The 144179-nt window shown below is 39.3% G+C and overlaps 1 protein-coding gene across 1 annotated transcript; it reads right to left on the minus strand.

The window, feature by feature from the left end:
* Positions 1-1340: 1340 nt before the first annotated feature.
* Positions 1341-93924, minus strand: LOC150089202 (xibalbin-1-like). Its single transcript, XM_090390370.1, has 4 exons — positions 93829-93924; positions 33102-33191; positions 21169-21226; positions 1341-2157 (listed from the first exon to the last, which is right to left on the minus strand). The coding sequence occupies exons 2-4, from the start codon at positions 33175-33177 to the stop codon at positions 2019-2021; spliced, it is 273 nt and encodes a 90-aa protein (XP_090246496.1). The 5' UTR covers positions 33178-33191; positions 93829-93924; the 3' UTR covers positions 1341-2018.
* Between the last annotated feature and the right edge of the window lie 50255 nt (positions 93925-144179).

A 144179-nucleotide genomic window follows, 5' to 3' on the forward strand; every position in this document is an offset into this window, starting at 1 on the left:
TCACATTTCAAATTAGCACATGGATTGGAGGAGTAGGCGGGACATCGGACAGGTAGAAAAGAGAAACAACTTGGTAGAACGGGTTGGTACGAAGGAATACGTACATTTCTTGAATAACTACATTTCTATAATACTTGTCTTTCCTGACAACCAGTGCCCATCTTGTGAAAGAATTCAGCAGTATTCTCGGGGACATTTTTTAGGCCCTTTGAAGTCATTTTAGTCAGGTTGCTTGGGATTCGATAGGCGAGTTATTACATCGGGGTGTTCTATGAGGACCTGAAAGAGGGCTTGACAGCATTCCTTTCATGCTAGGGACTTCAGTCCTGTGCGAGAGTAGCTTAACGAGAGTGACAATGTTTGTTTTGATCAGATGAAACTGCCAACGAATCCATCCTGAGGAAATGTGCTTTCCTAGAATGTGAGAGCAGCCTAACTAGAGCGATAAGGCTGGTTTTGATCAGATGAAACTGCTCAAGAGTCCATCCCACGAAAATGCAAAGAACACTCCTGTAGATGGTAAAAGGCTTTCCCAAATGTCTTTGATCCACCTCAGAATCCAGAACTCGACGTAAGGCAGTTCTAAGCTATTACTGTGCAGTAGGTGGTCCAAAGGACCGAAGTATGGCGGGGGCCACTGGGGACACGCACCTTGATGGTTTTGTGATTTCTCTTTTCACAATAAATAAAAACTAAGTACGATCTGCAGAAGCGTGTGTTTAAGGGGCTGGTTTCAGTTTGCAGGAATCAAAACAAGAGTACCTTAGTAGAAAACTCCATTACAGCTGCAATTGAAAATACCTTCAATAGATTCTTTCCATTGGTCTATAGGATTTGAATCCGAATTTTTCCAATGAGTGAGAAGCAAAGAAGCAATTATACTGCCAAGCACAAATGGATGCTACTTCGTTGTTTGATTTTCTAAGAACTGTTGGAGATTATTGAAACTGATCTTTTCGTTTCCGGAAGTTAATCTGATTTGCGGGTTGTGCGCGACTTTGTTTACAGATTTAAAGAGAAACTGTTTTAGTTCTTGATGACGAATATTTTTTATTTGTATTCGTGTTTTTACATTTGTTCTCTTTACTTTTGAGTATCATTGTATATGAAATCTAAAAATTTCACTGTTGAGATGTCTATTGTTTTCTTAAGCACATTAGGTTGGAAATCCAATTACATGTATTCTTGATTCCCTCATCATTGTTTCTTGAAACTGCATTCATGGATGTGTTTTTCATACATACGGACATAAATGAGAACGAACAGCACTTGGAAGCACATTAACATTTATTATTTTCTCTGAGCGGAGAAAAAATATTGTTTATTTATTACACTTTATAACGATATTACATCAATTCTGCTGACACTACTGATAAACAGTCTTTCCCAAATTCACTGGATGAAACAGGGTTGCTATATACCATTTCATTTTAACATGTATTACAGCGGTTCAAATGTACACTTCCGGCACAATAACTATGGAAACAAATAAATTAAAAACACTGAAACGTTCAGTAACATTTCTGTTAAACATGAACTGTAAGATAACCGATGATAAATTCTGTTATAAATGAAACATATATGCGAATAAAGTAGAAAGGAATTGGTGCCTTCTTACAAATAGCTAAAAGAGGAGAAGAAGAAAGAAGTATCTCAGCATAGCTACATTCATTTAAACTAGCCGTTGCACTGTTCCGTGGTAATGTGATCGCCTTCACATTTTGTTACTTTGATATTTTATCTGCGTTTGAATAGTGGGATACCTATGGATACCTATTATAGAAATTATTGGCAATGAAATGGTTGCCATCAAAATATATCTTTGATCTTGTTTTGCCGCTAGAAGAATAGCAGTATCCAAAATAAAGCTTGTACGCTATGGATTTGCGCTAAATATCACTTGGTTTTACCATAAGCCACAGTTTCCTGAAGCTGTATGTACGGCACAGAGATAAGCATTTTAAAACATTTGTACTTTGCTGACATCACGAAATATTTCCAGAGGTTCAGTGCAATTTTCATTTTCCCCATCGCTGAAAGAGCCCCGCTCGCTGGCATCGACAGTTTGTACCCCATAGGTTGCAACGGCAAGAGGAATTGAAGCAACAGTCATTAGGTCGATGATCACAGCTTCCCCCTCTTCTTATGCAGCTTCTTCTGTGAATCGGAAAAAAAGAAAAAAGAACATTAAATTAAATCCAATTAAAATAACAAGAATAAATTATTATTATGTTTCTTAAAATACATGTATTTCCTTTTCTTAAGTATCTTTTGGATCATAAACAAAATTGGTTATTTGTATGGTAAAGAACAAGACCATTAGTGTTTTATTTGACAAAATATTTTTTCATAAGCAAGGCCTATCGAGAGGAAGGCGGTGGCATGGTCTACGACAACTACATTTGGCCTGGGCTTCAAATAGTTTTTGTCACTACGAGTAGTTAGTGTATTTGCAAAGAAAACGCTAGAAAAGCTTTTGTTAAATAAAAAAATGCATTCAAAATTTGTTTCATTTTGCTTCGTTTTCATCTATTTTTATTTTTTTATTATGATTAACGACCTCAAAACTTGAAAATAGCCCGCCTTCTCCAGACATCTGCGTGCCTGGTTAATGTAAATTGAAATGAATAAATAATAATTATTAGATTTAGGTGAGACGCTGTTAGATGTCACGGCTGCCTCCACCAGTGCTAGACATTTAGTAATGTTGTCTTTTAATTTCTTATGCTCTTAAAACATCAATTATATTTAATCCTGATAATCGTCAGTACAAGCTTCGCTCGTTGTGGGTATAAGATGTAATTTTCTGTTTGACACTCATCGATATGTTAAACTTAGCTCTCGATTAGCGTACCAGCTGTTATGACTTCTTAAGACTAAATCTCAAGCAGCATACTGTTTAAAAGTGGTTACGTCATTCAAGTAATAAGTTTACTTTTATTGACTAGTTGGATCATGATCAAGTATTAAATATGGTTTCACTTATTTGTACTATAATGTAAAAATAATTACGATGAGAATGCTGCTCTGTGTTTTAAAGAGCAATCATTTTTCTATAAAACAAACTACTGTTTGGTATTTACCATTTTCTTTCATTTGAAGGCTACATATAAGTACACAAAAAGGCCTAAAGGGAGAGCAGCAGGATCAAGAAAATCTTAACACCGACATCATTTTTTGTTTCGTGAAAATAAATATGATTTCTGTCTTGCTTATGTGAAATGTATAGTTCAAATTCAGTGGAAGCTTCTCCTAAGCTCATTCGAATGCGAACCAAACACGAACACAATGACATTATTACAGATAATAAATGCTTGGAGCTATTATTATCGCCGATTATCTCTGAGATCAGTTAACCACCTCAAAGTGCAGCTCTCACCTAGTCTATATCGCTTTCATGAGTCAAATTTCAAGTGATTTTTCACTTATTCTTGTTCTGTCAGAACGTCTGTAGCTTTAAATACAAACTAGATATCTTATTTAACTTACCTTTTACAATTGACCATCAAATTTTCCTCTCAGAAAGGGGTCATGTGAATCCATTAAATGTTAAGAGAATAAATAAGAGGAATTCTCACTATTCATTAAAAAGGAATCTTTTATATTAAAACGATGGGAACTTGAAAACACGGTGACTATCGTGGTTAAATTTCCGTTCAGTTCAATAAACATTATACGTAGGTTTACTGGCTGGTTTACTTTGTCTTTCCTTTCTTACTTGACCGCTGTTTTTACTGGTTTGTCATTGTGGCGGATAGCGATGGCAGTTGGAAATATCCGTCTCAACCCACCCTCCAGCACTTCCCTTTACTTCCAAAGTCCAAAAAGAATTCAAAATTTTAAATTGCAGTTTTGTTGTGCATACCCTCAACATTAGTTACCTTTCTGGACAGATTGTTTTTTAACGGGTCATTTTAAAATCTTTTAACCTCTCTAGAGATAAATGTTTCAACTCTGACCATAATCCCTTCAAGCTATCTGTCGAACTTCAAGTAACTTCTGTCGAACTTCAAGTAACTTCTGTCAAACTTCAAAAATAGTTTGGATTCCAAATCAGCCCCCAGTGAAACGTCCTGTGTGTTTTCTTTCCAAGATACATTAATCAGGAATTATCTCGTGATATTTTTATTCCTTTATTTATACTGATTCACTCTCTCTCCTCATTATCGATAAGCGCACTGTTCTGGCTAATTGACCACGTTTCATTGCCGTCCAAAATATACTTTCTTACTAGCGTATCAAAACCATGGCAGAAATCTAACATAACAGCATTATTTAAATGAAAACAGGATACTGATTATAATACTAAAGAAAAGATATAGATATCTCTCTCTATCTAACCCGAATCTTCGCACCTTTTTCAATTCGTACTATTAGTTCACACTCTCCCTATATATATATATTTATATATCTTGTTCAAATTTTCAATCGTTAATAAAATACTTTTTATTCATCCACTAAAGTTCAAATACATTTTTTTAAAACTTATAGTGGATGACACTTGATGTTAATACAGTTTCTTCAAATATTAATTCATTAATTAAATTTAATTAATTAATTTTAGTTTTATATGGGAGAAAAAAAAATTCTCTTATATAAGATATTTAGCAGGATATAAATTTAGGAATAAAATTGAAATCAACAGGCAGTAGCTCAATCGGTAAAATGCAAGGATTTCAGTATTTTTCACGTGAAGGTGAAGAATGCGAGTTCAATTCTTACGAAAATCAATAAATTTTTGAAGTCGAAAGTTCGTTGTTGACCTAAGTAGGAACTGACTTTAAATTTTTTTTTTATATTACTTGTATTGATTGAGGAAAACTTGATCGGTAATTGAAGTACATGCGTTGTTAAAGTCGGTTGAGTAATCAGTTCTGGGAGAATTTCTGTACTGGTACCGATATTCTTTATTGACATGATACTGCCCTCCCATTTTACCCATCCGTTCGTTCCAAATACCTGTCCAGTTCAGCCTTAAATTTATTTAGGCTATCAACTTCCACAACAAAGGATGGAAGTCTGTTCCACCAACCCGCTGGCTAAAGGCAAACTTCCGCACATCTGTCTTTCCTCAATTTGAATTTATGCCCTCTCAGAAAATTATTCTGAGCAAGAGAAGAATTCCATCAGCATTGAGCATTCTCAAACCATTCAAGGCTTTATACACCTCAATCAGATCACCTCGCAGGTGCCTCATCTCCAGACACTGTAATTTGCAAAATTTAAGGCTTTCTTCGTAAGAGCAACCCTTTGTTCCATTTGTAATTTGCAAAATTTAAGCCTTTTTTCGTAAGAGCAACCCTTTGTTCCATTCACTAATCTTGTTGTCCTTCTCTGTACTCGTTCCAACAGCTCTACATTCTTCTTAAAATGAGGCCTCCAGACCTGTATACAGTACTCAAGGTGTGGCCTGACCATTGCCTTATACAAGGAGATAATCACCTCCTTATCCCTGCTAGAAAAATTCCTGTATATCATTGACAAGACACCATGAGCTACTCTTGCAGACCGTCTGCACTGCTCAGAAAACTTCATATCTGCCTGCAAAATTACCTCCAGGTCCTTTTCGTTCACTACCACTGTCAGAGTAGTACCACAGAGTTGATACTCACTCTGGGATTGCTGCTTCCCATATGTAGTACTTTACATTTGTAAATGTTAAACTTCATTTGCTACCTCTCAGCCCATCTGCTCAACATTTCTAGATCCTGTTGCAGCAGCGTACTGTCAGTAGTGCCCTTAACAACCATGCCAACCTTCGTATCGTCTGCAAACTTGGACATTAAGTTTGATATACCATCATCATCAATATCATTTATAAATACAGAAAACAACAATGGTCCCAATACTGAACCCTGAGTGACTGCACTAATAACATTAGTCCACGAAGAGCAGTGTCCATTGATTACCAATCTCTGTCTTCTCCCACTCAACCATCCCTTTATCCATAGCAGCAATTTGCCTCCAATGCCACACTACTGCAATTTGTGCAGCAGTCTTCCATGTGCAACAGTATCAAAAGCCTTTCTAAGATCCAAATATATGATATCAAAGTTATTCCCTGCATCCAGTTCCTTTGTGACCACATCATAGTATCCAGTCAAATTGGTCAGGCAAGACTTTCCCTTAACAAAACCATGCTGTGTCCAAGCTATAACTGAAGTCTTGTCTAGATGATCCTGCAGTGCTTCTTTAACCAGTGCCTCCATTAATTTTTCTCGAACAGAAGTTAAACTAACAGGTCTATAATTGCTTGTGTCGCCCTTTGATCCTCCTTTCTGAATTGGGGTCACATTTGCACATCTCCTGAGTCCAAAGAAGCTCTCATAATTATGGCTAAGGGTTTGCTTACTTCCTTTGCTGCCTCCTTTAATATACCAGGATAGATCCCGTCCACCCCGAGTGCCTTTTTTATGTTTATCTTCAACAATTTCTCCTCCACTTTCCTCTCAGTTATTACAAAATCATTTAGCTCACTGCTAGAGTTTAACTGCTCATGGGTGAATGTAGATGCAAAATACTCATTTAGTTTGCTAGCCACCTGAGCAGGAGCATCAGCATTACAACCATCAATATCCAGTGGACCAATCTGATTCATCTCGTTCCTTCTAGAGTTTATATAGGTAAAGAACTCTTTGTTGTTTTTATTTGCATCCTTTGCTAAGGATTTCTCATAATCGGCCTTTGCCTGCCTAATCTCTTTGTGACTTCGTTACAGACCAGCTTATATCCATTACAGGCTTCAATGTCACCCATTAATTTATATGTATCCTATGCATTTTTCTTCTCTGCCATATGTCTCATTAGTTCATCTGACATCCATTTAGACCTAAACCTTGAACAATATTTCTTAGTTGGTATGTAAAGCCTAGTAGCTTCCAAGATAAGTTCTTTGAATGCTTGCCATTTTGAATTTGCTGTTGATAACATCATCAGTTGGTCCCACCGTATTGAATTTAAATACTGTCTCAGACCACCTTAGTCGCCTTTACGAAAGCAAAAACCCTTCCCTTTACTTTACCCCTGATGGTAGTTACCTCTTTGAGTAAATCCCACTTCAGCACACTGTGATCACTTTCACCCAGTGGTTACTTTAGCTGCAAATTCTTAATGCATGAAGAATCACTACCGATAATCAGATCAAGAGTATTACTTCCTCTAGTTGCTTCCCGAACATGCTGATGTAGAAAACAATAGTGTGGGAGTGAGCAACCCACAAAATCCAGTCAATATCTGGGAAACTAAAATCCCCCATTATAAGACTCTCTGATTTACTGGCCCACTCTATTTCCCTGTACAGTTCCTTATTATACTCATCAGAGTCATTAGGCCTATAACACACTCCTAGTCTCAATTTTGATCTCCCAATGCTTATATCACACCAAACTGACTCGACACTGCACTGTTCAGCGATGTCGACTGACTTCACTTCCTTGTATTTTATGTTTCTTAACTAATAGCAAAACCCCTCCTCCCTTCCTATCCTGTCTATTCTTCCGGTACACAGTGTACTCCCCAAATTCCAGTTCGGCATTCCTTATATCTGTGTGACACCACGTCTCTGATATCCCAACAATATCTGCCTTTGATGTTTCGAGCAATACCTCAAATTCATCAATTTTATTTACCAAACTCAAATAGCATTGGTGTATACGCAAGTATACATGCACCTGTTCCTATTCTTAGCTAACTTAATACAACCCATATGTTTACTTGTACTGCAATGAATCCCAGCAGTCTCTGAAATACCCTGCATCTTGTTTTTCTGGCTGCTGCTCATTCCAATAGAAGCAGTGCTGGAATCAATTTGACCTCTGCCAGTGGCTACCCGTTAATCTATTAGTCGATGTATCTCCCCCAAGCTAGCAGTTTTCCAACCCACCTAACACTGCCTCGATAGCATCAGCAAATATTCTTGCACCCTTTCTATTTAAGGGTATCCCATCCCTGTAGAAGCAGTCTCTCCTGTTAACAAACACAGACCGCGCTGAGCAAAATTCTACTCCGTGAGCCTTGCACAATCTCTCCAGGGCCGAATTGTGATTGACAAGGCCGTCATCATGTACTTCCTCCTGTCGTGTCTGGGCAGAATTGCAGACACTTTCAAATTCAACCCTAATTCACGGCTTTTTTTCAACAGTGACCTGTTCTTGTTAAGTAATTCTGCCGGTCTCCTACTCATAATATCAATTGTGCCAACGTGTACAACAATATCAAATGTTGAAGTGTTTTACCAAACACTTCAACATTTTGGAGTTCTGTCGTGAAGATGCTGTACCTACCCACAAAAACTTAATAAATGCACGCAGCTCCTCGCGGGACTAAGTTACAGTCTGGTAGCTATTTTAAACTATCACATAGTGAAGTTATATAAAAATGACAAACATAAATATAGCTATAATAGTAAAATCACTTCCATATTGTCGTAGATTTCCTTTCTTTTATTTCTGAATCTTCCTTTGACAGATACTTTTTTAGCTTTAGGCAAATCGATTGGACTTCGTTAAATCAATTTCTGTACAATCTTGACTGGATTTAAATCCATAATTTTGAATAGATCGATCATTACGTTGATTATCTGTACTTAATCCTCCATTCTGTAATTTCTGAGTTCGTTCTCATCAAATTTTCTTCCGCTAATCGTAGTAACTTCCCTCACTGGATATCGAACAAATTTGTGTATTTAATTCGTCGCAAAAATTATCTCCACAAAAGTATTTAAAACTCAAAACTAACTTTAGTTACTTTTCCTTTTTCTTCCCTTAGACGCCATGTTAAGAGAATTACTAAATCTCAATATTCTCATTATCTTCACTCAGTTGAAGCCGAACTTACTCGGAATTCGAGACCACAAACGGCTATCGAGATCTTATAGAATTCCTATGCCAATTAATGATTCAAATATTTCTAACAATTGTCCTCTTGGTATTGCTAATATTTTTGCTACGCACTTTTCGAAACTTTGTTCTTCCGAACAGCGATGTTCTATTCCCTGTTATCCCTTTGAATATAATAGTAATGACAGTTTTGATACATTAGTTCTCACTACTGACGACGTCCAGTCAGCCATTTCTCCGCTTAAAGATTTCACTTCTCCTGGTCCCGATACCCTCCATGCTCTTTTCTTCAAGAAAAGTAGTTCGTCTTTAGTCCAGTTCTTACAAATCTCTTCAATTACTGTCTTCTTCATGACTATTACCCTTAATCGTTCAAAGAGGCTTATATCATCCCGATTTATAAAAAACATGTGATAAAATGTAAGCCTAATAACTACCGACTTGATAACTATTACTAATACTGGATACAATTGCGAAAATTTTTGAACTCCTACTTTATAAATATATATCTTAATTCCTATCTTCATCCTTTTATCCATAATCATCAGTATGATTTTCTTCCCAGGAAATCAGCTTTTTAAAATGTTGCCCTGTTTTCTCATTTCCTACAAACTAATTTGGACAAAGGAAATCAAATTGATTCGATTTTCCTTGATATTTCACATGCATTTGACCGCATCTATCTTTTGCTGTTCAAGCTGCCATCTTATGGTCTACGATCCCCTTTACTAGATTTGCTTGATTTATTGCTTAGAAATTGTAAACTATCCGTAATAATTGATGGTACTTCAACTCCGTTTACTGTTTCGCAAAGTGTTGTTCCTCAAGACTCACCATTGAGTCTGCTCTTCTTTATTGTTTATACTAATGATCTGTCAACCTTATTTCAGTCCGTTAATGTTGAGTGGAAACTCTATGCAGATGATATTAAACTTTACAAAGTTATTTGTTCTTCAACTGACAGCGATGAACTCCAGTCCTGTCTCGATTCCCTCTCACTTTGGCATAATAAAAATAACTTGTTTCTAAACCCGTTAAAATGTAAATTATATCGCTTTCGCTCGAATCGTGTAGTTAGACCCTCCGTCCTTACTGATTATTATATTGGAAACTCTTTTATTGCAAGTACTGATACGTTCAAGGATTTAGGTGTCCTATTTCGATCTGACCATCCCTCTTCCCACGTTGATTACGTAATATATCACACTTCTAAACTTCTTTGATTAATCAAGGGTGCTTCCTTTGTTTTCAAGAGTGACAAAGTTATAATTCTTCTCTACAAGCAGCTTATACTTCCCATTTTTGATTATTGTGATATTACCTGGTCCCCACAACAGGAATATCTTTCTCACAGACTTGAGAAAATTCAAATTAAATTCATTAAATTCTTGTGCTATCGAAATCACATTGCCTTTCATCATGGAAATTATAGAGCTCTTTGTGGTCGCTTCAGAATCATATTTCTTCACTCTAGACGACAACTCCATGGGTCTCTTTTTGTCCACAATATCATAAACTCTGTTATCGATTCTCCATCTCTTCTTGAACAAATACCTTTCGCTATACCCCGTTTGAATTCTCGTTATAAAATTGATTTCTCACTGCCTGTTCCGCGTACTCATCACTTACTTGGTAGTCCTCTGTTTTGTTTCCTTCAGGTAATGAATAACTACAATATTGATAGAATATTGAAGTAAATAAATAAATACTTAATTTATTACTTCAAAGATAGAATCAAGCCTTTTACGGCTAGGATATCTGCAACGGCTGCCACAGAGAAGTGGTCAGCGCAAGGGTACAGAATTACACGCCCTCGAGTGACTGTGGTTCACTCGAGCGCATGTGCTGTTTGCATATATCTGGCGAACTGTCCTGACCTTACATGTTGTCATCCCGGAGTATATAAAGAATTAATTATATTTTAAAAAATGATTACGTTAGATGGTGTTAAGCGTCTGCGCAATTAAGGGTACGAGGAGTCGGTACATAGTATCTTTTTTCCGTAGTCTTTGATATCTTGCTGAAGCCTTCAGCCAATTTTATTTGTGTTCATACGGTAGCAGAAACATTTTAATTGGGAAAAAAAAAAAAAAAAAAAAAACAGCTCATTGATGGTATTTTTGTCTCCATTCGCAGGATTAGTCTTTTATGGCCACGTCTTTCTAATCCAATGATCGGCTTTTGCGCTGCCGTTCCATTTGCACACAAAGAAAGCATTTTGTGTAATCTGATTTGTCCAGCAAGTATGGTTATTAATACTACCTTAAAATCACCACAAACTGTCCACTCACAATCACAACAATTCACTCTTTATAAGGAGAATTTCAGACTGTCGTAAGTTTTCTTTAATTGCGTTATTAGGCTAGTAATAGAGGATGCCATGTTCTTGTTTTGTATTGCTGAATTTCTTTAAGTTCGTCTTCTGTTTGCCATTGACGAATCTCTCTCTGTCTATTTCCATTGAGCATACGTAGCACCCAGTACATTGGTAATTAATTACCTGTACTGGGTGCTACGTACTACACAAAAGACGCCTCCTTGGAATTAGGAGGGAATGAATTGTTTGTTCCTGTACCTGTGCCAAGAATATGAAAATGTGCCGGACAAGACGAAGTAACTCCGCCATGGCGTAAAAACAGCCCATAAAGGTTCCTTCCGTCTTAGAAGATTCGAACTCACGTCTTTTCCAGACAGTGTGGGAGGGTGGTGATTATAACCCCTATGCGTCCCGCAAGGGCAGGTACCGAGGGTATCTTTCCGTTTTATTTTAAGAGAACATGTACTTCTGTGTTCCATATGCCCAAGCCATCTGCATATAATCACTTTCTTACCTTTCTTTCGTGACATTTTAAGAAATAGTTAAAAGTAATTAAAAAAATTGCTATTTATAATAAAACTTAGCAAACAGTAAAACCGTAGTATATCTTAATTAAAAAAAATGTATCAAGCCACCTACAGCCAAACTATGACCACATGATAGAGTTTCTGACTCCGTCACTAGAAGGCGGATTTGTACTACAGCTAGGCTTCGCATAACGCGAGTTTGATTAACGCGATTTTCAGTTAACGCTAATTGAAAAAATTATACCACTTTACACTTTACACGATGCAAATTTCCAGTTAACCCGATCTTTTTTTTTTTTTTTTTTTTATGCGATAGTTGAAAAAGATTCGAATCGCGCGTTAAGCTTACCGCGAGTCGGACGGGCAATAAACCAACGTTTGCCTGTTGCCCGCCTCGGTATGTTCCATCAACCATCGGAAGAAGACGTGTTACTTTTTGTCTCCTGCTAATAAAGTCAATAAAGTCACTTGCATAAAAATTCAAATTTTTAAATGAGCCAGATGAAAATGTTACCGCGAAGGAGATAACGGTAAAAGAACTAGATGAAATCTTTCGTATCGCAGAGAACCTCAAACAAAAGGTGGTGAGGTTCTCTGCGATATTTATTTCGCCAGCGCCCAGAGAAGATTGTTGTCGGCTATCGAAAATTGATTGATGAAAAGAGAAAGTCAACACTGTTCAAATATTTCTGCAACAGTCATTTCTTCATTGTGTATTTTATGTCAGAGGTTCCCAAACTTTCTCGGTTGACGGCACCCTTAGTATCTCAGTAATTTTTTCAAGGCGCACCCAGACCAAAAGAAATACCCAACAGTTTTGTCTAGTAGTTAGGTTCAAACGACTTAATAAAGAAATGTTGAAACTGTGAACTACCTCGAGCTAGTAGTTCGCGCGGTGTCCGACAGATGTCGAGTATCGCTGTGTTTCCCTCGAAAATTTAAAATATTCCGCGGCGCACAGTTTGGAAACCGTGTTTTATGCAATAAACATTTAATTCCATAATTATTTTCATTATCTTTTACATTGTATACTGTTAAAAAGCTATTTAAAAGGTGTTTTTAAAATTCTTTATGGTCATTCCAGAAGGTCAAGGACCAATTATAATTTTTCCTATTGATTATGATATTCGATTAAGGCGTTTCCGTTTTGTGCGATGCCCTCGCGGGACGAATTAATCGCGTTAATCGAGGCTAGCCTGTATATAGACCTTTAATATTTTTGCGATTGCGTGTCTGTTATCAAGAACATGCATCTTTTAAAGACCTTGGAAACATAACCATTAAAATAAATTTTGTCAGTAAACAAAACTGCCAAGTTATATTCTCCTGAAGAGGATAGGTGGTTTTCAACCGGGGTGCCGTAACAACATTCCAGGGGTGCCACGTAATTTGGGTTTAAGTTACTTAAACTTATTATTATTTTTTAATTTATATGTTTATTTAATTATAAAAAGGTGTACAGTTTCTTTTTAATTTTGTGGTGATCTATAATTGATATTTACTTAGTACCTCTATATAAAGAATAAAATTATAAACTATATATATATATATATAATTTGTATTACGAAATGTAATTTTTATAATTATATTATTGTAATAACTATCATATAACATATATTTTTTAATTACACACACACACACACACACACACACACACACACACACACACACACACACACACACACACACACACACACACACACACACACACACACACACAGAATCGGATCTAACGGGCAGAAAATAGAGTAGGGGTGCCGCAAAATAAAATAAATTACTTAGGGTGCCATTATTAAAAAAAGGTTGAAAACCACTGCTATAGCAGCTTAAATCCACATAATTCATAGTTCTGGCAGTACAGCATATTGCGGAGAGCAGACTCAGCCTCCCGACACACATAACTTACTTTCAGTAAGTTTGCGCAGTTCATGCTTTCCACAATGCCGCAACCTCAACTTAAAGTTGAATGATTTTACTTGGAATAAAAATTTAAACGTCCTTTTTCTGGATCTTTCCAATGTAATTACCATATTTTATAATAGTTCTTGTTTAGTGGTCTTACTCCCAATACCTCTATGGAAACGTTTCGCTTAGTCGAATGGCAAACTTCAGGCAAACTCTCAGCAAATCTGCTGGGAGTTTGCCAGCAGTTACTTGCAGGTCATTAGTTGATGCGGTTCAACGTGCGATGGTTATACTTAGACGAGCAAATTGTTGGGCAGAACATATGAGCATTTCTGATAGTTGCTGCATTCGCTACCTTCAACAAATAAAAATTTTCACTCTAAGGGTTCCCCCGAGCCGAAGGTCAGGGAGAACACCGAGTGTTCCCCCTGACCCTCGCCCAAAACCGATTTACACAGCCAGAGAATAAAAAATGCCCATAAAATTTCCTTTCATCTTTGAGAGAATTCGAATCCACGTCTTTTCCACACGGAATGGGTGAAAGGTGAACGTAGGAGGCAGATAGGGAGGTCTTCGATCTTGAAGTAATTTTTAAGTTATATTGCTAATCTGGAGTCTGTCCACCTTGTAAAGTCTTGTGTCAGGTTGGTTTTAAAAAGAGGGTGACTTCGTGAGTAATTTTTAAGTTATATCGCTTTTATTTGTCTGAGAGATAAGCTTGCTTGGTCAGAAGGATGATAATAACCTCTTTGATTCTTAGTTCCAGTTTAATTTTGAGATTGTTATGGAGTTTTATTCTGCACATGAAGAATGGAAAGTCGAGTTTTCGGTTGAGCCATCTAAAGGTCCATTAATCTGTAGAGTTCGGTTACGCCACTGGGTCTTTACGAGACCCAGTGGCATAGCAGACTCTCGTCCGAGTGCAAAATGTAATTATTCTATGGGTATAAGAATATGGCGTCCTTTGACTTAAAGAGGTCCTGGTGTGTTGCAGCACTTCGGTACATGTACGCTACGCCTCCGATATCCGACCAAATTTCAGTCATACGTTGGAATATGGTAGATACAGTGTTGGATATGGTGATTTCACTGCTATTTATGAATGCTATGTTTAACGACCCAACACAGTTTTCGGATTTTGTGTGTTCCATGAGTGCAATGTTAGCTTAAGCTTAGGTTTTTATCAAGGATGCTGCGTAGCCTAAATCTTTATATGTTTGACGTTTGGTACCGGCCTCTCACGAATCAAAAAATATAACTACTTTGGCTTCTTTTGAAAGATGTTAGATTCACTTATCAACGTTGACATAGTGGTAGTAGTGGTAGTAGTAGTAGTAGTAGTAGTAGTGGCATGTGATGCAAGAAAGCAAATGTATGAGCTTATGCAGCATCAGCCAACAAAAAAAAAAAAAAAAAAAAAAAATCACACCATTCCCTCCAAATGCCTGTCCAGTTCCTCCTTAAATTTATTCAACCTATCAACTTCCACAACGACAGATGAAAGTTTGTTCCAGCAATGAACCACCCGCTGGATAAAGGCAAATTTCCGCACATCTATTCTACATCTGTCTTTTCTTAATTTGAATTTATGCCCCCTTAGGTTCGTAATCTGAACAAGTGGAAGGATCCCATCAGAATTCAGCGTGCTCAACCCATTCAAGGCTTTATATACCTCAATCAGATCACCGCGCAGGTGCCTAGTCTCCAGCCACTGCAATTTGCAGGACTTAAGCCTCTCTTGGTAAGAGGATCCCTTCATTCCCCTCACCAATCTTGTTGCCCTTCTCTGTACACGCTCAAGTAAATCTACATCCTTCCTAAAATGAGGCCTCCAGACCTGTACGCAGTACTCAAGGCGTGGCCTGACCATTGCCTTATACAGAGGGATAATCACCTCCTTTTCCCTGCTAGCAAAATTCCTATATAACATTGACAAAACCCCATGACCTGCCCTGGCAGCCTGTCTACATTGCTCAGAGAACTTCATATCTGACTGCACAATTACTCCCAGGTCTTTTTCATTTTCTACCACCTTAAGTGTAGTACCACAAAGTTGGTACGTTTCTCTGGGGTTACTTCTACCCATATGCAGTACTTTGCATTTGTCAAGGTTAAACTTCAGTTGCCACTTCTTAGCCCATCTGCCCAAATTATCTAGATCCTGTTGCAGTAGCACACTGCCATTACTGTCATTAACAACCCTGCCAACCTTTGTGTCATCTGCAAACTTCGACATTAAGCCCGATATACCTTCATCAATATCATTGATAAATACACAAAACAACAGTGGACCTAACACCGAGCCCTGTGGGACTCCACTAATAACATTAGTCCAAGAAGAGCAGCATCCATTGATTACCACCCTCTGTCTTCTCCCACTTAACCATCCTTTTATCCATTGTAGCAACTTACCCTTAATACCATTCTGCTCCAATTTGTACAATAGTCTTCCATGCGCAACAGTGTCAAAAGCTTTCCTGAAATCCAAATATATGATATCAAAATTATTTTTTGCATCCAGTTCCATTAACATTACATTAACATTAACATAAACATTACAAACGTTTCATCTTTGAAAAACTCCGTTCTGCGATGGCTACTGATACGGGAAACGCTACAAGAATTCTCAGCGCCATGAAAAGATTGCCATTGATGCCGTTAAATTGTTTTGAGCGCATGAACTGCAAGATTATTGGTGGGGAATAACTGTCTTCGAAATAGTTTCGTAAATATAGTAATTATTCGTATAGATTCAATACCGAAGGTATTTTTTTGATCACTTTTTATAAGTAGAATTTCTAAATCCATAAAATTGTTAAGCAGCTCGTCGATCCTCATTTCTGTGGCATAATCCAAATTGTATATAAATTGGGGATAATCGTTATGCTATACGTTCAACTGAAACCTGTCTTTCAGTGACTAGACTGCGTTATCTAGAACGTTGAAAAAGTGGATCCTAAAATATCCTTCTCATTTCTTCTCTTTCCTTTCATTCTGACTTCATCTCTGTGTTCATCATCAAACATTCTTGTTCTATACGAATTCTTGTTTCCCAAATTCAGATTCATTTCAGTTGCCAACTTGTTTTGTTCAGCTAGAAGACATTAAATGTATCATGCGAAATTTCTGCAGTTTTTAAGGTGTTCAATTGATTTTGAAAGCAAGGAGACAGCTTATGATATATTCATGTTGACATTTTTTACTAGCTTTTTAAATGGTCAAAACATCGCCATCTAATTTTCTATATAGAATTCCTCTTTTTTTAAAAACACAGTTCACTTGTTTCTTATTGACAAATAAAAAAAAAAAACAGTAAGGTTACCCGAGAACAACCTCATCCACTCGTGTATTTTGTCCATAAGTTGCATGTGTTCTAGTCGGTTTGACTGTTTTGCTGAACGAAAAACGTTGCTGCCCTCGCCTGAGACTGACTAACTCAGTCACTGAGTGCAAAAAGCCCATAAAAGTTCTTCTCGTCATTAACGGGATTCGACCTGGACCTTTTCCACCCGGTGTTGCGGAAGATAGTGATTATAACCACTGTGCTACTCGAGAGGACTCTTTAATGAATTCAGATTTATTTCATTCACTAAACAACTATTATATTTAGGTCACCCGAATAATTAAATTCATTTTCTGTGCTGTGTGTTTTATGTCTGTTAATTGCGTGTGTTCTGTGGTCGATTTGCCTGTTTTACTGGACCCCAGTTTCTGGAGAGAAAAACCTTGCTATCTACGCCTGAGACCGACAAACTCAGCCACGGAGCGGAAAAAAAAAAAAGCCCACTAAAGTTCCTCGCGTCATCGACGGGATTCGAACCCAGGCCTTTTCCACCCGGCATGAGGAGGACGGTGACGATACCACTGTGCTACCCGCGCAGACCCCCTTAATGAACAAAGTAAAGTGTAAAGTGTGTTTAGGGTCTAACGGCACCAGGGGTTTCCCCCATCTCCGTGTAGTCTACATTGTCGTGTGTTACAGAACACTGTAAAGGCCAGAGATTTAAAAGTGTATGGATATTGTTGGATGTAGTGTCGTGTACCGTTGTTCATCTGGCCATTTAGCCGCTGGACTCCTACTGAGGCCCAACGTTGCCCACACTTAGCCCCGTGGAGGCAAGCCAGGTACACCAGTATTTTTAAATAAGTACTCTGGCAGGTCCTGCCACCTAATTTCCTGGGATTTCAGTGGCTAGGACCCGAAAAAAAAAAAAAAAAAAAAAAATGGGGGGTGCGCTAGAGTTTGGGTCAGGCCAAAGGAGTTTTAAGTTATACAGTGTTGGAATTAAGAATTTTGGGTGTAGGGCTATGATAATTTTGACATGGGATGAACGCTAGTTGGAAAGCTAGAGGGGGAGGGGAGACTAAAGGCTGGGGGGTGAGAGACAGAAGTATAGGATCGATAGAGTAGATGACCCCAAAATCAGTGAGGCAGGCCCATGCCACACCAGAAGGAAAGAGGGGGCGGCGGGGAGGAGACAAGGGAACCTTCACCTTCTCCCCGCCAGGACAGGGGAGAAACAGGGCCGTGCAAGGGAGCACGGGTTCAGGATCGCCACCTGGCATTGGCAGCAATGCTGCATGAAGTCATAGTACGCAGAGTCCAGTCCGAGAAGGTCAAATTCAAGTAGTGCAATACCTGGGACAGACAGGTCCCATCCAGGTGGTGAAGTCATTTCAGTATTGAGTTAACTTGGTGGGAGGCGAAGCCGGAGCGGCAGTCATGGTAGATGGTAGTGATGTTGAGACTGCATTGTAAAGGCACAATTATTGTGCAGGTTGAAAGTCTTCACGGGGATTTCAGTATGCTGAAGCCAGTAGAGGTCTTGACACATGGCTGATTAGGCCGTTTCATTGTCTGGTTGGGTCTGATTCTGTGGTTGTGGTAGGGTTTTCCGCCTCGTGAAGAGGCTCTGAGCAAAGTTCGAAAAGGCTGTGTAGGTATGGTGGTCTTCCAGGAGATGTTGCTCCTGATCTCTCGGGATGAAATGAATTTGTGTGATGAGAGAAGATCTGAGGTCATCATATAGTAGGCAGTCATGCATCAAGTGGTCCCAGGTTTCCTGGGCACCACAAGTGCAAAGGGGGTTGTCGGAAAGTCCAAGAAGGTTCAGTTTGCTGCGAAAGGCACCATGCCCTGTTAGGAGGTATGTGGTTAGAAGGCCTGGGAAGAACCAGGATGGTGATTTGGGAAATATTTTGCATATGTCCGGTATAAATTTGCGGGTGATGGCCCCTTTGGTGGATTCAGACCATCTAACTTGTCAGATCTGTTGTAAGTAGGTTAGGAGTCTGCTTTTTTCACTGGAATAAGTGTTAGCAGGATCTGTGGTAAAATCAATAAAGGTGGTAGACTTTCCTCTGCTGAGCTGATACAGCATCCCCACATGGGCCACCTCAAGGTCTAGGGGCAGTACACCGGCGAGGATCTGTAGAGCATGCGTGCTGGAGGTGCAACATGCTCTGGTTATCGTAAGGAGAATTGGCCGTTGAATGATGTTCAGCTTTCTTCGTCCTACCACAGTGGAGGCTTTGGGGCCATATGCCAGAACCGTAGGTGATAGCTGGTATGAATATGGCTTTATACAGTAAGGCTAGAGTGCGTTTTTTGAGCCCCCAGTCTCGGCGGGTCACCCTGGCAACCAGTGCAATGTAGTTTCTTATTTTCTTCTGTAGATAGTTGAGATGTGGGAGAAATGTTAGTTTGCTGTCGATGATAATGCCTAGGAGTTTCAGCTGAGTAACAAGCTTGATGGTTGTGCCCTGTATCTTGATTTGAGGTGGCCTCCGCGGATCAAGATAGCCCTTCAGGAGAATGGATTGGGTTTCTGTGGATGAGATGCTCAGATGGTTTTTCCGGACCCACTCTTGCAGGGTGGTAAGAGCTCTGTTGGCAGATACTTCAAGTTGAGCCCTGGAGTCCCCTGCCAGGATCAGGGAGAGATCATCAGCATATGCCAAGGTCTGGACATCGCCTAAGTCAGTACTGAGAAGCTCGTCGAGTACAGAGTTCCAGAAAAGTGGGCCCAGGACAGAGCCCTGAGGGCAACCTCGGTGGACACGACGTTCCACACTGGAGAAGGGAGCCTGAACCACAATGCTCCTGTCACTGAGATAGCTGGCAATGCAGTTGTAGAGATTTCCTGGAAGCTCAGCACGTCTCAGCCGTCCGAGGACGCTAGGCCACCATAAGGTGTCAAACGCCCCAGCAAAGTCGATCGAGATGACGAGGAGGTACTTCTGGGTGCAGTTCCTGGCAGCATTTGTAATGGTCTCCAGCGCATCGACCGTAGACATGCCCGGTTTGAATCCAAATTGATTTCGTGCTGGTAGCTGTGCAGTATTGTAGTGGTTTTCCAGTCTCTGTCTAAGGAGCTGCTCAAAGACCTTACTCAGCACAGAAAGGAGAGCAATAGGTCTATACGAGTCAGGGCGATCGTGCGGTTTAGTTGGATTTTTGAGTATGAGCCGAATGGACGCAGTTTTCCAATCAGTTGGGAACCATCCCTTTAGTAGGCAATGGTTGAAGAGGTTTAGCAGGGTTTCTGGAGCGAATTCGGCAACTTTTTTTTTTTTTTAATTATTTCGGGCTCGAGCATGTCCAGGCCTGGTGACTTGTTATTTTTCAGTCCCCCAACGGCCATAGAGAGATCCTCGACGTTGAAAGGCTCTTCCACGAGTGTTGAGTTATAGTTGCTATTGTCGAGGCAAAGCTGCTGTTGTTCTGGTGCCCCTTAATGAACAGTGATTTTTTTTTTTTTTTTTCGTTTTTCTTTCGATTTTTGTCGCCCCCATAAAACTCAGTTCCTTAAGCCAATGCAAAGTTTACTCGCCCCCTTAAGCCTGCCGTGACTGAAGCATACCATTTCATGAAAAGGATAGGTGTACTTAATAAAGTGGCCACTCAGTTTATGTGTGTAAGACATTTTTGAGGTTTTGTCATCGGTTGCAGTTATATTAAAGTGTAGTACGTCGCCCTGAGGTTTGTCTCGAAAGGGTTTTTGTAGTCTTATGATGGCATTATATGCTTTACGAGTATAGATGTAGATCTTCCTTTCGTATCAAAATTCCTGTTGGTGAGAGTGTTGTTATTGATGAGCGTTGTAGGCAGGATAAATTTTTTAGTTGGAAAGAGGGCTCTGGTTCGTTTGTGTGTAATGCGTGAGTTTATAGTTATTTATTTTTCCAAATTCTGTGGCTTTTTTGTTTGGCTTTGAATAGGAAACATTAATAACTCAGACACGCCTTCGTTTACACGCTGTAGTGTGTGTGTGCGGTCGGTCGCGTGTGTGCACGCACATGCACAGATAAAATGCAGAAAGATATTGGAATACACGTAGATCATTCGAAAAGTAACGAAAACGATTTAATTAACTACTTTTAAAATAATTGTATAATTATAAATATTACTTAATATTGCATATTACATAAATATTACATAAATATTGTTTTAAATAATTTGTTTAAACTAACTTTTACAGTACTCTGCATCGGTGTGTTTGCACAAAGTAACTCTTTGCTTCTTAAATATCAATATTTGGTCCAAATAATATACATCTTTAGTGGAATGTTTTAAACTTACTTGTATGGCCCAAGAATGTTTTCTAACCTGTCTCCATACTGGTTCATCAGTTCTCCATCTGAAAGAGAAAAGCCCTTAACGAAAATATCAAAACAGTATAAGTTAACGCACTTCAGTTTAAAAAGTAGTTACTAGCAACGTTTTCCAATATAGTTCTGTTTAATGGCTCCCGTGTGTAGCAACATAATTGGTATAATCACCGTCCTCCCCACACGGGGTGGAAAAGATCCGAGTTCGAATCCCGTCAATGACGAGAGGAACTTTTATGTGTATTTTTCAAAATGTGGCTGAGTTAGTTGGTTTCAGGTGAGGGTAGCATGCTTTTAGTTCAGGAAACAACAAATCGACCACAGAACACGCAATTTACAGAAATATTATGTACTCCACAATATATGGCCTAAGTTGCTGACACACCTAAAACAACCAGTCTATTTAATGCGATTATTACAATAGTATTAGTATTAGTATTAGTAACGGCCGCATGGTGCAAGAAAGCCTATGGCTTATGCTGCACCAGCCAAAAAAAAAAAAAAAAAAAATCCGAACAAAACAATGATAAAAACAAAAAAAAAAATAAATAACTAAATAATAATAATTAATAAATAAAAAAAATAAAATAAAAAATAAATAAAAAGGAAATTAAACCTATCATCCTATGTGCTTCCCTTACCCGAAAGTACTATCCAGATGCCCTTTGAATTTCCCCAAACTGTCGGCCTCTACCACCCATGAAGGCAACTTATTCCAGTAATTTATAACTCGCTGGCTAAAATAGAACTTCCTGCAATCCAATCTAAACATTTCCCCCCCGTAACTTGAATTTATGTCCCCTAGTTCTAGCATCATTTATAATCTTGAAAATTTTGTCCTCATTCATTTTACTGATGCCTCTCAGAGCCTTAAACACCTCAATCAAATCCCCTCTAAGGTGTCTAGTTTCCAAACTCTGCAACCCACATATTCGAAGTCTTTCTTCATAAGGACGCCCTTTTGCCGATCTCACCAGGCGAGTTACCCTTCTTTGCACCCTTTCAAGAAGCTCGATGTCTTTCTTCAGTTTTGGACAGAGATATAGAGTAGCAAGAGTAATTGCAATCACGTTTCTTGGGTTTCGTATTTTGAGAATTCTTCACTTTCAATGGATTGAACAAGCTCAGTGCTGATGGCCTTCTTCCTCTTGCTCGGGCTAAACGCATGAGGGGGGCATAAATTCAAATTGAGGGAGGATGGTTGCAGGAAGGATGTGCAGAGGTTTGCTTTCAGCCAGCGGGTGATTGATTGTTGGAACAAAATTCCATCTGTTATGGGAGCGGGTAGTTTGAATAAATTCAATTCGAAAACCACCAGAAGTAATTAATGGATGAACAAGGTCGCTGGGAACTCTTTCACACATCCTTAGATTTACTCTGTATGGCAATTTGGGCGTCACGCCAATGAGACTGCGGATAGCAACAAACAATTCCACGCTATAGTACAAATGATGACCAATATCATTGACGCTTACGACATTAAAGATATCACAACAACTCTAAGGCGTCATTAAAACAGATCGCCTTGCGGATACTTTTTCTTTACTGGAATTCTTACATTCCCAAAAGAAACAGTAAAGTCGATTGTTCCACTTTATTAGTCGACGAACTTATAACGAAAGTCAGAATGCATCTACGCTGGAAAGAAGTCTCAAGTTTACCATGTAGCATTAATAATCCTCTTTAATTAGAATACACAGTATATACATCGATGAGCCAAAACATTATGACCAGCTACCTAATATGATGTTGGTCCTCCACGTGCAGCCAAAACAGCTCGCACGCGGCGAGGCATGGATGCTACAAGATTTCTAAATGTGTCTTGTGGTACTAACACGTAACCGCAGATCCTTAAGGCCCGTGGTTGAGAAGCCGCAGATTGGAGTTGCTGTTCCAACAAAAACCACAGATGCTCGATGGGATTGATGTATGAGGAATTTGGAGGCTAGGGCAATACCTGGAAGTCTTCCTCATGTTCCACGAACCAATCTCGAACAATCCGGGCGTTGTGGCATGGCGCATTATCCTGCTGAAAGACGCTCTGCCAGAGGGGAAGGTCGTTGCCATGAAAGGTTGTCCCTGGTCAGCAATGATGTTTAGGTACTAACTATTACTGTCTTTTATATTGTAGAAGAAAAAATGTTCCTGCGGTTGTAAATGGCTTTACTTATAATATTGACTTACAAGAAAATGTAGACATTAAAAGAATAAGAAATGAATGTTGTAGAGCGTGGCAAAATACATGGTCTACTGCTACCTTGGGTAGGGAGACCTTTAGGTATTTTCCCGAGGTTGCTGATTATGATAAGAAAATGGACTGGTTCAATCCTGGCTTATATGTTACTTTTCTATATACCGGTCATGGCAGTCTTAACTCTAAATTGTTCTCATTCGGATTAAGTAATACTCCTCTCTGCAGTTGTGGTGCTCAAGAATCTGTTAAGCTCCTCGTCTTTCATTGTCCTCTGTATGATGATTTAAGACTGGACTTTCAACTTCTCACAAATGTATTCGATTGCTCTGAACTGCCAAGGTTAGTCAACTGTCCTGAGTATTATGCTGCCTTCTCCACCTATGCGGAGAAAATGTTTAAATGGAGAAAAAGAATTCTTACTCCTGAGTTTCAGTAAAATACTAACTTGATGTTAACTGATAGAAAAATACCGCCGTTTGTCGGTTGGTTAGAAAGACTTTACTGGGTTTTGTGAATTTTAGATGGAACGGTTTACGGCCCTTTCTATTGTTTTGGAAACCAGAAATGTAACTATTTTTTTCAAGTATAAATATTTGTAACGGTTAGCTGGTTGTTGGGGACTGATCACTTTGGCTTGTTTGTAGACTGTTTCCGTTTTTGGATTCTCTCACCTGATATAGTAATAAGTCTGCTGGACTCTGAAGTTTAACCTTGACAAATGCAAAGTACTGCATATGGGTAGAAGCAACCCCAGAGAAACGTACCTACTATGTGGTACTACACTTAAGGTGGTATAAAATGAAAAAGACCTGGGAGTAATTGTGCAGGCAGATATGAAGTTTTCTGAGCAATGCAGACAGGCTGCCAGGGCAGGTCATGGGGTTTTGTCAATGATATATGGGAATTTTGCTAGCAGGGAAAAGGAGGTGATTATCCCTCTGTATAAGGCAATGGTCAGGCCACGCCTTGAGTACTGCGTACAGGTCTGGAGGCCTCATTTTAGGAAGAATGTAGATTTACTTGAGCGTGTACAGAGAAGGGCAACAAGATTGGTGAGGGGAATGAAGGGGAATGAAGAGAGACTTAAGTTCTGCAAATTATAGTGACTGGAGACTAGGCACCTGCGCGGTGATCTGATTGAGGTATATAAGGCCTTGAATGGGTTGAGCACGCTGAATTCTGATGGGATCCTTCCACTTGTTCAGATTACGAACCTAAGGGGGCATAAATTCAAATTAAGAAAAGACAGATGAGAATAGATGTGCGGAAATTTGCCTTTAGCCAGGGGGTGGTTAATTGCTGGAACAAACTTCCATCTGTCGTTGTGGAAGTTGTTAGGTTGAATAAATTTAAGGAGGAGCTGGACAGGCATTTGGAGGGAATGGTGTGATTTTTTTTTTTTTTTTTTTGGCTGATGCTGCATAAACTCATACACATGCTTTCTTGCATCACATGCCACTACTACTACTACTACTACTCCGAAGTCCAATGTTTATTTTGTATCATCATCATTGCAAATAGCATTTATGTATCATTATCATTGTTTATAGTTGCTTTAAATTGTACACTATGTATACTGTTACCTTTTAGCGGCGGATAGCGGAAACACTGGAGCCCGCAAAACTTTAATAAAATACTTTGAACTTTTGAACTTGAACTAACTATTATATTTAGGCCACCCGAATAATTAAATTCATCTCCCATGCATTGTGTATTATGTCTGTAAATTGCGTGTGTTCTATGGTCGATTTGTCTGTTTTGCTGGACGAAAAATACCAGTTTCTTGAGATGAAACCTTGCTATCTACCTTGCTACGCCTGAGACCGATTAACTCAGCCGCGGAGTGAAAAAAGCCCATTAAAGTTCCTCGTCATCGATGGGATTCGAACCCGGGCCTTTTCTACCCGGTTTGGGAAGGACGGTGACAATACCACTGTGCTACACGCGCAGACATTATGTTTAAGTAGGTTATAAACGTCAGAGTGCCCGGAAAATGGATGACTGGACCCAGGGTATCTCAGCAGAACATCGCCCAAAGCAACGCCGCTACCGGCTTGTTTTCGTCCCACGGTGCATACAGGCGCCACAACTTTCCCAGGTAAACGACGCATACATATCCGGCCGTCCACATGTTGCAACAGGAAACGTGATTCATCGGACCAGACGACCTTCTTCCAATCATTCAAGGTCCAGTTTCGATGCTCGTGTGCTCATTGTAGACGCTGTCACCGGTGAACCGTGATTAGCTTGGGCACTCGGAGCGGCTTGCGGCTACGCAGCCCAATTACCAGCGAGTTGCGCCACAGTCGCCTTTCTGTTGCCACGTGCCATCCGGAAGAGCCTTCGCTCTCGGCATCGATGAGCCGTGGTCGTCCAACACCTCGCCGGCAAAAGTACTTGCTGCTCATCTCCTTTGATTTTGCCGGGGCGTTTGACTCACTTTGGTGGCCAAGCATCCTGATGAGGCTGAGGAAGCCCGAGTGCCGATAAACTTGTATAAAGTCATCGAAAGTTATCTAACCCAAAGAAGAGTGGAGATAAACGTGCAGACGAGAGAGGTGCACAGAGGATGTCCGCAGGGGTCGGTTCTGGGGCCACTCCTGTGGAACATGGTCCTCGATGAGTTCCTAGAAATGGACCTGGGACCTGTGGGAGCGCATGCGTTCGCAGATGACCTTACCTTGACAGTGGAGGCGGACTCCAGGGCCCAACTGGAGGTGGTGGCAAACCGGGCACTACAACAATGGGCTTCCAAAAACCAATTAAGAATTTCACCAGAAAAAACCTCATCAATCCTCCTCAGAGGGAAACTAAAATTGCGGCGGCCCCCGCAAATAAAAATTGAAAATGTCACCATAATATTCGCGAGCGAGCTAAAGTACTTAGGCGTGAATAATAACTTGTCTTTCCAGCAGCACCTGAAATACATCCGGAGAAAAATGAGGGGCTACTCCGGGATGGTAGCCAGGATCACAAAGAAAGACTGGGGTCTCAAAAAGAGAACTCTGTCAATATACTACAAAACAACTTTCCTGCCAGCAATCACCTATGTAGCAGCGGTGTGGTTTTCCAAAGCGGCACTGGTTGTGAACAGAAGAACACTTGAAACGATCCAAAGGACCGTTTCAAGTTGCAACTTGAAACGGTCCTTTCGTATTACTCACAACAACGCGAGCTTGCAGCACAGTAAGCACCCCAGCACTGCAGGTGCTTGCCGGACTGTTCCACATGGATCTGGAGGTAATCAGGCAGGGTTGCTGTTCCTGCTGTCCAGGGGAGTGACTGCCACCCACCAGGGCTACACGACTGATCCCGCGAACAGCCTAAAGAATGAAAAAGTCAGGTTACAGACCCACCTCCTAAACCTTTGGCAGAGAAGGTGGACTGAGACCACAAAGGGAGAAGTGACAAAAAAATTCCTACCGGACATCCGCAAGATATATCCAAAACAACCGGTGTGGTACTTCCCAGGGTACCACATGACAACACTGTTAACAGGACATGGCCCCTACAATGAAAAGATTTTCGGGCTGGGTCTCACCGACGATCCCAGCTGTACATGCGGAGAGAGCGAAAGCTGGAGCCACATAGCTTATGAATGTCCACAATATGAGGACCTCAGAGGGATTCTCATAACAAGAATCAGATACCTTCCGAAGGGATTTGAGTCCCACTTCCTGGCCTCAGAGGAAGAATACAGGGCGCTCTCCCTCTTCGCGCAGGATCTATTCGATAGGAGGAAAATGCTAATTGCAATCTACAGCAATCAACATAGAGACTGACAAGAAACGCTACCAGATGAAACAGAAAATCGAAATTCGCGGGATACCAGACTCGACCAAATGGAACGCTGACAACTGGAAGAGACGTTAAGACAGGGATTACCCCACGAGTGACATTGAAAACAGAGAAGAGACAAAAAGCAGCATAACTGCCAACAGACTGACGGCGACCTGAAGAGGGCACTCTAGCCCCCTTCACCTTTTATTCCCACATCCTTGGGGAGGGGGGAGGGGCCGACCTTCGCTCCCTCCCCTTCTCGCCACCCTACATCTTCTACTCTGGTGGGGTATGGGCATGTCTCACTGAAAACTGGGGCTACCTACTCTATTGGTCCCATATTTCTGTCTCCCCCCACTTCTATCTTTATGCTAACAAAAGCCCTACACAACAAAAATTCACGTGCTAAAAATCCTTTGAGACCAAATTCGGCATAACAACCTTAGCGATCATACCCCCACGCCAACGCATATGTGTATGTATACATGTATATATATATATATGGTGTGCATCGTCACTAATCTAATGGATTTTTTTTTAGGTCCTAGCCGCTGAAATCTCAGGAAAGTAAGCGGCAGGCCCTGCCAGAGTAAAACTGAGTCTACTGGGTTCCTGGTCTGCCTCCACGTAAGTGGGGCAACGTTGGGCCTCAGCAGGGGTCTAGCGGCTAAATGACCAGATGAACAACGGTACACGACACTATACATGAACAAGTCCCTCACACATTTAAATCTCTGGCATTTCCCAGCGAACTGGTTCACCCACAATGAAAGCAACGCGGAGATGGGGGAAACCCCTGGTGCCGTATGACAATAACACACTTTACACTTTACACTTTACACCTCGCCGGCAGTTCGTGGGTTTCCCTCCTCGGACCACTTTCGGTAGGTACTAACCACGGCTGACTGAGCATTCCACCAGCCGTGCCGTTTCGGATATGCTTTGACCCAGTCGTCTGGCCATTATAATTTGGCCTTTGTCAAACTCGCTTAAGTCCGCTGCCTTTCCCATCTGAAGAACAAGAGTAACACTGATTAACGGAGCTCAGTATTTTTTATACCGTATCCGACTCGCGCACTCGCTGTAGTTCACCTGCATTTGCTTCAGTTTGCATAACGACTCGCTGGTCATAATGTTTTGGCTCATCGATGTATGTGCACTATATTGCGAAATAACTGGACACTCGCATATTTCAAAGGACCTTTTAGTGATAGAATATTTAATAATATGTCTGACTTTAATTACACACTGCATCCTATTTGCTGTACTCTGAACAATTTTTGATGAAATATCGGTACATTTCTCTCTCTGAACAGAGCGGTCAATTCAGCTTCTGATTACGGACGTGTTCCAGAGGTGTTTAGTGTGGGTAGCGCAAGAAGTATTTGTAAGAAATTCGACAATTTCAAACAGCTTCTGCTCTTGAAAACCCTTGATGTTCTCTATATTGCCTAAACATGGCTTGGACGGATGGGAATGGACGGAGATCCCTTGTCTCTGCTCTTCAGGCCGGTTACCAGATGGCATACTCCTCTAGGGAGGATCGTAGAGGAGGGGGAGTCGCAATACTCTACAATACCACCTTCTCATTGGTATATTCTCTACCAAACCAACCCCTTGTGTTTGAAGCTTCCATGGTTTCCCTCAAGCTCAACACCTACCTCATAGACATAGCAACAGTGTATATATTCCACCAAGCCCAAACACTGACATCACTGAAGATGTAATCCACTGACTCGTAAATCACCTCTGCTAAACACATCTTTTGTGGAGAATTAATTTTCCACCTACCTTCTCGTACACCTTAGTAGGAAACTCATTAGTAGCGTGGGTTCACTGAGGATCTCTGGGGATCTGCCTATTTAATTGCCACCCCACGAAAGGATCCAGTCTCTTAGATTTGATAAACCCCTCAGCACCCTGCGACCTCTAAGACGGTTCTGACAATCATTTCAATCAGATCACGATCCCATCGTCATACTTCTGCACTTAGCCGCACCTAGCTTCAATATCCACTTCCCCAAAAAGATAAAAGAGATCACCGTTCCCAAATTCATTGATCCGCCACTATGTCTCGAAGCCGGATCCACTGTCCCTTGGGAAACTATCAGTAATTGCGATCTCGAGCTGTGTCTCTCATAACCAGATGTATTCGAATTAAGTTATGGTGCACAAACTATCTGCATCACACCCCATTCGAGAGCTTGGTGGACGCCCGCATTAAACAACTGCTTTCAAGAAAGGCATAATCTTCATAGGAGATGGAAAGAGTCAAGCACTGTACAAGATCGGATTATCCTCTTTCCCGGGCAATGTTCAACCTCCAGAAATCGTCTGCAATTAAATGGCATTTAAATGCAACCCTACAAAAAGGCAAATCGTTTTATGATTCTGAACACACGAATTCCTAAAACACGGGACCTTGAACTGTCGAGGAAAAAAACTGCTAATATTTATTATATTAGGGTCACCTGGAAAGTTACTTTCAATTACCTATGCGTATTGGGTCTGTAAATTGCATGTGTTCTCTGGTCGATTTGCCTGCTTTTCTGGACTAAAAACCTCAGTTTTTCCGTGTCAAAAAACCTTTCTATCTGCGCCTGAGACCGATCAACTCAGCCACGGATTAAAAAAAAGCCCATAAACGGAACTCACGTCATCGACGGGACTCGAATTCAGGTCTTGTCCACACAGTGTGGGGAGGCCGGCGATTCTACCAACTGTTCTACTCACGAGGGCTTAAAAGTATGTCTTTTGCTGTTTCTGTGTTATGGCGTTAACCATGCAACCGTTGAAGATTGCTATTTCTATATGACAAAAATATTAGGAACCAGATAGTGCAAGCACGGCATCAAATATCCTAGCATAACATCTGAAATAAAGCATGTTCCACCTAATAAAGACCTAACGACACTAGAACTTCCAGAACCATGTGATAATGGAAGAAGTGATGAATAAGGCGAGATTCTTATATTTCAGACTTTTCTGGACGGTTCATTTCAACAGAGTTAGACTGCTAACCAGAAAATTATAATGCGCTGCGCTTACTTAGGAAAAAGTGTTGAATGACTTAGTTCGCGATTTAAATTTATCTAAAGAGTATGCAGAACTCTTTAGTTCTAGATTACAATAGTGGAAGTTACTTGAAGCAGGAATTAAAATTACAATATATCTAAAACGTCAGTGTGATTCCAAATATGTTTGCGTTATGGAAGAAGACGTGTGTCGGTAAATACAAAAACGTCAGTGTGATTCCAAATATGTTTACGTTATGGAAGAAGACGTGTGTCGGTAAATTTGTACATTAGTGGTCTTCTGAACGAATGAGTACCGAACACAATCCTAATGAATGGCGCATATTTATTGATGCCTCAAGATTAAGTTTAAAAGTAGTTTTTCTTCACAATGGAAATGCATTCCCATCAGTTCCTCTACTTCATGCTGTTGGTTTTATAAAAACCGACGTTCAAGAACCTGCATGCAATTAGGCACCATGACTTTGCTTGAAATGTCTGTGGCGATCTTAAGGTAATCGGATTACTCACTGGTTTACAGGGAGGTTTCACAAAATACCGTAAAACATTATATTGTGCAGCAGTTAAAAAAGAGGGAGGAATTTTTACCAGGGAGAAGTAAAAGAAAATGTGTTCGCTGGTTGAGCCAAAAAAGGTTCTTCCAACTTTGCGTTAGAAGCTGGATTAATGAATAATTTTGTTAAGACTCTGGATAAAGAAGGAAGTGGATTCTGCTACCTTACTTGCCTAATTTAACAGTTGCAAAACTGAAAGGAAGAATTTTCAGTGGCCTAAAAAAAAAAAAAAAAAAACAGAAAAAAGAAAAAAAAGAAAAAAGTAACTCCTCAATGATGATAATACTCGAAAGAAAGCTACGGGATACTGAGCTAGCAGCTGGGCGATCATTTAAAACAGTTGTGCATGGATTTCTTGGAAAAGGAAAGAAGATAATCTCTTGTGAACTCTTGGCTTTCGCTGCCACGTATGAAGAGTATGAAAATGACTTTTCTAAAGTCCCACACATGTTTAACGATAAGTATATATATATATATATATATATATATATATTATAATAAAAGCACAATAAGTGCATTATATTTCATAAGTCTATAATCTAGTTATTATAGTAAAGGCATAATAAGTACATACAGTTGTTGAATTAGTATATGAACACAATAGTATGTAGCTAGCAATAGACCATGAGGCCAAATTAACTTATAAAAATAAAATAGCCCAAGCAGGCATATATGGCCAAACCCCTGGAAGTAAATATATAATTAGTAATAAAATATAAATATATAATACAATGATGATAATGTAGTTAATTATTAGTGTAGAGATACATTGAAAGGGACTTTTTCAAGGGCTAACCCTCTCAATGTGTCCCAACTATAATTAACAGAGCTATCTGTTTCTTATTGCCATCTGCCTGTTTAATAAAGTCCAAATGTTTAACTAGATAATGTTATAATTTAGTAGCAAAGTCCAAAATTTTAACTAGGTAATGTTATAATTTAGTAGCAAAGTCCAAAATTTTAACTAGGTAATGTTATAATTTAGTAGCAAACAGGCAAGATAACATTTAGCCCGACAAATACCTTTCGAGACAAATATGTAGAATAGGAAAAGAAAGCCAACCATAAATTACAATTCAGTTGTGGTATAATTATATTATTATTTTGATTGTTTATACAAAAGTATGCAATATCTAACAAAAGGAGAAAAGGGAGTAGGGATAAGTATAGTAATAGTATCTCAATTTTCCTCGAATTGCTCTAATAGATATTGAGGTATGAAAATTAGGGTTAGATAGTAAATAGTGAAAAGTAAAGAAAAAGCATATATATAATTGTACGTAGGATTTAACCGGGAGCTAATTTATATATATATATATATATATATATTTAAATAATGGCTTAAAGGTTTAACATAAAATAATATTATATCGGCTATATAGGGGATTATCTGCTACTGTTTATGTCTTATTACCTTTACTTCCCTCTCCCTGTTTGGTTTATTTTATTTGACGTTATTTTTATGTTAATTTTTCGCTCTACATTTTTTGCCATACTACTGGCTTATGTTTTATTTTGAATTATCGGATATATATATATATATATATATATATATATATATATATATAAAACGGAACGTTTAAAAGAACGAACAAATAGATTTAATAAGTGTATAGGTAGTGGTGTTGACCTGTCAGGTGTAGCTACAATGTGGAAAATATTTAAAAAATGCCTGAAAATTAAAAGCAGATTACATAAAATTTAAATAAAATTAAATGAAAATATATAAATGGTATTTAATGCTGTAGATCCTAAGATTTTAACTACGTCATCAAGGGCCGGCAGCCAAAAACAAAGCAATAAGCAAGGCATCTGTTTCTGTTGTGATGTATACGCAGCAGACAACGAAGCGAGCGTACGTATACATTATAGCCGACCCGACAGAGACCAAAAAGAAAATGAATAAAGAACAAAACCTGCATAATAAAAAATAAAATACAAAAATTACGCTAAAATTAAAACCAAGTAATTCCAGTTGTCTCCTGCCAGGCCCGACAGTAAATTGTCGTATCCTGAGTATATTCTTTCGTCTTGAAATTACACTTTCTTTGTTAAAATTCATGTAGGACTGTTTGCTATTCATTCAATTTTTCTTTAACTGGAATTACTTGGTTTTAATTTTTGCGTTTAATTTTGGCTGCTGGTCTTTGATGACGTAGTTAAAATCTTAGGACCTGCAGTATTAAATACCATTTATATATTTTTATTTTATTTTATTAAAATTTTATGTAATCTGCTTTTATTTTTCAGGCACCTTTTAATGTTTTCCATTGTAGCTACACCTGACAGGTCAGTACCACTACCTATACACTTTTCTAACTTATTTTTCTATATATATTACCTTCGAAGTAGGGAGACGCCAGCACTACACTAGTCATAAGAACACAACCAAGGATGAGGGCAGGAAAGCAGTTCATTTCTGAAGTTAAATCTGCAAGAAAAACAAAAAAAAAACAAAAAAAAAAAAAATGTTCACGGTACTGTATAATTTAAACCAATCACAAATCATAGTGCACGTTGTATTTATATAAAATTGCAAATCTATTTTATCTTTCACACGTCGAAGAATTTACTGATACACCTACAGGTTTGTTTATTCGAAATAACCTCTAGAGCACCGGATAAAAATTGTAGTGCAGTGAAAGTAACGTTTGTCTTTATAATTACATACAGCAGTGGAGAAAAATTTGCAGCAGCGAATAAAATTTTGGAAATATTTATTTAAATGTCTTTACGTTTATATGTGCAGTTGTGCTAATATTTAATGTCAAACAATATGGTGAAAGAAACGAATTTACGCTTTTCCACGAAGCATAACCCCTTGTGCTACCTGGTACATCCTTTCAGCTGTCACAAGAGACAGTCCACATACAGTATGCTGTTTTACACCAAACAAAAGTTGTATGAACATCCAATAACCTATAAAGGGGGTAAATAATAAGTAGATTTCTCCGAAGTAAAAAGCGACAGTAAGTACAGTACTTAGTGAAAGTAGAGAATATCTGAAGGTAAAATAAAGACAGCGTGACATTGGAGAAAATAAGATGGAATTGCCCAAGGGAACCTAAAGCATGAATTAGAGCGAAGGAGATTGACATATCTAAAAAAAACACTAGAGTAGATATCTGAAAAACAAATGAAAAACTATCAAAAACAGACAGACGTGTTGTTGGCAGAGAATAAATAATATAGATGTTGAAGGAAGAAAGCAACAGCAGCATTCTACAGGCGGAACACACAAAATGGAAAAGTAAAGAAGAAATCTGGAAAAATGTGGGAAATTAAGCATTAAGTCGAAAATAAAAGATAAAATGTAGATTAGGTGAACGAAGCAGAGAAAACGTATGGCGTCTTGTTGATAAAATTAAATCACAAACTTGGCTGCAGTCTTGGATGGATGTTAATTACAAGAAGAGATGTTGCTGAAGAATGTACTGGCATTCCGTTGAAGAATAGTGCATCTTGAAGAACCGTTATAAAGAAACATCTATTTTGCAATTTGTAGAGAGAATGTTTTAATAATAAAAAGCATTGTTTATATAGAATAAAATCTTTATTCTATATAAACGAGATAAAATATAAGTTTATAGTTGTATGATATGGGAAAAGTTTCCACAAATTTTATTATTTTAAGAGGGGGTACAGGGTACTTAGATTTGGTGTGTTTTGGAGGGATTCTGAAGCCAATTTTGTCATATATGGATGGAAAAGGAATAATTGATACATTTTAGCAAACGTTTTTATCTAGCTTTAACGTTTTATCTAGTGGGCTAAAGCCAGTTTTATCTAGCTTTATCCCACTTAAGAACACTGAATTCAGTGAAATGGTTCCGTAATTGGGCCGCAGAGGCTAGCCGAATTACGGAACCGTTTCACACAACAGGATGTAAATGAATCTTAAAATATTTTACTGTTCTAGAAGAGCCAGAGATGTGAATTAATTTTTCCCTCAATTCCACTCATATTTCAAAATTACAAGACGAAAGGCTTAGAATATTGAAGATGAAAGTTTAGAATCAAAGTAAATCGCAAAATATCCTTGCAGAGCTCAACTTTTTAAATATAGTGTATAGTGTTGCTTGTCAGGCAGCACCGGGGGGGGGGGGTCCCTCAACTCCTCGTAATATGCTCTGTGACGGTGTACAATCTCTGTAAAGACCAGAGATAGTGTAGTCTGAGTCGTGTTGTTCTGTTGTTTCTATCAGGGTCCCCTGTAAATGATTACATCTACCCATACATTCATTTTGTCTGTAAATTGCGTGTGTTCTCTGGTCGATTCGCCTATTTGCTGGAAGAAAAATCCCAGTTTTTAGGAGGAAAACCCTGAGACCGACTAACTCAGCCACGTTCCTCCGGACATGGGGCCCCTAGTAGATTTCCCACGTTGCCTGTGTTTTGTCCCGTGGAGACAGGCCGGGTGTAATAGGGAATAGGGCGTAAAGAAGTCTCTCGCGGGGGTGATCCCTGAACGTCGCCTAAGCTTGCCAGAGAGGGCTCCGAATATTTAAAAAAAAAAAAAAAAAAAAAAAAAAAGTAACTCAAGTATTGGAGAAAAGGAGGTGAATGATAGGAAGACTTTCAATCCAGAAGTAGGAGGAGAGGTTAAGGGACAGAGTGGTACCCCCTGGGGAGGGTGGGCTCCCTCCACAGGGGGGAACTGTCAGGATCAGAAAATGGTTTGTGGCAGTAGAGTCCACTAGGCGAGGTGGGGAAGGGAAATAACTAATGAAGGGGAGAAGTAAAGCCACGGGTTCAGAGTTCCCTATATGGGAGAGGAGATCGCGCTGCGAACAGACAGCACTTTGCTGTTTGAGATATTTCACCGACCAGACCAGCTGCAGTCGTTGTCAGCAAGTCCCACACCATGCTCAAAGGAGGAGAGGTACAACGTCAGCATGGCAGGGGGGTTTCTAGTAGGTTGCTCCACTGCAGTCTAATTGGGGAAGGGGGTTGTAGAATTACATGCATTCTATATGTACTCAGCCCAAATACACAAGTACGCTTTTTTTTTTTTTTTTGACGTGTTTAGAGGCAGACTGGAAAACAGTACAACACAACTCGCACTTAAACATTTGCCTACTCACATTCATCATACAGACAGGGCGCAGGTGCCTCTCCTAAATATGAACAACTATCTAGACATTCACTTTTTTTTATAATAGTAATCACAAATATTCACTGTCACCGCATAGTTCATACAGGTGACCAAACATTAACCTGCGGAATGGGGAAGATTTTTTTTTTAATATACATTCAGAGTAAAATTTAGACAATATCACCTATTAGACAGTCTCTTCATCATTCTACTCATTCTCACGCGCTGATTTCACTCAGTACAGTACCTTGAATAGGATGGCACACGCACCTTTATTATTTATTTATTTTTTAGGTTAAGTGGACACATTTCTCACCCAGTACAGCAGACATTCACATATTGGAGAGCAATATGGCCTTAGTCGCTGATGTTCCTAAAACCCTACTACCACAACAACAATCCATTCACACCATTCATTTACAGTTAAATATCTTTTACCCGTTATTTCTTACACTTACAATTAAATAATACTTTAAACTTCACACACACACACACACACACACACACACACACACACACACACACACACACACACACACACACACACACACACACACACACACACACACACACACACACACAGCACGAAAGGACTGTATTGGCTGATAGTCCCATGATTCATGTCACTAGAGTACATGGATCATGGGATCATAAGCCTCCATAAATTGCGTGTTTTCTATCATAATGTCATCAAGATACTGGTGGTAGTCTGCTTCCAGTTGTTCACTATAAGAATATATCAATACTATATTAGAACATCTACCAACGCGAAACAAGTTATTTCATTACAGTAGGCCCATTACATATGAAATTACCATTTTATATCTAAAACGAACGAAAAAAAAAAGCTTTGGTATAACAAGAGTTGGAAGATTGTTCCAACAATCACCACACATCTAGTCTGCAACCATCTTTCTTCAATTTGAATTTATGCCCTCTCATGTGTGTAGTCTGAGCAAGAGGAAGCAAGCGCAATGCACACGTCAGCATTGAGCTTCCTTAAGTCCATTCAGAGCCTTAAACACCTGAATCATATCACTTCGCAGGTGCCTATTCTCCAGACGCTGAAATTTGCAGAACTGAAGTCTTTCTTCGTAAGAGCACCCCTTTGTTCCCCTCACCAATCTTCGCTCTTCTCTGTACCCTTTCCAGGAGTTCTACATCCTTCATAAAATGAGGCCTCCAAACTTGTATGCAGTACACAAGATGTGACCTGACCATTGCCTCATATAATGGAATAATCACCTCTTTATCTTTGATAGCAAAGTTCCTAATTACCATTGGCAAAACCCCATGAGCTGTCCTGGCAGCCTGCCTGCACTGCTCAGAACTTCATATCTGACTTCAATATTAATCCCAGGTCTTTCATTTTCCACCACGCTCAATATAATACCACACAGTTGGTACGTTACTCTGAGATTACTGCTACCCATATGCAGCACTTTGCATTTGTCAGTGTTGAACTTCAGTTATCATTCTCAGCAATCTGCCTACTACATCATCCAATTAAAAACAGTAATGACGGTATGCTACTGCAACAAGAAGATAGACCTTCTTGCAGTAACATAGCGTTATTACGGTTATTAACCACCTTGCCAACCTTTGTATCATATGCAAACTTAGACATTGAGCCTGATATACAATTCTTCAATACCTTCATCAATAAGTATAGAAAACAAAAATGGCCCAGCACTGAACCCTGAAGGACTCCACTAATACCTTTAGTCTACGAAAAGCAGTGTCCATTGATAATCACTCCCTGTCTTCTGCCACTCAACTATCTCTTTATCTATAGCAGTAACTTGCCCTTAATGCCACACTACTCGAATTTGTACAACAATGTTTTATGTGGCAACGATATCGAAAGATTTTCTGCAGTCCAAGTATATGATATAAAATTTTTTTGTATCCAGTTACTTTTTTACAGCATCATAGTAACTTATCAGATTGGTCAGAAAAGATCTCCCCTTAACAAATTCATGCTCTGACTGAAGTATGAACACTCCTGTCTGGATGGCCTTACTTCTTTAGCATTAGCATAGGTATGTGCTAAAAAAAGTCTTCATATTTCACCCATCCATTCGCTCCAAAAGTTTGTCCAGTTCTTCCTTGAATTTATTTAAGCTATCAACTTCCACAACGACAGATGGAAGTTTATTCCAACAATCAACCACTCACTGGCTAAAGGCAAATTTCCGCACATCTATTCTACAACTGTCTTTCTTCAATTTGAATCTATGGCCCACTAGGTGCGTAATCTGAGCAAGAGAAGAATCCCATCAGCATTGAGCTTGTTCAGCCCATTCAAGGCCCCATACATCCCAATAAGATCACTTTAACCAGTGACTCCATTATTTTCCCCTGAAACAGAAGTTAAGCTAACAAGGTAAAATTACTCTTGACATTCTTTGATCCTCCTTTTTGAATTGGGGATATATTCGCACATATCCATTCTTTCACAGGAACCTCTCCTAAATCCAAGAATGCTCTTATAATTATAGTTAAAAGTTTGCTTACTTCCTTTGTTTCCTCCTTTAATATAATTGGATAGATCCTGTCCACCCTAGGTGTCTCTTTTTTTATGTTTAACTTTAGCAGTTTCTCTTCCACTTTCCTCTCAGTTATTACGAAATTATTTAGTTCACTGTTAGGGTTTGATAAACTTCTGGCCTCCATTTCCTTAAAGAATTCCTCATGTGTGTATGTAGATACAAAATATGTATTCAGTTTGTCAGCAACCTGAGCCGGATCATCAACAGTTGAGCTATCGATAACCACCGATCGAGGTTTTTTTTTGTAAAAAATCAGTGGGATGTTGAACTAAGTATATTGACATCACTTTTATGCCCTGTATAAGCATCCATCGAGTTACTAGAAACATATTTTATCCTTTCTAATATGCACTTTAAGAAATGTAAACTGAATGATGCATCAAATTGCATAAATAATGAGTGTAGACAGTTTGCGCGACCTTTAGGGAACTCATCAAACATCAGTCCTCGGGGTTTAGAAGAATTTATGACGCGATCCACAGAATTCATAATTTTGGGCAACGCTATGTTACACTCTTTAGAATAATGGTGTTTTGCACATGTTTGACTGTTAAGAATCTTCATTTGTGAAGTTGATTTTTGGAGCATATCACTGGAATTATCTCTTTCGTATTATGGAATGTGGTGCGTATTGAAAACCTAAATTCACATATATAATTGAAATAAGCGGATAAAAATAAAGCAACTAAGGTTTCCGATATATATATATATAGTCCAGTAATAACCAATGCATCACAAGATCAGAAGAATATCTGTCTACAAAAACAGCGAATCCCAAATAAAATACGTCAGCTGTCTTTAAATAAGTTTTCTATATTCAGGAAAATTGAGGAGACTGTCTTATCAAAAAGTAACTACTTCAATATGAGGTAAGTGTGCGGGTGGAAGTCAAGCAATAACATCGAAAGGATACTTAAGTATAAATGAGAGAATGGATAATGATCGCATTATCATGGCCATAACTCGAATGCTTAATAATACATGGATACACATCTTTACTTCGTGCTTGTGAGTAATCGTGCCTGTCTGGAATAGAGCATAAACACTTATTATCTTTATAGGTCACTCGTAAACGATGTTCTCATTCGTGTTGTTAGATAAAAGAGGAACTTTCATGTCATCCCGTTACTTTGAATGAAGTATATTTTTAAATGGAAGTCTTAACACTGTAAATGTAATGCAGTAACAGTTATTTTTCTGTTGGTTATTTAAATGTGTATCGGACATCAAAAGGCATAAGGTGGTAGTATATTGTGCCTGTTAATTAAATACGTTCTATGATCAGTTGGCCTGTTTTCTAGAAGAAAAACTGAAGTTCCAGATTGGGATGGACGGAGAATACATCCTCACAAAACAAAGTCTATAAAGTTGTTGGAATTCCAACAAGTCGTTTTCAACATGACACGAAACGCGACGATTAAACCATTTCGCTAGCCCGGGAGGGAGTTTATCCCATAAATGAACGATTTATTTAGCAATCATCAGAAGTTTTAAAACCGAAGTTCGCAACAGTCTTTTTGTCAGTTCTGGATGAAAAACTTTTCCGCCATAAAAGTTTACTTTTACAGCGAGTAGAATCGGGAACCCTCCCCTGAGACTGATTGATACAGCCGCGGAGTGAAAAAAGCACATAAAAATTCCTTCCGTCTTGACAAGATTTGAACTCCGGCATTTTGCCAGACGGTGGAAGGAGAGTGACCGTAGCTGCTTTGCTACTCGCAAGAACAGTATTGTTCCATTAGAGAAAAGATTGTCGAAACCTGTTGAAAGAAATTATAATTTCTTTGAACGTTTTTAGTTTGTGCAACGCTGAGTGGTTGTTGTAGGGTTTTATGAGCATCAGCGACTAAGCCATTATTGCTCCGTATATACTGTTTGTAAACCGTGTGTTCTGAAGACCGACTAACTAAGCTACTTTGTGAAAAAGGCCCGTATAAAAATTCCTCCCGTCATCGACCGGACTCGAACTCTTTTCCACCCGGTGTTGGAAGGATGGCGATCCTACCAACTGTGCTACCCATGAGGACACCACGTAGTCGGCAGGACAAAAGTGCAGTCGTACACGCTTTTGAGCTGACTCTGGTTCGAACGCACGTGATCACGTTTAGGGTTAGTGACACGATTCCTGTCAGATAGCCAGTTTTGAACTCCTCTCATCCACATGGTCCTGCTGGAGTATAAAGTGAAAGAGAAGTACTAAAAGTCTAATAACAAATTAAACTTATTTTAGCCTCCTTTTCAAAAATCGAAAGTGCTTATGAGATCATTGTATGTGTGTGTTTGTTTTAACATTTTTAACGTTTTAACATTTGCATGTGGTGCGGACTGAAAATCGCAGAATAACTCGCAAAAAAAAAAAAACAAAACAAAAAAAAAAAAAACCCCTGCTGCTTCCGCCTGGTATCGACTAATTACAATCTTGATTGAAGAAAATTTTAGAAATTCCCATAGTCTCCGAGGAGATTCAAGCCTTTATTTCACCAGATGAGTGACAAGGAGATGAAACTACTGTTGCTGAAGGCGCCTTTGTTTTTCATTCGATCTGTCTTCCATCTTAAAACAAGATAGCCACAACTGAAATTATAAAACACCTCTTGTGCAGAGGCTATTTTCAACAAAAATTTACAGCAGTTGTGGGGTGGGCGTGATGACCGTAGGGTAGGATATTCCATTGAAAAAAATAATAAAAAAAAGTGAAGATGATGCATCTGTAAAAACATACGTTTGCATTCCGATCCAACCCAAAGTTAGAATACATGGAAGAACTGGAGGGTTGCGCATTCTTAAGCTTATCAGTTCCCATTACCTTTCTGGTGTCGTTACGTGAATGATGTTTTCGTCATCATTCCCTAGGGCTCAGAAATCCATCTTTTGTGGCATCTCAACTCCCTATTGCCCTTCTTCCAGTTCACTATCGAACTAGAGTCGGGCAATGCCCTCTCCTTTCTGGATGTTCTAGTGCGGCACATGGGCTCACATTTAAGAACCTATCGTAAGCCAGTGTACTGGCCAATTCACCAACTACAAATCGGCACATGCCCCCCCAACCAGCTTCTCAGCACCGCGAGCACCCTATTCACCGGCGCCTGGACCCATTCCAGCTCCACAGAGGACAGGCGCGGTGAAGTTTCGAAAGTAAAAACAGATCTATCTAACTGGGGCTCCTCTGCCTGTGCCCTGGAAAAATACGATGTGCAGTCCCGTGAGCTTGCCGCACACCCCAGAACCTCCCAAAATGATGACGCGATCTCGACCGCCTTTATCCCCTATACCCCACCATTTCACAACGCCTTTCTAAAGTTCTACGTGCTCACTGGATAAAATGTTTACAGCGTCCGGGTAAAAAACTGCGATCCATTCTCTCGAGGATAAAATCGCCCATCCTCTCCTTGTTACACAGTGGCTCAGTTTATTGCATTGCTTGCCGTGACTGCAGTATGCTGCAGTATGTTGCATCGGTGCATCCGCCAGGAGGCTCCAAGACTAAATCTCAGAACATAAGAGGACCATCCGATCTGCTGATTTGGAGCACTCCGTGGTCGCAGAGCATTATTGGTCCTCTCAACACGAATGTGACTTACGCCGTGATATCGAAATCGTCGACCATAGTGGCATAGCGTTTTGTGAAAGGTGCCACCAGTGGTTTCCCACATCTGCACCATGGTACTTTGTGAAGAAGTACAGAATCTCTGTAAAAGCCAGAAAAGGTGTAATGTGTGGTTTTTGTCAGAGTAGTGTTATGTTTTGTTGTTGTGTCTCTGGTTGCTTTGCCGCAGAGGAACCCCACGTTGCCCGCCACCACCACTGGAAGGTGAGCCAGGCTGCCCATCATACTCTGATAGACCTTTTCCAGGGTTGCCTGAGCTTCCTGACAGAGGCCAATTTAAAAAAAAAAAGGGGGAACATAGAATGGGGATACAGGTTAGAAGGGACAGAAAGAAGGGAAAGGAGGGCGGACTGAATAAAGTTGAGGAGGAGTCCGCTCTTTTTGAAGCGAAAATAGGGGTCTAGGAGTGGGAGTTAAAGTTGCAGGGACAGGTGCCCCTGCATGATCACCAGAGGCCAGTGGACTCTGTATCCCGCACTTGCATGCTGCCAGCAGGTATCCAACCCTTGTGGATTGGAGTCTAAATCCCATACTCAGGAGTTCTCCAGAGTGCCAGCAATCCCGCACCGGAACGGTGCCAGCTGATCCTACCCTACAAGGGGTTTGCAGCAGTATCTCACACTCTGAGTGCCAGCAATCCCACACATCGTTGACCACTCACATAATTACCATCAACGAGTATGGCTCGAATCACTCCATATATCCGGTTGTCATAGTACTTTTAACCACAACAAAGGTATGCACATACATCCATCATGGAGGTAGTTATCCTGCAGTGTAATAAATGTTGGCACGCACCCCATGTGCATGCTCTGCATACTCGTATCGCACCTTGTTTGCCTTACATGACCACGCCCGGGCATTTTTTTTTTATACTAACGTTTATGTTCAAGCCGATGAAGAATCCCTCAGACTCGAAAGCTACTTTTTGCTTTGTTTGATTTAATTAATTGATTCTATTCATTTAGTTTACCTTAATTTGTACCTGTAGTTTCTATTAAAGCAATAATATTATATACCTGCAATATTATTATTAACTGTTTCCGTTCCTCCAGTGAGAACAATATTTATACTTCTTACACATGGATACCGGAGCAAGAGGTCTATTTAGATAGAAACTCAATTTATTATCTACTAGTATTGCTAAATACTTGTTCTCTTTGACTAGGGGCAACTGAAGTGGATTGATTTTAATTTTCGGAGGACGTCTTGGATCCATCTTTGATATAAACATTATCATACTTTGTCTTATTTGAAGCTATCATTGAAAAGATTGGATAATTCTTTCCAACAAATTGTCCCTTAAATTAACTTCAACATTGACTGCCTTTAGTTTTTTATTCTCAATCAGTAAAGCTGTGGTCACAGTCTCTAGATCAGTCCATTTATCAATAATTAGATTTCCTGACGTTTTAGTAACTTTATGAGTTTCCCTAGACAAAAACTTTGCATATCCTTTCCCTTTTTGAGATAATGTCATAAATTGCAGAAATCTCCTCTGTATCGTTATTTCCATCATTATTTTCAATATTAGTACCAATAAGTACCAGTTGTAACATTTGTAGCTTTACTATTAAGTACTAGTCATGAACTACCACTTGGTATTTTGTCATACTGAAAATCCGCTAATCTGTGTCTTTCTTTCTACTTTTAATTGTGGCATCCTTGGTTGTAATGAGGGTTACTTTTCCCGCACGTTCGATCCATCATCACGGTTTTTAGCACTGTCATTCCTGGTTTCCATATTAGTATTCATTCTCATTATGTTTTGTACAGTGAGATTTTAACACATCTCAGGGCTGTTGTGATCGTTTAAAATTCCTGGTATGTTGAAAATACAAGTTTTCAAGCTTCGAAAGTACATTTGTCTCTTTTGTAACTTTATATTTGAAGTTACCAATATCAACTTTATATAAGCATTCTAACGATCTCTGTACGAACGTATGTTAATCCAATTCAAATCCCAATTTCAAGCACAAATGCAGAGCTTACCTCGCTCTGTTCCTATGTGCAGTAGGACCAGTCACAGACAATACAATGGGAAGATTATGTTAAATTAGACACGGCATTCATGACCCAATACAGTGGGGAACTCTACGGACGTCCGCTGACCTTACCACCACAGCAGTTCACTGAGACTAGCGTAGGTTGGATGGCACACAGCTATAACTGGACACTGTGGTAATGCAGCTGTAAAGTACCTTACAAGCGACATGTCTATCGGAAAGACACTCAACACAGCACATAAAAATCAACAGTATCAAAATTAAGTGAACAAAACCAAAACGGCTTATCACTTATGAAGCAGTGACAAACGATGACTTGATGTGATCAATATATAATTTATGATGAAACCGCCTTATAACTTAATGAATTTTAACAAAAATCAGGAGCACAATTTAAGCACGTTGTACAGGCAAACGCCACCTACCGAACCTGTGTAATTAGAAACAGGTAAAAAAAGTAGTTACAAATACACTGCTCGACAAAATTAACACAACAAAATGTTTTTCGTGAATAATTTTTTGTGAACAGTATCGCGAGGTGAATATTTGATATAATAGACATTCTGGGATGCAAATTCCGAGTGTCCAGTAGAAATCGATCTACCACCTTACAGAGCTGCACATTATGCAAATTATTCATGCCTATAAAAAACACGAATTGTGACCACATCACTTCATTTCTGTTTTTTAGTTTCCTCAGTGAGACATTCACTTCTCCAGTACTCAGGATGGAAGGTCATCCTGCGTACTGGAGATGTGACTGTCCCAATGAGCATAAAGTCATGTTACCGCGTGACGTTGTGCCACGCAGTGTCATTGCAGAACTATAGAATCGGTTTCAGAGGCAAGAAGAGCTGGCCAAGGTCGCCCGAGGGCAACTTCAACCAGAACAGACTGCTATCTGGCTTTAACAGTAAGACGGAACCTTACGACGTCCTATCATCAACTGTCTCTTGAGATTGCTGCGGCCACAGGTTAAAACATTTCCAACTGGACTGTGTTAAGGAAGCTCAGTTCAAGTGGACTCTACGCAAGGAAGCCAGCGGTTTGTATCCCATTAACCCCAAACCACCGCAGGGCTAGTCGAAACTGATGCCATGAACTTGGAGCCCTGACAAATGGGGTACAGTTCTATTCCTTGATAAGTCCCGTTTTAGCCTACAAACAGATTCTAGACGTTATTTCATCTGGAGACAATGAGGAATGCAGTACCATCCCTCCAACATCAGAGAAAGGGACACTTAAGGTGGAGGCGGCGTTCTGGTATGGGGCGGAATAATGATCAACGGCCGCACCCCTCTTCATGTTTTTGTTAGGGGTACCGTAACTGCGCAGACGTACCGAGAACAGATCCTCGAACCCTATGTGCAGCTTTTTAGGGGTGCGGTTGGCCCAGATTTTCTTTTCATGCACGACAACGCCACTGAAAATAGAGCTCAAGTGGTGGAAGAATATCTTGAAACTGAAGATATCCAACGACTGCCGTGACAGCACGATCACCAGACTTAAATCCGAATATGTGTGGGATGCCTTTGATCGTTGTATTGCACGCCGGTGGCCAACTCCTCTGTCACTTGGTGAGCTAAGTCTGCGCTGGTGGAAGAATAGGATATGTTGTCACAGAACCTTATAGGCATTTTTATATGGAGCATGGCTCACTGCTGTCAGGCCTGTTTAGTCGTTGGAGGGATCATACGCTGTACTGATGTCATGTGACCATATTTTCGAGCATCTCGTAACGATTTCTGTAATGTAATCTTTTTGGTAATTCTTATACACTCCCTATAAATGATCCTTGTACCTGTCCGAAATTTCTCGTTGTATCCTTATTTCATTTCTATTCAATGGTATACCACCATACTAAATTGTTCCACTTCATGTAAGCTGCACGAGTTACATCACATTTTCTACGTTATACAATCTTGAACATAAAAAGGATACATTATATAATCAGTAAAAAAACATGACTTTGAGACTGCCGTCTAAAGAATTTGCATAAAAAACAAATGATTTGCAAAAATTTTGGCGATTTCCACATTGGCCTTTACTGCATTTGCTGAAGTGCTGAAGGAGATAAAGAGCTTCAAACTGTTGGCATAGGAAGTTAGCGTGTCCTTGGCTTTGAGAAAGACTTCGGGGCTACGATAAACAGCATGCCTTTGACGCTACTTTGTGATACCTCACAGGAAGTATCAAATTTAGGTTGGATCTGATTGATGCAATATAGCATATTGCATTGAATTCTGAAACATTGACTAAGAATTGCATCCAGTTTATAGATGTTTAGGCTACCAGATGCTGCTGAGATATTCAGGAAAATGATACCAAGTTGTTCTTTATGGTGGAGCATCCTTTGAATTCGTATTAGGGCCTCAATGTGATTAGAGGATGTTGAACGCTCCTTGATAACAGAATGGGGGCATTGTGGGTAGTGTTCAATACAGTGTGAACCCAGAGGAAGAGAATTACTTTTTCGATGATTTTTAGGAGGATGCTGCTGCTGATGGAAATAGATCTTACATTTTTTTAAAATTAATTAAGATACCAGGGTTTCTTACTTTAGGTAAAGATTTTACTAGGTATTGCTTGATGAACTCGTTGATGATGTGAGTTGAAGCATTGATAATCTCTACGGAATGCAGAATTTCAGAATGAACATGAAAATGCCATCTGGAAGAGTTGTGACTTTATTTGCTATACCATAATTTTTATAAGGTTTTCCTCAGTAATTTCAATTACTTTCAGAGGTTGGCGATTTGTGGAGAAGAAAACAGGATGTCTCAAATCTGTCTTTGATGGCTGATGTGTTCCCCCGGTTGTGATGTAAATTCGGTTAAGATAGTTTAGGCTTAATTCTTGTAGATGCCATGTCTCTGAACGATGTTATCTTGATGTGCTTTTTTCTCCTCTTCAGTTTCAGAAAGGATGAAACATTGTACGAGTAAATTAATTATATGTAAATTAATTTAATTATATTATTAATTATAGTATTTCTGTAACATACTTGGAAGTCGCGAAAAGTCATGTGTGATTCCTTCCAAAGATTTTGACTGCATAATAGAAAAACCAACTCCAGATTTGTATAACAAATGCACTTTAATTAGGGAGGAAACTGAAAAAATCATCATTAGAAAATTTTTATTGCTCATAATGTCATCGGTTATCCTAAGCTGTACAAATTTCTAATTATATTTAACAACAGAACTCTTCTGTGTGCCAGTGCTTCTTTTTATATTTTTACAAGTATATTCGCTGATTCATGTAAATTTATTAATGTATGGTGAAAGTTAAATGAAAATAAGAAACAGAAACAAAACCTTTTCCGCATTCGTATGATCTCTTGTGCATTGTGTATTTGTGTTGCATTAGTCATGCTTGTTTAATGAGCTTTGCTAAATAGTCCTGGCTGCAAGGAGTGGACCTAACGTTTCTTAATCTAGTAATAGCGCATAAAACCGATGCTCTTTAAAATAGTGTTAAGTTTAACCATTGGAAAACAATTACCGATCCGATGAAAACATATAATAGATTATTCTGAAAATTGTAGGCATTGATGTTTACATTTTCAAATTATTTATTGCTTTTGTTGAAATGTAATCCCGCAACCTTCCCGTTATTTAAGTTTTCTTATGATGTATTTTGATGATAGTGAAATCAAAATAAAGCAGATAAAATCTTCATGGGACAGCCGTATGTTAATTATTCAGGTAAGCAAGTCTCTGCAAGAAAAACTGAAAGTAGTTGTTCTTGTCGTTAAAATGCTTTGAAATTTTGGTGAGGTCACCTGTCTAGAACATCGAAAATGCAATTTCACTCGGAAAATTCACGCCTACGTTATATTCCTCTAATATACCAGCATGAATTACAAATAATGGTGGCCAAAAGTTTCAAAAATTATCTGTTGAATCATATGAAAAAGAGTACCTAAACGTTAAAATGATTCCTTTCAAATTTCGAACTGTTCCATGTTTTAACATGACAGCTCGGCACCAGATGTTGCAAAACAAGAGACTTCATCGCTGGAATGATCACTAGCAATTTCAGAATTTGTAAAATTCCCAGTCTTATCTGGAAAACCTACACGAACGAAAAACCAATATCTATTAACTTGAATAAGATTCAGATATTTAAAAAAAAACTACATAATTACGTTCCTGAAGATCACACAGAATTTCACAGGATGGTTAAATTTTGTTAAATTTCACGAGATTGTCAACTGGAAAAGAACTGAAAATGATGATGACCCTGCTTTTCATTAAGCGTGTTGACGCTTAACAGTTCATCGAATCTACAACACGTAAATTTAATGTTGTGTTTACTTTCATTAATGTTTTTATGTTTTATTAATAATAATACGTTAGTTTTTGGTATAATTTGGGATTATTTCAGTAAATCCTTACTTAATTTAAACCTCTTTCTTTTGAAAATGGTTATACATGTACATTTAAAGAATAATTACCATGACAACGTAAATGTGAGCAAAGTTACTAAGCTAATAAATAAAGGAACATAACGTCCTGTTCATGATTTTCAGGACCTTTGCTAGTAGGAAAAAGGATGCCATTATAAAACACATGACACAATTAGGCCACCTTTCGAATATTGTGTTCAGGTATTGAGACCGCATCTAAAAAAAAGATAGAACTTGTAGAGAGCGGCGACCAGATTGATGACGAGTGAAAATCAGTGCGCATACGAAGAATGGCTTAGAAGATATGGACTGCAAAAATTTGACAACTGGACATTGCTAACATTATCAAAATTCTTTTACGTTTCGTTTAAAAGCGTAGAAACTGTCCTTTACTGGCAATATAAAAATACAACAATTTTAAAGAATGGAGATTTATTTGAGAAACAAAGGATTAAAAGTGTACTATCACAATGTGCGACGGAACACGTCTGTTTTGTTCTCGCTCTGCCTCCCACTGCTGTAGTCAGGTGGCAATTGTTCTCACGATCCTAATCTTTTATAAACACAGATGTCATACTTACAGCTTTTGAACCAGAAGCTGAAACTAATATGTATTTTGGCTGGCTAAAATATTGCGTACGACCCGAGGTAAGGTCGTATGCAATATCGCAGTAATTGCGCCTCTTCAAACAATCTGTCGTTACAGTAATATCCCACGACTGTGAAAACGCGCCCAGGGCTTTCCAATGTACACACCAGGGTGGCGCCTCCTGCTGTCATTTGTCAAAAACAAATGACAAGGCTGCAGATGACGAAATGCTTCAGCAAATGTTCACACTGACAGTATTGATCCGATACATTTGTAGAATTGCCAAGAAGACCGATTGATTAACGAGTTGATGTTAATAATCTTTAAGTTTCTTTCATACATCAAAATATAATAATGCAGTGGGTATGTAATACGAGTGATTCTTCTGACACAATCCTATAAACAATTTCTCGGGCTACACTGCTGCCTGAGCCCTATGAATACACTGCAATGCATAGTTCCAACAGCACTATGCAGTAGTGTAGAATAATATTTGGAAAACAAAGAAAGAAATGAAAAACACTTGATTCAAGCCAAATCTATCATTGCTTTCTTTCCTGCAGGACCCAAAATAATGACTATAGCAGAGAAATTCTATAGGCTGTTGAACGTCGTTCGTTAGCTTCCTTTCCCTTTCATTCCGTATATGTGAAAAAGAGATAGAATTATAGCGTGAATGCATCGCCAAATAGCTAGCAAAAGACCTTGACCTGCCTGTAGAAATTCTCTCTACTGTAGCTTATAAGCCGTCATATAATGGCGGATATTCCTTTTTGGATTTTTCTTTATGTATTTTTCTTATGCTGCTAATATAGATTTTTCATTTCGCAAGTTCGTCTGACCTCATGTGGCTTTCGTAGGGAATTCCAAATTGCTTTATTATTTCCCGTAGACTCATCCTATGGATTCTCTTCATCGTATAACCCGTCGTATTTAAAAGAGCAAATAGCAGCTCTGTAAGTTCTGTTTTCTCTGAAATTTCTGCTGTCATTGTCCGCTTCTTGAACTTTTACGCAGAAACAGAGTTGACTTCTGCATGAAAGTTTAAGAAGCTGATAGTTTCAGAGAAAACTGTTGTTTAAGAGCAACTGCCAGTGTTCGAGCGTGATTCAAGAAATATTTGGACTTGTAATATGGTAACGGATTATAATACAAATAATAAAACTGTTTCTTAACGCATGGACTCATATTTGGACTTGTAATATGGTAACGGATTATAATACAAATAATAAAACTGTTTCTTAACGCATGACATTGTTTCATTATGCTTTATGATGGTAACAAGTGTATATGAAAAGTACAGAAAACTCCCTAGAGAATAACAACAACAAAAAACAAAAGCCGTGGAAATGAAAAACATTCATTAAAAAAAAAAAAAATTCTGAGAATAGGGTAGTAATAAAAATGTATGTGTATAGAAATGAGGCAGTAACTATTGATCATAGTATTAGAATGGTTAAGTGGTCAAAGGAAGCGGACTTTTTCTGCATGAAAAAGTTTCCCCCAATCATCCCATCGTTAAAAAGTTACTGTCCAATTCCGCTCTGAACTTTACTGCGCCCTTCACCTAGACCGCCATTACAGGTAATAAGACCATCCAGTTCCGCTCTGAACTTTACCACGCTCTTCACCCAGATCGCGCAGTCGCAGGTAATAGGACCGGGATGTCAACCTCAGTAAGGAGGTCAGTGATTCTCTCAGTTACTCTTGGAAGGCGGTAGCTAGCCGAATGACGAAGGGTTCTTTTCTTTGTAGTGATGTGGCTGGACTTTTTAAAATTAACATTGTTTATTGTTTTACGTCAAACTAATTAAAGTTCATCCCCGCAATGAAGAATCATCTGTAGATACTATAAAGCAACGATGTTCGGGAAAGTTGGTTTAATAGAAATATGCAAAGTAGAGTTTTAGGAGCACCAACGAATGAGGCGATATTGCTCCGTGTATAATGTTTGCAAATTGCGTATGTTCCGAGGTCGATTTTCTTTTTGCTGGACGAAAAATCCCAGTTTCCGGGAGAAAAAAACATTCTACCCTCCCCGAGACCGACTAATTTAGCCACATTCTGAAAAAGGTCCATAAAAATTCTTTCTGTCTCATCTGTACATCACTTCTTTACCAGTTATACATGAATCACTAGTAATCCTTTTCATGCTGATAAACTACTTTTAATGTCCCATTTCAAAAGCGATGGGTACCCAAACTTAAATGAGCACAACAAGAAAAAAAAGAATCGCTGTTTGCCTGAAATAACGCAGCATTCTGACCTCATCACAAGATGTAGTACTGTACTATAACTTCACTGAGTGAAAAAGGGTCAACTTTTACGAAAATTCTGTGAACTTGGCTTCCCCATGATACTTATATAATAAAACAGATTTCTTTCCTGTATGCCTGTTTTTATGTGATGTATGAAGTCACGAATGGTCATTAGCATTGTGTAGTGTATGAATATTCTAAAAGCATCGCAGTATTTAAACAAAACGTGAATAGTTTAAAGGGAGAGAATAATTTTTCTTTCCCTGAAGCTATTGAGGCCTCCTTTTTTTATATTAATGCCACATAAATTGTTATTTTATGCTTGATTTATCGCCTATTGGAGTAAATAATGCGCAAACATTTTTTTAATACACAGACAGTGATAAAAAAGCATTTCACTATTCTGTGAGTGACGGAAGGTGTTCCTGGCCTAAATATGTAAATAAATATACCCTAAACATGTAAAATACGCCTTGGGCACTTCCTCTTTAAGATACTGTTTGTTGTTGTTGTTTATAGTAGGTTTTATGCGCATCATCAGCTTAAGTCATATTGCGCCGTATATTACGTCTGAAAATTGCGGGTATTCTGTCTGTTTGCTGGACGTAAAACCAGGCTGCCCTCGACTGAGGCTGACTGACTCAGCCACGTTAAAAAGCCCGTAAAAATTCCTTGGGTCATTGATTAATTAAGGTATAATTAATGTTTTTATTAAGAGATATGTAATTAAACACTGAACTGAATATGCGAGTCGGGCAACTCTAGCTTTGAATGAAGCTAATAGAAATTGGGAAATATTTCCGAGCTGATAAAAAGGTGAAAAGAAAAAACTTCTATCACAAATATTTGATAAAAGAATTAGAAATAACTGATTCCCCGAATCTCCCGTCCGCATGGAAGAATTGAGTGCAGTGTGCCTATCACTGTAATGCTCGGGTAGCTCAACGAAGCAAATGAAGGCAGATGTTTCTTCTCACGCTGACATTACCTGTGCGGATGCAACTCCACGAATACTGGGGTTTTATTTGTAGAGCTCTCCAAGTGCACTTATTATAACTGGCTTTTGTGTAAGTTGTCTCAACCTTCAGGGAGTGTGACTGAATCAATAATCTTGAAGATTCTCACAAGAAATTAGTTTCTATTTAATAATGGATTCTATAATTCTGAAATTGTAAATTTGAGTACTTTTTTAATAAATAAGCTGTTTTGCATAGTAAGATATACGGTAATTTGGGATGTACACTGTTGTACCATTAATATCTTGGACACCTGCACATCTACAAATAACCTTTATTTCCACGAAAACTAATAAAGGGTGCTGAAACCTTAGAATTTATGACTGTCTCTGGTCTCCTTGGAACAATGTCTTAGTTTTTTGTCGTCGATAGTTTCTGTCATTTGGGCTTTCAAATCGGCAAACCAGTTCGGTTCTGTTTTTGAGGGGTGGGGGAGTCCCTCCTCGCACTCACCCGACGATCCAGTTCATCCTCAAGTTCTCTATAGGATTGTCCAGGACAGATCTTTGATCTGTCCTGGACAGTCCAACTTTTCGACACAAACTAGCCTTCATAATATGAGCAGTATGACATGGAGCGTTGTCCTGTTAATACAGGTATTAACAGGTATTAGCACGCCTTCCTCGACGTGCTGCCACAACGTTGGTAATGCATTATTTTCAGAACTTCTAGATAGAGCTCATCATTCATGGTCAAAACCAACCAGTGGGGCCCAGGCCAAACCATCACGCTGCCTGCACCACACTATGTTGTACGGGTGATGCATTCCAACAGCTGGCATTCTCCGGGCTTTTGCCACATCCAGGCACGACCGTCAGACTGGTAGGCCATGTACTGTTACTCGTCACTCCAAGGAACAGATTTCCACTCATCTACTGTTCAAGAACGACGGGCCTTACACCAAGCAAGACAGCATCTAGAATTATTCGCCGTAATTAGTCGCTTGTGGATGTCTGCAAGATTGTGGTAACCCATATCATGCAGCATCCTGCGCACTGGTGCTTACATATGTTCCAATCGTTTCACTGAGGACGTGGGTGTGCTACGACAACGTTAGCCTTTTCGAGCGGACGATTCTTTTCAGGGCAGTCCTGATATGTTCTACCAGTTTCAGAGGTTTTCCGGGTTGTTTCGTGGCGATATCAGCACCAGTTCGCTTCCATTTGCAGATCACATCACCAATTGTCGATCTAGGAACCTCCAGTCCCGTTGAAGTGTCACGTACATGCGTACAGAAGTTTTTTTAACTCCATCGATCGCGGCATCTTACATTCGCAATTGTACTACTGTCTCCTCGAAGACCTACGATCGTATTTATAATTGTATGTGACACGTGGTTTAGGTAGGATGTAACCACCTGTCAACGCAGGAGTGTACAGATATTGATGGTAGGACAGTGCGTATACAGTACATTGCAACGATTGGCCCTTAGTACAAATTAATGGTACAAGATGACAGGAACGTGTACTATGACATTAAATCAACAGCTTTCAAACTAGTCACTCTTAGTAATTAGCATTTACGAGGTTCAGCTAGAAAATTCCAGAAATGGCCACTGTAAGGTACTGTTCTCTCAACTAACGACAAAGCTGCACGTGCATATATTGTATCGCGTTTCTTCACATATCGTTGCAGCGGTTTGTTTGCTACAATATTAAACTGGTTTTGTCTGAAAAAGATACGGAGCTTGAAACTGGTTAAATTGGGAAAAATTCAAGCCGAAAGTTATGAATTCTTACATTACGTTTATGGGGAGTCTGTAGTTTCGAAGAGAAGTTTTCAAGTAGACAGGCGATTTTTTGAAGGAAGAGAAAACGGTCATGGCGACTTAGATTTGGACGTCAGACGATGGCGAAAAAAAAGACAGAAAAATTTTAAAAGGTGCAGGAACTTTTTTGCACCGATCAGAGATTATTCAGAAATAATGTACCCGAACATTTGGAGATGAAGAGTGTTCATTGAATTTTATGCATTTTTGAAATTCTGTGCGAAGGCCTTCCCCGACGTGATCTTGACTCCTCACCAACGACTGAGGCAGCAACAAGTTTGCATCGACCTCTGGACGAAATTCAAGAGGAACCAAAATGTATTTGGATGTCATCACAGAGAAAGAAACATTAATATTTCAGTATGACCCGAAGACCAAAAAGCAGAGAAAGTAATGGAAAACAGTGAGTTCTAGTTTGAAAAAAAAAAAAAAAAAAAAGAAAGAAATTTAAATCCGTGACCATCGTTTTCTTTGATAAAACGATAAAATATTGGCTCGAATTAATTCATTCCTAAGTAAAACACTGTCAATCAGACATTTTACTTTCAAGTTGTGAAGCATTTGAGAGAAAAGGTGTTCTCGACCAACATTTCCGGTAATTGACGAAGTCCAGCAGAACTCCGAAAGCACTAAAATCAATGTCAATAAACGAGTTCCAGAAATATTTTCCAATAGCAGCAGAAGAGAATAGCTTCGTGTTGATCTGCTCAAGTAGCCTAGTAACCTTTGAAGGAGACAAAGGCAAATAATTTGTAAGTTCAATTTTAACTCATAAATTAATCTTGGAACTCTCTGTCCACTTCTCGTACTTAATACTTATCGTGATTTATCGGATATCAATGCAGAGAAAATTGTAACATACTGGATGACATTAGGATCGATTAAACAGCTAATAATTTTTTTTCTATAGAAAATGTTTTGGCCGAAATACCATTTTTAGTATGCAGATAGATAAACCATTTGGTCGATATACGATGTTAGTACAAGTTTCTTTGCTGCGCTGCGTATTGCTGCATTAGCTTATATTTGCTGGAAGATAGACTTCTAGTATATCTTCCAGAAAAGGTGAGGAGTCCAGTCTGCTAGCGATCATCTGTACTTATTGTTTGATGAGAATTTCTTTGGGGATGGAGGAGGACACAAACTCTTCAAGGGCCCAGATTATTGGAAGAGTTTCAGATTAGAGAAACTGGTCATTTAACTCCAGTCTGTCTTGTTGAGGCGGAGAACGGTAGGAAACCTCATTGCTGGAAGTGGCCTGTGCTACTGACTTATGCTAGAAATTATGAGCGTTTATGATCTTCAGACATTTTGGAAGCGGTCGCTGTTCTTAAAAGAAGGCAGTCCTCTCGCTACAGAACCCAGCACATTGAGAGAAAAATCAAAATTTAAATCCGTGACCATCGTTTTCTTTGATAAAACGATAAAATATTGGCTCGAATGAATTCATTCCTAAGTAAAACACTGTCAATCAGAATTTTGTTAATACCTTTTATTAATGCATGAAATGATAGAAGAATTTTATTTATATATTTATTCTTCTAGGCGTCTTCTTAAGCATTTAAAATGGTGGGAAAATTGGTAGCAACATAGATGAGGTCATATCAAAAAAACCTGCCGTACTCAATTAAGTGATGTGATCTTGAGTGGGTTATTTACAAAAGAGTAGAGCCACCTGCTACAAATCGTTCCTGCTCCACATCTTTAACGCAATTCTCTCTCTCAGGGTTATTTCCCACCATTGTGGAATATTCTGTGAGACCATTACCAAAAACCCAGCAACCACAACTCCCAAGCCACTTCAAACCTATCTCTACATCATCCGCTCTGCTGAAGCTACTGGAGAGGGTGTTACTTCCAATTCTAACAAATTCTCTCAGACAAGCATGCGCAAATTCAGTATTCCCTCCAGAAACGATATCCCCCCCCCCTCGTGACACTCCTGAAGTGACTACACTTGCTGCCCTCTTTCTGGTGATATCACGTGTAGTCACTTCATTAGATTGAGTCATTGCCCATTGACCCTAACTAGAGGAGTTGCTTCTTTCTCTCTCAACGCTGGCTGTTGGGAGACTTAGTCTATGTATACAGCATTTTAATCTGGTTAATGGCCGTAAAGCGTTAACTCCTAAACTAGCATTTTTTTCATTTCTTATTCCACATATAAAGCAGCCAGACATCGTATACTTAACCATAATGTAATATTTTAAAGGTCCATTGGGATCTTTTCATCGAATGGGGGGAAAAATCACCAGTTCCACCCTGACAATTTAGTAATATATAATTGTGTTCCAAATACTTTAATTTCATGAAAAACAAAAGAACAAGAAACGCTTTACTCCGTTATATTTTTCTGTCCTTGCTATCTTGGGGAAGCTATGTTCCCTTCATTGACAGGCTTGCGCTTTTGCTCAAACTTGTAACCATAGAACATCGTATCCACGAGTTGACTTAAAATCGCCTAATTTTAACTGCTCGATTCTGATTGAATAACATTGCCAAGAAAATGACTCCTCTATTCATTAAAAATTTAAGGCGCTACAGCTGTTTACTGGCCCTTCATGATGTAGTGGGGTCATATAGCAAATTTTATGTCGAAACGGTGAATAAATGTATCGAATTTAAAAGGAGCCAAGCGTTGTAAAGAAGCAAAACTTCCGATTGAAAACAACGAAAGCTTCTTACTTCTTACAGTCACATAGTTCTCTGAGGAGCTGTTGTGGCCACCAACAAAATCCTCCAACTGCATCGATCATATGCTGTACGAGCGGCATCGCAAAATGTCACTCCCAAAAGTTCACTGATCCCATCCTTCCACCTAGTTGCAGGTCTTCCTTTAATAGCAGTTTTTGGAGTTGGTTTTGTTCTCTGTATGGTCTCTGTGGCATCAGATAATGTGGTGGTATGCCATTGCCTACCACATGGCCAATTTTGAAAGGGGCCGGCTTTAATCATAGGAAGAGTCATCATGCATCCCACGAGATGCTCTTGAAGAAGAAAGCTACATAAATATTAAACCCTAGTATTAGGCTGCGTGAGCTCACATTTCAAAGCACTTGAAAGAATGGAGTTACGTTTCAATGTAGGTTTTGAAAATTTTAAAAAGAAACATGCTTCACTGCGTTATATTTTTCTTTCCTTCCTTTTGTTCGAGGATGCTGCTGTATTCGGAAACAGATATTCCAGTATGCTTCACCTAACTGCTGCGTAAAGCCACAGTAGACTCTTTGGGTTCTGTAATGTAAGCTTATAGGAATAAAATAGTGGTGTAGAAGAAAAATCTTTACTTTTGTATATAATATATAAATTAATAGATATAAAACATTGCAGTATTACCCTTCACGGTCCGAGACCAGTCGGCAACCAGGTGTATGGGAATATTATCATAATTAGGACTTGCCGTTCGTTCTACAAGGCAAAAAAAAAAAAAAAAGGGCCAGAGAATGTGCACTCCACATTAAAAAAAATAAATAAAACGAAATAGCTAGAATCATTTTCAAGACGACAATGCACTATCTTTCCCCCCCGGACTTATTCTGAAAGTTTCGGGGAAATGATAGCAAACGGCAGCATCTTATGGCGCCCCCACAGTAAATGGATTCCAGTCCCTTAGAGAATTTATGAGATGTCCTTCAAATGGTGTCTCTTCGTGGAGTTCACTTTTACCTTCGATCTACTCGCATTAAGAATTACAATGGCTTTGAAAAATAAGTAGATCCTTGTCGTTCTTTAAGATAACTAAGATGTGATTAATCATCCGGAAATGTTAATCAGAGTAGGCTTAAATTGCCCAAGTAAGAGCACCGGAAACTCGCTTATTTGAGATTGTGCTCCGAGGCAGCTAAGGCCATGAGGCATCAGTATCAGTGAATTGCGTGTCTTCTATAGTATGTTTTTCTGGATAAAGAAACCGTGTTTACGGGGGGGGGGGCACGGTATGAAACATTTTGTAAAATCTACTCCTGTTTAAACGGAATTCGAACGCAGATCGGAAACAGTGATTGTAGTCGCCGTGCTAGCCGCGAGGGTTCAAAAATTTGTATTTGTTTCCGGTTAACATTTCCGGATGATTAATCACATCTTAGTTATCTTAAAGAACGACAAGGATCTTACTTATTTTTCAAAGCCATTGTAATTCTTAATGCGAGTAGATCGAAGGTAAAAGTGAACTCCACGAAGAGACACCATTTGAAGGACATCTCATAAATTCTCTAAGGGACTGGAATCCATTTACTGTGGGGGCGCCATGACTACGTTAGTAAAAATGAATTATGTATCATTAAATCATCATCTCTGAATCATTAAATTGCTGAATTTGATAATTCGTTACAAAGTTAAAGTTCTATGAAAATTCAGTCAGAAGACTGGGAACTATTTTTATTCAGTTTGGTTTGACTGCTTCTCATATTTTCTTTTATTTATAATGAGAGAATATTATAATGGAATTTATTAACTTTTTATGTAGCGATATGATAGCATTTAGTAAAGTAATATTTTAATAGCAGTTAGTTATGTTACTCGTATGTAAGTGGCTATCGACAATAACGTAATGCGTTTTGTATCCCTTTTCGAACGGCTTGTAGCGACAACTGCGACCCCTTCAGTACGCATTATTGAAAGTTTTAGTCTTTCCCTTTCTCCAGCTCTCAGTAACTTACATTCTTTTCTTAATTTATTACGCCTATAATACTGTAAAACTAATGAAATTTTTGCAAGAGACACTTTTGTTAAACGTGATGTGAGCAAACTTTTTTACTAAGGAAATTCAATTTTATTAAAATGAATTCGTATAAACTTTAATTTAATGTAATTAATGAAAATTTAATTTAGGTGGAACATGAATAATGGCACTGACATTAATGTGTGTTCCATATTTCTTGTCCTTGCTGGTGATGGTTATAGCACAGTGGTTATATCCACGGTCCTCAACCCCACCGGGTGAAAAGGCCTTGATTTGAATCCCGCCAATGACGTAAGGATATGTTATAGGTGCTTTTTTTTTTTTTTTTTTTTTTCCCCTTTCGCAAAGTGGCTGAGTTAGTCGGTCTCAGGCGAGGTTTGTTTTGTTTGTTTGTTGTTTGGTTTTTAGGAGTATTAGCAACTAAGGCCATGTTGCTCCGGGATATGCGGTGGTCATTCCCTGACCTTTCCGCATCCTCCATATTTGGTGGCGACGGGCTCGAACCCCGGTCTAATCAAGAAGCGTGTGCTATGCACTGCTGCTCCTTCCCACCTGGCTACGGATGCGCCTCTCAGGCGAGGGTTGCATGGTTTTTGTCTCCCGGAAGCTCGGGTTTTTTTCATTCAGCAAACAGGAAAATCGAAAATACGCAATTTACAGACACAATATACTTTATAGTATTTGTTGCTTTGGCGCCTAACACACACACACACACACACACACACACACACACACACACACACACACACACACACACACACACACACACACACACACACACACACACACACCTACCTACCTAACATAACCATATTTATTACTCTTTGTAGATGCTTGTGTAGGTAACGAGAAAATTGCAGCGAGTGGCCGCCCGATGTCACAACTTGAAAATGAAACAATGGCTGACAGTAGCGCCAACAGCCGACCGGGCTAGCCGGGTGGGTAAAAAGTGCCTGCTTGGCAACCCAAAGGTCGCGGGTTCGATTCCCGTTTCGGGCTTGGATATCACGAGGGGGCCGTACTACTATCCGGTTAGATCCCACGGCCACGATACACGAAGGAAACGGAAAAAAACTAGTTCCTTCGTGTATTGATCACATCATACGATAAAAAAAAAAAAAGTATCGCGAACCATTGCGCACCATCTGAAAGGGTCCATTGTTCCCTGTACACTTCAAGTGGAATGGCGTAGCGGCAAATTGACCACGTGAAAGGGCTGGTATCCTGGATGAAGTATGCCAGAGCTGTTTTTTGTCTAATTTAAACAAAATATAGATTTTGTTTAAATTAGACAAAAAAAACAGCTCTGGCATACTTCATCTAGGATGAGTGACGTCAATATCATTGTGTTGCCGATCGATCTGCATCATTAAACAAGAATTTAAAATTATCTCCATCTTTTTCCCATTCAATTAGCGAATTTCGCTGCCGTCACCTTTGATCCACGTGTCTCTCAACCGTAGCGCTGGTTGGCTTCAGCTGTTGTTTACGTCTCGCCGTGACGGGATATTCGTTTTTTGTTCCTTCCAGGTTTCGCCCGCTGACTGTAAAGCACAAATGTGGGAGTTTAACGTGTGAAAAAAGTCTCAAGTATGGAAAAGTGGGTTTTATTTTTTAAAAAATAAGTAAATATATATATATATGCTTTTGATATAAAAAATGGGTTATTCACAGTTGCTTTCATAAAAGATTGAAAATAAACGGTGGCATCAAAATATGAACAATTTAAAATTTTTTCATGCCTATTTTAAGGTTATAAAACGGCATGCTTTATCCCAAGGTGCGTCTATCAGTGAGAAGCGAATTTCCGTCTCCATTAGAGGTTTAAGATGGTACAACATGCTTTTTCTTAAAGTTCTAAGAAATCCATTATGGTATACGTGGCTGCCCTGTTGTCACACGTTGAAAATGGCTGACAGTAGCGCCACTGACTGCGGATCATCTGAAAGGGTCCGTTGTTTCCTATATGCTTCAGGTTTTTCAGGTATATGCGAAATGGATTTCTGGGACGAGTGAAACTGGCTGATTTACTATTCTTTTGAGAACAATTTTGAGAACAGCTATATCGAGTACCACTCCACGTGCAAGAGCTTTGCTTAGAACTGTAATCGAAGGATGAAATTTGCTGAAATCATGTTTAAATGGCTGCAGAACTGGCAGGACCTCCTAATAAGTGTTATTTTGTCATATGAAGCCATTTTTTTTTTTGGATACTTTTAAAAGTACAAAACAGCCATTACTAAAGACATACGATCCGCCAGAAAAAGTGGAGAAAAGCTACATTATTATTATTATTATGTCTAAGGTGGCACCTAGACTTCCGTCTGTCTCCACCTGATAAACTGACTTTGTGCAGAACCTCTGCAAAACAGACCTGTATGCCAGGTCTCTTCGCCACCAGGGAGCAACTGGCACCTGCACAGCCGCTCCCTGGTGGCGAAGAGACCCTAATGGCCGCCCATAGTCACTTGGTACTGGGCCTGGTCTTCTATTTTAAGTGACCAGAAAATCTACAAGGATGGAGCCCCGGTTTTTTTTTTTTTTTTCTAGGGATCCAAATGAAAATTTTAACAGTGAAAAGCCAACAACCGTTGATGAATTGAAGTAAAAAGCAGAGGAATCGTTGGCAGTGTGCTTGTAGTCTTTCTTTCATTCAATGGCAAATGTACCAGTGGGACTCAGAAGTCCTGTTCACTATGCTTAAAGATTATGCTGCTGCTGATTAACTTGAATATCTTTCTATACGTTAAAATAATTTTCCTCCTAATGATATTTATTCAGCCAATGGGAGAAGAGAGATGCGGATTATGGTAATACGTAACGAATACAAAAATACCTAACAGAAGCTTGTTTTACTGTGGCAAAACAAACTTCTGTTTAAGCGTGGTCACGCGCTATGTTTATCTAACAAGACCATCCGGTACCATTCTTGACTTCCAGGCGCCTCCGTAGCCAGGTAGGCAGGAGCAGCAGTGCGTAGCACGCGCTTCTTGATTAGACCGGGGTTCGAGCCCGTGAGCCGCCAAATACGGAGGATGCGGAAAGGTCAAGGAATGACCACCGCATATCCCCGGAGCAATAGTTAGCCTTAGTTGCTAATGCTCCTAAAAACCAAAAATAACAACAGACCTTGACTTCCATATGTAACGTATTTATTTAGATAAACTAAATACAACAAGGCATAATCTTTTAAGATTCTAAATCTATATAATATCGGTGTCGATACACCATAGACAACTCTTAAGGAAAAACTACGGTTGTAGTGTGAAAGGCACCACCGATGAAAAGCCAAATAGCTTTGAAACGGTGCTGTCTGTGTGGTGGCGCCCACCGAGAATAAGTGACAATAGTCTTCTCTATTAGTGAAGCGTTACTTATTCGGGGTAGTACAATACTTGGTAACTCGGTGTGAAGGATGAGCACAATGTGAGATACAGATGAAATGATGCCCTTCACTCTATGATCGTAGTTTTTCTTTAAGTTGTCTGTGGTGTATGTACACCGATCTTATATAGATATAGTAACGTATTTTTGTATTCATAGCAGAGGAAGAGACACACGCACATAGTCGAAAGCTTCTGTTAAGTATTTTATTTTATTTTATCAAAAGAAGCGAGCGCAACCCCTAGTGTAAAGTAAAAAAAAAAAAAAAAAAATATATATATATATATATATATATATATATATATATAATAATAATAATACTACGGATAATATAAAAAATCCAACAATAATACCATCAGGGACCTAAGACAACGCAAAAAAAAAAAAAAAATATATTATCGCTTTTTACCGACAATCTAGATGACGTCAACTGGGGCCAACCACCCAGAATGAAGGCAAAAAACGACAAGGTTCTCTGTTTCTGTGATGATCAATATATGCTAAGTAATTTAAATCTAAACCAGTATAGGCCGAAAATAAATCGAATATAAAGATGATAATAAAAATTTAGAAATATTAGAAACTAAGGTAAGAAATATATATATATATATAGGTAAAATATAAATATAAGCATATATTAATCATCGTTGACCCGACAGAGAACGTAATTTAATGATTTAAATAAGATTAAATATATAATAAATATATAATACATACTACATATTGACCGTATCTAGGACATAATCTAATAGTCGTCAAAATAATATGTGGTGCCCCCTATGTGATGGATACGGTAAAAATAAATAAATAATTAAATTAAATTAACGCACAGAGAAACATGCAGATAGTAAGAAGAAAAACTAACTTACTTACTATCTGCATGTTTCTCTATGCGTTAATTTAATTTAATTATTTATTTTTACCGTATCCATCACATAGGGGGCACCACATATTATTTTGACGACTATTAGATTATGTCCTAGATACGGTCAATATGTAGTATGTATTATATATTTATTATATATTTAATCTTATTTAAATCATTAAATTACGTTCTCTGTCGGGTCAACGATGATTAATATATGCTTATATTTATATTTTACCTATATATATATATTTCTTACCTTAGTTTCTAATATTTCTAAATTTTTATTATCATCTTTATATTCGATTTATTTTCGGCCTATACTGGTTTAGATTTAAATTACTTAGCATATATTGATCATCACAGAAACAGAGAACCTTGTCGTTTTTTGCCTTCATTCTGGGTGGTTGGCCCCAGTTGACGTCATCTAGATTGTATATATAGCATAGAATTGTTCGATTAAATTTTCTATGTCCCATAATATCCCAGAAATAGTTTTAAACATACGTAGTAACTATCTTCCAAATGCCCCTGTATATTAACTGTACTGTATTTACGGAATGCCACAAGAAGGTAACTCATCCCGTAACCCATGTTTCTTTGGGAACGGTTTGGTAGAACTGATGCTAAACAACCTTTTTTTTTCTTAATCGTTTTCTCTTAATTTGTTTTGTTTTATGGACCCCCCCCCCACCACCTGCAGTAACGCATTGTAATATTTAGACTATCGTTCCCTCTTCCTTGACGTAATTTATGAATGGCATCTTAAGTGTAAAGTTAGATTTGATTTTACCTTGTATTAATAATGATTTTGTGCAGAATATTTTCGTATGATTTTATTTTTAATGTAAACTAGTAGGCTGAGCTCGCTTCTTTTGATAAAGTAAAATAAAATACTTACAGAAGCTTTCGATACTGTGTGTCTTTTCCTCTGCTACGAATACATAAATACGTTCATATGGAATCAAGCATGGTACCACGTGGGCATGTTAGATAAACATAGCGCGTGACTACGCTTAAACAAACAGAAGCTTGTTTTACCACCGTAAAACAAACTTCTCTTACGTATTTTGGTAATTGGGACGTATTACCGTAACCCGCATCCCTCTTCTCCTATTGGCTGAATAAATATCACTAGGAGGAAAATTATTTTAATGTATAGAAAGATATATCTTTCACGCTTTTAATTTAAAGCTGTGTATATGTCTTCCATTGCCCAATATTATTTCTTAATTCGTGTGCAGAAAATAATTCTTTCTTTGAAAATGTGAAGTGAAATGATCTATTCTTAACACTTGCAAAGTTATGTGTTTACGAAGGCTGCATTTAATGTCTTGTCCTGGCTTTGGATTTCTTCTCTCTCTCTCTCCTGTAATAAGATTAAGGTGTCAATACTTTATAATGTGCAGCACGTTAAGCACGTGAATAACATAACACCTACGAACTTCCTGTCATGGAAAAATTTTCTGTCCAGCGGCTTTTCTCAAGGGGAAACGCGGAAGTCAACGTGAGCAGTTCAGTACTGATGGCACGCTTTTTCTTAGCAGAGATTAAACTAGAAGCCGCATAAACTACCGCGTGTGGGCGGTGTTGCTCTTTTACTCTCACAGGTGTGCTTTAGATAGACGTCATGACACCTACACTGTGAGCGAATACGTGTGCTTAATATACCACTTCCGTGGTATCTATTGCCTAGTAGCTAGGAGACTGCGCCAGCGTGACGTAGGAATCTGCACCCACTGTCATTGACAGAATGCAGATAGTGCAAACCATTCGGTCCATGACTGGGTTCTCGCTTCTCGAAAATTGTTCCTTTTGACCGACAATAGTTAGATCGGTTAGCAACTAGGACTGACGAACACAGTCCTTTCAATAGTCGCAAAGATTTGCTCTGCTTTAAGTTACCCACCTGTTGCAGATTATTCTTGCATTTATCACACGTTTTGTAAGATTAGTCACATCCTTTCTTTCTGATTCCTTTCATCTTCGTTTACTTAGTGCTGAAATACTTTGCTACAGTACATCTTTCCGATCCTATGCGTTTTCTTTTTTTTCGTATGATTGCCTTGAATTAGGTTGTTTAAAATTAGCACACAAACGGCTAAAGTTATGGATGAGACCGTTGTGGCTGTAAATTGTAGGTTAGTTTATGTCTTATCTGAAATTAATAAAAAAAAATTCTTTAATGTAAGCGCTATAATTCCCTCATCGTTATACAATCCTAACTTGGTACGCACAATTGTACACTTTATGCAGGTGGAGACCTCTGAATCTGATCACTCGCTCGCATTATGCATGGTCAGAATATACCACTTCTGGATCCTAGGTATTAATTAAATAAAAATAAAAGTATCTCGAGTATTCACTGAAGACATTCGCCCAAGAGTAATTTCGCTTTGAACCAGAGCTGCCTGAATGTGTGAGTGGATCTAACAAGTGATGCATTTGTCGGAGTTTATGCTGCAAGCTAGAGAAAATTAGGAAGCCCCTTCTGTGGAATCTGGTCCTTGATGAGTTCTTAAACTTTGACCTGAGCACAGTAAAAACGCAAACCTACGCCGATGATTTGATAATGATGCTTGAGGCAAACAGCAGATCCCAAATGGAAACAACGGGAAAATCAAGCCATTTTAACACTGCTGCACTGGACCCAAGAGAACCAGCTCAGAATTTCGCCGGAAAAACGAGTTCAATCCTCTTGAGGGTTCTCTGGATATTAGGAGGCCCCCACAGATAAAAAAATCCATGGAACAACCATAAAGCTAAAAATGGAACTAAAATATCTCGGGATAGTCCTGGATAAGAACATGTCATTCACCCCACATCTCAATTAACTACGTACCAAAATCAGGAATTACTCCGTTATGATATCCAGAGTTACCAGAAGGGACTGGGGCTTGAAGAAGAGGACACTCTCTCTTTTCTACAAGGCTATTTTCATCCCTGCCCTGTCATATGCTGCAGATGTGTGGTACAAAAAAGCAATCACTGCAGTAAACAGGAGAAAACTACACACGTACAGCGCTCTATCCTCCTGACTACCTCCGTAGCGTGTTGTACGGTTAGCACCCACGCGCTCTAGGTCCTCGTTGGATCCCTTTCTCTGGACCTGGAAATTGTGCGCTGTGGACTGCTTTACCAACCAAAGGGAGAGTGGCCACCTGCATTAGCTTCACCACCGATCCAACAAACAACAAACACTGCGAAAAGATCTAAACCGCCCAAGCACTTCCTAATTCATTTCACAAATATACGTGGTCTCAATTATAATCTCAACGATGTCCATTTCCACTTGCAGTCTGCCAAACTCCATGTACTTTTTCTGACAGAATCTCAGTTATCGGTTGATTCAACTACTGCTCATCTCAGATGCCCAAATTATGATCGCTGTATGATTGCTTTCGCCTCAAAGGTGGTACTTGTGCATATGTCCGTTCTGATATTCCCTGTCAGAGACTTGGCAATTTGGAATCTCCTCTCTCTTTGATCTTCTCTGGCTGAAAATCTCTCTGCCTCATTGTGTCAAATTCATCTGTTGTCTCTACGTTCTCCCAATCACTTGGAGCTCTTTGACTTCCTCTCTTTGCAACTTGACTTTCTCCAGTCCAACTTTCCTAACAGTGAGGTAATTTTCCTTGGTGATTTTAATGTTCACAACTCCATCTGGCTTCCGTTTTCTAGTGACACCGACCCAGCAGGTCGAGATGCTGAGGCTTTTGCAATTAATAATGACCTGGCACAGATTGTTCATTTACTTACAAGAATACCGGACAATCCTAATCATACAGCCAATACGCTTGATCTTTTTCTCACAAACAACCCTTCTAAGTATACGGTCGAAATGAGAGGTCCTTTAGGCACTTCAGATCACAACTTGGTGATTGTCTCTTCTCCAATGGAACCTTTATCTCATGGCTATTCCCAACTTCGTGTTGTTTGGCATTACAAGAATGCAAAATGGGATGACCTGTGAGACTTCTTTTCTTCTTTTCCTTGGTCGGATTACTGTTTCAAAAGTTCTGATGTCAACGTTTGCTCAGATCGTGTCAGTGAAATTATTCTTGCAGGAATGGAATCCTTTATCCCACACTCCACTTTAAAATCTCGTCCTTTTATCTAAACCTTGGTTTTCCAATAAATGTGCTAAGGCTGTTCAAGAGAAGAATGTTGCATATCGTAATTGACTCGTTTCTAATTCTTCAGTTTCATTTTCTGCCTACACCAAAGCTCGAAACAATTGTAAAGCAGTTATTAACCAGTCCGAACTACAGTTTGAACAGGCTAAGAGTAGGAAACTTGCTTCTTGCCCTAATGGTAGCCAAGCATTCTGGTCTCTTGCCAAAGCTATTGGCCGCAACTTTTGTCCATCTCTGCTCCCACCTCTGTCCAAACCAGATGGTTCTGTTGTCACTTCAGCCAAGGATAAAGCTGACCTGCCAGCATCCCATTTTTCTTCCAGCTGATGTATTAATGATCTTGGTAAAACACCTCCCACCATTCCCAACACGCTCCATTCAATGCCTCCTGTGGTCTTCCGTCAAAAGGATATCAGAAGTATTTTGATGAATCTTGATGCTAAGAAAGCTCCAGGTCCTGATGGTATTTCTCCACTTGTTCTCAAAACTTACTCCTATTCTTTGCAGCCTTTTTTCACTTTCTTATTCCAAAGGTGTTTTTCCTTCTGCTTGGAAATTTGCTCATATCCAGCCAGTTCCTAAAAAGAGTGACAAATCCCACCCATCCAATTATTGTCCCATTGCAATTACTTCTACTCTTTCTAAAGTAATGGAGAAATCAATTCACCGCCAACTCTTAAACTACCTAGAAACCTTCCGTCTGCTCAACGATCGCCAGTATGGATTCCGTCAGTGTCGATCCACTGGTGATATTCTGGCTTATGTTACCCATTTATGGACTAATTCAATGGAAAGGTTCGGTGAAACACAAGTTTCTCTTGACATCTCAAAGTTTTTGATCGTGTTTGGCATAAAGGTCTTCTAAACAAGCTTCCATCTTATGGTTTGCAAACTGTTTTTAGTAATTGGTTATCCAGTTTTCTCTGTGATCGCTCACTGAGGGTGATGGTAGATGGCTCTTTGTCTTCTAATTTCTCCACCAATGCCGGTGTCCCCCAAGGTTCAGTTCTTTCCCCCACTCTTTTCCTCTTGTATATTAATGACCTTCTTCCATTCACTGGAAATCCTATCCATAGTTTTGCCGATGATAGAACATTGCATTCCACTTTCCATTTTGAGAAACCTTGTCCTGCTCAATTAGCTTCAACTTCTCAAAAATCTGCTACCAATTCCTTAAATGCTGATCTTCAGGTAATTCTCCAGTGGGGCAAAGACAACTTAGTTGATTTCAACCCTTCTAAAACTCAGTCTTGTCTTATATCTCGCAAAAAGGATTCTTCTGCTCCTATGCTTATCTTTAGTGACGCTCCGATTTCTAGGCAAAATGATATATCTCTTTTGGGGATTACTCTGACTTCTAATCTCTCTTGGCACAAGCACATTACAAATATTGCTTCCTCTGCATCTAAAAAACTTGGTTTTCTCTTTCGCTCTCGGCATTACTTTTCTTGCAAACAGCTGTTTACTCTGTAAAAATCGCAAATCCGCCTATTATGGAATATTGTTCCCACATCTGGGGTGGTGCCCCCAAAACCTCTCTCAGGCTTCTTGATTCCATTCAGAAGAGGGCAGTTAGGTTAATTAATGATTCATCTTTAACAGAGTCTCTCCACTCGTTTTCTCATATACTGTTTCTGCTGCATGCCTCTTCTACAGATACTTCCATAGGCACTGTTCTTCTATATTGGCTTCTATAATTCCCGCTCTCTCTTTCAAAACAGTCCGAACACGTGCCGCCACCAGCCAACATCCATTTACTGTCCAACTTCAAACCCACAGAACCAACTTTTCAGCTTCCTCATTTATTCATTCAAGTGCCATTTTCTGGAACAACCTTCCTTCATACGTATTTCCTGAAAATTACAGTCTACAGAAGTTCAAGTCGAATATCAACAAATATCTTCTTTCATCTCTTCTCAACCTCCAACCCAAGCACGGTACTAAGTACTATAGGTTCTAACACCTCTCGTGTTTGGGGTTTACATTAAAAAAAAAAAAAAAAAACACCTGTTGCAGATCTGGCAGGCCCGATGGTCCGACTCCCCCAAATAAGCCATAACACGGAAATTCTTCCCAGACGTACATCAGATATACCCAAGCCAGCCTGCATAGTTCGCTCCAGGCCTACATACCACCTTTCTCCTCACGGAGAAAGGTGGTATGTAGGCCTGGAGGTATGCACGGGACATGGGTCCTTCAGGATGTAACTCTGACTTTGGTCTCTCAGATTCACCACAGTGTCACTGCGGAGAGGAAGAAACCTGGGACCATCTCATACATGATTGTCCTACGTACGAAGACCTGCGCCGCTTCCTCATGATAAAGACCCAATTCACACTCAGGAACCAAGAACAACTCGTGTTGAAAAATGAGGAACACTACCGTGCCTTCACACAGGAGCTCTTTTCAAGACAAAAAACTCTTCGACGACCATAGAACCGCAGACTGATACCTCTTAAAGCTACCGGCATGGCTTCTCAGCAAGTCTACAAGCCCACAGCGATCAGTCCAAATCCTCCAAACCCAGCGACTCTTAAGAGACAATAAACTGCAAGAACCAGAGGAGAGAATAATAAAAGAAATCGAAAAGAAATGGAAAAGGGAAAGAATAAAGTACAAGAAACAGAGGAGAGAATAATAAAAGAAATCGAAAAGAAATGGAAAAGGGAAAGAATAAAGTACAAGAAACAGATGAGAGAATAAGAAAAGAAATCGAAAAGAAAGGAAAAGGGAAAGAATAAAGTACAAGGAAAGAAGTAAGAGAGAAATGCTTTGAAGGAAAGAAAGAAAGAAAGAAAGAAAAACATTGACTTCGACAACTAAACCTGGACGGAATTCTGTCCCATGCCTTATCATCTTGGCGGAGCTCAATTTGAGTGCAGAAATACCCCCTTGCACTAGCTATCCGCAATCCCACACACCTTGCTGCCAACACGCTACCTGGCGATCTGGACCAGGCACTTTGCCTGGCCACTTTCATTCCCCCTCCCAGGCGTGGTGAGGGAAGGGCTGGCAGTCTTTTCCGTCTCCTCTCCTCCTCGCCGACTCCCCTTTTCCCTCCTAGTGGGGCATGGGCCTGTCCCACTGACTTCCGTGGGGGTACCTTCCCTATTGCCCCCATATTTCTGTCTTTTCCCTCCAGTCTTCAGTCTTCTCCCCTACTCTATCTTAATGGAAGCGAATGCCCACACAACAAAATTTAAATCCCTTCAAATTAATTTTCGTCCATATTCTAGGCCTTTCCTATTCAAATGGAATTACCCTTTGCAATTGACATAAAATTAATTAAATGATTTTTTTTTTAGGTTCTAGCCACTGAAATCTCAGGAAATTAGGTGGCAGGAACTGCCAGAGTAAATAATTATAATACTAGTGTACCTGGCCTGCCTCCACGGGGCGAAAGTGGGGAACGTTTGGCCTCAGCAGCTGCCAGCGGCTAAATGACCAGATGAACAACGGTGCACAACACTACACATGTAACAATATACATACACTTTAAATCTCTGGCATTTCCAGCAAACTGGCACGCTCAGCACAAAGCAAGCAACGCGGAGATGGGGGAAACCCCTGGTGCCGCTTGACACCAACCACACTTTACACTTACCTACTGGACACGGATCCTTCAGGAAAAAATTAACAGATTTGGGCATCGAACAAACCCCACTTTGCACATGCGGACAACCTGAAAGCTGGGAGCAGGTAATGTGCTACTGTCCTTATTATGAGGATTACAAGACAAGACTGATCACAAAAACACACGGAAACCTACACCATCAGGAACATCTACCAAGATGAGCTCTACTTCCAACTCAGATGTACTAATTAGACAACAATCTCCTAGGCAACAGTTTGACAGTAGTACAAAGGGAATCACCTAAACTCACTGCAAACCCCTATGGGGTAGGATAAACTAGTGCCTCTGCCGGGGTACGATACGCTGCAAACCCCATCCAGGGTAGGATTAACTTCAAACCCTGCTGACACCTTCGGGTGTGGGATGACTTTGCACCTGTATATTGGAAGGTGGGTCAGTAGCTACAAACGCCTTCGGGTGTTAAATGCTATATGGCACCTCTTTGCAGGGTAACTCTTACCCTGCAATCTTTTTTTTCCCCTTGGCCCTGGGTACCCCAGGCCAGGGGTTACAACCTTCATTCCCTCCCTACTTCCGTCTTCAGGAGGACACCTTGTTTCCACGTTCTTCTTCTTCCTTCCACCTCTTTAGCTATCTCCCTCGTTTCTTTTTTTTTTTTTTTTTTAACTTGGTCTCTGTCAGGAAGCTGAGGCCAGCCAGAGTATTATGGGCAACCCGGCTCATCTCCCAATGGTGGTAGCAGGCAACGCAAGGTTCCATTAGGGGTCCTGCGGCCAAGAAGCCAGTGCCACAACAACAGAACATAACACTACTCTGACACAAACCAGACATTAGCGCAGATGCGGGAAACCACCGGTGGTGCCTACCACAAAACACTGCCACTATGATATGGTAATCGAGACGGAACTATTTCAGCAGAACATGTTAAAAAAGTTGCAACACTTCACGAACTAAAAGAAGCAAAATTTCCAAAGTTCGCATATCACTTCTGTGAACACTAGTGGCTTTTCCAAGGACCAAAAAATAATGCAGTCAAATAGCAAAGCAGAGCTCTTTCAATTTGCGTAGCGCTGTTCAAAATTGCATGTCAGTTAACACTATAATAAACATGAATGAGGCTGTCAACTTTCCAACAAAATTTCTAAACTCTCTCGAGCTACCAGGTGTCAGCATGTTTCATAGGAAAGTAGAGCTCCCAACACTTTGCAGTGGAACTTAATTGGTTATCACGAAACTCATGTGCGTGTCACACGTAAAGTAATTGAAACTACCGATCTTCTGCAAGCAGGCCATGACTACTTTGCAGAAGGTCGGAACGTATTCATCCCATAATCCGCTCCAGTTCTCTGTTTTTTAATGTTTAATGTTAAATTGTTTATTGTAAAGTTTTTTAATGAGCATCAACAAGGCACAGGAAGAAAATGTTCAAAATTGTCAGCCTCAACAGCAAAATTTAATTTTCTTATATCTAGCTCTGGGTTCGCTGCTATAGAGTAATGGATAAAATCTTTCCATTTTCGTCCCAAATGGCAAAACACTACCCGTACAGAAGTTCTGCATTAAAATATTTCGCAAAACCACAATAAGATATGGTATAGTAAATATTTTCTTTAGAATTAAGTTTTTGATACATTTAGATGTATAACGTTTTGGCTTGATCAATATCTGGGTTTGCCTGAATAATCGAGAGAGTATTTAACTTTTTGGGATTATTCATAAAGTGTAAATTATTCTCACTCTTTTTTTTAAATCGAAAGTTCCTATTAACTGTACTCTTGATTGGCTGATTCACTGGTTCATGTTCATGCGTGCTTGTCAGATAACAGAAACCATACTTTTTCGCCATTTTTATATGGATTTGAGATTCATGTATTATTGTACAGTATTCATCATGTTTGCAATTAAAAGTACTTTCGTACAGAGTACTTATTAAAATCTTTCACTAAACAAAATGCAGATGCAGCATAGTAATATATGCAAAATATATAATATTCACTAAATTTTTAATATTTACTCATTCTTGCGACATTTAATAAAACTTTATAAACTTAATTCTAAACGCACTAGTCGATATTCGATTCTAACTAGTTTGCTTCTTTTTTTTTTAAGGCAAAGCTCAAATCTTTTTGGTGTTTTACTTCCTAAAAAGTTTTCGAAACATTAAGATGGCCATTGCTGTCAACAAATTCAGACACATTCATAATCAATCAAGAAATGTGAATATCACAACCATGAAAAGTAGAGTATAACATTTGCATGTGTTGGATAAATTTTTGATAAAGATACATTTAATCTTGTTTTTGTTACCATCTATTAGCGTTCTTGTTAATATTTTCCAATTCGAGTACCGATTGAGTGGCATGACTCATTGGTCTACGCATTTTCGCGTAAATCATTTCGAAACCGAGCTGTTGACTAGTACGAAGCCTCGTACTTCGGGGACTTAGTAGGCCATTCGTTTAACACTTCGTACACTTATTCATTTGTTACTTTTTTTGGCTTGAGCCAATAGAGTGAGTAGAATAGACACTTCTGTCAGTAGAAGCTTGGATAATTGAGGTCCTTCTGTACGAGGTTTTCATGGTATACCCAGCAAGGAGCAGCCGGTTTCTTTTATCTTAGATTCGGTTTTATCCCCTTTGAGTGGTGTTATCATTCAAGATGAGGATTCAAACAGGTTTACGGTTACGGCTGGTGTGAGGTTAAAAAAAGTACCTCATTTTTGTTTGAAAATAGAAGTGTCTCTGTTTTAATATATACTCGTAGTTTTTGTTTTTAGCATGGCATTTTTTTCCTCATGATATTCGTTATGACTGCGTGCGGAACCAATTCTTCGCCAGTATTATTATTATTATTTTATCCTTCCCACACCTGGTGGAAAATACTTGATTTCAAATCCAATCAATGACACGAGGAGTTTTATGGCATTTTTCACAACATGGCTGAAATAATCGGTCTCAGGTTTAAAGGTTAGCCTGAGACCGATTAACATGGCTTTTTCTCCAGGAAATCGAGGGTTTTTCTTACGGCAGGCAGGCAAGCAAGACAGATTTCGATATACTTGACCCCTCATTGCCGTAGTTTTGTTTTGGCACTTGGCACGCACGCACGCACTACCGATTCTCTGGTTTCACTTTTGTTCTTTGGGAGGATTACCGTCTATCTTGACGCTCTTAAAAATGTTATAGAGGCCTGTTGGTAGTGGTTATTTATCATTCTCCCCCCCCCACTTCTGATACTTCAGCTGTTCATATTGTGTTATGTACGAAGTTTACTTTTTACTTGCACTCGCCCGCCCCTTTCAGGATTAGAAAATTTAACAAAATCTTCATACCTTATAAAAATAGGGTATGAAAAGTTTGCTTATTCCAAAACGATTCTTATACTTCATTTGTTCATTCGATTCCGTTAAAATTCATTCTTTACTGATTTCATTATGGAATGCATTTTTGATTTTTATTTCGATGATAAAACGTTTTGACTAGGGCTTGCAAACCGGTTTTATAAACCGGTTAAACCCGGTTTTCATATTGAGTTGTTAAAACCGAAACCGAGCTTTTAAAACCGGATTCGAATATTTTTTTAGTTAGCACTCGAATATAGTTTTTTGTTACGCACATTTTCTTTTGTTTGTTCGTTTGTCTGGATCGTTCAACTGCTTTATGTTTTAAACATGTTTTTTATTTTATTTTATTTTATTTTATGTTTAAGTACGAATCTCATGGGCAAGTGGCCTAAATCTAGGAGGGGTACCTTTTATCTTCTCACCTGTATCATGGCACGATGCAGGGGTACTCATTTACGACTGAGTGAGTCGGAGCGATAGCTTAAAAGAAAATGCTCAACATTTCTCCGTTCCCTCTATCTTGTTCGCCAGGCAAGTTATGGAATGCGCCTTATTGATGGTTACCCACTAGAAACAGATTCACTGAATATTGCATCAAATTTCGATCGTAGAAAGTTTTTTGCTTCTTTATTCCAATTAAATTTGCGATCAAATGTTCTCCAAAAAGCAACTTCACCAAATTTAGCTTTTATGTAATTTTGAAAATACAATAGATTTAATTGGGAAAAAAAAATTGCGAGTAAATAAATAAAAAATTTCTTTCGTGAAAATTTTGAAACTTGCCTCGTTTAGACTCTTCATTCAGTGCTTGCGGGAATGACGCATAGTATAGAAATTGTTATACTGAATATTGTTATCTTCAATATTTTTATTTAAAATTGTCGGTGATATAAATTCCTACTAATTAATATCTATTACTCTTAATATGTCTAAGATGAAATCAAATGTATGGAATTATTTTGCTCGAAAAAGCAAAGATGAAGCACAATGTTCGAAATGTCAGAAGATAATGAAGTCGTCTGGAGGATCTACATCATCTTTGATGTTGCATTTAAAGAAAATGCATCAGATTAACATTAAACAAGATAACAGTGAACCTCCCGTAAAAATGGTAAGAACATTAGAAAACTTTATCGTTAAAAAATATATGGAAGAAGTGATTTCAAAATTAGCTGCTTTAGATGGATTTTCTTTTAATTCAATTGCCAAGAGTGAGTTTATACAATCAAGCCTTCACCTTCAAAGAAATAAATACGATAAATTACCACCAGCCTCAGTGAATGGAATTAAAAATATGGTTCTGAATTATTATAAAAGTAAGAAAGAAGAACTCATTCAGCATTTCAAAAATAATTGGTTTTGGGTGCACGGTATTCATTGACTCTAGACGAATATACGTCTATACATAATAAAATGTATATGAATATAAATGTGCATTCAAAAGACAATCATTGGTCCTTAGGTCTTATTGAGATTAATGGTTCACTTGATAGCAGAAGAACTGAGCAAACTGTGAATGGACACTTGAAGGAATTTGGTTAGAACTTGGATGAGGATATTGTTGCCTGCACCACCGATGGAGCAGCAATGATGATTAAGTTTGGCAAGTAAATTACGCCTAATAATCAACAATCTATAGCTCATTGTATACATCTGTCAGTTATAGATGTACTTTATGAAAAAGCAATCAATTATTGCTTTTTCATAAAGATTATGGTGCCACAGTCTCTGAGTCTCCCAAAGACAATGAAGAAAATGAAAATAATGAAGAAAGTAGTGACGATGAAGAAGTTGAAGAAAGACAGCAAGGCATGCTTTATCAAACCGACTTTACCGATGAGCTCATTTATTTCTTCAATCCAATGGCCAATATTGCACAAACTATTAACAAAGTCAGAAAAATTTGCAAGCTTTTTCGAAAATCGCCTACCAAAAATGACATATTACAAAATTTTGTTAAAGCAAATTTTAATAAGAAAGAATATAAACTTATATTAGACTGCAAGACTAGATGGGATAGCACATTCTATATGATTGAGATATTTTTGAAATTGAAAAATTGCATTCCAAATGCTCTATGTGCAGTACTGTCAACTGAAGCCGTGTCTGACGATGACTGGAAAACACTTGAATTGCATTGCTGAAACTTTGCGACCAGTTGAAATGATTCTGAAGGCTATAACCTCAGAAGATACAGACTTACTTAAAGCAGAGTCTTCAATAGAATTTTTGCTTGCTAAGCTTGATACAGCAGAAAACCCATTGGCTTTAAAGTTTCACCAAAGCCTTTTTCAGCGTTACAATGCAAGACGAAATTGCCCAACTGTGGCTTTGCTGAGCTATCTACACAACCCCAAGAAGTTTAGGAAAGAAGCTTCAGGTTCCAGAACTTTTGATTTTCCAAGTAAGCAAGTTTGGAAAAAGCACGCTAAAGAGATTTAGCAAAGATTATTTGCAAAAAATTCCAAAGGAGTCTTAGCGTTGAATGAAGAAACTCAAAATAAACGAACTGTTCTTTTAGAAGAAAACAAAGACTCGTCTAGTTCCGATGTTGGAGATACACTCATGCGAGAGTATGATAGTGTAATAAAGAGATTAACTGAAGAGCTTTCAAAATATCCGAGTGAATTGGAAATCAGCAAAGAATTTAAAATTTTGGAGGCAACTAGCAGTAGAAGTGAAAAGCTGGAGAAAGTTTATAGAGCACTGCTGACCATTAAACCAACAAGTGTCCAATCTGAGAGAGTGTTTTCGATCACTGGTCTCTTTAACACAAAAATAATTTGTGTCTCTTTAACACAAAAACAAAAAAGGTCAAGTCTATCAGGAAAATGCTTAATATACTGTGTTTTTTTTAAGGATCATTTTCAGAAAAAAGCTGAGCAATAAATAGTAAAGTATTTTATAAATACTTTAAGCTGTTTTTTTCACATTATTTTTATTTATTTATTTATTATTATTATAGAGCTTATTATTTTTTTGTTTACTATACGAAAAGATAGTTTTTATTCAAAGGATTTGACTACAATTTGTAATTTTGTATAATCTCAAGCCGGTTACTTTTTTGGAGCAGTTTAATTTTTTTTATTTTTTTTACTATAAGAGGTGATAGATTTTGTTTAAAAGATTTGATTACGATTTGTACAATCTACCCAAGATAAAATAAATACCTGTGTTATAGCTTTTACTTATTTTCCCTAAGTCTGAGAAAATCGGTTTTAAAACCGGTTTTAAGAGTAAACTTCGGTTAAACTCTGTTTTGAAATTTCTCGGTTTTATGCAAGCCCTAGTTTTGACTTTAATTTTGTCTGAATTGCTCATTTCGTTGTTGGTGATGAATCCATTGTTAAAAGTAGCTCAGTCGAGAAACAGAGGATTCGCTGTTTCTCAATTATTTTAGTCCTTTTTTCAGCATAATTCTTTCTTATTGTCTTATGCCGATGATGTGTTTGAACTGCAATGTAATCTTAAGCTAGGTGTTCGTTTCAGTACAAAATTCTTTATTTATGACATTAGATTTGTGAAATTATTTTTAGCTATGGCTATCCAAAACCAGTTGCGTAGTTTTAATCATAAAACCATATCTCTCCTTTTAAAGAAGAGTAGATTTTTCAAAGCCTTGGAATGGTCAGGGACGCTATTGCAGAAGTTAAATACAGTAAAGATAAGAACTTGACGACCAGAGTCCGCCTTTGCTGAAAAATCTATTAATCATTTACAACTGAATAAATCCCACTTGGAACTTATGAAAATAATACTTAGAGCTCATGGTAAAAAATGGAAAAATTTCAAAATTTAAAATGGCCGAATTTGGCCAAACATGTTAGGAGGCTAGAGCGGACATGGTAGGGATGGTTAACGAAGAATGCAAACCGAGAGAAAGAGAGTAGAGGAGAAATGTGAATCAGATCATGGGGAAAAGATGCGTATGCTGTGTATCCATAAACACCCGTTATATCATTCTCCCTTATAGCGCTCTTTTCTTCTAGTCCCATGATCGACTCTGGAGGCACTTATAGTAGTTTTCAGCCGGTCCCTTCAAAAGCATTATAATGGGAATTTATTGTATATATATAGAAATAAACTGTAAATTTAAATACCTACCATACGTCAGTTCTCGCATCATGAAATAAAAAATTATTAAAGAGAACAAAAACAAAGGGAGACTAGAGAATGAGAGGTGGGGAAGTCACTCTTACAACTACGAAAGATATATTTAGTAAAGTTTAAAACTGAATGTGTAAGGTCCTTACTGATTCATACTATAAATCAGTAAGACATACTATAAATCAGTATTCATACTATAAATCAGTATTCATACTATAGTATTACTATACTGTTCTTAACTGATAGCTATCAGTTAAGAACAGTATACATTCATTTTACGCCAGAACTCAACAAGGACCCTTCTGGTTTAAAGTTTAAAATTATTTATCAAGAGAATGAAAATGTTTAGAACAACATAAAAACTGGATAAATATAGAAAGCTAGAAAATAGAATAAAAAATAATGACAATAATTATATCTTAGAAAAATATTAAAGCGAACTTACACCTGATAGGGTTAAACTTAATCTCGAAATATTTTAATATTTTACTATTAGATTCAAAATAACTGTAGTAGTAGGATTTTCAGCATCAGCAACTAAAGCCATACTGCCTGTAAAGTGCGTGTGTTCTAAGGTCGATTTTCTGTTTGCTGGAAGAAAAACACAAGTTTCCCAAGTTTCCGGGATGAAAAACTATGCTACCTTCGCCTGAGACCAACTAACTCAGTCAAATTGCAGAAAAGCACAAACTCCTCACGTCGTCAACGGAACTCGACCCAGCTCTTTTACACCCAGTGTGGGAAGGAGGATGATCCTACTAACTGTGCTACCAAAGAGGACAAAATAATAGTGAAAACGGAGAAAGAATAACAAAATATAATTTGCACTTAGACATTTTCATAATTTATGTTTGGGAGAAATTTAACAACCGGAGCTTTCTTCCAAAAGCAGCTTCTGTTTGAGGTTGGAGGAAGGGGCAGTAACGGCAACAGATTAGTACCCGCTAAAAACCTACTCAACAATAGAGTTTAACACCAGGATTATTTGAAAATAATCTGCAACATGAACACTAAATGACATTAGTTTGATGAAAATTGGTTAAAGGCAGGCACATTTACTCGTCTTCGACAAAAAAAGCAACCCTCTGTATTTCCCAATCATGCATATTTATTTTAAAATTCTCTCTCTTTATTCTTGCCAATAACGCATTTATTAAACATATCTGAAATTACTCGCTCTGCATCTCACTGCGTACGAAACCTAAAATAAACACGCAAACAGACTTTGAAAAGCTTTGTCCCATCAGAAGTGACCAGGTAACTACAGAGAACTACTTCATCTGTTGCATAAGCACCTGGGGAATTGATTGAATGGTCGCATGTTCTTCCTGTTACCAGTATAACAGGTTCCACTCATCTTATCGCATGTAAATAGTCCTTATCTTAATGACTTTGGAATAATATTGCACCTTTGTTTGCTTAACTCTTCTGTTGTACAATTTCCACCAATAATGAATGAATACGTTAGCAACTTTCACGGCAGGAGAGTGACAGTATGACAAACAACAGCTGTTTAGAAGTTTCTATTGGCGTACATGGATAATTATTGCTAAATAAAAATCCTGTTAATAATTTATTAATTTAATTTCGCAGTCATAATAAAAAGGTGTGCTTTGCAACTTGGTTATTTGATGGATTGAATTATTCGCATAAAGAATTACAGATACAGAAACAGTAGTTGAATACTCGTATTGAAGAATACTAGTGATCACTTCCTGGCTAATAGAAATGAAAAATGGATCACTCCTTGGTCACTAAACTGAGTTTAGTCACCAAATATTTTATTGCTGGAAGATATTGCTTGGTGACTAAACTCATTATAAAAGACATGCTCACTCAGTGTGAGGTAGATGACACAGAATGGAACGAGATAAACGATCTACATCCTTCACAAGATGTGATAGTAAAAAGGTTTTCATATAATACGAATGGCCAGTCGCTGTGTGAAAACCTACGCTGTTCTCAGCAGCTGATGGAAACATGGTAATCCTGTGGAAAACAAAAGGTGACGCGACCATTCATCCCAAGCGAGGTAGACCACCATTAATGACTTTTAGCATGTTGACAGATGAAAGAGATAGTGGAAGGAAATTGCAAAGACATTTCTTAAAGAGCTGACTCGAGAGACAGCTGACAAAGAACTGGTATACAAGTATATGTACGACCAATACCACCAGAAAAATGCTTCACTGAATACGTTACTGTAGTCGCGCAGCTGCTCGTAAGGCGGAGCTATCTCCAAACAGTTGACGTAACCGCCTATCCTAGTTCAGAGAAAGAATGATATTATTGTATGAAGAATGAATTCGATGGTGGTAGTATGATGATATCTATTTTACGTGCATGATCCATTGTTTTCCATGAATGAAACTATAAATGCTGTCTATTGCATGTTCAGAACAAATCTGCCTTATCTACCTTATATTAATTCCTTGGAGAAAGGCAGTGTTTAGACGCCTTTGTGTGTAGCACAGTTGGTATAATCACCGTTCGCCGCACACTGGGTGTAAAAGACCTCAGTTCAAATCCCATCAGTAACACGGTGAATTTTTATGGGTCTTTTGCAGAACGTTGCTGAGTTAGTCGGTCTCAAGCGAGGGTAGCATAGTTTTTTTCTCACGGAAACTCGAGCTTATTGTCCAGCAAACAGCAAATCGACCACTGAACACACGCAATTTACAGACATTATATACGGAGCGATATGGCCTAAGTTGCTGATGCGCCAAAAACCGTACAACAACAAGAAGAGGCAGTGTTTGTACCAGCATGACAACGATCCGACCACAAAATCATAATCAGTTCAACAGTACGTAGTTTGAGCAGAATAATGGTACATTCAGCCCATTGCCAGATCTGAATACAAATGTACAGCTTCAGGGTTTTTTGAACAATAATTGCGAGCCAAGGACAAGACATCGTTGTTCAAGCAGAGAACGGACCATAGGTTTACAGCAGTGTTTCTCAACTTTTTTTTTTTTTTTTTTTTTTTAATTTACACCCCTTTAAGAGCTTATTTGGACATTTTTTCCCTAATCGTCCCCCATGAACTTTTAAACAACAAAATACTTTATATTTACTCTATTAATTCAATGGGATCCCTGAGCCTGATGCTTCTTAGCTAAAAGTTAAATGTTCGGTATGATATTAGTAAGTTTAATTCTACAGTAATTTCTCCTTTTGAACATATATCAGTTCTGTTTCTTTCCTTTGTTAATATTTTATTTACTGAAACTAAAACCACTTTCAATCATATAAGACGTTAGAAAACAAAGAAATACTTTGGCCACTTCAGACCACATTGTTGAATAAAGAAGTTCAGTTGTTTTGTCCCCACAACTCAGCCATTCCACCTTTTTCGAATTTATATTTGCATTCTTCGTTACATTTTAATTCAAGGAGTTCTTGAATTTCTTCACTAGCAGCCCCGGCATGGAATCCAATTGGATCTAACATCCATGGCTTCGCTTAAAAAAAAAAATAATAATAATAAAATAAATAAATCTGAAAATGTATTTTTCATTTCACCGTTTAAAGAACACAAAATGATCTGAATAATTCTTAAGATCATTCTCAGTGAGAGATTCATTGATTTCAGGCAACTCTTGCATACCATGAAATTGTTTTCTCATTAAATTACTTTTAAATATTTCTAGTTTTTCAGCGAAGGCTTTTAATACGCGTTTGCAGTCTATCACCGTAATTAATTTCCCTTGAAGTTGAAGTGATATTTCATTAAGTTTTCGAAAAATCCCAGACATATAGTATACGTTGTTTTTCTGTTTGCTGATCTCCTTTACTAAATCTGTCTCCTTCGCTTTCTAAAAAAATAATTATCGTATCTAAAGGTTTACAAATCTTGTTAGACAGTTTCCTTTAGAAAGCCATCTGACTTCTGTACGTAAAAGAAGCCTCGCATACTGTTCTTAATTATCAACACAAAATTTTCTGAAAAGACAGTCATATTTGCTATGTGACTTTATTTTTTTGATGGTTTTAATAACTATAGTGAGAGATTGATAAAGAACTGGACTAATGTTTTTTTGAAACGAGATGATGTCGGTGCACAATGCAGTGTATTGCAAGAACTTCGGGACATACTTCCTTTAGGTGGGCTATAAAACCTTTGTCTTTCAAAAATAAAGGTCGGCAGGGTTGTTAAAGACAGTATGCTATCCCAACTGGATCTAGATCTAGTTGGAGTAGCATACTGTCTTTACTGTATAAGTTGAGCAAACGGGCTGAGAAGTGGCAACTGAAGTTTAACTTTGACAAATGCAAAGTACTGCGTATGGGTAGCAGTAATCCAAGAGAAACGTATCAACTGTGTGTTACTACACTCAGGGAAGAGGAAAGTGAAAAAGGCCTGGGGGATAATTGTGCAGTCAAATATGAAGTTCGCTGAGCAGTGCAGATGGTCTGCCAGTGCAGGTCATGGAGTCTTGTCAGTGATATGTAGGAATTTTGCTAGCAGGGACAGGGAGGTGATATCCCGTTATACAAGGCAATGGTCAGGCCACACCTAGAGTACTGTGTACAGGTCTGGAGGCCTCATTTTAGGAAGGATGTAGAGTTGCTAGAACGAGTACAAAGAAGGGCAACAAGATTGGTGAGGGTAACAAAGGGGTGCTCTTACCAAGAAAGGCTTAAGTTCTGTAAATTGCAGCGCCTGGAGAGTAGGCACATGCGAAGTGATCTGATTGAGGTGTATAAGGTCTTGAATGGGTTGAGCAAACTGAATGCTGATGGGATTCTTCCCATCAGTATTCAGTTTAAGGTTAAGTACCATCAGCTCAGGTTAAGTACCTGAGGGCGCACAGTTTCAAATTGAGAAAACACAGTTGTAGAATAGATGTGCGGAAATTTGCCTTTAGCCAGCGGGAAGTTGATTGGTGGAACAGACGTCCATCTTTTATTGTGGAAGTTGATAGCTTAAATAAATTTAAGGCTGAGCTGGACAGGCATTTGGAACGAATGGAGGGGTGAAATGGGAGGGTTTTTTTTTTTTTTTTGGCTGATGCTGCATAAGTTTACTTCCTTGCATCGTATGCCTCTACTAATGCTAATTTTTTTTTAAGGATACCAAATTTTCCAATGGTATTTGTTTTTCATCAAACCATGTTTTTACAGCAGCAAAACTGGATGCTCCAGTACAGTCAGTTTTTATAGATTTTACAAACAACATCTCTTCTTGCAATTTACAATCATCCTCGAAATAACGAACGTATGCCATTAGAAGGGCGCTATTGTCAGTAACTGTGTATTCATCAATCTGAATAGAAATTTTTCTCGTTTTTAGTTTGTCAATTAGCTACTCTTCAACATTAACTGACATCTCATCGATTCGTCTTCGAATTGAATCGATGCTAAATGGCAATGCTTTTAAAATACTGGAAGAATTTTGATGAATCACTGTTGAAATTACAGTCTCTAATGTGGGTCGTATAAAACTCTCAGCAACTACTATGTATGAGCACTACCAGTTTTTGCAACTATTTCTGAAATTTTATAAGAGGCAATCATTCCTTCGTCATTTGTTTGTATGTTCTTCTTAAATAAGGAAGTAACAGTATTACGTTGCTCAAAGTTCTGTTTTAAATTTTTAAAATATTCGATATATTTACCAACTTGATCAGGATGTTTCCGTTTTAAATGACCTAAAAGTCTTGATGGTTTCATAGCCATTTGAAAAAGAACTACAGTATTACACTTAGGACATATAGGCTGTCTTGAGTCGAATGGGCTTGCAATAAGACCATAAGCTAGATATTCATCCAGATACTGTCGACACTTTTTTCTTTTCATCACTTGACACGATTGATGATGGGTTGAATAACTACAAAGAATTAAATAATCAAAATATAACCCATTTTTATTTAACTCTCATAGCCCATATCACTCAGAAAATCATTGTGGATCAAAGATAAACAACTTCCACAAGGAATCAATAACAATACTAATTGTCGCTTAGAAAGTAGAAATAATAGACTGAAACATTTTCTCATTCCATCCAAGCCTCATATATTGACCAATGAACCAAAAGAATAAATAAATAAACCACGCCGCCGCCAAGGTCGCAGCTGTCGGAAAGGCGCAAACGCCAAGGATTGCAGAGACATTACCTCTGAAAGCACTTAAGCATTTAATGCCTATGAAGGGCAAAGGTGGTTGAATTAAATCACGCCCAATTTCTTCCTTTTATCAAAATTTCTCACTCACTTCTAATATAATATACCTATATCTTAAAAATCAGTTGTCTCAGGGGAAAAGAAAACCCAATGAGAGAAATTAAATATTAAGGAATAAGGTGTCATTACACTGCACCTTGCAGTGTTCATTTTCATACGTTTTATATCTAGGAAAATGAATCTGCAAACAGGTTCCATTGTAAGAATATATTACAGATTACAAAAAATGAGCAGATCGAAGTCGGTGGAAATCATGTTAGCAACATTTACAGTTTTGTAAGAACTAGAAAAAAAAAAAAACAGCAAGTAGTAGTAGTAGTAGTGGCATGTGATGCAAGAAAGCAAATATATGAGCTTATGCAACATCAGCCAAAAAAATTACAAAACAATCCCCTCTAAATATTTCTCCAGTTCCTCCTTAAATATATTTAACCTATCAACTTCCACAACGACAAATGGAAGTTTGTTCCAGCAATTAACTACCCGCTGGCTAAAGGCAAATTTCCGCACATCTGTTCTACATCTGTCCTTCCTCAATTTCAATTTATGCCCCCTTAGCTTCGTAATCTGAACAAGTGGAAGAATCCCATCAGAATTCAGCGTGCTCAATCCATTCAAGGCCTTATTATACACCTCAATCAGATCACCTCGCAGGTGCTTAGTCTCCATTTGCTACAATTTGCAGAACTTAAGCCTCTCTTGGTAAGATGATCCCTTCATTCCCCTCACCAATCTTGTTGCCCTTCTTTGTATACGCGCAAGAAAATCTACCTCCTTCCTAAAATGAGGCCTCCAGACCTGCACGCAGTACTCAAGGCATGGCCGGACCAGTGCCTTATACAGAGGCACAATCACCTCCTTTTCCTGCTAGCAAAATTCCTGTATATCATTGACAACACCCCATGACCTGCCCTGGCAGCCTATCTGCATTGCTCAGAAAACTTCATATCTGACTGCACAATTTTACTCCCAGGTCTTTTTCATTTTCTACCACCTTAAGTGTAGTACCACACAGTTGATTTAAGTGTAGTACCACACAGTTGGTACGTTTCTCTGGGGTTACTTCTACCCATATGCAGTACTTAGCATTTTTCAATGCTAAACTTGAGTTGCCACTTCCCAGCCCATCTTCCCAAATTTTCTAGATCCTGTTGCAGTGACACACTGCCATTACTGTCATCAAAAACCCTGCCAAACTTTGTATCATCTGCAAATTTCGATACTAAGCCTGATATAATTTCATCAATATCATTGATAAATATACAAAACAACAGTGGACCCAACACCGAACCCTGTGGGACTCCACTAATAATATTAGTCCACGAAGAGCAACACCCATTGATTACAACCCTCTTTCTTCTCCCACTCATCCATCCTTTTATGCATTGTAGCAACTTACCCTTAATACCATTCTGCTCCAATTTGTACAGTAGTCTTGCATGCGCAACAGTGTCAAAAGCTTTCCTGAAATCCAAATATATGATATTAGAATTATTTTTTGCATTCAGTTCCTTTGTTACCATATCATAATAACCAATCAGATTTGTCAGGCAAGACTTTCCCTTAACAAACTCGTGCTGTGTCTGAATTATTGCTGCAGTCTTGTCCAGATGATACTGCAATGCATCTTTAACCAGTGACTCCATTATTTAACCCGGAACAGAAGTTAAACTAACTGGTCTGTAATTACTCGTGTCATCCTTTGATCCCCCTTTGTGAATTGGGGACACATTTGCACAGCTCCAGTCCGTGGGGACCTCCCCTGAGTCCAAGGATCTCTCATAATTATGGCTAAGGGTTTGCTTACTTCCTTTGCCGCATCCTTTATTATAACTGGATAGATTCCATCCACCCCAGGTGCCTTTCTTATGTTTAACTTCAACAATTTCTCTTCCACTTTGTTCTCAGTTATTTCAAAATCATTAAGCACCCTGTTACAATTTGATAAGCTTGTGGCATTTTCAAACCTTAATAACTTATGTGTGAATGGAGATGCAAAATACTCATTCAGTCTGTTTGCTATCTGAGCAGGATCAGTCGAACCATCGATATCAAGTGGACCAATCAGATTCATCCCGTTACTTTTAGAGTTTATATAAGTAAAGAAATCCTTGTGTTTTTCTTAGCAACCTTTGCCAAAGATTTCTCGTAATCTGCCTTCGCCTGCCTAACCTCCTTTGTGACTTGATTACAGACTAGCTTATATCTGTCATAGGCTTCTGTGTCACTTGATAATTTATATGCATCCCATGCATTTTTCTTCTCTGCCACGAGTTTCATTAGTTCATTTGACAACCATTTAGGCCTAAACCTTGAACAATATTTCTTTATAGGTATGGAACGTTTAGTAGCTTCCACTATTAATTCCTTGAATGCTTCCCACTTAGAATTTGCTGTTGATAACATCATCAGTTGGTCCCAATGTACAGAATTTAAAAACTGTCTGAGACCACTATAGTCACCTTTACGGAAGCAAAAACCCCTTCCTTTACTCCTGATGGTAATTATATCTTTAAGTAAATCCCACATCAGTACACTGTGATCACTGCCACCTAATGGTTCCTTTATCTGCAAATTCTTAATACACGAATATCACTGCTGATAACCAGATCAAGAGTATTACCCTCTCTGGTTGCCTCTCGATCATGCTGCAGCAGAAAACAATCATCCAATAAATCCACAAAAGTCTTACTAGTGTGCGAGTGACCAACCCATAAGTTTCAGTATATATCTGGGAAGTTAAATTCCCCCATTATAAAGACATTCTGATTTACTAGCCCACTCTATATTTCTCTGTACAATTGTTCATTGTACTCCTTCGAGTCATTAGGCCTATAACACACTCCTACTTTTATTTTTGCTTTCGCAGTGTTTATGTCACACCAAACTGACTCAACAGTGCACTGTTCATCTATATCAACCGGATGCACTTCTTTTGATTTTATGTTTTTCTTAATTAACATCATAACACCTCCTCCCTTCCTTTCCTGTCTATCCTTTCTGTAAACATTGTTCTCCCCAAATTCCAGTTCTGCATTCCTTATATCTGTGTGACACCACGTCTCTGCTGTCCCAACAATATCGACCTTTGATGTCTTGGCCAACACTTCAAATTCATCAAATTTATTTACTATACTTCTAGCATTGGTATACATGCAAGTATACCGATGCTAGTTATGCAAGTCAGACCTAACGTCTAACTGGACTCATAATTTACACCTAATGACAGAGAGAAAGGTCTTGACGTCACATAACAATAAGAGAAACCTAGAAGCTGATATTCTCGTTCTGTAGATCCATCTCAGTGACACCTTGCAAACGAATGAACTCTCGAGGGGGATAAAAACTGGTCATGAAGATCAGACAAGCTCTTTATTTTCACCATCGATATGACCTTAACTTTTGATATAGATCATATATTTTATAAATTTCAATTCAAGGAGGATACTTGTTCAACAGTTTTCTGCCTCTGGCTCGTTTCTGACGCGAATGTGTGTAAATCTTGGGAATACGAATCGAGCATCTATCTTTGGTAATGCTTATGCCGCACGAATATAGTCTCTGGAGTCTCAGTAGCAACATTGAATATCGCAGTTCTGTAAAGAAACCCATGGAAGTTAGTGGTAGTTGAGATATACCACAGTCCGAACCTATTGGTTTTTTTTTTTTTGGTAGTCCTGTCGTCGTGGACATGGGGTATTTTTTGGTTTTCCAGCGAAATAAGTTCACTTTGCTAAGGAAGATATCAGTATATGCTATGTAAACTGAACTCAACTTCCTTTTAAGTATAATTTCCAGATTATTTTGTTATTCATTTATTATTATTCTTTTTTTGGACAATCGAGATTGCCCTTCCCTTCTCTGTAAAGAAAGCTGAATCCTTATTCGTGCAGAATTTTAGGAAAAATAAATTCTTTGATGTGATAAAGTACAAGCAAAGCCTGAACTGGTTCAGGTAGTTAACCAATAAACCAATTTTATTGTTCTCTCGTAGTGGTGATCGGGATCAAGCTAGCCAAGAAAGAAAGTCTACGTAGTATTTCGTTTTGTGGCAAACTCGCATTAATATGTCGTCCGTAGGTTTTCTCTCTATCAGTTCATCATCATCCACAGACTACAGAAACGTAAAATTTCTTATGAGTGAAATCTGATATTGCCAAGAGCTTTGATATGATTGATCGATTTAGAGAGCATAGTGTAATTGTGGCGGGTCTGTAAAAGGTGTGGTAAGACGTCAGGATGTGTAAACTGGCCTTCTCCAAGGGTCTGAGCAGAGCAGATTAGCAAAAAACACTTAAGAGGCAATGTAGGAGGATACTTGATATTTGTTTCATTCTATTAGGAGAGTATCGTGTTGATGATATAAAACAGTGAATCAAAGAAATGGTCTGGCATTTTGAAGTGAGGCGCATTATATTTCCTCTATCATTGACGTTCCGCATTGGGAGTGAACGATGATCTGATGTCAGCTGATGCGTGGTATTACTATTCTCTCGTTTGAAGAACCTCCTCACATAGTTAATTCATTCCGCAGGATCCATGTAGCCGCGTTAGTTCTGGAACTGATTCTGCTAATGAAATATTATTTAACGAAAGATTATCTGGTACCTGAGATGGTTCGCACCTTCAACTCAGAGAACATATTTGCTATATGTAATAACCCTTTCTCTTCAGTGCATGAAGGACAGAATCATAATAAATACAGTAATTCATTAAGTAATTAGAATATTACTTGATAAGGTTATAGGTTAGTTTTCAACATAGTCAACGGGATCATATAAGCATTTGTTCCAGCGGATGAAAAACACTTTAACGGTTGGTGGAATCAAGGTGGTGCTGTGTTCTGAGCGAGGAAGGATTTCATTTGCAGGAGACTCTGTCTCTGTCTCTCTCTATCTCAGCCATTCTTCCTAGATACCTACTCTCTCTTAGGCAGCAAACAGGTCTTTTACTGCATGTTGCGTTTTTAGTAATGTGCAGGTTATGTTGTACCAGATTACGAGGACTCAAATAGTAAAACGATGCTAGCCATCACTTTTCCTACTGATGGAATTGGTATGGATTTCGTTGAAATAAATGATGATGCATGCTTTTGTGTTATCCATTCTCTCTTTAATTTCTGAGGTGTACAATTGATTGGTACCGATGTTTCATTTCTCGCTTCTCCCAACCAAGTTCATGCATAGTGGGATGAATCGTAGACGTCATTGTTTATTCGTTCGCTCTTCAAACGTCAAGTTTTTAGGGATCTATCTTGCTGACGCTCTCCTGTATTGCAACATATTCGACTTCTTTTTCTGTACTGCAAACTTTTTCAACTTCTCCTGTACTGCAACAATTTCAATTTCGGTGGACAGTCAGAAGACCCGTCTGTCCAGACTGATTGTCCCTTCGACATTTTCATTGTTCAGATTTTTGAGGACATGTACATCCTTCTTCATCCAGGACTTGGTCTGCGCGTGTATTGTCTCACAGTGGTATTGTCACTGTCCTCCCCACACCGGGTAGAAAAGGCGCGGGTTCGAATCCCGTCGATGACGCGAGGAATTTTAATGGTTTTTTTTTTTTCACTCCGTGGCTGTTGTTAGTCGGTCTCAGGCGTATATAGCAAGGTCCCCCCCCCCCAAAAAAAACTGGGAGTTTTGTCCAGTTATTTCATCCTGGAAATGACAGCATGGTTCCCCAACCCAGAAACTCGGATTTTTGGTCCAGCAGAACAGGCAAATCGATCATAGAACACACGCAATTAACAGACATAAGACACACAGCACGGCATGATAAATTTAAATATTCGGGTGGCCTAATATAATAGTTTGGTTTTTTTTTTTTTTTTTTTTTTTTTTTCATCCATGACTTATTTTGTACTTGTAGAATCACCCGATGAAGGAAGGTGATTTATAATCGCTTTCCTCCCTAAACCGTGTGGAAAAGATCTGGGTTCGAATCCTGTCAATGATTCGTGCAAATTTTATGGACTTTTTTCATCCTATGGCTAAGTTATTCCATCTTGGAATGGACAGCAAGGTCCTCAAACCCAGAAACTCGGATTTTTGCTCCAGCAGAACAGGCAAATCGACCATAGAACGTGTGTTCTATGGTCGATTTGTGGACATAATTTATGGACATAAATTTGTGGACGCAATTTATGGACATAATACACCGACTGGTCAAGCGCGAAGGCACAAAGGTTGAAGCGCTTTAAATGACCATCGTCCAAGCCGCGTGAATACTAAATACGGTAGAATGTCATTGCATTCTCTCTGTCTTGTGAATTCCACTGACCTTATGTTGCCGTCCTGGAGTATAAACTGAACATTTACTTTATATGGGTAGATGAGAGCATTCTTGGACGGCCCTAATGACACTTTTTTTCTTTGGTTTTTTATATCGATGACTATCATCCTTGCGGTGAGCACAGTGGTTATGTTCACTGTCCTCCCCACATCAGGTGGAAAAACCTCGGGTTCGAATCCCGATCAGTAGCGCCTTTTTCATCCCGTGATTGGGTTAGTTGGCAAGGACAGCAAGTTTTTGGTGGATACGGTTGTTCATGGGTACCCTAATATTACTTTTTTTTCTCTTTTTTTAACCGATGATTGCATAATTACGAGCAAATACAAAATCCCGAATGAATAATTTTTTGTTTTTTCTCTTACCATGTGATAATGATAGATGTTCATAGTGTATTGATTCTACGGAATTCAACTCAGGTACATTTACGGCTTATGCTTATGTTATGCTTATGCTATGCGAGCTGTAAAACATTATTGTACATGTAGGGTATAGTCTCATTCTGTACGTAGTAGCGAGAAAACTAGATTTATCACTTAGTGTATCGATCTCCTATTGTGGAAGCACTTCCCCACGAGTTGTCTTGATATTGCACTACAGGGAAGCCTATGCACAAGCCATAGGCTTCCTTGCACCATGTGGCCATTGCTAACACTAATATGTACTATAAATAAAATGTGCTGCTCCAATGGAGAAATATACTACTACTACAAAAAAAAAAAAAGTATACCACCCAAACTGCATCGACCCTGCTTGGGGGTCTCATCGGTGGGTAGGTACCTACCCTATCCGCAGTGCCTCACAGTGCTTACCTGCTCATCGATGAGACTCCGTACAGTGTAGTGGCACACACCTTAAATAAATAGCAATATCTCCAGGATTATATAGCAAGTTTTTTTTATTTAGAGTAGTGCAATATCAAGGCAACTCTGCGAAGTTCCCCACAATATGAGATCTATACACAAAATAGCAAATCTAGTTTGCTCAGTGCTACGTCCAGAATGAGGCGTTGCCTACACGTACAGTAAAATTATTGATTCAACACGCGTTCAATATATTTTTATGTGCAACTTCCATATGTCTTTAATATAATGCAGCTTCATGTGAGCTAATAAATACAGCACTAATTACGTCTGTCAGAGAGCACATTGCAAAGTCAGCTAGTGTCAGAACATGTTTTGTTTATGGAAGCCGAAAAATTAGATAGTATGGATGACTTGATCACTAATTCTAAGATGGAAGTTTTCCTTGTAATATGTTTTGAGTTCTATGACTAAACATCGAATTTTGGAGTCGTTTCGGAACCCAATCGGGAATAACCGCTTCCACTTCTGGGGGAGGGAGGGTAAATAATCTGCCTGCACAGTAATAATAATAACACCCATCACGGGGTGAAAAAATTCCAAAAGGAAAAAAGTCATAATAATAATCGTACTCAGCTAATTAGCCTGTGACAATAGCAATCCTGCGATGGTTGTATGAGTTATCTCTCGGAGTGGGTGTTTAAAAGCATGCTTTGTTAACAGAAAAACTCAGAATACTGACTGGGTACCCAACAGCCCCCAGTGAAAAGGCCTTTGTAAGGAATTCCTATGGTCACCGAGGGAATTAGAATCCAAACCTTTCCAGGCAAAGGTAGGTTGTGAATCCCAATTCCTTTGTTCAACGAGTGGCAAAGCCAATGTCACGGAGGGCGCTTTTAGTACATAAATTCTTTTAATGCTAGCAAGGTTTGAGTAATGTGTTTTTATGGTTAACATTGCCCAGGCATTTTCTTCCGTATTATATTTTATTCTAACTTTATGCTGTAGTATAGTATTAGCAAAGTAATTCCCAAATTTTCAGAATTGATGGTGAATTCCCTGTATGCCATTTAAAGACATCCAAATGAGAATCCAAATGTGGAAGTACAGTTACACACGTTAATGATTTATCAGGCGTATTTCAGGCCTGACAAAGATTTTTCTCGAAAATGTGTATTGTGTTGCATTATAATACAGGGAAGGAGGAGGTTAACTGTTTGCTAAGTGCCAAAGTAACTAAGGCTATAAGGCACCATTATATTGTGTCCCTAATTGTGTGTGTTCGATTGGTTGCTGTTTGTTTTATTTTCTTCCAGAAACTCGGGTTTCTGGAAGAAAATGAAAGCACTTACCCCTCCCCCTGAGACATCACTCAGCCACGTTGTGAAAAAGCCCACAAAAATTCCTCTCGTTATTGATGGGATTCGAACTCAGGTTTTTCCCGCCCCTTGTGGGGGGATGGCGATTATAACTAAGGCGCTACCCCTGAGGGAGGGACAAGGAGATCCACGATGTTATTAAGTAATGGTAAAACGGCCAAGGTAAGGCGTTGGATTGAATGTCCAGAATTTTTAACCAGTTTTCTATTTAATTTTACGTTTTTTCTGAATTTCTTAAAACTCACTTTTCAATTTCTGAGAAAACCCATTAAGACATTTAGAGAAAAATTTTAAAGCTAAATAGAAAATTCGTCGTGAAATTGTGTAAAAGAAAACATTGCCATATGAAAGAGGAGAATGTCTAAAAGTTGGTATCAGAGAACTCTCTTGCTTCAGTAACATAACGTTCAGGATTAATTCATCTTCTTTTCATTGCGTTCATGACTTGCTACTTGTGTAGGTATTTTGTAGCTGTATTGTCTGATCCCAATCCGCCTTCGAGGTAAACGATCAGTTTTAACAGAACAAGCTTTTTTAAAGTAATGTTTCTTGTTATTTCGATGTGAGGAAAAAAAGTGCTCTATGTTAACTACTGTGATCTTTGCTTTATAGGTGTGTACGATTAATTCATTTAAATATATTTGTGAGTCACTTTCCCATACTTGAAGAGTTTTTGATTGACCGACATGCTCAAGACGTCCAAAAAATATAATACTTGGAAGACAAACGTAGAAATAGCTTCAAGATATCAAATACAAATATGTAGAAAATGAAGAGTCAAAATACCCTGTAATCTAGCACAGCTTGTTGGGAGAATGTTTCCACTCGTGCAGTTATAGGTTCATTCGTGGCCCACGCTAAGCAAGACTATTTTGTGCAGAAATATTAAATATTTCTTTAAGCTGCGCTCCCTATTATACACTGTACATATATGGAAGGCTGTTTACTGTCTGTTACAAGATTAGGATGAGCGGATAGATCAAAAAACACTTACCAGATGGGAAAGAGGACGTAAAGTTGTCTGGGTAAGCACTGTGTCTTAAGGAGGCCGTGTTAACAGTCCAAGAGGCAGAACGCTAGATGTCCTCTTATAGAGCTCTGTTACGGTTTCCGTCCATCTGCTCATGCGTAGTCTGTGGAATCGATACTTCTCTTCATGACTTGCCTTCCGTTTATCGTGGTTTGAAACAAATGTAACTTTATGCTTTTATTGTAGGGCAGCTCAAGTTTGTGACGCCTGTCTCAGTGACACTGGTTTCAACGACTCTTGCTTTATAACAATGGAGAGGCCGAAAAGTTCGGCCACTTCCAGAGTCGTGTCCTGATATGTCAGTGAAAAGCACTGTGGTGGCGAATACATTTGTCCGGCAATTGTGGAAGGACGAAGTAATTTTCAAGAAAATAGCGAATTAATCCTACTGTATAAAGGGTTTCGTTGTAAATTCACTAATTGTCTGTTGATCTTCTCAGATCTTTTTCTTTCCCTCTTTGGAAAAATTTCCCGATGAAGTTAATCTAAATGAGAACGTACAAGGACTAATTACTATCCAGAGCGAATCTATAAAAACTGATATTGTACTTTGTACAGGTGTGTAAGGTTAATCTCGTTTAAAGTACACACATTCAGCACACTCATCTGTTTCTTCCAGTGCTGAAAACACCTTTCAAACTCAGTTTTCGGAATCACCAAAAGCTGCTCTTTGATAAGTAGCTTTTGGAGATTCCAAGAATAAACGGATTTATACATTTTGTTTATACATCTTCAAATCAAGGCCTTTCGACTGTAATTTTAAGTTTATGGAACGGAAAAATGCAAATCTCATAAGTATAGCGGCTGTCTCACTTGTGGAATTTACAGACACGCGCTTTTGTTTCTGCTCCTAAAACAATCCTGTAACGAACTAATTGCAACGCTCCTCATTCCCAAATCTTCAGTTGAAATGGCCCAAAATAATATTGAGCTATTTCAGGAGTAATTAATCTGTTTCCATTTCACCCCAAATAACACACTTCCACTACCTGTTCATTGTTTTCATTGTCTGAAAGGAGTCCAGAACGTTCATTGCTTATTACAAATATTCACCCCACTTCAAAAACTCATTCACGGCTCATTTTTCCATCTCCACGTGCTGGTTACATCAATTGATAAGTTTTGGTCGCCGCTTTCTTTCTGATTTTAACATAGAAACGTGTCAAGCATGTTAATCGCAGCAGCGCCCCTTGTGTCATTTATCGGAGTGAATAGCCATTCCTCTCGATACTTTTTGATCAGCCTTAAAAAGCACCCTGGAACCATCGCGGATTTCTAGCACAGTGGGTGTAACGAACGTCTTCCTCACATCGTATGGAAAATGCCTTGAGTTCGAGTCCCACCAATGATGCGAGCAATTTTTATGGACTTTTTTCACAATCTTGTGAAAATTGAAAAAAAAGTCTTGTGTTTATTTTATCACAAGACTGAGTTAATCAGTCTTGTGAGAGTATTGCATGGTTTTTACGCCAGGAAACTCGGGTTTTTTGTCTCTTTTATACTTTAATGCATTTCCGATTTTCTGAGAGTGCACTATGACATTGCACTAAAAGTTTTAGTACTCCGAGATCGCTATACTCACTTATTATACAAGTGAGAATATGGGAACTCAACTGAAGAATTCGAACCGAAAAGAATCCTAGATTATTTTTGATGAATAAACATTTAGCACCAAGAAAAATAAATTGTTGTTAAAAAATTTCAGAATTTAATCGTTTGTTTGTTGTATGGTTTTAGGCGCATTAGCGACTTAGGCCATTTGTACAGTATATATGTGTGTACTGTAAATTGCCTGTGGTCGATTGGCTATTTGCTGGACAAAAAATCCGAGTTTCAGGGGAAAAAATCATGGTATCCTCGCTTGAGACTGACTAATTCAGCCACATTGTGATAAAGACCCACAAAAATTCCTCGTCATTAATGAGAGTCGAACTCAGGTCTTTTCCACCCATTGTGGGGAAGACGGCGATTATACCGACTGTGCTACCCACAAGAGCTGGAGTATGTTCTACACCCGGATATGTCCTGCGACGCTTGGGCTGTGTGCCCTGAATTGCACCACTCTGCATGGTTTTCGATGTTTGTAAACTAATAGTTTTTAACTCAGTTTTTATGAAATCAGAAATGTTTTTATTTAATTTTTTTCTATCACTTACAGTTTTTCCACAAATCACTTAAGTTGATGTTGTTGAATCTATTAAGTTAAGAGTAAATGCTGGGAATTTGTAAACTAAATCATCACGTGTTAGCAAAACTGGGTCATTTGTTTCTTGACTTTGAGAGCTCCATGCAGCAGTGTTTATTTTATTAGTATGAGATAAAGTTTATTTTTGAGGTTATAGTGTTAAACTTGTGCTGAAAAGTGAGTAAAATATCTTCACGCAGGTTTTTAAACAATCCGAACTTATTTTGTTATATTTGTGGAAGTTATGTAGCCCTCAGGAAAAGAAAAGATCTTACAGAATTTGTAAAAAGCGTGTATTGTTACACGCTTTTTACAACTTAGTTTGGAGTGAAACTCGGTCACCAAGATAAACAATGGGCTCCACATAAAGTTTGCCGAGAATGTGGAAAAATGGAAAAAAGAAGGTTATGCCATTTTCAAGTCTCGTGATTTGACGGGGAGCCTGCAAACCACTGTGATGATTGTTACTTTTGCTTAGTTAATGTAGAGGGATGTAATGCAAAGAGTAAGAAAGGCACTGTGTATCGTAGCCATCTGCCATTAGACCAGTCCAACATGGAAATAACCTGACGATTCCATGCCCACTGTTGGAGAATGCTGAAGATGAAACTAAAGTCTGCACGCCTGGAGACATTGAGTCCAGCCCTCGACTGTTTTCAAAGCATGAACTCAGTGATCTGGTAAGAAATTTAAATTTACTAAAGGAATCTTCAGAATTCCTTGGTTCTAGACTTAAGTCAAGACATCTTCTAGCCTTCTGGGACGTTTTTCTCGTGCTACAGATACAGAGAACGAAAACTACTTTCTCTTACTTTTCTGACGACCAATTTAGTACAAAGTTTTTGCACAGTTTCTACGGTTTTTACAGTAATATTAATGGCTTAATGAACTATTTAGGAATTAGTTACAATAATACACAGTAAAGACTTTGAGAGAATATTCTCAAAGGTATGGTTGCTCCACAGTGGAAATAAATATGGGTCAATTTCAGTAGCTCACTCTGTGCATTTGAAAGAAACATATGAGAACTTGAAGAAATTGTTGTCAAGTTGGCTGTTTGGTCTGTGCTGTCTTTAAAGTGATAGACATGTAACTTGTACAGAAATCTGGCTACAAAAAAAAAATGCCTTGCTTTTTTGTGTGAGTGGGACAGTCGGGTAAGGAATAAGCACTGAGATGTTGAGATCTGGCCAAAGAGGAGCGGTTTTTTTCCTAAATCAAAGATCGTAGTTCAGAAACCACTATTAGATCCCAAAACTGTCCTTCTTCCACCCTTGCACATCAGGAAGGGTGGAAGAAGGACCTCTTGTATCTCAGAAAAGTCTCTGCTTAAACTACCTTTGTACTAAATTCCCAACGATCCAAAGAGAAGCTAAAACAAGGTATTTTTGTTGGACCTCAAATTCGCGAACTGATGAGGGACTAAGCTTTTTAGGGAATTGTGGATAAAAGTAAAAGAGGGAAAAAAACAGGCATGGATTTGCTTCAGTCTGTTGTTGAGAACATCTTAAGGAACAAGGATTCAGACTACAAGAATATAGTTGAAAATATGTTGATAAACTTGAAGAAGCTGGGCTGCAACGTGAGTGTCAAGGTACAATTTTTATACTCCCACATCGACTACTTCCCAGAAAATCTAGGAAGTGTTAGTGAAGAAGTTTCAGCAGGACATGAAAGACATGGAGATGAGGTAGCAAGGGAGGCAGAATATTATTCGATGCTGAAGAGTGACTGTAAAGTAGAAGGATCTGCAAGAAAATCAAAGAAACAAAAATTTGACCTACCGTAGTTCAGTTTTTAAAATGAGAGGTGAGTTTTCCCACATTGCCCTTTTTAATAGTGTTTTCATCATGTATTTAAATATAAAAGTCTGATAAAAGTAGAATTTTATTATCGTTTAATTGCACAAATTCTACCAAAATTTTAAAATAATTTCTGAAAAACCAAATTTCCTTTCGTGATTTTTGAAGAAATCTAGACGTAATGAAAACAAATGGAAGTCATATTTGAAATCCGCATTAGAAAATGATCCAAAAACATCCTTTTCTGAGAAACCATCAGTGAATTTATTTTTAAAAAATGCAGAGTAGTGTTATCGCTCCATATCACGTTCGACCACTGTTGTAATATTCAATGAATCCGATGTACCAGGGGGAATCGTCATAAAATTATGATTTCTGGCAGATAGGTTCAGTTTACGAATGGCTGCTCTAATATACCGGTATGAAGCGTTTTCTGATGGTTTGCTGTTCCTCGGACAGTTCTGATTGAGGTGTTTAAAGCCTTGAATGGATTGAGTAAGCTGAATGTTACTCAATCCATCCTTCCTCTTGCTGAGACTACATACATGACGGGGGGATAAATTCAAGTTGAGGAAGGATGATTGCAGGATAGATGTGCGGAAGTGAGTGGGTTGAATAAATTCAAGGGAGGATCTAGAGAAATTCTTGGAAGGTACGGATGGATGAACTGTTTTTTTTTTTTTTTTTTTTTTTGATGATGCTATATAAGCTTGCTTTCTTATATCATTTGCCGTTACTACTATTACTATTATCCTTCTTCTCTCAAATTTGTATCGAGTGAGCTTATTAAGGATTCCTCATTGCTTTTTACTCTGGGCCTGTTTCAACTGTCCATATGCTATATGCTTTGGTGGATTGGTTTCCTTAATAGTGGTCTACCTAGCTTTCGATGAATGGCCACATTTTCCTGTGTTGGCGTACGTTGTGTTGTTTCAAGTAGTTGATTTTGGGTAAACCGCTCTTTCCTTTTTCTGCATCTGGCGAATGGACATGCTATGATCTACTTGTAATTCAGCGTACATGCCTCTTATATCCTACTTTTAACTAGTATTGACATTTACCTGTTGCCCTCGTGGGTACCGGAGTTGGTATAATCACCGTCCTCCCTACATCGGGTGGAAAATACCTGCATTCGAATCCCGTCAATACGTGTTAGCAAACAGTGTATATTCGCAACATTGTTCGCTAAATATTGTAAAGAGTTAAAGATCTCAAACAGAATCTGGTGGTTCGTGCTTGGCGTTCACTTGAGATACCAAGTATTGCATAAGCATGAAGAAGACGATATGCACTTAGAGACGGCCCCTCTACGAGATTTATTGGAAGCAACGTTTTCAGTCCAGAAAAATAAACAATCCTTATTTCTACACTGTAAATTTCAACGTGAGCACTGTGAACTATATCTAAACAGAGATCTGTTATCACTATTTTCCCGAAGGCCGCAGTTATGATCTTGGGAAAACGTGATATGCATGTTGCGCCTTTTCGCATCCATACTCCTCTAAAAATTTCATGGCTAATATTTAACTGAGTTCTGTTCGCTTATTTGTCGTATCAAAAAAGTATATCTATACTAGCCTCTAAGTCAGCGATACAATGGCACCCGTGTCGCGAGTGGCATGCATAGGAAAATATACCGCACTTGTCTAGCCATAAATGATTTATATTGTAAAAAAAAGTGTTTTTATTTGAAGAAACATTTTTCTTTTTGGTCTATCCTTTTCCCCGAGAAACTCGGTTTTCCGTCCAGCAATGCAGGCAAATGAACCAGAGAACACACGCAATTTATGGACATAATACACATCGGCAGATGAGTTCATTCTCGGGTGACCCTAATATGACAGTTTTTTATGGTCTATCCAGCCACATGGTTGGATACACTAAAACAAACATGATTATACGGAAAAAACATTCTCATTAGAAACTTTCAGGTATTGCTATTATTGGAAACTTTTTTATAATATCAATAATAAAATAAAATCTATTTCTAATTTTATTCAGTTTTTTTCTGTCGTACTCGAAAAATTGTTACGTTGTTGTTCAGATTATTTTTGGCGGATAGGCCTTAAAAGGTTCATCCTTAAAGCTCGGAGAAAAGTTACCTTTCGGTTGACATCAGTGTCTGTTTCGTCAAAAGATATGATGGAGAAAGTATTATTAATGCACGTAGCACATAAATTATTGAACTTCCTTAAATAAGTTACCTTGCGAATTAATTATGGTATTTGGTAAATGGTTAGTTTATTTCGTTCGCTTTCATAATTTTTTAAAAGTGTGGAATTAAGTTTGCTAAAATTTGTGAACAAACTTAATTCATTTTTCCAGCGACCATAGATTCAGTCTGAGTTAACAACAGGCATTTCGCTCTTTTATCTAAAAATAAAAAGGCACCTGGGGTGGATGCGATCTACCACTTATATTAAAGGAGGCGGCAAAGGAAGTAAGCGAACCCTTAGCCATAATTATGACAGCATCCTTGGATTCAGGGGAGGTCCCCGCGGACTGGTGATGTGCAAATGTATCCCCAATTCACAAAGGGGGATCGAAAGGTGACACGCGTAATTACATACCAGTTAGTTTAACTTCTGTTCCGTGTAAAATTATGGAGTCACTGGTTAAAGATGCATTGCAGTATCATCTAGAAAAGACTGCAGCAATAATTCAGACACAGCATGAGTTTGTTAAGGGAAAGTCTTGTCTGACAAATTTTATTGGGTGTTATGATGTGGTTACAAAGTAACTGAAGGCAAAAAATAATTTTGATATCATATACTTGGATTTCAGGAAGGCTTTTGACACTGTTGCGCATGGAAGACTACTGGACAAATTGGAGCAGAATGATATTAAGGGTAAGTTGCTACAATGCATAAAAGGATGGTTGAGTGGGGGAAGACAGAGGGTGGAAATCAATGGGTGTTGCTGTTCGTGGACTAATGTTATTAGTGGAGTCCAACAGGTTTCGGTGTTGAGTCCACTGTTGTTTTGTATATTTATCAATGATATTGATGAAGGTATATCAGGCTTAGTGTAAAAGTTTGCAGATGATACAAAGGTTGGCATTGTTGTTAATGACAGTAATGGCAGTGTGCTACTGCAGCAGGATCTAGAATATTTGGGCAGATGGGCTGAGAAGTGGCAACCGAAGTTTAACATTGACAAATGCAAAGTACTGCATATGGGTAGAAGTAACCCCAGAGAAACGTACCAACTGTGTGGCTACACTTAAGGTGGTAGAAAAGAAAAAGACCTGGGAGTAATTGTGCAGTCAGATATGAAGTTTTCTGAGCAATGCAGACAGGCTGCCAGAGCAGGTCATGAGGTATTGTCAATGATATACAAGAATTTTGCTAGCAGGGTAAAGGTGATTGTTCCTCTGTATAAGGCAAGGGTCAAGCCACGCCTTGAGTACTGCGTACAGGTCTGTAGGCCGCATTTTAGGAAGGTTGTAGATTTGTTTCAGCGTGTACAGAGAAGGGCAACAAGATTGGTGAGGAGAATGAAGGGATCCTCTTACCAAGAGTTCTACAAATTGCAGCGGCTGGAAACTGGGTATCTGCTAGGTGATCTGATTGAGGTGTGTATAAGGCCTTGAATGGGTTGAGCACGCTGAATCTGATGGGATTCTTCCACTTGTTCAGATTACGAACCTAAGGGGGCATAAATTCAAATTAAGGAAAGAGAGATGTAGAATAGATGTGCGGAAATTTTCCTTTAGCCAGCGGGTGATTAATTGCTGGAACAAACTTCCATCTGTCGTTGTGGAAGTTGATAGGTTAAATAAATTTAAGGAGGAACTGAATAAACATTTAAAGGGAATGGTCTTGTAATTTTTTCTTTTTTTGCTGATGCTGCATAAGCTCATACATTTGCTTTCTTGCATCACATGCCACTACTAGTACTTCATGCTGATCTATCAGAGAGAGAGGGGCCGTTCGAAAGCATCCTCTTCTCTGATAACAGGAACTAAAATATCTGTACGAATACTAATTTTGCCTTCGTAATCTTTAGGAAAGGTTGCGGTAAATAGCTTTTTATGACTTTAGGAAAACTCTGAGTGTCTCTTTTTGTCAGCATACTATTCGAAATTTTGTAATTATACAAAGTTCCAAAAGGACAGATGTTTCAGATCATTTTCTGTGCGTGTCCAAAAAGATCTATTCTGCTTCTTAAAAATTTCGATTTTGTTATGCTAGCGAAAATGTGAAAATGTCATATTCGAGTATGTCGTACTCCTGACGCATTTTGGATTCGAATCACAGCTATACGGGAGGAGCTGTTATGCGTTTTTACCCCCACAACGTAGCCAACTAAGTGGATTTTGAAATCCGCTCGGATTTCAAAAAACAGTAAGCCTGTTATTGGAAAATACAACAGAACGCCGATTGTGTTATTAATGCATGTACGTGCACGGATTCATTTTTAAAAATTCTAAGTTGTGTTTGAATTAGGCACAGAGCACAAATGGTCGTTGGAGAAAGAAATAGTCCAAAAACCTTGATACCTTTAAATTTGTAGCCTAACCAGAAAGGATAGTTTTTGAATGAAAAGCACGGTATCTTTTATTCTGTTTTTCCACTTTTCTTTTTCAGACGCTGTTTCTTCGGCTGAAATAAAGATTTATGCTTTCTTAAGATAGCTTCCCTTTCCGCTTTTCTTGACTGATGTAGCAGACCTAAATAAAGTCTCGTTCGAAACGAGTCTGCTTTTGCTGGTACAGTTAGTTGCCTGTTAGAAGACGGTTGCTTTTACTGCTTTGCAGCAAGGTTATGCAGTAGAAACATCCGACGAGAACCACTCACTTTGAAATGCATGTGACTAGTCCGCTTTTTTTCTTATGATCTTCTTCGTACCGTCCATCAGCAAATTTTACTTGTTATTTATGCAAGGAGTTTAAAATATTTACAAAGTAAACAAAACAAAGTACGTTTATTTTATTTATTTACCGTTAATCTTCGGTATTACCTCTTTTGTTATAATGGTGTTTGGCAGTCCTAAAATCGCAAGTGACTCCAATAAAGTATTCAAGTATGTTGGAATACTCATTATTATAGTAATCAAATATTATTACTGCACGTTAACATTGTTAAATGAATACTGTATACACCGATGAGCCAAAACATTATGACCACCTACCTAATATGATGTTGGTCCTCCACGTGCAGCCAAAACAACTCGTGCTCGGCGAGGCTTGTACGCTACAAAATTTCTAAATGTGTCTTGTGGTATCTGGTACCAACACGTAACCAGCAGATCCTTTAACTCCTTAAGGTCCTTGGTTGAGACGCCCCAGATCGGAGTTGCTGTTCCAACACAAACCACAAATGCTCGATGGGATTGATTTCTGGGAAATTCGGAGGCCAGGGCAATACCTGGAAGTCTTCCTCATGTTCCGCGAAACAGTCTCGAACAATCCGGGCAGTGTGGCATGGCGCATTATCCTGCTGAAAGACGACACCGCCAGAGGGGAAGACCGTTGCCAAAAGGGTGTACCTGGTCAGCAATGATGTTTAGGTTTAGAGTATAGAGTATTTTCGGGTCTAACGGCACCAGGGATTTACCCCATCTCCGCGTATGTTCTTTGTATCGAGGACAGTACTCTGTCAAAGCCAGAGATTTAAAGTGTATGGATCATGTGTTGTGTAATATGTTGTGCCCATTGTTCTTCTGGCTTGTTGGCCGCCAGGCCCCTAATGGGACCCGACGTTACCATAGTCTGCCTCGGGGAGGCCAGCCAGGTGTATCCATTTATTCATTTGTTTCTCTGGCAGATCCTGCCACCTGCTTTCCAGAGATTTCGCTGGCTAGGACCTAAAAAAATGTATACGGTATATCGCGGTTCAGTTTTGCCTAAGTTCATTTTAAGAACGCAAGTTGGGTTTGTACGCTGAAAGGATAAGATTAGTGCCTGAAAAGTCGGGCTAAATTTTTATGTTTAAAAATTTTGACGTGTGGGACTGCGTGCTGTGAAAGGTAAAAGTAAGGGGGGGGGGGAGTGGGAGACTTAAGACTGGGGGAGTAGAAATAGAAATAAGGGGTCGACGGGGAGAATGGCCCTTTGTAATCAGTGGGACATACCCATGCCTCACTAGAAAGAAAAGAGGGGTGGCGAGGAGGATTATTTTGACGTGCAAAAACTTTGCACATAATGTTTTTTTTTTTTTTTTTTTTGCGGTTACCTTGGATCTGGGCCATCAGGATACGGGATAATTTACTAGTGTACCCACTGTTCTTGCCCTTTCTCTAGTGGGTATGGAGTTCTTGCCCTTTCTCTAGTGGGTATGGAATTCTTGCTGTTTTGAGCAGTACGTTTTGTGGAACAGACATTTTCTTGGTCTGCCACGGTACATGCACAGTTGTGGCCCACCTCCTCGTGGTATAGACGCGCAGATGATTGCCTTCCTGGTGGAAAAGTGGACAGAAACAACTAAACAACACACACACACACACACACACACACACACACACACACACACACACACACACACACACACACACACACACACACACACACACACACACACACACACATCTAAGAAATGACACATTAGGACCATGCAGAATATTCATTCATCTGTCTATGTGTGTTATGTTCGTGTTCTCTGTTCAGTTTGCCTGTTTACTGGGCGAAAACCCCGAGTTTCCAGTGGGGGAGGGACCTTGCTATCTAAGACTGAGACTGACAAACTGAGCCACGGGGCGATAAAAGCCCATAAAACTTTCTAGCGTCATTGACGGGATTCGAACTCGGGCTTTTCCACCCGGTGTGGGGAGGACAGTGACGATGCCACTGTGCTACCGCGCAGACATAGTACACAAACATACACATTTCTGGTCTTTTACAGAATTCTCTACACACCACAGTGTAAGTCTGCGCGAGTAGCACAGTGGTATCGTCACCGTCCTCCTCACACTGGGTGGAAAAGGCTCGGGGTTCGAACCCCGTCGATGACGCGAGTAACTTTAATAGGCTTTTTGCACTCCGTGACTGAGTTTGTCGGTCTCAGGAGTAGATAGCAAGGTGGGGTCTTTTCGACCAGCGAAAGAGGCAAATCGACCAGAGAACACACGCAATTTACAGACACAATATGAGGGGTTTCCGAAAAGTAAGGTAACACATTTTTTCTCTCTATGGTTTTAATAATACGAAGTTGAAATTACACACCAAGACAAAGTGAATGTGCACTGCTTCTCCACAAATTCTCCAGTTTTATTGATGCACTTGTCCCAACGATGGATCAATTTATCAATACCAGTACTGAAGAAGTCCGTGCCAGCACGCAGTAACCAACATCACACCGCCTGATGAACTTCCTCATCCGTGGTGCAATGCTTTCCTGAAAGGTGTTTATTCAGAAAGCCGAACAAATGGATGTCTGAAGGCACTCAGTCTGGGCTGTAGGGAGATGTGACAGAGTTTCTCAACGATTACGGCGCAACCACTTACGAGTGGTGTGGGCAGTGTGTGGGGTTGCGTTGTTGTGCAACAAAATCAAGCCGCTTGTCAGGAGTCCTGGTCGTTTGCGTTGAACGTTAGCTTTCAGTTTTCCAACATTGCAAAGCTGTGCATTGATTGTTCCTCCCTTCGGCAAGAAATCCACCAAGAGAACGCCTTGGCGATCCCAGAACACTGTGGCCATGACTTTTCGGACACTGGGAACAGTTTTGAATTTTTTGCGTACTGGAGATTGTGGATGTTTCCAAGTCATGGAGTCTTGTTTGCTCTCCGGGGTAAAGTGATGAACCCACGTTTCGTCTGCCCCTGACTATTCGAGCGAGAAAATCCTCTCCTTCGTCGTTGTACTGCAACAGGTTCTCCAGACACATCCCCATGCGTTTGGCTTTGTCCTCCTCTGACAATTGCCGGGGCACCCAGCGGCAGCACATCTTTCGAAAGCCAAGGACATCGTGAATAATTTCGTGAACAGTCGACGTACTCACGTTCACTATTTGTGCAAATTCACGCAGTTTCACTCGCCTGTTTTCATGAACGATCTCCTTAATGCGCGAAATGGTATCTTCTGTCTTGCTGGATGAAGTCCTGTTCACCCGATGTCGATCTTCAATGTCAACACGGCCCGCTTTAAATTCATTGCACCAAAAACACACCTGCTTCTTTGTCATCACCTTTTCGCCATACACAGCAACCAGTTCACGGTGAATATCACTTGGTAAAGACTTTTGCTTGCAAAAAGCGAATAACTTCACGAACATCTGTTTTGGACCACACTCGCACTGTAGCCGCCATTTTGCAACTGGAATCTGCTGTGAGGTGACAGTACCGCAACACTGCACTGGCGGTCTTTTTGAACGTTATTAGCGGGTCTATCTGTCCACCATGTTTCATCTCATTCCTTTTCACCATTATTAAATAAAAAAAAAGTTATCTTTTCTACATGTTCTTCTCTCATCACCGGCCACTATCAGAACTGAATGAACACCTAACTGGAAATCTTCCACGTTGGAATGACGGAACTGAACTGATATAAACCAAACTCAGACACTTCCCGTTGCACCTACCCAACTTTGCAGACCTCCCTTGTTCTGCAAGCTGTCTTCCTTTCCCTGGCCTTTGGTGGGCTCCCAGACCAGAGGTGATTCCTACTTCTCCCTTCCCACCTCTTCTTTCCTCATGCTCCTCTTTTTACCTACTTTGACTTCTCCACTTCTACTATACTCTCTTCCTTTTTTTTTTTTTTTGTTTTTTTTGTTTGGTCTCCGTCCAGAAAGCTCAGGCGATCCTGGCGGAGATCAGCCAGAGTATGGAGGCAGCCTGGCTCACCTCCCAGTGGTGGTGGCGAACAACGTAGGGTTCCACTAGGGGCCATGCGGCCAAGTAGCCAGAGACACAACAACAGAACATAACATAATACTGCATAAACCAGACACTACACTTTTTTCTGGTTTATGCAACAGTTCTGCATTCCATCACAGAGTACATACGGCACAGATGTGGGAAACCACAGGTGGCGCCCAACCCTAAATACTATGCCACTACCTTACGTTTCTAATCCAAATAATAACATAAAGGAGGAAAAACGTAGAATTTGGGGTGAGTTTCTGAATTGGTGGCATCAACGTTGGGATCTGAGTGAGTATGGAACCATTACAAGAGGGTTCATTCCAGCCGTAAGCTTTGCAATGAACGAGAGGGTGTCTTCTTGGTTTGCTCCCATCCTGACCACGAGTTACTTAATCACTGGACATAGCTTAAGGGCCAAACTATTTGAAAGAGGATTAGAATCTGACCACCCTACTGTTCGTGCGGTGAGATTGAATCTTGAAGACATGTCATCCTTGAATGCGGACTGTATGCTTCAGACAAGCAGGAATTACTAAATAGGCTACCAAACTTCACGGAGAATAATTTACCTCTCTTGGTTTAGAGCTGGGACATCTTTGCTTTACTTCAGGAATTCTCGACCAAAGTTGTTAAAAGAAGACAGGAGTTAAGAACTCTATTGTAGGATGCCAATTAAAGGGAGTGCTGCATTTGACGACAGAATTCTTCGTGTACTGTCACCTTCATAGGATGTTTCTGATTTACAGTACGAGTTGATATTCCGCTCCTGGATGCCCAAATACAGGCTTGCATTTGTGGATGGACTCTAAGTGAAGATAATGTTAATCTAAGTGTTAATGTTAATGTTTTTTTTTAAGTGTTAATGTTAATGTTTCTAAGTGTTACTGTTAAATTAATGTCATTCTAAGTATATATATGTATTTCCTATTTTCATGTAAATAATTGTATAATGTTGCTTTTGTTTCAACAAGTGTACATTGTTCCTAGTGGGAATTTTTTTTCTTTTTTTCCTCGCTGGCCGCCAAGTCTGGGCAGCCTTGGGGGCGGGATTGCTGGCACCTACCGGCATAGCACTTCATCCGGTGGGTGTGGGATTTGTGCATTACAGCACACACAGAGAATAGTTGATCCAAGTGTTGGTTGATCCCTGGTAGCGAAATGGCCTGACAAAACAATTTTTTAGGCCTGTTTTGCAGAGTTTCTGAGTTATTACGGGAGTAACAGGTGGAGATGAGCTTATGTCTAGGAGCCACCCTTCATATCAGGACACACACAAGCAAATGTACAGAAGGGCTACAGCATATATAAGAGTATTTATATAAATTTTATATATAAATCTTGTATATAAATTGATTAATATTTATCTTGAGAATGTATATACCGTTGTATGTTAATAAATGGAAAGCAAAGCAAAATGTTACCTTACTTTTCGGAAACCCTTCGTACATAAATGAGTATATGTAATCATTTACGGGCAACCCTAAAAGTAAAGTGCAGCCATTATCAACCCACTGCAGGGTGGTAGCCTCCTCAACAATTCATGCTGAGGGAAATGGACCATAATCTGCCACGCTGGTCCAGTGCGTGGTTGGCAGATCGACCGGATTCAGCGGCTTGAACCCCAGTCTAATTCAAAGAGCGTATGCTACTGCACTCCCGCTCCTGCCCACTCGGCTACGGAGGCCTTAATAATAACAATAAGAATAATAACAATCACATTGTAACAAGGCGCGGTGGAACTGACCTTTAGGTGCCCCCCCCTACATAAGATACTATGCACTGGGGCGTGCCAAGGGTGTTTGCCGCTTGGGTGCGAGAAATAATTTGCCTGCCTTCCTCTAGAGCTTCCCGCTACGCGATCCTTTTTTTTTTTTTTTTTTTTTTTTTTAAGATCCTAGACACTGAAATCCCAGTGGCTAGGACCTTAAAGTTCACTCTAAAATGAACTTTAGACTATTGGGTACCTGGTCTACCTCTTAGGGGCGAACGTGGGGCAACGTCCGGCCTCAGCAGGGATCTGGTGGCTAAAGGACCAGAAGAACAACGGTACATGGCATCGCACATATACAAAGCCCACACACTTTTAAATTTCTGGCTGGCTTTTCCAATCAACTGCTTCACCCACAATGTAAACTACTCGGAGATGTGGGAAATCCCTGGTGTCGTTTAACCCTAAACACACTTTACACTTTACAGTTTATTCATCCAGTTATTTTATACGCTGCTGAAATTTGGGCATCTGCTTCGGCCTCACTTCAAAACCCAGTGGTCGCATGCTAATACTGGACCCTGAAATGGGCCCCAAATAAGCATCGCCTCAATTGAGAACCATTTACATGAATGAGAAGCTAAATGTACTCAGGCTTCCTAGGTTAATTGACATCAGGCGTTTAATGACTATAGTAAGAATGATTTCTTACTATAGAAAGAAAGGCGTTTAATGACTATAGTTCATCACAGGAGTGATGAACGCCCCGAACATCTGGGATTTCTGTCAGTGGCACAACCCTCCGCCATCGTTGAGGTCTGTCCCCACACTAATACTCAAATGCAACCGTCTGAAACTTTGTAATCGTTTCCTACCTGCCCAAGCACTGCTGTGTTTTGCAATTCACCTGTAGAAAATGGCTACCGATTACCAATACCGTCGCATTCTCCTAGAGTGGATCGCATGTGTTCATTTTTATATGCTTTTTTTTAAATTTTGTGTAACTTATAACTTTCTGTAACTTTTCCCAATTTTTAATCACATGTATAATTTTCTACCTTAATGTAAAACTCCTGTCCATGTCATCGTGATGAGTATCCTAGTACTTGAACCGTACTTAGCAGTAATAAACAAATTTAATAATTAATTTTATAATAGCCTTCTGCTAAAAAGCTTTCATAAATTGCTCAAGCTATGAAGGAAATTCGTCACGCAATGAAATATATTTATATCTATATTTACATTACAATCTGTGTAAAAAAAATAGAAAGATAAATTAGGTGAATTCTCATCTAAAATAAGCATCTTCTTGGTAAACATTATTTTGATCCGATTTCACCATCAACTTTATGTTTTAGTAAGTGTTCGATATATGGACGCTGTTGATACAGTCCAACATGTTAACTTTTACAAAAAAAAAAAAAAAAAAAATGTTACAGTAACCGGAACAACTTCTGCACAGGGAACCTTCAAGGTAATTTAAAGAATTGGTCAGTGTAGTAAAGAATTCATCTGTGATGAAGCAGACCAATATCTCAGAAATAGCGAACACTGGTCTACGCTCTCTCCATCGGCTTAGTAGATTGCCTGCTAGGTAATTGGGCAGTTCATAGACATGAAAGGAAGTGATTAAGTGGAGCTTGTACTCTCGCCATGGATGTGAAGCCAAAGACAGAAAATACGGTAACAAACACTCTCAGTAATTGATCTGCCTTCTACAAGCGTTATGTTCTATCATTTATAAAGTTTCCTGTTTGTTTGTTTGTGTAACTGTTAAGCAGCATCTTCTGACGAATTAATTATTTAATTCATCAGAAGATGAATATACGAAGAACGTATCGTTTAGATAAATCACACATTTTATGACGTGCAACGAGTTCAGAAATGCTTATTTTTATGACATAAAAAATATTCCTTTCTTTATTTGGCAAGCTATGCGATCCTCAAGGGAGTGAAACGGCGAAAGAAATTTTATTTGTCCAAAAAGCAAAGCAGCAAGTGGAACGGAAATGTAGCAGCGTTCGCTGTAATCAATCTTGATCTCGATGAATTCATACCTTCTACTTTGTGTTTTTACCAGTAGGCCTACTCTTGGAATAAGGCCAACTCGCCCAAGTTCAGCTACTGTGTAGAGTGAAATTGGTGTAGGTGTTGTTGGTGATTAAATGCTTTGTGCAGAGTGAAATTGGTGTAGGTGTTGTTGGTGATTAAATGTTTTGTGCAGAGTGAAATTGGTGTAGGTGTTGTTGGTGATTAAATGTTCGTAACGAAAGAAGTGGACAGTGAATAATAACGATGTTAATATCAAATTAATGATAGGAATTTGAAAAAAGGTGAAGAAAAAATTGTACATATTTAAAATTAATGTTCTTCTTATGGATATTCTTCGCCAATATTTGTTAACTTTGACAATTTCTGTATGCCTTATTTTGATAAATAACGATTTATCCTGGTATATATCAGAAAAATAGGTATCCTAGCACCAGTTTACTACTTTCAGGTCTTTATTATGTTGTTTGCAGTAATTGTTTTTTACTTAAGTCATCGTAAATTAAAATAGCCTCATAGCACCAATCAGCATTATCTTTGTCTGCTACATGAGCCCTCGTGGGTACCACAGTTGGTAGGATCACCATCCTCCCCACACCGGGTGGAAAAGACTTGAGCTCGAGTCCCGTCGATGAAGAGAGGAATTTTTATGGTCCTTTTTCACAACTTGGCTGAGTTAGTCGGTCTCAGGCGAGGATAGCATGGTTTTTTGTTCAGAAAACAGAAAATCGACCACAGAACACACGCAATTTACAGACAATATACACATGCAATATGGCCGTAGTTGCTTAAAATCCTACTAGAGCAACGACTGCTACATGATAATTCTCTAGTTCCTAGTACTACTAGCAAGTTTTCAATTTTGAGACGAAACACAAAACACTGAGTTGGTTAGTAGTAAAATGTACTATTTTAATCTATCTGTCACAATTACGATATTCAAAAAAATTAACACGATGTTTAACTCTTAAAATAAGTAAAGTGCAGCACCATTACTTTTTGGCTGTTATACTATAGCCTTTGACAAACTGGAATAACGTATGAAGCCACTTTCACCGCGAAAGAAATCTTTCATGACACCAGTGATTACGAAGGTCTAGGATAAAGCTTTTTGAGATATATTGACAGTATTTTCATACATATTAAGAAAAGATCTAAGGTTCAGTACTGCCTAGAGCAGCGGTTTACTGAATGCTCTACTGAATCTTGGGATTCTGCAAAGGGGTCCCAGAAGGTCTGAAAATATTCCATCAATTCACTTATCAATTATTTTTTATGTAATTTGTACATGTGTATTGTTGTTTATAATTTATTGTTAATTATTATTGTTTTAATGTTAGGTTTCCAGGGAAAATTTAGATTTCAGAAGGTTTGCCTGCCAAAAAAGTTTGAAAAGTCATGTTAAATCACAATTATCCAATCCAATCCTGCCAAACTACATATCAGCTATTCTTCATGTGGAGTGAAGGTATGTAATTTTAATCTATCTTGTAGAGTGAACATTACACATGTGAAACTAGAAGGTATCATTATAAGTAGCTCTTCGTTCCAAGACTGTCCTTACAAACTCCAAACAAATAATGAGCTTCGCTGAATCAAGAATTAAACATCAATGTCCATAATCAGAATGGTCTGCATCACTGAAAAATGGATTAAAAAAACCTAATGTTGGATATTGCAAGAATTTATGTCGGTCTCATGAGACATCAAATTATTGTGTCTGTAAATTGCATCTATCCTTAACCTTTTTGCTTGTTTACTGGATAACAAAAAAAAAAAAAACAAGTTTCTTGAAGTTAAAAACCATGCAACATTCGCTCGAGACGGACGAATTCGTCCAGGGTGTGAAAAAAAGCCATAAAGTTCTTTCCGTAAAGATGGAACTGAAATTTAGACTTTTTCCATATAGTGTGGAAAGACGACGATCATATCCAATGGCGCCACTACTAGGACTAACTGTGGCCTGAGCTTTAAGATCCATTATGGGACACCTCCTTAGCACTCAAACTCTCATTACAGATCCTCGCGGGTTACGATCACGCCGCATAAAGAGGCCTTGTTTCGAATCAGGAAACGAGGCCTTTTCCATGTACCGTAGAAGGAATTTCTATGGTACTTCTTTAACCGGACACACACACACACACACACACACACACACACACACACACACACACACACACACACACACACACACACACACACACACACACACACACACACACACACACACACACATCCATAGTCTTAAGGCGTGGCAACTGCAATAGATCTGTAGCTGATGTTACATTGTGTGCCGGTCTCAAAGACTAGCATCGTGCTTTGTTATCTGATTTTTTTTTTGTTTTTTTTTTTTTTGTGTTATTTCCGGTCAACGAGTTTAATCGACCTCTTACGAGTTTTATCGCTCATAAACGAGTTCACTAATGGGTCGATTTTTGGAAGAAAGGGAAATTTCTGACATTTATGGATGAATGTCTGAAGATTGTAAGTAATGTTTGGGAAATCGAGAGTGAATAAATTGTTTTTCTTTAAAATTAATTGTTGATTAACATTTAGAGTAACTCATAAGTCACCCAATACCATTCGCCAGTTCTGTAATAAAAGTGATCAGTATGAAAATGAGTTTCACTAAGTGTACGATTACCATATTTAAAATTTCAGGACCGGGATTATCAAAAATCTGGATATAGATATAATTCATTAAATTTATTTTATTATTGTGGTTAGTATTTTGTATTTACGAGTCCATAGTTAATAAATAATATTAAATATGGCTTGCAATCAAGCTAAAGTGATAATCGAAATCTTCGAATCTAGTCCTCCACAGCTGCCTCTCATCGTAACAAATTTCTAACGATGGAATATTAGATTCTATTGTGGCTGAACAGTTTCGAGTTGGTGAATGGAAGGAACCCGTTCACCATTTCAAAATCTATTTTTCTAGTCAATTTAGGCACGACGCCTTGGAAAACTTTGTTTTCAATAAAAACTTGTCCTTAATAAGGTGCTGAAACCGGACCGATGACTCCATTCGTGGAAGATATTATCTCAATCCCGAAAATAAGAAATACAAACACCTAGAACCAACACCTCCCAGCCACGATGACACTCGCCAACTTGGAATCACTTAAGAGTGATGTTCCCATGCGACATCACCAAGCGTTTCAACATCTTACACATCGATTCCAATAATTTTAAAGACAGTAAAGTATGTAGATATCAAATTCTGGATCAAAAAGCTAGAATTACTCATATCCTAAAAGACTAAGCCCAATTTAATCAGTAAATTATAATTAAAGTAAGAGAATTGAATACAGATTTGCTAACAGCCAGCGAACGGACCAAGCACCGCCTATTCAATTCTTCGGTCGACCTGCATAAATCACTGTATACATAAAACAGACAATCCAGAGCTAATCAGTAAAACGCAAATTTCTCTTGAGACCGAGGTTGGATCGCAATCTCTCCAACTCCGGGAAATTGTTACTATTGAGAGTATACAATTCCGCAAATGTCCGACTCAGACCAATCACAATCTTCTGTCTTTGTATACTCCACATCTCTCTGTGGAGACGAATTACGTTCTGTGCACTTTTTTCCTGGTCTAAAAACCTCTTGAAATGCGTTATTGATGGCCATAACACTTTGGCCGAAACGTACGGTATGCTCCCCTTTTTATTACTGTTTTACGTACTTTTTTTTCTATTTCTGCTTCGTATTCTTTACTAATGTTTAATTTATTTTATTATTATTTGGTATGCACACAATAAAGTGGCAACTGGCGTTCAATAAATTATTTATAATTCACACAATTCTTTCATTCTTATGTATATATCATTTTACCTGCGTGTGGAAGATTACCCTTCAACTCTTATATCATGCGAAGATTTTTGGACTTGCCTATTCATAATGTCTCGGTAAAAGCAGCTCCTAAGTAATGTGTCGTCTTCATTTCATAATATATCACGTTAACGAAATGTATATGTATAGATGTATTGACTATTAGGTAGGGTAGGTACCTAATAGTCAATTGGTCTCTTTAGCCCTCAGGACAGTCTGGATTCTTCGTGTCATGCAAGTTGCTTCCCAGAGTTGTTTCAAATTGGGTGGTTGTGGATCTCTACACCGTAGATCTGGTGACTAGATAGGCTACCGCAATAGGCCGAATTCACTCCTATATTTCCGCAATTGACTATAATCCCGTAACCAATTCTATATAATTCTGGCCTTGTGACATGGTGCATTATCCTGTTATATGAAGGGATGTGCCTGGTCGGAAACAATTTCCATATAACCTGTGGCATCCAAATATTCCCCCTCTGGTATCAGAGGCCCAGTGTGCACCACGAAAACATCCCTCACATTATTACATCGCCACCACCAGTCTGCATCGTTGACACATGGTCGGATGGATCCATTGACTCTTGCTGTTTTCGCCAAATTATGGTTCTCAGTCATAGCAGACAACGTTTTTCCAATCCTTCATTGTTCATGTTCTTGAGCTCACTGTAACCATACCTTCTTATTTTTGCTGACAGAAGTGGAACCTGCTTCGGTTATGGCTACGATATCTATACTTGGCAAGGTACGACGACTTGTGCGTTCTGCAATGCCTCTTTGAATACTATTGTCAGTCATAGTATTTGACTGACTTTGTTGCCTTGCACAAGTCCTGTCACATCTGTTGACCTCTTAAGGTATCAGTGATCTCTTACCGACCACAGGATTTCTGCTGACTGGATCTTATTTTGTTATTGGACCAACCTCGATACACTCAAGACAGTCGTCTTAAATCTCCAGCCGAGTTGCAGTTTCTAAAATTCCATACCGGCGCTGACTATCCTGCTGCGTTCAAATTCGTTTAAATCTTTCGTAGTTCCATTTCGTCATTGGATTGCATATAAACACAATATTGGTACATGTGTGCTTACCTGCTTTATATCTCATGGTACGAACAGTGATGCTGTTACTGAAGGAGTACTACATTTCAAAAAAAGTAGTGTACCTGATAAATGGCCACTTAGTGTATGACTACACTAAGAGATTATGCAAAAATTTCCCTGAACTAAGAAAAAAAAAAAAAAGTTCAGTCTGTTGCTGTGACCGTGCGTAGTTTCAGAATCGTCATTCACTAATGGCATTGACTTTTGTCTTGCATTTGTATTGGGACAAAACACTTGTTTTCATAGCCGGTTGCGCATTAGTATATGAAAGGCAAGCTTATCCGTATAAGTTGTCACTGTGTATTAATTTATTAAAGCACAAGTGCATGTGAGCAGTGATTCGTTCTCATTCAGTCGGGAATAGATCGTTAATTATTAATTGTCTTAGGTTTTATCATAATATTCCTTATAAAAACAATTCATGAACAGCAACTGTTAATAAGTAAAATCACTTCGAGAAATGCATTCGGTCGATTTATCTAAAGTAAGACTTATTCTTTATCAGTTCGAAATCATTCAGCAATTTATATTGCAATTTCATAATCGCATTTAACTAATAACGATACCTAAGTAAGAGCAATCTTTATTACTCTTATTTAGTAAGACTAATTATTGCAGAGCTTATTGCAGAGGTGATGTAAATGACAAAGCAGGTATTTGACATATCCGTAACTTATCTTTTATTTAATTAAATAAGATACGAAACAATTATACATAGTCTCATGCGAACGTCATTTTCATTTAGATATTGGTGTTTGTTCCTTCATTTTCTTTGTGCAACGCCCTCACGGGTAACACAGTGGATATAATCACCGTGCTCGCCACACTGGGTGAAAAAAGCCTGGATTCGAATCCCGTCAATGACACGAAGAATTTTTATGGTTTTTTTTTTTTTTTTTTTTTTTCACAACTTGTTGAGTTAGCCTGTCTCAGGCTGGAGTTGCAGGATTTTTTCTCTCCCGGAAACTGGGGTTTTTGCTCCATCGAAACAGGCAAATAGACCGGAATACAAGCAATTAACAGACATATTATATACGGTGCAATATGGTACAAGTCGGTGATGCGCCTGAAATTCTACAACGACTTTCTGCCATCTTCCTTATCCGTTTTGACGTGAATACGTCTTTTGTGGTCAGGCGCGTGGGTGCATAAGTACACGTGCCTTGAGGTGACCGGGGTTCAAGCCCGTGACTGCTGAATACGGTGCTGTTTCTTGTATTCTGTCTATCTTGTGAACTCCTCTGACCGTTTGGTCGTTCCGGAGTATAAACAGAAAATTTATTTATTTTTATTTAAATTCGGTCCGGTATAAGAGGGTCTCTACGAAAACTCTAGCGACCAAAAAAATGGCAAGATTTGTTGCGCTTATATCTCGTAAACTATAAATGATAATCTAATGATTTAAATTTTGTTGGATAGAGGGTCTATGTCCATATCTAAAATGGTGGGTAGTGTGGGTGTGCAGCGGTGAGGGGGGGGAGGGGTAGCGCTTGCGGCTTGAACACTGAATATGGCGTTTGGGCAGTGTAACTTTGGATTGCGAAGAGATAGGACGTTGAAATTGGTGTCGATTTGTGGAGAATAACAGGATCTACAAAATTATTTAACAATAATAACCGATAAAATGAAATTTGTAAAGTTATAAGCCGATAAGTGTGCTGAGTTGAAGAAAATTTTCATAATGTCGAAAAAATTGCAAAGGAAATATGAACAGAAATGTAAGAAACGTATACCATTGAAAGAAAAATTCAAAAGTTCAGCGTGAGTTCAACTTGAAGTACATTTCTACATCGCCCACTACTCTGGGCTGTTGTTTGTTATTTGGTTTTTAGGAGCATTAGCAACTAGGGCCATATTGCTCCGGGATATGCGGTGGTCATTCCCTGACCTTTCCGCATCCTCCGTATTTGGTGGTGAGGGGCTCGAACCCCGGTCTAATCAAGAAGCCTGTGCTACGCACTGCTGCTCCTTCCCACCTGGCTATGGAGGCGCCCTACTCTGGGCAACACTTGTATAGCTTTAACCTTTGTAAAAAACATCGATGTAAATACTATGCCTTGCCGACCGGGCTAGCCGGGTGGGTAAAGTGCCTGCCTGGTAACCCAAAGGTCGTGGGTTCGATTCTCGCCTCGGGCTTGGATCAAAGTACTGCAAAAACATTGGGAGGTGCATTATGGCCACAGAAGCCTATGCGCCAACAACTACCAAAAAAAAAAAAAAAAAAAAAATACTACGCCATAAAAAATATTTATGCGCCATAAAAATATTTATAAAAAAAAATACTACGCCATATGTATCTTATTTCTCCTATCATCGACCTTTGATAAATAAAACTATACTTCAGCAAGACTTTATTCATTTACATCTTACCCTTCCTCTAATAAGACAAAGACGGATTCACGCCTTAAACGATTGGGGTGGGTTGTGTCCCCGTACACAACCCACCCCAATTTTTTTTTTTAACCTGTGTCTATTGCATGCAGACTTCTAGTCATGTGATTTTTTCCGTGTCTTCTGAACTACTGTGTTCTGCAGAGTGTTCTAACTTTTTCTTTCGACAAACAAAGTCAGCATTCGAGAGATCTACAAATGACGTCTTTATACTTTTATATTTTATTTCTATGTTTTAATGTTTTTAGATTATTCTGCGTTTTAGCCAGTTTTACATCCGTAGTTTTTATTTTATACTTATTTTATTTAGGGTATTTATGTTTAATAAAGAAATTCTAATTTCGCCAGTATTTACAGCAATTTTCTTACAATTATCTGCTCTTGATATTATAACTGAAATACGGAAAAGAGAAACGGATATGTGTGAGCAATTTGTTGGGATTTTTATTCAGGAACAATTTACTCGATTTGATCCGACGTCGTACGATGTTGGTGCATGACGGTGCTCTGCCTCATTTTAGTCGTGTAGCCAGAGACTATTACGATGAGCATTTTTCACAATACCTGGAATTTTTGAACGCGTCAAGCAGTCCAAGACGAGGCGTGTTCACGCGTGTTTTCAAACGTAAGAAAGTTATTTTGAGCAATTCCTTTAAAGTAAGGTAGACAATAGTTGGAATGCGAAATAAGCTGCAACTTGGAAAGAAAGCGATTTCGAGCACGTTTATTTGCCGGAAGTATATATAAACACACGTATCATATATAAAATATTTTTAAATTCTTTTCAGGGTTGAAAATGGATTCTGAAAGTACAGCCCGCATGTTACGCAAGCCGCCGTAGCCGAGTGGACAAGAGAGACGTGCACGCGCTTGAGTAATAGTAAATACGTCGATGTTCTTGTATCCTATTTATCTTGTGAACTCCACTGACCTTATTTGGTCGTCCCGGAGTATAAACAGACAATTTATTATAGAGGGTCGTCTGAATTGCATGCCATAAATCGAGAGTTTAGTGTCAAACAACGTTAACTACAAATTGTAGTCAACGTTTTTGTAACTAACAAAGAAAAAGTCATTTGACATTTTCTTGGTTTACTGGAAATGTGCTTATAACCCAGGCTAACTTGTAAAGTACGAGAGATATCCCCTGGCATATACTGCTGTGAAGGGAATTTGTCTCTCACCAATGTAACACTTACGTATCTTGGTAGGACAAATAAAGATTGATTTATTTATACATTTCTATGACGTGATATCCATTGTTATTTGTATATAGTTTTACTTTATAAACAAAAATGCAATTTTGTAGTTAACGTTGTTTGACATTAAACCCTCGAAATTCTACAGTAGGTGTCTGATAACGGAGGAAATCGAAAATGTTCTTAGGAGTTAATTCGAAAACCGCGTAATTTTTAAGAACGATGTTAAATTTTCGGGACGTCACTTCCGGTATCAGAGAAATGGATGCAAAACGACTAGCCTGGAATGTAGTAAATAACGTAACACACGCATACAAATTCTACAATCGACACAAATTCGTAAAATAATATTTAAAACAACATTAAATGCATGGTTATCTAAAGTAGATTTATAGGAAGATAGCAGAGATCTCCTTAGAGTCGAAAGTCACTCATTGAATGAAGGCAGACATTTTATTACGTGGAATGGCATAATGATGAGGTGGCATTTAAATTGTGGTAACATTTAAGACGCGCTCGTATAGTATTATGACATGTAAGGATCAGCGATTACAGGGCTATCCAGACTTCGTTTTCAAAGTGTTATGAAGTTGTTGCGGTATACAGTATAAAATTTGGTTTTTAGTTTTATTTCGAAGGAAAACTATTCGTTTAATTTGGAAAGTGCTATCAAGATTGCACCCAGGAATGGTTACATTAAGTACGAGCTCCAGTTTAAAAAATAAATAAATACCCACATCATCTACGTAAATTAAATATGATTGAAAAATGGAATAAAAGATAAGAGAAAGAAAAGAAAAAGATAAAAAAAGAAATGGATATAAAAAAAGGAAAAACCAAAGGCCTTTTATCAATCAACTTCAACGAGTTTTTACGAAGTTTAAGAATCCTAATATTGTAAGCGCGCAGTACAGTTGGAACTTAGTTGTTTCCTTGTAGTCAGAGGGTATTTTATTATCGCATTGTATAGAGATATGATCGTTAGAGAACACGAGGTGAGGATATCGTGCTCTCCGAGAGGACTGATTGAAGTATTAACGTCAGTTGCAAGCCCTGGTTAAACATTACTTTCAAAAATAGAAGTGCGAGTAATCGGATCTTACGCTGGAGCACCAGAGCAGTTCATGATAAATCAAAATCTCTAAAGGCAATGATTAGAGTGGATAGCGATGTATTATCAAATAAATTCTCAAAATTATTTTCCACGTTCTTTGAATGACAGTGAAACGGGAGAAGAATACAGTATTAGTAACGACAATGAATTTTTAAAAATCGTTAAAAAAACGCTTTTTGTTCTCATTGAAAATGCCAGTTGTCAATTATTTAATACTTGTAATCGCTTCGCACCAACAACCTTAGTAGATAATCGCATTTTGCAGCTTGATAATGGAGAACTAAAAACAGGTAATCTGAAATCGAGCTGAAAAATCACACATCAGTCAGGGCGATAATCCAGAATATACTATAAGGAATAGGGGACACAAAATTGGCCCACCTCTTCCAATCTACTTTCCAGAAAATACTGTGTTCAGGTATGCGCCAACTTCTTTGTGGTAATGTGACGATGGAACCACGTCTTGTTGTCGTCATCATTATCACCCTCCAGTTGGGACATAAGGAAATTTTATAACACGTTCAGAAAACGTTGCTGTGAAGGTAACTTCTCCAAGGAGAAAGGTCTACACACTGTTTGTGGCAACACATCACGCAAAGGGCCAAATTCCGCAATGATCAGTTTTGTCATTATGCTACCATCTTATGGAGTGCGCACATTTTCCAGCTAATGAATAAAAACTTGAATATATCCTCTATCACCTGGAAGTGATTCCAGATTTGTATCGTGTACCCTATTTACACAATATCGTTTTAGTTTTGTAAAGGAGGTTTGTGGACATCCGGTACTAGGTGATGAATATGTTCCGTAAGTGCAGAGAGAGTTTATATGAATTAAAACTTTGATTTATGTATACAGGGTGTTTCAAAAGTGATGGTCAATAATTTAAAGGTGAATTGTACAGACAACAATATGGGGAAAAAAAAAAGCCTAGTAAACATGGGTCCTTAAGTGAATCGTTTTCGAGATATTGCACATTTCTAGTTGGGATCTACCACTGACTTGTTTGTTTAGGTTAGGTTATGCCCATTCTCTTCCTTTCCTCTCTCTCAATGCTTGGAGATGTAGCAGGCATTCTAGTACTTGTCAAAGGATAGTCAACATGGAAAGAGGTTACAGCAACGAAGAGTATGCGGATATGCACTTCACTTCATGTATGGTAAAGCCAACGGCAGTGCACTCGAGGCTGCACGTTTCTACCAAAAAGCATTTCCCTGCCGAAGGCATCCCAGCAGGCACACATTCATTAGGGTACATCAACGCCTTAGAGAACATGGGCGCTTCGCATGGGCGAGTAGGTAGGCCCATAAGCATAACTCCTGATGTTGACGAAAAGGTGTTAGAAAGAATAGAACAAAATCCAGTAATTTTGACAAGGAGGGTTACTCTGCAAGAGCATGTACTGAGTCAGACAACTCCCCCCCGCAGAGTGAGCTTCTGCCAGTGGATGCAACAGCAGTGTGTCCTGAACCCCCAATTTTTAAACAACATTTTGTTCACTGGCGAAGCTGGGTTTACTCGTGATGGTATTGGTATTTTTAATTTTCATAACTGTCACGTTTGGTCCTAATACAATTCACGAGTCACAACATCAGCAATGTTTCTCGTTGAATGTTTGGCAGGACTACTAGGAGACCGTCTAATTGGACCACACTTTCTGCCAAACAGGCTAACAGGAGAGCTGTACCTTCAGTTCCTGCAGAATGTTCTTCCAGACCTCCTTGATGATGACAATGTTCCACTTCAGAAATGCCAGAATATGTGGTTTATGCATGATGATGCACCGGCAGATTTTGTTCGAGTTGTGACTCGGTATCTAACTAGAAGGTATGGTCAACGGTGGATAGGTAGAGGTGGGCCTGTAATGTGGTCTCCCAGATCACCAGACTTAAATCTTATGGATTTTTGTATCTGTGGTCATGTAAAAAGCTTGGTGTACACTTCTGACATTAACATAGTTGAGGAATTGCAGCGTCGGGTTGAAGGAGCCTTTCAGCAAATCAGAAATGACTCAGGAATGCCTGAGAGGATTCGCAACTCAATGCAGAGAAGACTACAAAGCTGCGTACGGATGCAAGGACAGCATTTAACACCTTTTGTAACATCATGTAACATCTGTAAAATACTGTGGTGTTGAAACCAAAAATTAAAAAAGTATTATTTTATGTTTAATAAAACCACCCTTAGCAAAGGATTCGCAGATTTTTGCCAAACTAGTGCTCCCATAAGTCAGTGGCGGATCTTAACAGAAAATGTGCATTATCTCGAAAACTGTTCATTTGCGGCACGATGTTCACTGGAACTTTTTTGTTTATCTTTTCACCGTTAAATTATTGACCATCGTTTTTAAACACCCGGTATATTTATGCTCTAAAAAGGAATTATATATGCATTAAAATGCGTATATATTCTGAGTAACTTGGCATATTTTCCGAGCAAAAGAATTAAATATTCTTACAAAAATAAAATTAAAATGAAGTCACATGTTACTTTTGCAGTAAAACGTCATAATTCTTTTTCTAAGCTGTCAGGAGTAAAATGAAGTTGTTCCTTTAGTCAGAGAGAGAGAGAGAGAGAGAGAGAGAGAGAGAGAGAGAGAGAAATAATTTGTAAACAGAAAAAGATCTGTCGGCATTTACAGATGTGACTGAATAGTATTTATAGAACGATACCAAAAAATGGGTCTGCACACCTGCAAGAAATTTTCGTGCATATAATTGCTGTTTGATGCAACTTTCAGAAAGTTGCATCAATCAGCAATTATTTTAAATCACCGTCTCCATATTTTCTTGCAGTTTATTTCCGCATTAACCCTATCCATTGTACATTTTTGAACAATGTCGTTAACAACTAAGAATAATTTGCATAATTTATGTAAATTATGTATTATTTACACGTAAAATATACATAATACAAATTTACATGTACACAATTTATACATACAATGGATTCACCAGGAATTGAATCAACAAGTATTTCTCTAGTAATGAACGGAAAGCTGAATTAGGCAGTTTATTCAACTGTTTTAGTACCGACTGAGCTCTGCATTGAAGTTGAGAAAACACACAAGGTTTAGAAGAAGCAGACTTAACTGAGTCGGTACGTAGATACTGGATCATCATACGCAATCCAAGGGAATATCCCGATAACATAAACATCCATTTACTGACCAGCTTCAAACTCACAAAACTCCTTCCTCATTTATTCCTTCACTTTCTGTTTTCCGGAACAACCTTCCTTCATATGTACGTCCTGAAAATCACACAGAAATTCAAATCAAATGTCAACAAGTGTTCTTTCTCCTCAACCTTCAATCTATGCACAGTACTAAGTAAATAAATTTTCTGTTTATACTCCGGGACGACCAAACAGTCAGAGGAGTTAACAAGATAGACAGAATACAAGAAACAGCACCGTATTCATCAGTCACGGGCTTGAACCCCGGTCACTCAAGGCACGTGTACTTATGCACCCGCGCGCCTGACCACTAGGCTACGGCGGCCCTTGACTATAAGTTCTAATACCTTTCGTGTTTGGGGGTTTCATAAAATAAAAAAGCAAATGTCACTCGATTACTTTAATAAACTGAATTTCTGCAGCAGTAAAACCTAAATACTTCAAAGCAATTATCCTTGACGATCTGGGCTAGCGATATAAGTAAAGGTCTAGGTGACGCATTCAACAGCGATGTCGAAACGTGGACTGTGAAGAATTATTAATAAAAAGATTTTGGGAAAATGCATATTTTGTTTTAAAAACCATAATTTCAATTCATCCGTTAGAGGAACGACTCATATTTAAATATCGATGCCGATTATGGATTCCGTGAAACGAAGACAGCTATTTTAGTTTCGTCTTTGAAGAGAACAATAAGAAAAATAGCTGTCTGTTTTGAAAAATATATTTTACCCTTTTTCTTTGTTGAATCATGCCTAAGGGTAAAAGTAAATAAAATGCTCCTGACTGTACAACGAAAAATATACAGTGTGAAACCAAATAAGCCTCTTTCTCCAGGATCCACAGATAGAACGTATGAATATTGTTCTCTACCGGAGGAAAAATAATTAAAATTGCAGGTACGAGCAAGGTAGTAACTTTAATAGAAACTACAGGTACAAATTAAAAGGTAAATGAATTAAAAATAAAACAAAACAAAAAGTAGCTTTTGAGTCTGATGGACTCTTCATCAGCTGGAACATAAACGTTAATATGAAACAAAGAATGCCTGGGCGTGGTCATGTAAGGCAAACAAAGCGTGACACGAGTGCAAGCAGTAGTGTGGACAATCAATGGTTAGAACCAGATGCTTGTGGTTGTGAATGCAGGGCGTGCACTTGTGTTGTGTGCCAACGTTTATCATAATGCAGAATAACCGCCTCCATGATTGGATGTATGGGCATACCTCTGTTGCTGTTAAAAGTACTATGACAATCGGATATATGGAGTGATTCGAGCCATAACCGCTGATGGTAATTGTGCGAGGTGTCGACGATTTCTATATCTCGACAGGGGTCAAGATAGGATCGTGTCGAGACGACCAATAGTGCTCTGCGACAGCAAATCAGCCGATCTGATGGACCTCTCATGTTCTGAGATCTGGTTTTGGAGTCTCCTGGCTGTTTCCCCGATTGTTACCAGCGTTGAATCGAAAACGAGTTGAAATGTACTAAAACACCCAATAAAAAGAGAAACGAATCTCACCGCTGCAATCCGCTGATGAATATTACCCCTTGGGCCTTACCGTTCGGGCGTGCTGAACGCCGCTCCGCAAAATTGTGTTCGGAATATGTGTTTTAAATTAGCCAGTTATCCAAATTGTGTACCCAAGGGGTAATATTCATCAGTGGATTGCAGCGGTGAGATTCGTTTCTCTTTTTATTGGGTGTTTTAGTACATTTCAACTCGTTTTCGATTCAACGCTGGTAACAATGTGCCAGCTCACCATGGCGGCATTGTTTTAGCGCTGGAGAGGGGGGGCAAACTACATATTTCTCTGTCACCGCGGTTGAAGTGCACTCTTGACTGGGGAGGATGACCCTGTGTGTTTCTAAACAGGGCACTGATCGTGTCCCAACAGTTCTGTGACTTTTGATTTTGCTATTCTGGTAATAATTATGCACAGAAGAATTAAAATGTCCACATTTCCCTCTTGAACGAACAACGCCATTCATTGCCCGAGGACACTAAGTTGTGGGTAATCTCCCCACCCTCAACGCTTTCCTGGAAGTGCTCGCTCAGTCAATAATTCAGGCACTCTCCGAGTTAATTCCTGCCCGGAGCTTGACCTGTGGCAAAATAGGAAACGACTCACCTTCCGTCTGAAAAATAGAAAGTAAAATCCTCCAGGCAGCAAAGCAGCGGCTCCGCTTATTCTGGATGCCACATTAAAGAAATTAAGACTACCGTTACATTTAGACGAAAGAAAATGGATTCCATAAATCGTTCAACCTCGTTAATCCGAAAACAACGGAAACGGATGACAAAGCAGGAAAATCAAGAGCATCGCAGCCACAGATGGCAAACAACGAAAACTTTGAAATTATAGAAAGTGAGGATATTGACTTCGCACAATCCGGCTCCACTACAGCCAAAGGAAAACAAAAAATATGTGACACCAAAAATGGAAAGAGTGACTCGCTCTAAAAGCGAGAATCAGGATCCTGCTGAACAACCTGTGATACAGGCAGACAACATCGGGGAGAAACCCCCGGACAAATCGCAGGGCACCTTGTTAGACCCGACACTACCGCCGGGCACAGCCTTGGAACAGTCCCTTGCTCTGCGAACGGCACTAGAGAGCTTGTTCAAGGAACAAACAAACAGTTTCAGCGGTCCTTAGGGCATAGATAGTCTCCATCTGGATGAAGGTGGAGACGGTATTAGTCCAGACGCAACTTGAAAAGGAGATTGCCCAAGCCAAGCTAGAGGTCCTCCAAATCAGTGGAACGAACCAAATGCCACAGCGCGTTCCCACATACTCACAGGCGCTGAGGAACAACATAAATATCACAAATGTGAATACGGACACAGGATGCCCCAAAACGGGGCAGAAGAAAACCCTGCTAATCAGACCCCACCTGGTAGTTTTGAAACCAGCAGCACCGGAAACACATAAGTCCAGTGAAGCATTTAAACAGACCGTCATGGACAATCTGAAGGACGACTTTAAACACACAAAAAATAAGATCCATGAGGAAAACGAGAAATGTTGGCGTGATCATTCAAACTGAAACGGAACAAGACATACAGGGGATACTAAAAAATCCCAAAATATCCTTGCTGGGGCTGCTTGCTGAACCACCTAAGGAAAAAGGGCCCTGCATAATGATACATGACCTAGATAATGATATCACCACTGAAGAGTTAGTCCAAGAAATCTACAGGAAAAATGTCAATGAATTGCAACGGGACGGAACGCCAGAGCAGCACATCACACCGAGGTTCAAGACTAGGGCGAGGACTGGGGCTGCTGTCAACTGGGTCTTGGAGCTGTACACAGCTGCATGGAAATCCATAAAGCAACAGACAAGGGTATATGTAAATTGGGGCAGTCACCGCTACAGGGAGTATGTGGCTGTCCCCAAATGCTTCAGGTGTTGTCGTTTTGGCCACGCGACACACACTTGCAGGGAAACGCACTCTGCATGTGGCTACTGTGCCAAATATGGCCACGAATATAGAGACTGTCCAAACAAAGCTGAAGCCCCGGTCTGCATCAACTGCAAGGCCCTGAAGCTGTCACATGACCACTCTATAAGGGATAGCGCCTGCCCAACAATAAAGCAAGGAGTACACAACAGCTACGGATAAATTATGGGGAGTAATCCAAAACAATACAATCACTTCAGGATAAAAATTGCACAACATAATGCACAGCGTTCTATGGCAGTTGCTACTCAGCTAGTTAAGAAATCTAATGAAAAAAACCTGTACGTGCTCATACTCCAGGAGCCGTATACACATAATAAAGGAGTGAGAGGTTACCCCCCCCCCCAAAGTTCAAGATTGTCCAAGTGGAAGGGGACACTCCTTGGGCGGCTGTCGTGGGTTGCAACCAGACCTCACGGTTACAAAAATAACCGACCTTTGTACAAACTGGGCAGTATGTGACCACATTGCCTCATCACTGGGGGAATTTTACGTCTCTTCGGTCTATGCCAGACCGGAAGAGTACATTCTCCCTGTCACAACGTATCTGCAAACCCTACAGCGCCAGCTTCCGAGTGCCAAAATTATTATTGGAATGGATGCAAATTGCAGGTCCCCGGCCTGGCTGAGAGGTACACACAATGGACAGCGACTGGAGGAGTGCATAGCAAGCAGTAACTTTACTGTCCTGAACCTACCAAATCAACTTCCCACGTTTTCAAGTACAATGTGGGAAGCAAACATTGATCTTACCCTTGGCAGCCGCACAATAGCAGGGCACCTCACCCCCCTGGGAGGTACAGGACCATTGGACCACACCTGATCATAGGGTTATAATCCTCAGTCTGCACCGAACCCTAATTCCAAGACAGATTCAGACTTCTCTCGCCAAGGTACGTCATTTCCAAGGCCGACTGGGATCTCTTCCAACGGACGCTGATGATGGGAGCAGAAAACATCCGTACTGAAGGCCAAAACTTAAATGACCTCCAACAGCAGGTAACAAAATTAATCACGGACGCAGCGGATATAGCCATAAAAAAGAAACATGCGGCCCCCAGGGCTGTTCCCTGGTGGTCACCAGAACTAACTGACCTCAGACACAGAGCAAACAGAGAAAACTCTATGAAGAAAACTCCTCTTATTGTACCACAGCAGTTGAGGCTCCCTTTACAATCATGGAGCTGAGCATAGCAGCAAACATCAAAAACAGGAAAGCCCCTGGTGATGACAGGATTGAACCAGAAATGCTCAAAAAAAAGGCAGTAGAGAAGATACCAGACATCATTCTAAATCTCTTCAATCGCTGTCTTTCAGAAGGCTATTACCCTAATAAGTGGAAAGCAGCAAGAATAAGACTTATACTTAAGAATCCAACCAAACCCCAGGATAACCCAACATCGTACAGACCCATAGCTTTGCTTTCTACCTTGAGCAAACTTTTTGAGCGGCTTCTATACCACAGATTAGAGACTCACTTCCAGGAAGCGAACATGATGTCGCCGAACCAGTTCGGCTTCAGAAGAGGACGCTCAGCGGCAGACGCTTGGGAAAACATAATTGTGGCAGCAAAAAAACTGCGACATGAAGTATTTTCTCCTCATATCAATAGACTTTGCTGGCGCTTTCGATTCTCTCTGTGGCCCGGAATCCTGGCCAGACTTCGGCGCGCCCAAATTCCAGGCAACCTATTCTGTTGCCTTAGATCATACTTGGATGTCAGAAGGATTACCGTGACTACTCCCTTTGCCACTCTCTCCAGGCAGGTCCACAGAGGCTGGCCCAGGGATCAGTTCTGGGACCCCTTCTGTGGACTCTTGTGCTGGATGAGTTCCTCAATATGGAAATCCCTAATATAAGAACGCAGGCATACGCCGATGATCTTATACTGATGCTGCAGGCTAATAGCAGGACACAGCTGGAGACCCATGCAAATCATGCCATTTCTGTTCTTCAAGAATGGGCCAATGGGAACCTATTGAACATCTCACTGGAAAAAACACATTCAATACTCCTCAAGGGCTCTCTTGATCCCAGGAGGCCTCCCCAGATCAAGATAAATGGAACAACCATTAAACTCCAAACAGAAGTCAAGTATCCTGGCGTTATACTCGATAGACACCTCAACTTCACACCGCATCCTAGTAAGGTGTAAGGTGTAAGGTGTATTTAGTGTCAGACGGCACCAGGGGTTTCCCCCATCTCCGCGTAGTTTTCATTGTGGGTGTACCAGTTCACTGGAAATGCCAGAGATTTAAAAGTGTATGGATATTGTATATGTGTAGTGCCGTGTACCGTTGTTCATCTGGTCGTTTAGCCGCTGGACCCCTGCTGAGGCCCAACGTTGCCCCACCTTTGCCCCGTGGAGGCAGACCAGGAACCCAGTAGACTTAAGTTACTCTGGCAGGTCCTGCCACCTAATTTCCTGAGATTTCAGTGGCTAGGACCTAAAAAAAAAAAAATAAATAAATAAATAAATAAATAAAATAAAATAAAATAATAAAAAAAAAATAAATAAAAAAAAATAAATAAATAAATAAAATAAAATAAAAATAAAAAATAAAATAAATAAAGAAATAAAATAATAATAAAAGGATAAATAAATAAAATGATAAGAAAAAAAAAAAAAAATGTATTTATATTGCATGCATATATGCATGTATACAAGCACATATATGCACACACAACGTGCATACATGTGCCAACGTTAATCGTGGGGTTGACGTCACTTGAGTTGGGTGCATATATGTGTACATACAAGTACATATATACACACATGCACATATGTACACACAACGTGCATACACATACCAACGTCAATCGTGGGGTTGACGTCGCTTGAGTTGGGCCAGAACGTGGGTGAAGATATTTTGGATGTATTTAAATTTAGGTGTGTGGGACTTCGCTAGCGTGAAGATAGAGAGGGGGGGAAGGCTGAAGACTGGGGGGAGAAAGACAGAAATATGGAGCCAATAGGGAAGACAGCCCCAAGTTTAGTGTGGCATGCCCATGCCCCACCAGAGTGGAAATGAGGGGGGGCGACGAGAGAATCGTCTCCCCAGGGGAGTAGGGTTTAAAGGTGAAGGGGGCTAGGGTGCCCTCTTCAGGCTGCCGTGAGGCTTTGGGAGCTAAGCTGCAGTTTGTTGTTTGTTGTCTCTATTCTTGTCCACTTGATTCAGATTGGGACACTCATGAGGCAATCCCTGTCCCCCTTTTTTTTTTTTTTTTTTTTTCTCCTCCGTTGATTCTCTTTTCTTCTTCTTTTTTTCCTTCTTTTCTTTATTCCTTTCTTTTCCATTCATTTTCTTTTCTTCCACAGTTTTCTTTTCCAGGAATTGTCTCTGTCTTATGCGATTTATGTTACTGTACTATCAGTCTCGATGTATGGCAATTAACACCCTTCTCCTTGTGAAGAGGTCCTGTGCATACTGGGAGAACGCTCGGTACTCCTCTTCCGTGTCAATGAAGTGATGTTCAAGTCCTTTGGGGAGGTAATGGATTTTCGTGATGAGGGTGCATCTGAGGTCTTCGTATTGTGGGCAGTCGTAAAGCAGGTGGTCCCAGCTTTCGACCTCCCCGCACGTGCAATTTGGGTCATCGACGAGGCAGAAGCTGAACAGTTTCTGGTTGAAGGGTCCATGTCCTGTGAGTAACGAGGTCAGGTGCAAGCCCGGGAAGAACCAACCCGGTTGCCTTGGGTATATTTTGTTCAGTTCTGGAAAGAATTTACGAGTGATCTCGCCCTTTGTCGTCTCTGTCCATCTTTGCTGCCACTCCTGAAGGAGGTAGGTCTGTAGTCGGGCTCTTTCCGTTTTTTGACTGCTTGCTGGGTTGATTGTGAAGTCCTGATGATTTGCGGCCACTCCCTTTGAGTGCAAGTAGAGCAGTCCTGCTTTCACAGCTTCTAAATCCAGGGGTAGCGCGCCAGCAAGCACCTGCAGTGCAGGTGTGCTTACCGTGCGGCAAGCTCGTGTGGTTGTCAATAGGATGGTCCTATGTGTCATATCCAGGATTTTCTTGTTGGTTACCAGTGATGTTTTGGTGTACCATACTGCAGCTGCGTAGATTATTGCTGGGATGAAGGTTGACTTATAATATAGCAATAGGGTTCGTTTTTTCAGTCCCCAATCCTTCCTCGTAATCCTAGCCACTAGGGCTGAGTATCTTCTTATTTTCATTCTTATGTGTTTCAGGTGAGGTATGAAGGATAGGTTATTATCTAAGATAACTCCTAAGTACTTCATTTGCTTGGTGAGTTTGATGGTCAGGCCATTTATTTTTATTTGGGGCGGACGCTGTACCTGAAGAGTTCCTTTCAGCAAGATGGATATGGTTTTCGTCGGTGCAATTTTTAGCTGGTTTTTTGTGGCCCAGTATTGTAATTTCTGCATTGCCTGATTGCCGATGTTTTCCAGTTGGACTCTGGAATCTGCCTCAATAGTAACAATGAGATCGTCCGCAAAGGCCTGGGCCTCAGCCAGCCCCAAGTCCTGGCACAGGAAATCGTCCAAGACCATGTTCCAAATGAGAGGACCCAAGACAGACCCCTGCGGACATCCCCTATGTATGTTTCTTGTGATTTTTTGATAATTTGTATTTATTTCCACTCTTCTGCCTGAAAGGTAGTCTTCCATTGCTTTGTATAAGTTGATTGGTACTGCAGCTTCTCTCAGTCTGTTCAGGACGCTCGGCCACCAAAGTGAGTCGAACGCCCCGGCAAAATCGACTGAAATGACCAATAGATATTTTTTCCTGCACTCTTGTGCTTTCCTAAGCAGATCTCCAAGGGCATCCACCGTAGAGGATCCTGGCTTAAAGCCAAACTGATTTTTAGCTGCCAGGCCTGCCCTTTCGTAGTGGTTCTGTATCCGCATGTGGAGTAGCCTCTCGTACAATTTACTGACTACTGAGAGCAGAGCGATGGGTCTGTATGATGCTGGATATTCTGGGTTCTTAGTAGGATTTTTCAGAATTAGCTTGGTGTTTGCAGTTTTCCATGCTGCAGGGAATTTCCCTGTTTCCAAACATCTGTTGTAGAGGGTGAGTAGGATTCCTCAGAGTAAAATTCAGAAAATATTCCGGCCTATTCGCTAGAGTTTCACGCAGAGACTGGGGTCTGAAGAAGAGGGCGCTCGCCATCCTCTACAAGGCATTCTTCATTCCGGCACTGGCTTATGCAGCGGGAGCTTGGTACGCTAAGGCAAGCACTGCTGTTAACAGAAGGAAATTGGAAACCATCCATCGAATCATTCTCCTCACTACAACCAGAGAATGCCGCACGGTGAGCACCCACGCTCTCCAGGTCCTTGCGGGATGTTTCCCTCTGGACTTGGAGATTGTCGGCCGTGGGCTGCTCCACGAACAAGCCAAAGGAAGAGTAATCACACATTTGGGATACACTACGGACCCAACTCTGACTAGACCACAGGAAAAAAGACGTCTTACAGACCACATAAGAACAGTGTGGCAGAATCGGTGGAATGACTCCACTAAAGGCCGCATAACTAGAAGCTTCATACTAGACATTGGACATGTTTACCCTATTTTCCCGACCTGGTACTCTCCTGGACTTCATACCACTTACCAGCTGACAAGGCATGGCTCCTTCAGGAAGAAGCTACAAGATTTTGGAATCTCGGACATAGCGCACTGTAGATGCGGACAAGAAGAAACTTCGGAGCACCTGCTCTACGAATGTAATATATATGAAGATCTCCGTGGCCTGCTGTTTACCAAACTACGCTCCATCCTTTGGAATCAGGAGGACATAGTGCTGCACGAAGAAGAAAACTATAAGGCTTTCACGCTTTTCGCTCAAAATCTCTTCGCGAGGCAAAGAGCACTTCCACCACCCTGAAACAAACTTCAGACTTTGGACCACCGATGGACACAAAGAACACAACTGGCCATTGACGACCAGCTGAGTGACTACAGGACTTGAACACAAATGGTGGGGACAACCTACAGCAACTGAAAGACAACTGAGTCCTAACTGGATGCGATCAAACACTGGGACCTAGATGTAGCTGGGCTGTCATGTGTAGGTGTAGGTGACGCATCCTGGCCTCTGCCGAGACTAAGTACACCACCTGGAGAGTCAAAGTGAACGACTTAGATTGCAGCCTTGCTGCCAACTGGCCAAATGGCGACCCAGGTCCGACACCTTTCCGGGCCTGCTTTTTCTCCTTTTCCAGGCGGGGGGTGACACCCCTGTCCCCTCCTCTCCCTGCAAAACCCACTTTCCCTCTGGTGTTGCATGGGCATGCTCACTGAACATTTGGGGGCCATCTTGTCTATCGGTCCCTTTCTTCTTTTTCTGCCCTCCAGCCTTCCTTCTCCCCACCCAAATCTGTCTACCTTCACAGAGCACAGCCCCACATGTCAAAATTGTAACTACACTAAAATTGCTTGCCCGACCCTTTTCAGCCAAAAATAAAACTCATCCAGCGTACAATCCCTTCTCGCTCTTAAAGCAAATCTCTATGACTAAACAAAAGCCCCAGCAGCGATTAAAGCAATGTTTTTTTTTTGTTTTGTTTTTTTATTTTTTTATTTTATTGGTTCTAGCTACTGAAATCTGAGGAAAGTGGGTGGCAGGAACTGCCAGAGTACTGATTCCTTACTGGTACTGGTAACACCTGGCTAGCCTCCACGTGGCGCGGTATGGGCAACGTCGGGTCCCATCAGGGGCCCGATGGCCAATAAGCCAGATGAACAATGGGCACAACAGACACTAAATTATACACGATCCACACACTTTAAATCTCTGGCTTGACAGGGTACTGTCACTCGATGCAGAGAACACCGCGGAGATGGGAGAAATCCCAGGAGCCGCCAAACCCTCAACATACCGAATACCGCAGTCATGGCAGGCAATGCGATATACCGAGCCGCTGCGTAACAGGGGGGGGGGGGGTATGAGTGTTTTTGCCCTCGAGAGAAGAGATCACAGTTTTTTTTTGTTTTTTTTTTTATCGGGGAGCTGTAAACATTTTATCCGGTGAGCACTCAAAATCTTAGGCGTTGTGAGATGCCAGGGTAGTAAGGGATGAAGGCGGTCTAGATCACAAGCATCTGGTTCTGACCATTGATTGTCCATACTGTTGCTTGCACTCCTGCCACGCTTTGTTTGCCTTACATGACCACGCCCGGGCATCCTTTGTTTCATATTAACGTTTATGTTCCAGCTGGTGAAGAGTCCCTCAGACTCGAAAGCTACTTTTTTGTTTTTGTTTTATTTTGCCTTAATTTGTACCTGTAGTTTTTATTAAAGTGACTACCTTGCTTGTACCTGCAATTTTCATTATTTTCATACCTCCGGTAGAAAACAATATTCATACTTCCTATCCTTTCCAATACACAGTGTGCGTGTACCATCCTACCACAGGCAGAAGGAAACTACAGATAAGGTATACCCATTCTTTCCTTCTAAGACAGTCGTTTGAGAAGAAACCGTGACTGAATAGCAGACGGAAAGAAACTGTGTTTTCACAGATTTGTTCAAAAATAAGTAAAGTGCATTAAAAATTTCCAGTTCAACTACCACATAAATACTGCTGCCCACAAGATTGAGAAGGAGATAGAGGTAAAATGAATGCTTAACCTATTGAGATATTTTCTTTGATTGCTCACGATGATTGATATCCTTAATATGTCGATATGAGCAGTGGCATATCATCCTATTAGGGACCAGATGGTGCGGCTGCACCAGGGCCCTGAGCTTAGGTGAGGGGCTCAAACAGAAAGGAGAAAAATGATAAAGTGACAAAAAATATAAATAAATTACATTTCACCACGGCAAAGCTCATTATAGTCGTCACAAGATAAGAAAGAGCCGTTAGCCCAAAGTTTATTCTGTGACACCGTCCTTTCTTTGAAACAAGCAGGTAGACTGCCTGGTTGGTTTGTTGGTTTGAGAATTTTATTCTCAAACCAACAAACTAACCAGAGAATTTTATTTTTGAGAGTTAAGTTTGAAAATTTGGCTGCCATAAGTAACGGGATAGGGGTAGGCATGTTAATAATCCACCTATGGATACGGTAAAGAGCTACTACTCCATCCTCACACTTATTTCTATTTTCTCTTTAAATCAAAAATAAAATAAGCCAGTAGTCTTTGCCTTGCCTTGAAATCGAAGTGGAATCCGAATGAACTGGATTCAGGTTTCTGCTTTTATCACGGTTTTCTGCCGTCATTCTTTAAATGGAAGAATATAAAGGTTAATTTTGCTTCCCAACAGCTTTTCCCAGAGGCGTATCCCTTCCACCCCTCCCTGCTCTCCTTGATCTTATTTCGATATTTTTGTAGAGTATAAGTTAATGAAGTGACCCTGTTCGGTTTAGGATCATTAACCTGAATATCGCTAATGATATACCACTCGGATGCAGCAGTAAGATCCTCGGCATATTTAATTTTGGAACGCGGCCTATAAAACCTGTTCAAGTAATTGACTTGATGCTCACTTCGTTTCTATTGATCACTTAATAAATTTTACGATATTTCGTTCGATTTCCGATTCTAATTTTTCATCAACACCTTTAAGATTACTGCAAATTGCTTTGGTTACGAGGACAGTTCTGGGCGTCCTGAGGAAGAGAATGTGTTATATTTTTCGTAAAGTAATATATTTTTTTAATCTGATTTTTATGAATTTTATGCCATTTGTTTTTTATTACAGTAATTCACGCGTATGTTATATGCTTATTAATTGTATCAGAATACTCTTTAGCATTGGATTACACTCCCTAATGGCTGTACCACTCTATAACTTCGCACATAAGTCAACAAAAACCACTAGCTGCATAGAACAAGGTCTTCAGGATTGGACGACATAAATTGATATTAAAGAAGTGGTGTGGCAGCATCGGCTCACAGATATGCCCCGAGGGTTTGGGGTTGCATCGGCACGTCAGCTGTTGAGGAAATTGGAAAGCAACTGGTTCAGCCTCTGTTCGCTGCTGGGCATCATGCCACAGCTGTCACGGAACAAGATCAAACTGTGATTCTGGGACGCAAGCTCACGCATACAATACTTGCAGATGAAGTTGTCGAGTATACAGAGCGTGCACTATCTGTAGAGAAACGGGAGCTGATGGACTGGCACGTGCCAATTCAGTATTAGACCGCACTTCCTTCATCCTCGACAAGAGTACCCCAGAGCAACGGTGGTTGATGAATGCTCATTCCGTGTTTATATGTCTGTTATTCTAAACTTTTACTTCGATCACTAGATGCGCCACAGTGGTTTCTGTAGTGAGGAAATGAGCAGTCGCGGAAGCGGACGTGGATTGCTTCATTAGTAAGCATTTCACGTTAGTCGCTCGATTCCCAACTTTAAGCGGACTTTCCAGTCAAAGGCTTCTCCTCTACTTTGCACTTTACTCTCTCTTTCTGCCCTGGTCTTAACACCTTTCCTAGTAGGCCGTTGTTTTTCCTTTCCAAGGAAAGCGAGGACAAGACAAGTGTTTAAGTTTGAACAGAGTTTATATTTCGCATTCATAGCTCTTTCAGTCGCTTAAAATTTTTCGTTAAAACAGGATTAAACGTAAACTGCTTGGGCCTGCTGACCAACATGTAATTGCTTGTACTTGAAATGCATTCTGTTTAAACGAGATTATACATAATAAAGCGGTTGGATTTCTAAGAATTAAAATAGTAAAGCTAAAGGGTAGTGGAACATGGTTTCTTACGTTGTCACCCAATATTTTCTTTTGAATTTCATTCATATTTAAGGGGTCAAATAGTGGATTTTTCGTCAATTTCCCCTTCGCAGATAGGATATATGAATTTAATTTGGGACATGACCAGACGGCGTTTGGGGTGGGGGTGATTTTTTTGTAATAAACATAACATTCTTTTTAGCCTCTAGATGTCATTTAGTTTATATACAAGATTCCTCTTCCTTTTGAAGCTGTTTTTTTACGACGAGATGCGAAACCTCGTGTACAGTGGAACACTGTACATGCGAAACCTCGTGTTCCACTTCTCTAAAGGGAAACTCGAAACAGTTATCAATTCTGAAATTTTAAAATAGTATTGGATATTTATTTATTGAAAGCGGACCTCTGCATTTCATCTATTTAAAGTGCGGCAGCCCACAAAGTGATCGCTTGAGTGATTGGCACAGATTGATTAACTTAACTTTAAGAATTTGAATAAAAGCATGAAAATAAACCAGCTGCACCATTCTTTGTTCATCTTGGTTTGTATTAGATTATAAAAAGAATTTAGAAAAATACCTTTAGCGCGAAACATAAAATCTTCCCAGCTTGTTTCACTAACTTGGTTTAGAACTTATAAAATACGTACAATGCTCACTTTGTCTTTACCATGACTTGCCTTAGTATTGCGTCGCGTTAAACAAATCTACTATCCTATGAAAAACAGGTATCCCAAAGTAGCCCGTGGCTCATCGTTTAAATGAATGACAGATTAACCTTTTGAGATGTCTTTTCTTTAAAAGTAATATAGTACCAAGGCAATTCGTGATAAAGATGAAGGTTGAAAGCGTAATCTGTTGTGAACATTAAAGGTCATTGCATTTATTAGCAGTGGAAAATAAATAAAAGTAAATATATTTTACAAGGTTTGATCAATAAGTTCGGTGAATGAGCTTATACTTTTTGAACACTTAGTAAATAGCTAAGAGAGTGAGGGGAGTTTGCAACAATGTCTTTTGAGCATGCATCCACCAGGCTTTAACTTGTCACTTGTTATTCTAGCGTAAAGCTGGTTAAGTGAACGTTTGTTTTACTCATTTGTTGCGTGTACCGAAAATAACGAAATTTGAACACGTGACCTACAAAATTTTTTTTTGACTGACAAAAGCATTCCAATTGTGCTGCACCCTCCTTATTCCTCTCATTTTGCGCCATATGACTTTTGGATATTCCCAAAAATGAAAACCGAACATGAAAGGGAAACGATTTAAGTCGATTCAATAAATCCAATCATATGGACATTGATGAAATAATGAGTGCTTAAATCTGCCTTAAATTCCTTAAAGAATTACAGATTGTTCTGACGTTTTGTGGGACTTCCTATACCATCTTCTTCAATGACTATAAAGACAGCGGAACTGGTAAGTTATTGTGATACCATTTACATGAATGTGTTAATTTTTATTACACATTATTACCTGTTAATTTGATTTTGATTACAATCAAATTAATATGTAATATTAATTTGATTGCATTTCTTATTTGTTAGGGTTAAGGTTTAGTCTTGAATTAGTTAACAAATAGGCATCTGAATGAATTGTAATAAATTGCAAACCATTGTCTTCGTATGTGAGGCTGATAGTATATAAGGGCAGCATTACAGGAGTGAAGTATTCGCAGTTATCCATTTACTTAATGTTAAATGATGTATTATTAATCTTGTTAACCAAATTAATAAATAATGCAAAATGAATTAAAATTGTTTAAAACTGTTAAAAGTTCATTCTTTACTTGTGGTTGCTAATAGCTATTTGTACTATGTGTGTAGCTATTTGTAGCTGTAACTTCTAAATCTTCCTTTCGATTCAAATCACCAGCATTACTAACTGAACAACTGAAATCTCTACACGAATTAAGTGTAGTTTACTCCATTCATATCGTGATTTGAGCGTAAGAAGTTCTGTTGTTGGGTTTGTGTCACATGAGCGACTTAAACCATATTTTGTCGTATATACTGTCTGTAAATTGGATCTATGGATGATTTGCTTGGCGGAAAACCGCAAGTTTCTAGGAATAGCAATCGTACTTAGGCGGTCTTAGGCGAGTGTACTCGCCTAAGACCGACTAACTCAGTCATGTTTTGAAAAAAAAAAAAGCCCATAAAAAGGCTCAGTGAGGGGATTCGAACTTAGGTGTTTTCCACCGAGTGTGAGGAGGACGGTGATTCTACGAAATGTGTTACGAGCACCGGCAAGTGTAGGGAGTGTTCTTGCATTCAAAGCCCGATTCACCCATTTGGCATTTCCCAAAGTGTGTTTTGTGAATTTCCCGTAATTACTGAAGGAAAATCATGGAACTCCTCTCCAGATAATTCTGACTAGGACTTCAGGTGTTTTCCACCCGTGTGGGAAGGACGGCGATTCTACCAACTGTGCTATCCACCAGGGCCTCGTGTAAGGATAACAATTGCAACTACCGTGATACCTGCGACGGCAATTATGCATACTACTACTAGTCCGGTCTGCGTGGGTAGCACAGTGGTATCGTCACCGTCCTCCCCACACCGGGTGGAAAAGGCCCGGGTTCGAATCCCGTCGATGACGCGAGGAACTTTAGTGGGCTTTTTTCACTCCGTGGCTGAGTTAGTCGGTCTCAGGCGTAGATAGCAAGGTATTTTCCCTCAGAAACTGAGGTTTTTTCGTCCAGCAAAACAGGGAAATCGACCAGAGAACACACGTCATTTACAGACACGAATACGGGTTAATGTAATCATTTACGGGTAACCCTAATATAGTAATTTTTTAATACTACTAGTCCGGTTTGGTTGTTTTGCTGGATGAAAACTTCAAGTTTCTGTGAAAAGAAGCGGTTCAGTTGCTTCCCGAGACCCTGGAAAACGGCAACCCTGAAATTTATATTGAAAAATCCCGACAAGCCACCACAAATTCCAACCTCCTACCGCCCGATTGCCTTGCTCTCTGTAATGGCCAAGTTACAAGAACGCCTGCTCCTATTTCGCTTAACCCCCAGATATGAAGAACAAAAACTTCCAAGTGACAAGCAATTTGGATTCAAAGCAGGTAGCAGTACAGAAGATGCCATTAATAGATTATCACTCAATAAACTCACACAGCCTTTAAGTACTCCCTTGCAATCATGGAAGACTTCGCTGGGGCCTTTGATCGACTATGGTGTCCCAGTGTTCTTCGGAGGCTTCGGCAATCAAATGTTTCCAACAACCTATACAACAGTTTAAGGTCATATTTAACTGGTAGAAAAGTCCAAGTTACCAACAGATTCCAGACAGTGGCTAGGTACATCGATCGAGGCTCTCCGCAGGGCTCTGTGCTTGGCCCTTTCCTCTGGTCTATTGTCCTGGATGAGTTCCTGGGCATGGACCTGGGAGGTGTTGAGCCCTTGGCCTTCGCGGATGATCTTGTCCTTTTGGTATGTGCTAACATCAGGACGAACCTGGAGAAAATGGCAAATGGAGCACTGGTAAAATCCATACTCCTTAAAGGCAGACTACAAATTACAAGAGCACCTACAATAAAATTAAACTTTACACCCATACGGCTGCATACTGAAATCAAGCTCCTAGGTATCTTCTTAGACTCGGGGCTTACCTTCCACCACCACCTAAAGTATCTAGCCAACAAAATTCAAAGGTACAGTGCTATGATAAGGCGGGTCAACAGGGCAGACTGGGGGCTGAAGCACAAAGCTCTTACTCTGATATACCAAGTGGTATACTTGCCAATTGTGTGTTATGGTGCCTCCATCTGGTACCGAAAAGCCATCCTAGCAAGAAATAAACGTAAGCTGGATTCAACCAGAGGTTCATTCTCCTTTCAATTTGCAGGGCGTGCCGCACCGTCAGCACCCCTGCTCTGCAGGTATTAACTGGATGTCAGCCACTATACTTAGAAGTGGTTAAAAGAGGGCTTTTTATCATTTAAGGAAGGGAGTTCCAACCCAACTGCTTAATTTTCAACTTGTCACCACAAACGGCACCAGGCAGGAAAGACAACGGATAACCCAACATCTACAAGAGATATGGCAAAATGACTGGGACACTACAACAAAAGGGGCCATCACAAAACGATTCCTTCCATCCATATGTTCAACTCACCCAGTACCTCCACCCTGGTTTTCGCCTGGCCTCCATGTGACCTTTATCATCACCGGCCATGGATCCTTCCAACAAAAACTGACCACCGTGGGAGTCGAGAATGATCCACGTTGCCACTGCAGCGAAGAGGAGTCCTGGGGATACCTCATGTATGAGTGCCCCAGCTACGACAACATTAGGCTTAAATTCCTCACCACAATACAGAGAAATCCTGGCAATCAAGAATTCTCTCTGCTACTCGAGGAAGATACCTATAAGGCATTGACCATCTACGCGCAGGAAACATTTGCCCTTAGGCGAGCTAAGATTGCAGAACTCAGAGCCCAAGAACTAAACCGGACCGGCGTGGGATAACTCTCCATCCCCCCAGAACAACACAGACATTGATCTACAGGCACTAGGCCATTGGCAATTACACAGGGGCACCTGTCCCCTGTGACTTTTAAACCCACACTCTTTCCTATACTTCTCCTAAATTAGGGTGGATTTATTCTCCCCTGTCAACCCACCCAAATTCATTCCCCCTCTAATCCTCTCTTCTATGCCTCTCTCTCTCTCTCTCTCTCTCTCTCTCTCTCTCTCTCTCTCTCTCTCTCTCTCTTTTTAAATCTATTACTTTATTTACTTATTTTTATTTTTTTATTATTTTATTTTATTTTATTTACTTTTTATTATTATTATTATTATTATTATTATTATTTTGGTCTCCGTCAGGAAGCTCAGGCAACCCTGGCGGAGGCCAGCCTGGCTCACCTCCCAGTGGTGGTGGCGGGCAACGTGGGGTTCCCTTAGGAGCCTTGCGGCTAAGCAGCCGGAGACAGAACAACAGACCACAGCACTACTCTGTCACAAACCAGATACCACACTTTTTCTGGCTTTTACAAAGATTCTGTAAATTCTTCACAAAGTGCCATGGTGCAGATGTGGGAAACCACCGGTGGCGCCTTCCACAAAACACTATGCCACTATGCTTCCCGAGACCAGCTACCGCGATCACTGGGAATAAAAAAAAGGTCTATAAAAGTTTCTTCCGTCCTTAAACGTCTTTTGTGCGTCCGTTAACTCAGGCCATGAGGCTTTAGTATATTATGTCTATAAATTGTTTATATTCTAAGATAGTTTTATTTTTCATTTTGGGGATGAAAAACTTAAAAGGTTCGTATTTTTCATCCATACAATCATACAAACTGTGCAGTGCTTGTCCGATACTAACGAACTCCGCCACAGTGTGAAAACGTTCGTCCCGTCTCAACCGGATTCAAACCTAGAAAGTCTGATTATAATCATTGTGTCACTGATAAGAGCTAACAGGAACTAAATCTCGACTTCGGTAGGTGACTCTGACTCGAATCGTTTCTTCCTCTCAGTGTGGGGAAGTGGCAACATTTTCCACTAGGTCAGCAGCCACTCGAATAAAGAATTTCTCAGTCATGACTCGGTACCTTTCTCTAATTACAGTAACTCTTATCTGTAACATCCTTAAATGTCACACTAGTTACTATTCTGGATTTCAAAATCATTCGTGAACTTGATTTTTATGACTTGCAACCTATAGTTTTGTTATCTTTAAGAAATCATTAACGTGGAAGAGAACCTCATCTGTAACATGAAGTCCACATTCTATTCATGAAGTCCACATTCTATTCATGAAGTTCTAGCAAACTACAATCGCGAGTGCATTTTTCATGCACTCGATTCGTTATAGGCAGCCTTTGCAGTTAGATTATCTCTAAAAGGTATGTATTCGAGTACCGTCTCTACGGGCAGAGCTGTTGGTTTTTTTTGACACTGGCCAAGTTAATCCGTTTAGTTAACTTGGCTTAAAATATTTGCAAGTTACAGATGCTATAGAGTATAATGATGCTTCCTGGCCTGAGCTGTTCAGTTACCCAATCCAACTCATGAACTACCTGATTTTACGGAAAACAACGCAAGTCCATTTTCAAATTTTTCTCAAAAGGCTATTCGTGCAATTGAAAATACCAAAGGTAGTCTTATAGTTGATTTATTTAGGATATAAACGTAGAGTAACCATGAATAAAAATAAATATCTTCGCCTATTGGATGAAGACACAGGGTTCGATATATCGCATGTATATAGTCACTGCTGCATTTTGTGGTCGGTTTGCTTCTTTGGAGATGAAAAAGCCATAAGTGTCTTACTCGGGAACGATTAACTTGGCTATAGTACCAAAAAAAAAATTTTTTTTCGCACCATAGCAGAAAAAAAAAAAACGTTGGAAAATATTTTTCCAAACAGTGTAAGAAAGTATTGACGTTTTCCACTGGATGACACAAACGGTAGACACACATCCTCTGCTGACATGAGTTGACGGAACTTCATGAATTTGATAAAGTCCACAGCAGAGTCCACTTGACATGTTCACAATACGAGCTTTAAACGGACTGTTCTTTGCAACTTACACGATGTAGGAGATATTCTGTCTAGAGACAACCGCCGAGTCTGAAGGGACTGCTGTGTTGTCACTTACCTTGGTCTCCTAGAGCAGTCCAGTCCAGATGTCAGTGGTATTCCAGTTTTATGATTCTCGGTCTTCCTTGCACAGCTCTTCAGAATGCTTCTGCTATCTCTACAGCGGTATATAACATTTGGGTAGACATTCAGACCTTTGCTGCCTCTCCTGTGATTGGTTCTTCCATTCTGCCGAATGCACTGCACTACAGTGAGTCACTCAGACGTACTTGGTATCCGTTCACAACCGAAATGACTCACGGTCAGACCGCTCTATATAAAATCTCCAATATTTGCATATAAGAAGGGTATACATGTGAACAATGATGCTCAGTTCGATTCTCCTTTCCTGCCGAAATTGAGAAGTACTTCTCATCAAAGTGGCAGGAACTGTTATGGATTTTTTTCAAATCGTTTCCTAGTTAGTCGGTTGGGATGAAAAACATCCATCCGACCCGACATGTTTGGATGAAAAACATTTGCATGTTTTGTCATCTGCAAAATAGGCGATTGATCTTCGAATTGCACGTGATTTACAGTTTGGCCTTGTTTCCTGAGGATGCATTCTAAATTTCTCGGACCAACACCGTAATGATCTGCTGTAGAGTGATATTTTGTGGCCGATATTTTTTTTTACCAAAACAGCGACTCCCGGACGTACCCCTGTAGCTTAAAGGGTTGTTAATGCCTTTATTTGGCCGAAATATTTCCCGTAGACAACAGCTTACGTTCCCGCCGTAATCCCTCTTCTTTGCTGATGCTTCTTCTTTCCAGTGGCGAAACTACCATACCTGACGGTACGGTACGAGTTTCGCCAATGGAAAGAAGCATCATTAGATCCGCCACGGCAGATCGGAGGGAGAGGACTGAGGGTTGCACCCCGGATGATTGGTTTGACATCGCTGTCAAATAAGGTGGGCGTGTTTATGAATCACGCGGTGGAAAAGAATTGGTGGTTAGGCTACCTTTATTTATTTATTTCTCGTGAAAAATTTTTTGCACATCTTTCATTGTTTTTCCTGCGTGTTCTTTGTTGGGTACAGACAGGCGTTCCCTGCTGTTCATTCTTCGATACTATAAATTAGTGTTAACCATCACAGTAAATAACAAGGCCACATTAGGTTCAGATAAATAAAACGTATGAGATAGCAATATATCTGGCGCACCCTGTTGGGCAAACAATAAGTACATCAAATTCAAAATGGCCGAAT

Source organism: Mastigoproctus giganteus, chromosome 2 (genome assembly GCF_048544385.1).
Source record: "Mastigoproctus giganteus isolate SK-2022 chromosome 2, ASM4854438v1, whole genome shotgun sequence".
Lineage (NCBI taxonomy): Eukaryota > Metazoa > Arthropoda > Arachnida > Uropygi > Thelyphonidae > Mastigoproctus > Mastigoproctus giganteus.

Bases quoted from the DNA above. Each gene is read 5' to 3' on its own strand.
- LOC150089202 (XM_090390370.1), bottom strand. From the start codon at position 33,177: ATGAACTGCTTTCCTGCCCTCATCCTTGGTTGTGTTCTTATGACTAGT. The intron at 21,227-33,101 runs GTAATATATATA...TTTCTCTTTCAG, and splicing joins GGCGTCTCCCTACTTCGAAG to ATGGAGAACTGATGAACCAG. The intron at 2,158-21,168 runs GTAAGTTTAAAA...TCCGATTCACAG, and splicing joins AACATTCTTGGGCCATACAA to AAGAAGCTGCATAAGAAGAG.